Source organism: Rhineura floridana, chromosome 3, assembly GCF_030035675.1.
Source record: "Rhineura floridana isolate rRhiFlo1 chromosome 3, rRhiFlo1.hap2, whole genome shotgun sequence".
In the NCBI taxonomy this organism is placed as follows: domain Eukaryota; kingdom Metazoa; phylum Chordata; class Lepidosauria; order Squamata; family Rhineuridae; genus Rhineura; species Rhineura floridana.
The window spans coordinates 115,775,937-115,920,115 of NC_084482.1; the positions used below are offsets into that span (position 1 = coordinate 115,775,937).

The 144,179-nt window shown below is 42.2% G+C and overlaps 3 protein-coding genes across 3 annotated transcripts in view; 2 read left to right on the plus strand and 1 right to left on the minus strand.

Annotated features, from left to right (window-relative positions):
• The first annotated feature begins 3,632 nt into the window (after positions 1-3,632).
• GALNT10 (polypeptide N-acetylgalactosaminyltransferase 10) lies at positions 3,633-84,405 on the plus strand. The gene is made up of 12 exons (XM_061617450.1): positions 3,633-4,050; positions 29,857-29,959; positions 31,811-31,949; positions 32,902-33,068; positions 37,466-37,651; positions 41,536-41,719; positions 50,886-51,003; positions 69,311-69,418; positions 73,531-73,752; positions 74,525-74,641; positions 76,256-76,405; positions 77,499-84,405. Exons 1-12 carry the CDS (start codon positions 3,820-3,822, stop codon positions 77,664-77,666), a joined length of 1,893 nt encoding a protein of 630 aa, XP_061473434.1. The 5' UTR covers positions 3,633-3,819; the 3' UTR covers positions 77,667-84,405.
• A 12,047-nt stretch (positions 84,406-96,452) lies between these two features.
• Positions 96,453-109,381, plus strand: SAP30L (SAP30 like). The gene is made up of 4 exons (XM_061617451.1): positions 96,453-97,476; positions 99,316-99,438; positions 103,024-103,122; positions 104,491-109,381. The coding sequence occupies exons 1-4, from the start codon at positions 97,291-97,293 to the stop codon at positions 104,614-104,616; spliced, it is 534 nt and encodes a 177-aa protein (XP_061473435.1). The 5' UTR covers positions 96,453-97,290; the 3' UTR covers positions 104,617-109,381.
• Positions 109,382-139,760: 30,379 nt separating this feature from the next.
• Positions 139,761-144,179, minus strand: part of HAND1 (heart and neural crest derivatives expressed 1) — an 8,007-nt gene continuing 3,588 nt past the window's right edge. The window contains exon 2 of the mRNA XM_061613405.1: positions 139,761-141,163. Coding sequence (XP_061469389.1) covers positions 141,062-141,163 — 102 coding nt within the window. The 3' untranslated portion in view covers positions 139,761-141,061. The remainder of the gene's footprint in view (positions 141,164-144,179) is intronic.

The window sequence follows — 144,179 nt, forward strand, 5'->3', positions numbered from 1 at the left end:
ATGGCAACAAACAGACCTTTCAGTGGTTAACATGCTGATGCAGCCCCGTCATGTTGGTAAATATAAAGCAGAAATATAAAAATGCCCTTCGCAGCAGTTTAAGACAATCTTCTAAAGAAAGCTTTTTGTATTATACATCTTTCTTTACTGTTTACAATGTAAGTGGTTATGCATTATTCATACGGTGGGCAGAGTACTATTCACTGCACCACTGGTAATAATACAGTGATGACAAAGAGGAACACAGTGAGCCCAGAGAGATGAAAAATGTGGGGATCCCTGCCATTAATATGTCAAGGAGCAATGCATTTTAAGGAAGAAATAAAACTGTGACCAACTACAAAGCTTTACAGGGCATACAGATGTAGCTGCTGAAATTTGCACTTAAAATGAATTGTTGTTTTGAATAATTTGACTGGCATTTGATGAATTCAAAATTTGCTGGAAGGTTGCCATCTAGTGGATTATGTGCTGAGTTTAAATTGATATTTCTTCACAGGAGAGTTTAGTGGGAGAGAAAAGATGTGTGGGGTGGCAAAGAAAAAAATGCAACTTTGAATGTAAAAATAGAACATTTTAAATACAATAAAAATTAAAATGTAACAGTAGATATTCCAGTTGCAAGACACTTGTTTATTTAAGGTGCAAACTGAGCAGGATGTGCTTTTGCCACAAGTTCAGCTATTTACCTTAGCATGGCACAGTTGCTCTTGCTTTTCCTGATTATGTAGGTGGTTTGTTCTTAACTTAGGCTACATTCTTAAACACTAGGCAGTAAGCCCTACTGAACATGGTGGGACTTACGTCTGAGTAAGCATGCATGGGATTACACTGTTAAGAAATTAAGAAATGTGATATGGGGAGGGGGAGAGAGAACAGTTATTTGAAATGCCATGTCATGGCCAAGACTTGATTTGTTTATGACACAGTACAATAGTAGGCTGATGAACAAATGCTAGTATTGTGCCAGCTGCTGAGGTTGCAGATGCCAAACAAAGAATTAATGGCATGTGTAAGTGGGGGGAAGTCTAAACAACTTTGTCTTGTGGCACCTGAAAGACTAACAGATGCACTATAGTGTGGTATTTCCGGTTTGTCCAGTTTTTGGTATTTGCTTTCCCCTTCACATAACATGCATTTACTCACTTTAATCATGTCATGGAACAATATTCATTAGTGCCTAACAATTCAGACTGAATATTTCTAGTAATATTAGTAAAATCAGAGATTTCATAAATGCTTTCTGCATCCTTCTAATCCTATGGGGAAATTGTTATTTGCTTTCAGACCACTATGTCACAGCTGCTTCAGTTTATCACACTATTCATTCTTGCAGAGTTGTAAGTGAAACAATAGTTGTTTACATTATTTGGGACTGAAATGTGAAAGCAACTATTTCAAGTGCAGTCTCTAGATTTGTTTCAATACCTTTCAAAATGGAAATCTGAAATACTGAAGTGGCTGTTTATTACTACTGCTGCAAACATATGTTCACTGGAGAACAGTGAGCAATATCCAATGTCAGCCATGCTCAAAGTAGACCCATTGAAATCAATGGACATCCATTAATTTACATTAGTTAATTTACATTGCCCTATTCAGAGTATGACTTAATTGGATCTCACCCAGTATATTTCACTATGAATGCTGGAGACCATAGCCACTCAAGATTTAAAAGTGAAACCAAGGAAAGAACACAGATCTCTATGGGTCAGGAAGAAACCACATGCAAACGTTCCCATCTGTTGCAGAATAACATTCTTCACTGTAAAGTGAAGCTACACATGTTCACAGACTAACAAGCAGTTCTAGATTGTGTATCAGTTCTATGTAAAATTCACTGTAGATGCTAGCCGTAATCTGGAAGTATATAGGACTAAAGTTTCAGCTTTTAAGATGTGCATTTAATATTGTAATACACAAGCAAGGATGCTAGTGCTTAAACTGAAAATTGATTAAGAGAAAAATCAACTCATTTGAAATGTGGTGTTGGAGGAGAGCTTTGAGGATACCATGGACTGTGAAAAAGACAAATAATTGGTTGTTAGAACAAATTAAACCGGAACTGTCACTAGAAGCTAAAATGATGAAACTGAGGTTATCATACTTTGGACACATCATGAGAAGACATGATTCACTAGAAAAGGCAATAATGCTGGGAAAAACAGAAGGGAGTAGAAAAAGAGGAAGGCCAAACAAGAGATGGATTGATTCTATAAAGGAAGCCACAGACCTGAACTTACAAGATCTGAACAGGGAGGTTCATGACAGATGTTCTTGGAGGTCACTGATTCATGGGGTTGTCATAAATCTTAATCTACTTGAAAGCACATGACAACAACAAACCAACATCAAGTTTGTGCTATGAAGCTATTTTGTCTTTGGTTTGGAAGGGGGAAAATAAATTTAAAGACACCAGCTTGTTTTCCATTCCCATTTTATGATATTTAAATTTATTTAGTTTTGGTGGTGAAAAAAAGGCCTTTTTAATTCCCCTGTTATGACTATAATTACTGACGAGCCTATAAAGTCAAAATAAAACGTTCAGCTATTGAATTCTAGCAAGGACAAAATGAATTGGAAAACAAAAACAAAAAACCACTGCAGTTAGCAAACAAAATGTGTATTTACAAGATTAGAAAATAGTTAAATGTACCATTTAACCAAGGAGCTAAAGTGGAAAGGATGAAGATAAATACTCTCAAATCACAAGGAGTTAGCAGCACCTCGGATAATTTTTGCATTGCTTCGCCTGCCACCTACCTACCCACGAGCTACCACTGCCTTAAAACTCTTTTCAATTCCTTTATATCGTCTCCGTCTTCACTTCACTTTTCATATTACAATTCTATGCACACTTAACTGGAAGTAAATCCCATTAAGTTGGGCTTACTTTCGCGTAAACGTGTCTAGGCTCCAGTTTCATAGCCCCCCCCCTTTGTTACATACAAATTGTTAACCTTCTGGATCACTTCCTTTGTCTGTTTACCTAAAACCAAAATGCACAGCGGGGCGCTGATGTTAAAACCGAATAAAGCCGTATCACGTATTAGAGCGCTGAAAGTCTCCCCGCTTTGCTCCTTCTTCCCTAGTAGCGCCGCTGAGCTCACATCATTGCGGGGCTTTAGTTTAGTCATTAATTAAAAACACACACACCACACACACACACACACCACCCTATAATCCGCCTCTTCGAAGGCATTGCTCAAGGCAGTAAAGGGACAAAAATGCTTTGAACCCTTTCAGTTCCCTCATCTTTCGTACCGCCCTCTTTTAACAACATTTGAGCAGTTCCGTCACCTTTTTTTCTCTGCCATTGCAAACATTCCCCTTCCTAACTTGCCTTGTGTACACACACACAGAGCGTTCCCTCGCTGCAAACTTCTTCCCCTTTACATTTAATAATGCGCCATTCTCTAGTCGCTACCCTCAGGCACAGGGGGAAAGAAAAGCAAGCTCAGGCCAATTCACCCTCTTCCTTCCACCCACTCCTTCCACTCACTCCCATTCGCTTCTGGCTCTGTAGCTCCACCAACGGCGATAGGGATAAGAGCCGGGGCTGCCACGCTTTTGTTTTCTCTCCACGGCTGGCACTAGCGGTGGGCGTGGTCTGGCTCGGGGTGTGGGGCGTGGCTTTACGTGAGCCCCCCCGCACTCGCTGTGGGAGTGGTAGTGCCCACTCCTCCGGAGCGGAAGTGCCTGACGGACGGAGTTGTCGTTCTGTTGCCTCGCGCGTCGCTCGAGTGTTGCCGCTGTGCCGTAACTGCCGCGGTCGTCGCCTCAGCCCGTGAGGAAAGTTGGGCTTTGGCGCCTTCTCGGATGCGGCGGAAGCAGAAGCGGCTGCTGCAGGCGGTGGGGCTGGCGCTGGCCGCCCTCGTCTTTCTCCCTAACGTGGGGCTCTGGTCCCTTTACCGGGAGCGACAGCTGGACAGCGGCGGTAGCGATGGAAGAGGAGCGGTTGGCGGCGGCGCGGGAGGAGCCCTCGGGGTGGCGGCAGCAGCTGTGGCGGCACCGCTGTCGGGAGCAGCAGCAGCCCGAGGAGAGGCGCAGGTGAGAGGTGGAGGACACGCGTCTTCTCATACTCCTTCCCAGCTGGGTGTTCTGAGGGAGAGCTGTTGCTGCTTTGAATGTAGCGGGAGACGACCCGTCTGCTGGGATGACGACGACGTTGACAACCACTTGGACTTCTTTCATCTTCGTCCTCAGTTTTTCCTATTTCGTCCCCATTTCTTTAGTCTGGTGACAGAAGAGGAAGCGGTCGCTCTGTGCGGGGTGAAGGGCCGCTGCACTGCATATAGAAGGAAAGGGAACGATTAATAGGGATCCTCCCCCACACACGCATACACACAGCGAGGTCCAGGGCGGTGAACGCTGAATCTTTTAGCAAGAGGAGTGAAGAGTCGTTGACAGTTGGGGAGGGAAGGAGGGAGGGGGGGAGCGCGGAGGAAGGAAGGTTAATTAAGGGCACGAGATCTTACATAGTCTGCAAAAAGGGGGTGGGGATAAGGCAAGTGCCTGGTGTTGGTAAGGTAAACAAAGATGAATATTTGGGTAGAGGATGAAATGAGTTCCACATAGCAAATGTACATGGAAAGAGAGGTGGTTGCGTCTGACCCCTTGAGTGTGGTAAGGGGCTGGTGAGTTCGTCGTCTCTATGCAGTAGTCATTTCCTCCTTTCCTGGTTTAGGTTTGAGGGATCAATGTCCTTTGTAAGACTTGTAGTCATACTGGTGATCTGATTTTGTGGAAAGTAAGACAGAGATTTATACAGGCTTGTTTTTTGGGATGGGGGGAGGAGAATGGGTAGCTTTCCTTTTAAACCAGATTGAATCATAGGGTGGTTTTGCAAGTGGCCAGGAGTCATAGATTACTTGGAATGTGAAATCCTTCTTATTGGCCATCCTTATATTAAAAGCTTCTGGATTTCCCATTTCAATTAACATGTTGTCAGCCTTGTTTTGGCACCCTGTTATTAAGGAGTATGAGAAACTAAGTGGCATGAACTGTCACTGGCAAACTAAGCTTCTTTGTTGTAAGGTTTTCACTGTTTAGGTCACTATAGAGTTAAGAGTGTAAGGTTGCAATCCTATGCATATCTAATGGGAGTAGCAACTAATACTGTAATCCAATACATGTCTGCTCAGAAGTAAGCTCCATTGGGTTCAATGGGACTTACTCCCAGGTGAATGTGTATTGGATTGCTGCCTTAGTCATGCTGATGGAAGTGGACTCTTATGTCACAATAAATATGTTAGTCTTTAATGTGCCACAAGGCTTTGTTTTAACGGGAATAAGTCTTGTTGAAGTCTGTGATTTACTTTTGAGTAAATGCACACTATTCACATTGAGGTGGTTAGTTTTATATTTTATTTCTGTTTTTTCTCACAGATCTCTGCGGGAGGGCTGTAATTTAAGCAGTATATAAATTGTCAAAATGAAGTAAAATAGAGACAGGGCCACAATTAGCCCCTTAAGCTAATAATTGATTTTTCTCTTAAAAATCAATAAATACCTTGATGCTGTATTGTAGAATTATGGTAATTGTATTGTCCTTTGTTTCTTTAGTGATAATAAAAGACACCAGGCCTTTTTGTTCAAGACAAAATGCCATGACACACAAATGTGCAATGACTCCTGAACATAATGAACATTGATTCTTAGCAATATGTACAATGACTGTTGAAAGTTCCTACTGGTATGCCAGTTGTTCCATCTTTATTTAAGAACTCGAGTCCCTGCAGTTGTCATCTCATGCCTGGACTTTGTTTGTTGCGCTTTCACGTTTAATTTTCCTCACTACTCTTCAAGTCTTAAGAAATAATAGTCGTAAGAATGCCTAATTGGTTTTAATATTGGATGTAGTTTAATTTCATTTTAATGTAGATTCTGTATGTTTTAACTATATGTGCTTTTATCTGGAAGCCGCCACGAGTTCCAGTATTGGAAGGATGGCGGGATATTAATAAAGAATAACTAACTAACTAACTAACTAACTAACTAGGATTATATATATACATTAACCGCACAGGCCTTATCCACAGTCCTAACAAACTTTGTTTGTGCACACACTAGGAGAGGGTCTGTGTTTGGGAAATTTTATTTAATAAATTAATATTTATTTATTTAGATTTGTGTTTGGCAGAGTGGACAGGTCAGTCTTTTAAAAAAGTATTTAAACACAGTTAGTAGTGGTTAGACTCAGTGTTGGACTATGACCCAGGAGACCAGGGTTTGAATCCCCACATAGCCGTGAAGCTTACTGGGTGACCTTGGGCCAGTCACTGCTTCTCAGCCTCAGAGGAAGGCCATGGTAACCCCCCTCTGAATACCACTTACCATTAAAACCCTGTTCATAGTGTCGCCATAAATCAGAATCTACTTGAAAGCAGGTCATTTCCATTTTCCATGGGAAGAACTATAATTATTATAATTATTATTATTATTATTATTTCAATTTATATACCGCCCTTAGCAGAATAGCTCTCAGGGCGGTGAACAAACAAGATAAAATACAATATATCATAGTAAAAAATCACAAAAACATGTACAAACAAACAACAGAAAGCACAACAAAAACGAAATACAACACAAATTAAGAAGGATACATGTTAAAAGTAGAAAGATTAAGAAAATTAAAAGATTAAAATGCCTGGGAGCATAAAAAGGTCTTTACCTGGCGCCGGAAAGATAGAAGTGTAGGCGCCAGGCGTACCTCTTCGGGGAGGCTGTTCCACAACTCAGGGGCCACCACAGAAAAGGCCCTAGATCTAGTAACCACCCTCCGGGCTTCCTGATGAGCTGGTACCCGGAGGAGGGCCTTAGATTCTGAACGAAGTGAACGGGTAGGTTCATAGCGAGATAATAATAAACTAGATATGTTTAGGAGAGAAAAATAATAGAGAGGATATATTTTTGGGTTTATAGAAAAAGGGAAATGTACTAGAGGTTCAGGGAGAAAAAACATCCCCTCATTTATTCATTTATGTTGAACTTCATTTCAGGTGTCCACTACTATACCCTAGATTGGAATTGAGGGGACAGATGGGTGCTTTGACAAAGTGTAGCCTTCTTCTGTGCTTGCAATTGGGACCAATTTCTTAGTTACTCTGAGAGGGAACAACTTATTGTTTGGAAAAACACTTAAGTAAAATTGTAATGAAAACTATAAAACATCAGAGTTTAAAGAAGTCATATCAGTAACTTAAACTGCAAATTAATCAAACATTTTATTTGGGATACAGTTTAGACTTTGTGTGAGAACAAATTAGTAGAGGATAAATGATCCATCAATTTATTATCTTCATGGGTGACAAATGTAACCTATCAGAGAGAGAGAGAGATGTTAAGAGAGATCAATGTAAATAAACTAAACACTTAACATATTTGTCTATTTGGGTAAATGAGAAACAAGTAGTGAAGAATGGCTGTGTTCACATGTATTCCTAAACCATTATTTAGTGGCATAAGGACAAGCCTTGGGTTCCTGCACTCTTCCTTTCTCTAGCATGGTTGTGAGGAGTACAGTAGCTTTTGCTTCTGTTTTAGACTAAGCACAGCTTGTCATAATAGCTTGTTCTTGTAATGCATGAATGTATCCAATGTATTGATTTAACTTAAATTGTAGAGATATCAGTGCTGTGAGATATAAGTGGCTTTGCAAATGCTATTTAACATGGTTCGTAACTATCTGTCCTAAAACTTTTCCATAATTGATACCCGTTTTGGATCCTTATTTATAAGCTGAATCTGTTGTAGTGTACCTGTCATAGCTCTTTGATTCAGCAGTGGAATACAAACCAAGAGAGTGAAACTTCCATTTATTTGCTTACCAAAAGTACTATAAAATTTAGCGCTCCTCCATTGCAGTATTAGTTTATTACAGAATGATGTAACAAAACTGAGCACAGTTAGATCATGAAACTTATAATTAATAATGTGTTTTCATCTTTCTCCTCATTAGGCAAACATTTGTTAATTACTCCTGCAAAGCTGTGATTAATTTTCTAAGCCTTTCCTTACACTGTTAGCTAGCATGCCATTAAAAAGAATCTAACCATGCAGATCTACAAATACCAAAAATATAGATTTGCAGCTCACTGCAATGCAAGCCTCTTAGAGCTAAACAGTGCACAGGAATTACATTAATGTTGTTGTCATTATTATTATAACACTTGGTGATGGAGAATGCAAACTGAGTCCTCGCTAATATCCCTAAACCAGTTTTTGCCTTCTACTCTTCTGGATGTGTTAACACTTCTTAAAGCATTGTCTGTTATAAAGTTAAGCAGTATCCTCCTGTTTGTATGTTTGGCAAGTATGCAAAGAAATCATCTGCCACTCACTAATCTCATATATGGTGTTTGTGCTGTAGGCACTCAGGACAAATTAGGATGTTCAAGTACTGTAAGCAATACCAGTGTGTCATCTGCTGACTGTCATTCATCTGAATCTTTGAACTGTTTAAATCCAGCCGGAAGATGTTTGTATTTTCTATTATATGGTCCATATCATAAACTCTTGAAAATTGTCACTAGAAGTCTTATTTTTGTCATTGGGTGAAGAAAGGCAACTGGTTGTGTGGTGTTGAGTAAAATGTGATGACTGGACCTAGAACTATACCCTAGAAACAAATATTTGAGAACTTGATGTTTTTTCTAAAATATTGCTAATTTCAGACAAAGCCCACGACTTTCTTTTACTAGGGTGAACTAGAAAATACTTATTTAAATCATCAGCTTCCTTATTTTGTAACTGCACATTTGATAAACACAAGTGCATCCTGTTACCAATAAAATTCTAGTTTACAACTAGCTTGTCTCTGTACTACAGATGAGAGTAAAATCCAAGCCTTAGGTCATGCTTTCAGATCCTTACGTATGATAGTATTTATGTATAGAGACAAGAAGGTCAATTGTAGCTTTGTTTCTCTGTGTACACATGAGAACGCTGACCAAGATCACCTCCTTGAAGACTTAAGTGGCAGAACTTTCCATAATCAAGGGGGTGTTGCAATAAGTGTTTTCTGTAAAATGAAAAGTAATTTTATTTACTATTTTTAAGTAGTCCGTGCTTTTGACCATATCTTGATTTCAAAGCAGCTTACAAAAATATAAACATACAATACACAAAATTTAAAACATAAATTAGAACATAAGAGAATAAACATCAGAACAGCATTCATGGTGCAAAGGCCTCGTGAAATAAAACCATTTTAACCTAATATATATATTTGGTAGATAGGATTGATCCCCATGTCAGCACTGGGCCAACGCATGGCAAGATCCCCACAGTTTTTAATAGAGTTCTGTATCCCCTGGCAGTATACACAAAGGCAGCACACTAGGACAGTCCAGGGAAAGGAAAATCTGGGTATGTTTCACAGTTATTTATTTAAATGAATTTATTAGCTGCTATTCAAAATACAATATTTTCCCATGACAGCTTACAGCATTTAAAACAATTTAAATCTTATATCTCAGCAGAGGAAGTTTCATAGCTGTGGAGCCACTGCAGAAAAGGTCCTGTCCCTTGTACCTGCTAGCCTGACCTCACTGCATGGTGGGCATACAAGCAAGGTTTCTTAACTGATCCAAACTTCTGGCAGGTTCACATATTTCTATCCAGCCCTCTCTGTTCAGACAAGTTAACTTAAGCGTTCTGCAAAACCTGTTTAGCACTATGTGTCTATGACAGAGGCAAAAACAAATGTAGTTGTGTTGAGTCTTAATAAAATCTCTCTGCTTGTGGTCACAGTAGTCATCTTAAGTCACTGATTTTTATCCACTCTGCTTTTTCATAGTTTACTCAAGATTTTGTTCTTTGAGGAAGGTGAGTATTGCTAGATAAAATTTATGCAGGACCGCAATGAAATTGACAATGTAACTGCACTATGCCCTAGAGTATAAAACATTTCTGAAAGTAATACCATATTTTGACACCAAATTGTTAGCATATGCCTTTTCATTTAGGCTGCAAAACAATTTAGAACTTCTATGAGTGGAGCTTCATCAAGAAATGTATATGATAAAGAAGGCTTTTGTCACAATAAATCAATTAGGCTGTAATCTAAATTCTTGTTGAGGAGTGGTGGGACTTAGGGAGTGGTGGAGCCGACACTGCATATGTAGTCCTCCCACTCATAATGGTTGAGATGGGAGATGGGGGCAGGCAAATTGTTGAGCCTGATGCTGTCAGATGATGGCAGTGGGGCTGGCTCATGATACAGTAGATCCCAGACTGACTAGGCCCCTCCTCTCCCCCAGAACACATTTCAAGGCTTTTCACAGACTACCGCTAGCAGGGATCCCACCAGCAGCACTTTATTTTTAATTAATTTATTTAATAATATTTTTATACTGCTTACCATTAGAAGAACTCTCAAAGGACATTTGGTAGGTAGAAAGGGAAGTTTGTGCTGAGTGGAGCCAGTAGAGCTAAATGGAGCCATACCTGTACCCAATCCAAATTCCTCTAGTTGGCTCAAAGGGGGTTTGGATTGCAGCCTGAGTCTCTGAGGAGTCTGTTTGTTTTTACTACGGACTTCCTGAAACATAATTGCATTAATATAAAATATTCTTGCTGATCCTTCTTTAAAATCTTCAGCCTGCCACATGGAGCTGTGTGTCACTGGGTGGGTTAAACAATGAGTGGCATCCAGAGCTGCTATTCTGCTAGCGCAGCAGACTTCAACTTGTGCAATGGAACTTATTCCTCTTCTCCTCTCCCATGCACTCTCAAAATGTGGTCCAGAGAGTTGGAGGACCCTTCAGAGCAGATTTTGAGGATGTGAGGAAGAGGAAGTGTCACTGTGTGAGTGGAACTCCACATGCACGGTGTTGGTTACAACCCAGTGGTCCTAGCTGTCTATTTGCTTAGCTACATGCTGTCAACAAGTTGATAACTCAAGTCCTGTGTACTAGAGGGTTAAATTTGAATGTGTTCATTTGAGCTTGTGTATGTGTTTGAATTGCTTTTCACAGTGTTCGTTAGATGTAATATACAGACCTGAGATTCTTGCCTCTAGTGAATCACCTAGAGCTACTGCTTAGTTTGCAGCTAGCTTTTTAGAGAAAATATGTGAGTTAATCCTTGATTGCAGAAAATGTGAAGAAGTTCTTTGTACTCTTATGTTACAGTCTTGTTCCTTCTAAACTTTTCCTTCAATTTTTTAACTGTCAAGTCACACATAAGAAACCGGTAGTTCTTTCCCTACCAGTAGACTTTTAGTGTTTCACATAAAGGTAACTGAAGCTAACTGGCATTTTATGTTTGATAAGAAATGTTGACTGTCTACTTCAACAGTAATGTATATGAATTCAGTGGGAAGTCTGAAATTATTGTATTGCATTTGTCACATGTGTATTGACAGCAGGATGCACATGCAGTATCCTGTATGTGTCCTGCCCAAACCCACTGAAGTCAGACATGAACACAGAAGTGTGCTTTTCTTTAGCAGCTTTAATAGAAAGTTTCAGTTCAGAATCCTTCATGAATCAGCTTACAGGTTACACAGGATTCAGCATCGCTACTAGGAATAACAAGGCACACCTACACTGCACTAAGATGTTGTTGCAGCAGCTAGACACACCTCTTTACTGACCTTAAGTAAGGATGGGCAGACACCCTACTTGTGTGGACTGAGTGTCACTGTGGAGACTGTGCGTGCAGATGAGTGCTCCTCCTCAGAGGGACAGTGAGGGCTCGTTGAAATTGCTAGTGCCACAGCCTATGAGTCTGAGGCGACAGCAGCTGGACTGCCTCAGCAAGGTCCCCCCCAATAGGAGGAGGGGGCTGCATGGTGGCAATGGTAGAGCAGGTGAAAGGTAGGCAGTGAGGCATCTTCCTGACAGGGTCGGGCTTCCTTGCTGGTAACTGGATCTATAGGGGCAGAGCTGTTATTGGCTACAGTGTGGGAACTCTCAGACTACATTGCGCCTGTAGACACATCACTGGTGCCTTCTTCCCAGTCAAAGTCAGATGATGACTCCTGATCCTCACCACCCCATGCTCTTTCCATGGGGCTCATGACAGTATGCAAGTGATATTGTAGGAAATGTTATGGGTATAGAGGCCCTAACTGATTTATATTTATAATCTTTATTTATGAACAGTGCAGCAAAGCTGTATAAACCTTTTTTATCCCTCTATTAAGGATTGATCATTGAAGTTTATTTTCAGTATTTCATGACAGACAAAAGAAAGTACTACTTCCTACAACTAATCATTAACTTCTACTACTGCAAGATGTCAAGAAGATGCTGAACGGCTGCTATTAATTAAATGAGCATCCATATACAAAATAATTTTATTTTTAAATATCACATGCTAACAAAGAATGGCCATCAACCTTGTGCCTTGCTCATGATCTTCCAGAAGCATCTTGCTGCTCTTAGTTGGAAATAGAATACTTGGTAGTTCTTATTTTCTTTATCTTTGTGTTCAGTCTCTTTTTTGCTTTATAGCAATATGTATAATACACTGTGATCAATTGTTTCCTGTGGATATAGTGATTGTAATGTAGTATGCTTTACACTGTAAACCAAAATTATTTATTTATTTATTTTGAAGATGTTTGTCCTGCCTTATCATAAACATACTTATAAACATTCTCAAGGAACTCACATAGTCAAATAACTGCAGTTAAAATACACTCCCTGCAAAGTAGACCCATAAAATAGCCAAGAATAGGTTAAAATAAACCCTAAAACTACAATCAGCAGCAATAAAGTAACTCAAACATTAAGAACTAAATGGGGCAAGGAATAAAAGGAAAATGGTGGTTGGAGTCTACTACCGACCACCCAATCAAAGAGAAGATGAAGATGAAACTTTTGCAAAGCAAATTGCCAGTGTTTTGAGAAGGCATGATGTAGTAGTAATGGGGGACTTCAATTATCCTGATATCTGTTGGAAGACAAATTCTGCCAAAAACAGCCCATCTAAGAAATTCCTGACTTATGCTGGAGATAACTTTCTCCTACAGAAAGTGGAGGAGGCAACTAGAGGATTGGCTATCCTTGACTTGATTCTAACCAACAGAGATGACTTGATGAATGAAGTGGCAGTTACGGTAACTCTGGGAGAAAGTGACCATGCTACACTAGAGTTCTTGTTTTTGAAGGAAGCAAAAGCTGAGTGTAGCCAACTTCAAGAAAGCCAATTTTAACAATAGTAACTAAGGTTCCATGGCAAGCAACCCTCATGAGAAAAGGAGTCCAAGATGGCTGGAAGTTTCTAAAAGAGGAAATTCTAAAGGCACAATGGCAAACAATTCCATCAAGGAAAAAAGAGGGAAGACAGCAGAAGGAGCCAGTGTGGCTTCACAGAAAGTTTAGAGATGACCTGAAAACAAAAAAGGACACATACAGGAAGTGGAAAGAAGGCCAGGCCACAAAGGAGGAATACAGTCAGGTACCATGGAATTGCGGGGATGGTGTCAGGAAGGCTAAAGCTGAGAATGAGCTGAAGTTAGCAAGGCATGCCAAAAGCAATGAAAAAGCTTTCTTCAGGTACATCCATAGTAAAAGCCAGAGAAAAGAAATGGTCGTACAGCTACTCAATGAGGATGGCAAAATGTTAACAAATGACAAAGAAAAGGCAGAAGTGCTCAATTCCTACTTTGGCTCAGTCTTCTCCCAAAAGAGGATCTTTGAGCCTCCTGGGAAACATGAAGTTGAAGGGGCAGGATTGGAGCTTGAGATTGATAGACAAATGGTCGAGGAACACCTAATCACTTTGAATGAGTTCAGATCTGCCCAATGGACTGCATCCTAGAGTATTGAAGGAACTGGCTGAAGAACTCTCGGAACCACTGTCTATTATCTTTGTGAAATCATGGCAGATGGGTGAAGTGCTGGATGATAGGAGGAGAGCTAATGTTGTCTCTATCTTCAAATAGGGCAAAGTGGAAGAACCTGGGAACTATAGACCAGTCATTCTGATATCGATCCCTGGGAAAATTATGGAGCAGATTATAAAGCACTGTAAGCACCTTGAAAACAATGCAGTGATTACTAGAAGCCAACATGGATTTATCAAGAACAAATCCTACCAAACTAATCTTGTCTCGTTTTTTGATCGGGTAACCTCCCTGGTAGACTGTGGGACTGCTTGGACATACTATATCTCGACTTCAGCAAAGTTATTGACAAAGTGCCCCATGACATTCTGATTAGCAAGCTAGCTAAGGTAGAAGGAACAGCTATCAGGTGGATCCACAACTGTCTACATAATCATACTCAAAGAGTGCTTATCAACAGTTCCTTCTCAAAGTGGGTGGAAGTAATGAGCGGGATACCACAGGGCTCAGTCCTGGGCCCAGTGCTCTTCAACATTTTTATTAATGACTTGGATGAGGAGGTGCAGGGAATGCTTATCAAATTTGCAGGTGATACAAAATTGGAAGGGACAGTTAATACCTTGGAAGACGAACAAAATTCAAAGTGATCTTGATAGACTGGAGCATTGGGCTGAAAACAATAAAATGAAATTTAACAGGGATAAGTGCAAAGTTCTACACCTAGGAAAAAGAAACCAAATGCACAGTTAGAAGATGGGGGATACTTGGCTCAGCAGTACTACATGCAAGAAGGATCTTGGGATTGTTGTTGATCACAAGCTGAACATGAGCCAACAGTGATGTGAAAAGGCAAATGCTATTTTAGGCTACATTAACAGAAATATAGTTTCCAAATCACGTGAAGTATTGGTTCCCCTCTATTCAGCAGTGGTTAGGCCTCATCTTGAGTACTGTATCCAGTTCTGGACACCACACTTTAAGAAGGATGGAGACAAACTGGAACAGGTTCAGAGGGGGCAACAAGGGTGATCAGGGGTTTGGAAACAAAGCCCTATGAGGAAAGAGGGGACAAAGGAAGGGGGAGGTGAGGGCAGGTTTGATCATTTGCATGCTTATAGAGTTCAGTGGTATTTACTTCTATGCAATCCTGCTTAAGATAGGAAAAAACTGACCATGGGGAGGAAGGGGAAGGAAGGTATTGGATGGGAATGGTGAGGGAGGGGCAAAGGAAGGGGGAGGGAAGGGGCAAGAGGGAGGGTATAGAAGGGAGGATGGGCAGAGCTTGGAAAAGTTCCTTTTTTGAACTACAACTCCCATCAGCCCCAGCCAGCATGGCCACTGGATTGGGCTGATGGGAGTTGTAGTTCAAAAAAGTAACTTTTCCAAGCTCTGAGGATGGGTTTGATCGTTTGCATACTTTTTGAGTTGAATGGGATTTATTTCTGTGCAATCATGTTTGAAAATGGAAATGGACTGCCTTCAAGTCGATCCCAACTTATGGCGACCCTATGAATAGGGTTTTCATGGTAAACTATTCAGAGGTGGTTTTACCATTGCCTTCCTCTGAGGCTGAGAGGCGGTGACTGGCCCAAGGTCACCCAGGGAGCTTCATGGCTGTGTGGGGATTTGAACCCTGGTCTCCCAGGTCATAGTCCAACACTGACTTGAGGGAGGGGAGGGGGAGGAGATTGGGTGGGTGGGCACTGGGCAGAAGGGAAGCCCCTTTCCAAAAGGAAAACATTGTGAACTATCATTCTTTTTCAGGCTTTCCCACACCTTTTTATTCTACAGCAGGCACATGTAGCCTCCCACCCAAATTTAAACCAAAGCTTTCCCTGGCCACATCCACACCAGGCCTTTATTTCACTTTGGACAGTCATGCTTCTCTCAAAGAATCCTGGGAAGTGTAGTTAGTGAAGGGTGCTGAGAGTTGCTAGGAGACACCCTGTTCCCCTCACAGACCTTCAATCAGAGTGGCTGACAGTTAAACCAGTCTAGCCACTGGAGCTCTCTCAGTGGAACAGGAGTCTCCTCTCAACACCCTTCACAAACTTCACTTCCCAGGATTCTCTGAGGGAAGCCATGACTGTCTCAAGTGAAATCAAAGTCTGGTGTGGCCCCCTGATTAGGCAAGGCCAGGAGCTGTGAGTTTGGCTTTTAGAATTCTGATAGTTGGTTCTTACTTACTGAGCATGCCCCACATTATCATAGGGTTCCAGCCAAAATCTCTTAAGTTAATTAAAAATCAGCCAGGCATTTTTTTAACTTTTAAACTGCAGAAGATGAAGGTCAGAGTATGGGGCAAGGTCAGTATTAGGATTACAGGTACTCTGTGAATATGCCTGATTTTTAATGAATTTCAACAGATTATGAAAACTCTTAGAGAAAAAAGTCCAAAAAGGCTCTGGGTTTTTTTCTCTCTTTTTAGACTTTGAACTCTCTATTCTCTCTGACTGTTTTGTGTATTGCCATGAAAATTGAGAGTGTTGTTAAGCATTTCTGAGTTCAGAACTATAAGTTTTGTAAGGTTTTGTTTTGAAATGAGCTTATGGGAAGCATCAGAATGGCATGGGGGGTATTTTCCATATAACATTGCGGAATGTGAAAAACCCACGCTGGCTATAGTATACAGCTACTCTCGTGGCTGTATAATATGCGTGAGTCCTGTGTTTGGTTGTGACACTGGTGTAACGCTTAAATGTTCTGTAGTTAAATGTTGCATCTGAATAAACTAGGACTGAGAACCTGTGGGCTTCCAGATGTTATTGGACTCTCAGCTCGCATCACCTACAACCACTATGGCCAATGATCAGTGATGATGGGAGTTGTAGTCCAAAATCATCTGGAGTTTCATATATTCGCCACCCCTGAACTGAACCATAGGTAAGAATTTATAGCAAACAAAAGCTCTTTTCAGGTGTTCGGACACACATGAATAAAATTGTGAGAGATTAAGTGAGAAAGTGTATAAATACAGGGATACCTTTTTTTAAAAAATGAGAAAAATAACAAAACAGGATATAGTTATGTGCCCATTTTTGGCGTTATTAAACATTTGGTAGGAAGAAAAGGAGGCAGGGGTTACAAAGGCCTTTGATTAGCTTCATGATGGCAGATGCCAGGATGGGGATTGCAAAGAATTGGAAGCAGGCTGATAATTTAACAATGGAAAACTGGACCATCCACTGCTCACATATTACAGTTACCAAGAAACTGACTTTCAAATTATGATTAGCTATGGGACAATTGTCAGCATTGGACATCTCTGTGGTTTGGGAAATGTTTGTAATTCATATTAGAGAGCACAGACCTACAACAGTAATGGAAAGGGCATTCCTCGGGCTCTGGGAAAGGGACTACAATGGGAGACGGAATTGTGAAACTGGAAAATCCTTCCTCCCACATTTGATTTGCAGGAATTGTTGATGCTGTATATATTTTTTTGTATTGACTATATTGATATACAGTATGTAATGCCATCCTATTGTTTTATATATATATATATATATATATATATATATATACACACACACACACACAATACATACATATATACACACACACGTAATTGTGATTAACAAAACAGAGATTTTTATTGTATTATCAAAACTTTTCAGCTTCTGCCTTCATCAGCTGCTAACATACAAATGCTGTTTACCAGGGTGGCAATTATAGAGCTTTGAGGATGGAATGCTCAGAGGGGCTTCATTTGCAGAAGCTAAGTAGTGCTGGTACTGTCCTCCAGGTTAAGGCCATGTGATGCCAATTTGTCCAGAGAGTATATCCAAAAGTTCTCTCTTTTAGTCAACGCTGCTGGAACTGTTGGCATCTCTGTAGCTGTTATAGAAAAGTCCAACAGGCCGTGACCCTCAATGTTAAAATGTTTTGCAACTGGTTGCTCCACTTTTTTTTGTCAAGATTGCTGATTTGTGGTTTTTGAAGCATGTGCGTAGTTCATTTGTAGTTTTTCCAACATATTGGATGAGACATCCTGTTTTTTTGCATTCAGTGACATAAATTATATTGCAGGGCCTGCAGGTGATGTTCTATTTGATGTAATATATTCTGCCCATTCTAGTGCTTTTGGAAGTAGCTGTCTCCATGAGGGTACACAATCGAAAATATGTGGAAGATATCCTCTCAGAAGAATGTGTTCTTTAAGTTTGCCAATCCTTCTTGGTATTTATCTTCATTGTTGCAAATATGTTTCATTCTCAGAGCTAAGCTATAGACAGTGTTTTTTGTTATATGGATAGGATGGCAGGATTTCCAGTTTAGATAGTTGTGGGCATCAGTGGGTTTGCTGTAGGGATCAGTGGCAATTTTGTTGTTTTCAGTGGTGAAGACATCAAGAAAAGGGATGTGTGGATTATCATTTCTACTGTTAAATGTACATTTAACAGGTGGATGGATAGAGTTGATGTAATGCTTAAATTATTCTAAGCTCCCTTTACCATTTGTATATATTCTTTAAAAAGATGGCCCAGCCCCTTTTTTGCATACCTGTTGGTCAACTTTGCCATCCTCTATACATTGGAGAGGCAATGTTTACAGCAGGGAGCCTGTGCTACTCATTTAGGCTGCCCATATGATTTAGAACCTTGTGTGACCAGGGTTCTTAATCACACAGGGGGCCTAAAAGAATAGAACAGACTCCTTGCAATGGATGTTGTTCATCCAATGTGTGGAACACAAAGCCTAGTGATGGAAACACAAAGTAGGGGGTTGGGCCAGTGAATGCATCCCCACTCTCTCTCTAATTATATGTATTCAGTGAATGCCTGAACAGGGCTAAAAGTGTGAAACTGAAGTGGGTTTGCAAGCCATAGTTTTCCTAAGCCATGGTTAATGGTTAGAGTTAGACCAGGCAAACCACTTGCAAGGTGATAAGCACTCACTGGTATTCATGAAGGAATAGACAGTGCTAAGTATTTGGATTCTTTCCTCTCAGCTTAAAACTTCCAAAATACAGCTATTTTTCATGAGTAACTAATCTTTACAGATATATAGGGCTTACTTTGATGCTTCTAAAGAAGCTACTTATTTTTGTGAAAATTCTATGTTTCTCCAAGAGTTAAAATTGCAACAAAAAATAAGATGTAAATAAACAGTGGTCACTGATTCAATACAAATTAACGAAATATTACTGCACCAATATATGCAGTATTATTTATTTATTTATTTGCTTTCCTCGCAAAAATGCCCAAAAACTATCAGGCTGGTGTCATTGGGGGGTATCTTTCAACTAATGAGATGCAGTGTACAAATTTTTAACAGAAGTTGTCAGCCTTAATCTGTCCCTTTGTTCAACATTTGTGTATTATAAAAAATCCCATCTTCTTAAAAGTGTCCATTCTGATATTTTATCAGACCAGAAATAAAATACTGCTTTTTACTATTTCTTTGTGACATATATTGCTGTTACTTTATTGTTGATTCTGTTAGACACTCAAACATATTTGCTGAAAAGTTTGAGATTCCACATTTGTAGCATTATTCAGCCAGGTTTTTATATAGAACACAGTTGTATTATATCAGCATTCATTGCTGGAACCAGGCATTCCAAATAGCAACTAAGCAAAAGAGTCCATTTTTGTGTATTTTTAGTTGTTGAATGTTACTAGATTCCTTTAATAATATATTAAGTAAAGCTTGGTAGGCAGCAAAAAAGGTTGATTACAGCAATCAGTCTAAATCCATTTTTAGCATTTTTAATATTTCTTTTCACTCAAACTGCATTTTCATTAAAACAAGGGGTGAAAACAATTAGGGAAAGATCCAACGTTTTAGATGAAATGCACTTTACTCAGATGCATGGGCTTGTTACAGGAGACAACTATGAAGCCCTATGCTAACACATATGCTAAAACCCTGTGCTAATGGATTGTTAAGCAGAAAGCAAAGCCAAAATCACATTGATATGTAATGCTCTTAGACATCACTGTTAAAGCTCTTTATGAAATGATTGTCTGAATCAGTTTCTCTTGGCAATCCAGAATAGCTTGTGTTTTAGGCCTATATAAACTGTGTGCCTCAATTGAAAAATTGATTCCTGTCCTAATTAATTTCAGTTGTTTTCTCATTTAGCAATGTAATATGGTAATACATTACCATGTTTGCATAGTTGATACTGTACTTTTACTGTGCATATACATGCACTTGCACAAAAAGTGTGGGGGTTATATGCACCCATATAGATCATTTGGATGGATAAAGCAACAGCCATATTGAAAAGATACAAAGTACAGTAGATTAGGGCGCAAACACATGTATAAGGGAGTAAGTCCCACCAAACATAGTATGACTGATTTCTGAGTAAACATACATAGGATTGCACTTTTAATGGCAACGCCATCAGCACACAAAGATGGAAATTACATAGTTCAGAACTGTTCAATATTCTACTTGATTGGACACCAAAAAGAAAATATGGTGGGTCATTTATTTCAGTCCTATTATGAAGCCACTGGGGAAGATGGCGGTGTAGGAGGATGTTGCATTTAGAGCTCAGCCGCCTTTATAATTTTAACATCTTTTGTAATACTTTTAACATCTTTTAAACATCTTTATGGTGGTTTGGAGGGAATGTTTTGGCTGACCACCCTTTTTGCCCTCTTGTAACTGGTGAGGAGGATAAGGAGGTACCAGGAATAAGAACGCCAACTGTAAGAACACAGACAGAGACGAGTGTGACTTACCATCTGGAGCCGGGCCGAGTCGATGCTGTGGGGTCCGGTGGAAAGATATTTGGGACGGATGCCCCTCTCTGCTGTTGTTGCTCCTGGCCGCTTCCTGTTGTGGCCTGCGCTCTCCGCTGCGGCCTGGACCTTTCCTGCAGCTGCAGCCGCTGTGGCCTGTGGTTCCCGCCGCGGTTTGTGTTCCCTTGGCCGCTGCTGCTCTGGCTGTGGCCTGCGTTCTCACCGCAGCCTGTGTGGTTGTCGTCGTTGTATGCTGCCGCTGCGGCCGTGTTTTCGGCCGTGGCCTGTGCCTCCCTGCCGCTCCTGTTGCAGTCTGCGCTGCCTGGGCTCCCGCTGCTGCTGTGGCTCGTGCTCCCTCGCGGCTTGTTTCTTCCTGTTGCCGCTGTTCCGGTTGGTGTTCCTGCTGCTGCCTGTGTTTTTTGCTGCTGCCATGACCCGTGTTCCCTCGTGGCTTGTGCCTTCTGTCGCCGCCGTTGTGGCTCGTGCCCCCCGCCGTTGGGCTGCCCCTTGGGCCTTGGGGTGTTTCCTGCTGGTGAGGGAGTGGCCGGCATTGGGAGTGGCCGGTGTCGGGTGTGGCGCGGGGGGCCGGGTCGTGGTTTGGGGGTGTCCGCACTGCCTGGTTGTCTCTGGCGTTCTCGTCGGTGGCGGTGCGGGGCACCCCCTACTGACCCAATGGTGGAACAAGAGCCAAGAGGGAGGAACAGGACCTGTGAAGGGGGCAGAGGACGAGGAGCTTTGGCTGTTTTGGCTTCGATTAAGAGACAGAGCTATTGGTGGTGCTGATGAGGTGGTGGAGAGTAAAGACAGCGACTGTGCAGGACGGAGAGAGTCACCGTGGAGAGCCGGGAACGCTGAGGAGTAAGAGGACAGAGGCCATTTCCATCTTGGGAGTGGGGAAGACACGGACATTTAATTATTTTTACTGGGGGGGAGGCCTGCCTGATCGGTAGACAGGGGGAGAGGCATGTGTAGACTGGAGGGGAATGCTGAGGGAGGAGTGGGGAGCCACTACATTAAAAGGCTAGGCGGCAGATCCTGGAAGGCGGGTGGCAGGCCACGCCAGTTTAGGGGAACAAGAGATAGATGCGTTATACCCATCCCTTGTTCCGGGCCTGTCCACAACCAGAAGATAACTGGGGGATGCAGGACTCTATCCAATCTTCGACTGCTGTTGTGTAACGCCAGGTCTGTGGTGCAGAAGACATCTCTCATCCAGGATATCCTGGATGAGAACGCAGACCTGGTATGTATTACGGAGACCTGGCTGGACGAGGCCTCAGCTCCCATACTTGAGGCCATGTGCCCAGCCGGTTTCCGGTACGCACAGCAGCCGAGGATTGGTAGGTGGGGAGGGGGTGTAGCAGTTGTTTATCGGGAGTCTTTGGTTTTCACCAGACCCCCCCTCCATGAGACCAAGTTTGTTGATTGCATGTACTGGAGGTTGGGCCCAAAGGGCAGTTTAGGGATTCTGCTTGTGTACCGCCCACCCCGCTGCACAGCAGACTCCCTGACCGAGGTGCTCGAGGTGGTCTCGGCTGTGCAGTTGCTCTCCCCCAACCTAGTGGTTTTGGGGGATTTCAATGTGCACGCCGAGGCCGCTCTCATGGGAGCCCCTCGGGATTTCATTGAAACCATGACTTCTTGGGAACTGCACCTTAGTAATACAGGGCCCACCAATGTAGCCGGTCATGCTATTGACCTTGTGTTTGTCTCGGGAGGGGATGGGAGTGCTCTGAAAATGGGGGTGATTTCTACTAACCCCATGTCATGGTCAGATCACTACCTGGTGAAGATAGACCTCTCAATGCTGCACACCCTCCGCAGGGGACAAGGACCTGTTAGGATGGTCCGCCCCAGACGCCTGATGGAATCTAAGGGATTCCTCAATGCACTGGGGAATTTGGAGCTGACTGAAAGTCGCCCGGTCGCAACCCTGGTGATGGAGTGGTATAAGGAGATCACTAGGGCAGTTGACCGGGTGGCTCCGAAACATCCTCTCCCCCTGAATAGAACTCAGACAGCACCCTGGTATTCTCCACGGTTGCGGGGTCTGAGACAGGAGGTGAGACAACTAGAGCGCCGGTGGCGGAAATCTCGCACTGAGGACGATCGGACACTGGTTAGAGCAGCAATAGCGGCCTACCCGGGGGCAACAAAGGCAGCGAAGAGGGACTTTTTTGCTGCCTCTATTGCATCAGCAGAGTGTTGTCCCAGGAGGTTGTTCCAGGTGGTCCGAAGCCTGGTCGGTCCAGTTGCTCAGGAACCCTTGGAGCATTCTAAAGCCTCCTGTGACACATTTGCTAAACACTTTGCCGACAAAATCGAGCGTCTGAAGAGCATGATTCCGTACGCCGTGGATACAGAAAGTGGGCCAGAATCGGCCAGTTGCATTCCAGTCCGGTGGGATCGGTTTCAGCCTCTCCTCGCTGAGGACGTGGACAAGGTGCTCTCGACTGTGAAGCCAACCACCTGTCTGCTTGATCCTTGCCCTTCTTGGCTCCTTATGAGCTGTAAAGAGAGACTGGGCGTAGGGATCAAGGCGGTGGTAAATGCATCCTTGGAAGAGGGTGCAATGCCACTAGCCCTCAAGGAGGTAGTGATAAAGCCCATCTTGAAAAAGCCCTCCTTGGATCCCCAAGAGTTGGCTAACTTTTGCCCTGTCTCAAATTTACCATTTTTGGGCAAGGTGATAGAGCGTGTGGTGGCTAAACAGTTACAGACACACTTGGAGGAAGCAGATTATTTAGATCCATTCCAGTCGGGCTTCAGGACTGGGCATGGAATGGAAACAGCCTTGGTCACTCTGGTGGATGATATGAGGAGGGCGTTGGATAGGGGAGAATGTACCTTCCTCGTCGTCCTGGATCTCTCTGCGGCTTTTGATACTGTTGACCACAGTATGTTGTTGACTCGCCTAGAGAGATTAGGAATGGGGGGCACTGTTTTACGGTGGTTCCATTCCTATCTTTCAGGCAGGTACCAACGGGTGGCATTGGGGGATGAGGTTTCAGACCCTTGGCCTCTTAATTGTGGAGTGCCACAGGGTTCTGTCCTCTCCCCCATGCTATTTAACATCTATATGAAGCCGCTGGGAGCTATCATCAGGAGTTTTGGGCTGCAGTGTCACAAATATGCGGATGACACTCAGCTCTATTTAAGTCCTCACCAGAGGTGGCTATTCAGACCATGTCCAAGTGCCTGGAGTCTGTAAGTGGATGGATGGGCAAGAATCATGGATGGATGCGGCCCAGACATGTTGTGGCTGTGCCTTGTTCCGGTCCTTCTCATACCCGCAGGGTTGTTGGTTGTCCTCTCAGCCAACTCTCAGATCTCCAGCTGCTGCTTTTTAATGCCAGATCGGTACAGAATAAAATCCCCCTCGTCCATGATTTGATTCTGGACGAGGCAGCCGATCTGGCATGCATAACCGAGACCTGGGTGGGCGAACAGGGAGGAGTTAGTCTCTCCCAGATCTGCCCACCGGGGTATTCGGTTCAGCATCATGGTAGATCTGAGGGTCGGGGAGGTGGGGTTGCTGTGGTCTATAAGAGTTCCATCTCACTCACCAAGCACCATGTCCATACAACTACTGGTCTGGAGTGTTTGCACCTCGTGTTGGGCCAGAGGGACAGACTGGGAATCCTTTTGGTGTACCGCCCACCTTGCTGCCCAATGGCTTCCCTAACTGAGTTGATGGAAGTGGTCTCGGAGGTATTGTTGAGATCCCCCAGACTATTAGTACTGGGAGATGTCAACATTCATGCCGAGGCTACTTTGTCTGGGGCGGCTCAGGACTTCATGGACTCCATGACAACCATGGGGCTGTCCCAATATGTTAGTGGCCCAACACATATATCGGGGCATACTCTCGACCTTATTTTTGTTACTGGACATGGGGATAGTGATCTGGACGTGGGGAGTTTTACATCTCTCCCTTTGTCATGGACAGATCACTGCTTGCTGAAGTTTAGACTTTCAGTGACCTTTTCTCTCTGCAAGGGTGGGGGACCTATTAAATTGGTCCGCCCCCGGAGACTAATGAATCCTGAAGGTTTTCAAAGGGCTCTGGGGGATTTTCCGGCTGATAGGACTGGCGCTCCTGTCGAAGCCCTGGCTAATCTGTGGAATGTGGAGATGGCCCGGGCTGTCGACACGATCGCTCCTGCGCGCCCTCTCCTTTGCAGAGCTCATTCAGCTCCTTGGTATACTCCGGAGTTGAGAGCTATGAAGCAAGATAGGAGGCGGCTTGAGCGGAGATGGAGACGAACTCCCGACAAATGCAATTATACGGTGGTCTGTGCTTCCACCAAGCGGTATGTAGGAGCGGTGAGGGCGGCGAAAAAACAACACTTCGCCGCCACTATTAAGGCATCTCTCTCCCGCCCAGCGGAGCTTTTTAGAGTCGTCCGAGGGCTACTCCATCTAGGCCTGCAGGAGACTGTAGATACATCGGTGGCCCGCTGCAATGAGTTTGCTGAGCATTTCCAGCATAAGATCTTACGCATCCGTCGGGACCTAGACTCTCATTTTATAGCAGTTAACCCTAGTGAGGTGTCTGGAGCCCAGTCTTATCATGTTTTGTTGGATGAGTTTCAGTCGGTTCAGTTCGAGGACGTGGACAAGGTGCTTGGACAGGTACGTGCAACCACTTCGGTACTAGATCCTTGCCCCTCTTGGCTAATAAAAACTAGCAAGGAGGGAACAGTTGGCTGGGCCAAGGAAGTGATAAATGCCTCCTTGCGAGAGGGAGTGGTCCCCAGTTGTCTGAAAGAGGCAGCAGTGAGACCACTCCTGAAAAAGCCTTCCCTGGACCCAGAGGATTTCAGCAGCTACAGACCAGTGGGGAACGTTCCATTCCTGGGCAAGATCTTGGAACAAGTGGTTGCTGACCAGCTCCAGGCGCTATTGGATGAAACCGATTATCTAGATCCATTTCAATCAGGTTTCAGGCCTGGTTTTGGCACTGAGACGGCCTTGGTCGCCCTGTTTGATGACCTATGCCGGGAAAGAGACAGAGGGAGTGTAACTCTGTTGATTCTCCTTGATCTCTCAGCGGCTTTTGATACCATCGACCATGGTATCCTTCTGGAGAGGCTTGCGGAGTTGGGAGTTGGAGGCACTGCGTGGCAGTGGTTCCGCTCCTACTTGGCGGGCCGTCTCCAGAAGATAGTGCTTGGGGAACATTGCTCAACACCATGGGCACTCCAATGTGGGGTCCCACAGGGTTCGGTTTTGTCTCCCATGCTTTTTAACATCTATATGAAGCCGTTGGGTGCGGTCATCAGGAGTTTTGGAGTGCGTTGTCACCAGTACGCTCATGACACGCAGCTCTACTTCTCCTTTTCATCCTCTTCAGGTGAGGCGGTCAATGTGCTGATCCGTTGCCTGGACGCGACAATGGACTGGATGAGAACTAACAAACTGAGACTCAATCCTGATAAGACTGAGATGCTGTTGGTGGATGGTTTCTCCAATCAGATGGTGGATACATATCCTGTCCTGGACGGGGTTACACTCCCCCTAAAGGAACAGGTTCGTAGTCTGGGAGTCGTTCTAGACTCTTCCCTGTCACTTGAGGCTCATGTAGCCTCGGTGGCACGGAATGCGTTCTACCAACTTCGGTTGGTAGCCCAGCTACGTCCCTACCTGACTAAGGAGGATCTTACATCAGTAGTACATGCTCTGGTAACCTCACGTTTGGATTACTGTAATGCGCTCTACGTAGGGCTACCTCTGAAGACGGTTCGGGAGCTACAGCTGGTGCAAAATGCGGAGGCCAGACTGCTAACAAGAACGAAGCGATCGGACCATATAACACCTGTTCTGGCCCGCTTGCACTGGCTTCCAATACGCTTCCGGGCCAGATTCAAAGTGTTGGTATTAACCTACAAAGCCTTATACGGCACGGGACCACGATATCTGTTGGAACGCCTCTCCCGTTATGAACCGGCTCGTACACTACGGTCTGCTACGAGGGCCCTCCTCCGGGTCCCGACCCATAGGGAGGCCCGGAGGGTGGTGACAAGATCAAGGGCCTTCTCAGTGGTGGCCCCCGAACTATGGAATAGTCTCCCTGAGGAGGTGCGGTTGGCGCCGACCCTATCATCCTATCGGCGCCAAGTTAAAACCTTTCTCTTGTCCGAGGCATTTTAATTTTTTGTTTAATGATGGTAATGTTTGTAATTTGATCTAGTTATGCAGTTTTTAGATTGTGAAATTTGATTTTAGATTGTGATGCTTTTGTATTTTCCTGTATTTTATTGTATTTATGTTCACCGCCCAGAGAGCTATTGCTAGTCGGGCGATATATAAGTTTTAAAAATAAATAAATAAATAAATAAGAATAGGCTGAAACTAAATCCCGACAAGACTGAGGTATTGCTCGTGGGTGACAAAGGAAGGTTGGGATACATCGACTTGGTGCTTAATGGGGTGAGATTACCCCTGAAAGACCAGGTCCGCAGTCTAGGAGTCATTCTTGACTCCCAGCTGTCCATGGAAGCTCAAATTTCAGCAGTGAGCCGGGCAGCTTGGTATCAATTACATCTGATACAGAGAGTGCGGCCCTACCTTCCTACACATCTGCTCCCACGAGTGATACATGCCCTGGTCTCTTCTCGCTTAGACTACTGTAATGCGCTCTACATGGGGTTACCCTTGAAAACGATCTGGAAATTGCAGCTGGTACAGAATGCGGCAGCACGCTTAATTAAGCATAGCCGCCGCCGGGATCACATCACCCCGGTGTTAATAGAACTACACTGGTTACCAGCTGTTTACCGGGCCCAATTCAAGGTGTTGGTGTTGACCTTTAAAACCCTATATGGTTTCGGCCCAGTATATCTGAAGGACCGCCTCCAGTATCACCAATCAGGCCGCCTTACAAGATCAGCCACACAGGACCTCCTCTCGGTCCCACCGGTCAAAACAGCTAGACTGGTGTGGACCAGGGAGAGGGCGTTCTCAGTTGTGGCCCCCACCCTCTGGAACTCTCTCCCTTACGATCTCCGACATGCGTCCTCCCTGGTGGGTTTTCGCCGAGCTCTTAAGACCTGGCTATTCAGGCAGGCCTATAGGAATTGTGGGGTGGATTAGCTTTTTGATATATTATTGGATGTTTTCTGATGTTAGATTAATTGATAATTGTATTTTGATTGTTATTGTATTTTCATATGTTGTTGTAAGTCGCCTAGAGTGTCCGATAACTCGGACAGATAGGCGACTAACAAATAAAATTTTATTATTATTATTATTATTATTTCTGTGCATTTCAATTTACCCTTAAACTTTTTTCTTTTAATACATAAAAGTTTCTGAGCAGGCAGCTTGTTTGTAAGAAGATTAAACTCTAAAACTCTACTGACTTAATCTGATTCTTAAAATGCTACTCCATATGTAACCCACCGCTTTTGATACATTCTTTGATGAATCTCTAGGGCGGAGTCATCCTGTAGGTCAGTGTTCCCTAATCTGATGCTTTCCAGATGGTTCAGACTACAGCTGCTGTCATGTGTGACAATTGGTCATGCTGGCTAGCGGTGATTAGAGTGGGAATCCAAATCATCTGGAGGGCACCTGGCTGGGGGAGGCTGTCGTAGAGGAGCTCTAATGTAAACGTACTGCCTTCAAGTCGATTCCGATTTATGGCGACCCTATGAATAGGATTTTCATAAGGCTGAGAGGCAGTGACTGGCCTAAGGTCACCCAGTGAGCTTCATGGCTTTGAGGGGATTCGAACCCTGGTCACCCAGGTCATAGTCCAACACCTTAACCACTACACTACACTGGCTCTCAGAGGAGCTCTAGTTCAGTTCAATATGTGTAGTGTGTAATAAAGCAGTTCTGATCTGAGAACAGGTAATGTGGGTTCTCTCCTTTTTGGGATAGTAAAGTTTGGGAATTATGTAGGTGTTATATGGAGGCCAAACAGCATGGATGTGTATTGCCAATGTCTAAAGATATGAGACTGTGGCTTTTAAGGGATCATATGTGAGGTTGTGGCTTTTATATCTCTTTCTCCCAGTTCTTTTGTGTGGATGTGTAAGGAGGGAGGTAGCAGACGACACCTAATTTAACTGTGCTGTCTCTTCTCCCACCACAATGTGCATGAAAGGCTAACTGTCCTGAGAGAGTCAGGAAAGGGAGGCAGAATCTACTGCACATCTACTACAGTACCTGTTGCTGATTCTCCACATATATGAAGCTTTAAAACATTTCTTTGAGGTTTTTTGCTTTTGTTAAATACTGTTTCTTAAATTTGTTCTCGTCTTTCTCTTCCCTACTCCCCCTTATCACATGTTTTTTAAAACTAAGCACTGTATCCAATTACATCATTGTGCACATGGAACAACTGCTGTGAGTGGAATGGAACTTCTCTTTCTCTTGCACACATCTCATATCTGCTCTGGGTTCCCCCCCAACACTCCAGAGCAGATTTGGAGGCAGTGTGAGGGGGGGGAAGAGGGCATCATCCATTGTGCTCACGTAAGTAGTTTTGCGTATGCAGTGGTTTAGTTAGATACAACTGTATGGTTTTGATTAAATCTTCATTTTATAAATGTTGCGAGCTGCTTTGGGAACAGGGGCCAAAAAGTGGAAAGCAAATATGAAAAAACCCTGCTTCTTCGGGTGTCCAGTACTTAAGAGACAAACTGGGCTTGCTTGTGTCAGGTGGCCCCTGGAATCTCAAGGAAGTTGAGGAAGGATTTTTTTCTGTGGACTAACACTGCTATCTATACTTTCAGTAAAAAAAGAAGCAAAAGTACAATTTTCCTTTGGGTTCTTTAGGAATCAGATTTCATATTAATGTGATAAAATGCATGAAAGAAGTGGTACTCAGGCTGTTCCCTACTGAAGTATCATTATTTGATCCAGATTGATTCTGTAATAGTAATTTATATAGCACTTGGTGTGTTCAAAGCACTTCATATTATTAATTATTAATTTATTTGCTTTATTACCCACCCTTCACCATAAGGTCTCAGGGAAGATCGCAGCAATTTAAAAATGAAACATTAAAAACAATTTTAAACAAATTACAGGACAATATACATTTCCTCAGCTAATATTAGAATAGCCTTGTAAAGTTAGTATCCCTATATCATAAGTAGAGGGGTCCAAAGCTGAGAAATAATACTGAAGGCTACCTAGTGAATTTATAGCAGATGCAAGATTTGAATCGGGACTTCCTACTCATAGAACAGTCACTTATGTGAGAGCTGATATGAAATAGCTCCAACAAATGAAATGTTGCTGAAATTAAAATTCCATGAAAACAGATAAAATATTTTGGAAGTGTGGCTTATTCAGCTTGGTTTTGAGTCCTTTCACAAATATATAACATTGATGGTTTCTTAAAAGGGTTTCCATACAAGACAGAAGAAAGAAGCTTATCTTGAGAACAGACAGAGGAAGAAGGACTGGCATGACAGAGATGCTATAAGAAGAGACTTGCAACGAACAGGTATGTATAACTATTCAATCTTATGTCATGTATTACTAAATTCCATATTCAGAAATAAAATGGTGCTGAGCGCCGAGTATCAGGGCACAATGTAGTTTATGTAAGATGGTATTGACTTCTGTTGGTACTGTTTACAAGAAAGTCAGCAGACCTTTGCCAGCAAGACTGGCAGGAGCTTGGAGCATATGTTGAGTCCACTTCTGCTACTACTTTTCTTTTTATTTCTGAAAATTGGCTATATTATCAGATGGGTGCTTGCTTGTTCCAAGGAAGAGAACTAGAAAAATGTCATACTTAGAGGCAGCAAGAACCTCAATTCAAACTAGCAAGGAACAGCGTTGGGTGGTTACCTAGATAGTCACATTCGTATGCTGCTTTCCCTATTCCCAACCTTTGTATAAGCAAAATGGCTTTCAGGGGTTTTGAGTCTAGCCAGTTGAATGAGAGTGCAGTTTGATGTATCACAATGGGCAAGAGAAGAGGAAAAGAAAGGAGAAATGCATGCAGCACACACACCCTATTTAAATCTTGCTTGGAAGTTTTAAATGCCCAGGGTTCATTGCCAAAGCATGAACTAAACATAAATTAAATAGGAACATTGGAAGCTGCCCTGTACTGAGTCAGACCCCATCTTGCTCAGCATTGTCTTCACTGACTGGCAACAGCTCTCCAGGATTTCAGGCAGAGAGTCTCTCCCAGACCTACCTTGAGGTGGAAGAGATGAAAGTGGTTGCTGATGTTAAACAAACCAGAGACTGCCATAACTAGCTATTTTGAAGCAAGATGAAATAAATTGGTATGAGTATGGAAGCCAGGCAGTATCTCCAAGCTCCATTTGACTTGGCAGGAAAAGTAAGCCTGAAAGTTGCATGGCTTTGCTCTAGGCAGACGGCATCAGCTCCTGTGCTTGTCCCTAGTCCTAGAAAGGAGGCTGGGGTTGTGGGAAGAATGGAAAATGAGAAAATCTGCAACTGCTATAGAAGGGAGCTCTCATCCCTGATTTGGGCAGCCTTCTGCTTGGTACAGTAGCACCAGTTGTTGGGGATATGGAAGCCTGTGCTGTCAGCAGCATCTCCAGCAGGCACTGATCTGATAGACTTGGTCTTAATGCAAGAGGAGGGAGTAACAAGAGCTGGCAGTTAATCAGAGATGCATGTGGATAGTGATTAAGGAATTTATTGCTTGGCAAGTGTCCTCCATAACCAGATATTTGAGCCCATAGATGACAAGGGCAGGAAAGACCCACACAGGCTTTCAGTATGTAATTTGGCCTGTTGTACCAACTTCCCTCAAGAAGAAAAGAACTTAAAAGCTGTCCAAGTGGATGACATTGTGCTGCATCTGTAGTTTGGTGCACAACTAAAAATGTGTTAAAATTAGTTCTCAAAATGGAATTCACAGAGGAAATCACATACACGTGGTCTATGTATAGCATGTGTATCTTACATTCTATAAATTGGGATAAATCTGTTGTCTTATATTTGATCTTTTTTTCGAAATGACAAAATAACTGAGACATCTATTGTAAGCAACATTAAGTGTTCTTAAAATTATGACCTCTCAACTATTTGAAAATTTTAACAGTTGTAGACTGGTGTTGAGAAATCATACTGTGTCATTGATAGAATGTGGCATAACAAGTATTGTCTAGACCAGTGTTTGTCAACGTTCAGATGCTTTGAACTGTGCTAGTTGGGGCTGATGGGGGTTGCAGTCTATAACATGAGGGACCAGATTGACAAAGGCTAGTCTGGGGAAGCTGGAAAAAATAGTTCCTTGACATTTGAACTTAGGTCCAATTAGAATTTTATATGCATTAATGACTCAGCTTGTTTTACTTTGTTCCTGTAGGTAATGGAGAACAGGGAAAACCATACCCTATGACTGATGCTGAACGAGTGGACCAGGCATACAGGGAAAATGGCTTTAATATTTTTGTGAGTGACAAAATTTCTCTCAATCGCTCCCTTCCAGATATACGGCACCCAAAGTAAGTACAGTACAAGCTTTTCTTGTTTATGAAAGTTCTTATTTCTAGAATTTACTTTCCTGTATTGTAACTTGAGTGTCATTCCAACTAGTATTGACCTTTTTTGTTACACAGGTCTGCAGTATCTTGATAGGCTGAGCAATCTAATGCTTTAAGAAACCTGATCATTCAGCAATTCTTAACTCTGCCGTTGTAAGAGCCAAGGCATAAAGCATAAGTTGTAACGTACACAGGTTCCAATAGTTACAAATTAACTCTCCTCTTTGTGTTTTATCTTTGTTGATGTATTGTAGTAAGTTTAATATGAAATGAATGTGCTTCGTTGTTGTGTTTCTTGCCCACCCTTTACCACAAGATCTCAGGGCAGGTTACAGCATATAAAACACAAGTAATGTTAAAAATAACCTACTAAACAAGATGAAATAAAATGGCCCTGTGGCTCACAGAGTATCTCTTTACATTGGAATGGGAGGGGGCATCTAGAATTTGTCGTCCTCCCCTCTGAGATATGGATGTATTCAGGGTTGTGAAAGGGCCGTAAATTTGGTTTTAGCAATCGCTCACAGCAGCTTGTATCATGTGTGTTCTTAAACAAATTATAGTAAGAAAGTGCTGCCTGGCAGTCATTCACCCTTTGGCATTTGATAGAATCTCCCATCCCCCTAACATGGCATCAGAAAAGTTTTAAAATCTCTCCTAGGCTCATCTATTCCATTGGGAGGCATCATAGTTTGTTTTGGATCCTGTATAGCAGAAGTAGGGAGCCTCTGGCCATGTGCCCAATTAGGATCCTATTCTTCCTGAATTTATCTAAAATATGCTGTTTGTCAACTGGATGTTTAATATTTAATTGCTCCAAGAGACAAAAGGAGTGATTACTTTAACTGCTATAGTAATAGTAACCCTTCTTGTATACTGATCAAGCTAATAACTGTGTTCATCCATCTTTTAGCTGCAATAGCAAGCTATACCTGGAGAAACTCCCAAACACCAGTGTAATAATCCCATTTCACAATGAAGGATGGTCATCACTTCTCAGAACAGTGCACAGCGTTCTCAGTCGCTCTCCTCCTGAACTCATAGCTGAAATTGTGCTGGTGGATGATTTCAGTGATAGAGGTACTTTCATTATAATATTTATTTACACCGACATGTATGATTGAACAAAACACAGATTACTTAGCACACATGTCCATCACATTCTAAATGTTGGATTCTTAAATACTTCCTTTTTTCTTAAATATTTTCAGTTTAGCAAGATCATGTTTTATAACTGTCTACCTGTCTACTAAGCAAATTCAGGTTTTGAATGCCAAAGAAAACATTCATTCTTAAATGCAAAAACTAGTATGTGTTACTTTTTATTCTACACAGTTTTTCAAACAAAGCTTTTTTTCTTTGCTATCCTTCCTTACAGGCTGTGTTATGTTTAAAAAATAAAAACCAACTTAATGTAAAAGAGTATGTGGGAAAATCCACAGTGTAGTAACGTGTTTGTAAAGCATAATGAACACAAAATGGGGAAATTATCCTAGTAAGAAATGTTAACATTTTGACGATGTATCTGTGAAAAAACATCACACTTCCATTCTGACTTTTAGATATGGGAAACCCATCTGGTCCAAGTGATCTTCTCTGGGGTGTTTCCCCATTTCATATGAATGTGACTTAATGACAGACCATTGGATCTAGCCCAGTATTGTCTACCTTGCCTGGCAGCAGCTCCCCAGGAGCTTCAGGCAGTGAATGGTCTTTCCCATCATCTGCTGGCTGATCCTTCCAGCTGGAGATGCCAGAGGCTGAACAGGAGATCTTTTCTGTGCAAAGCTTATGCTTTCTACTACGGAACTATGTCTCTTCCCTAATTCCCCCCAGATGTTTGAATTATGAACTGTGCAGTTACACTTACAATAGCATAAGCTCTGATGGCTAAGAACATCAAGGTCTAGAGAATCTGTCCTGCCCAGTAAAAACTTACTTCAGTTTGGCTGAGTTACAGGTACTTTCTGGAAGTAGAGTTCATCTGGAAGGCTACCACTGGCCTCAGAGCAACAGCAACCACAGCAGTAGGAACATGTGCTTCTGGGTGGAAGTATTGCCATCTCACTTTCCCCAGGGTGGAAACATTGCTGTGGGGGAGAGAATATAAGCTTCAGAGACTGAAAACATCAAGGTCTGGCTGATCATCCCCATCCACTCTGGAAGTGCTGCTGCTCTGGGAAAAGCATCACCGTCAGCTAGACCCACCTTGCCCCCGTGGCAGACAGCAGCTGACCAAGGCCTGGGTATCTGGGGAGGGTATAACTCGGGGCCAACAGACCCAATGCCAGATGGAGATGTATGGCAGCAGGGACAGCATCAGAGCAGGTGAGAGAACTGCCACCATTGGATGGACCAACACTGACAGGAAGTCTGCCCCACCCCTTCACTGACAGCAGCAGGCACCCTGACTTTAATGGCTTTATTTTAGTGGTCCCTTAGGAGCCTAGTTACGTGACGGGAAGGGAGGATGTGTGACTGAGTGCAAGCAGCTGGGGGAGCAATTACCATGTGCATGGATAAGGTGAAGTATGGCATTGGGAAGATGGTAGGCCAGGTGAGGTGAGTTTGGCTTAGACAGTTGTGGCTCAGACAGCTCAAGTCTGTGCAGTGTTCAGACTCTCCTTCCATCAGGAGGTTTGGCGGTTGCCCTATCAATCAGCCCTAAGTTCATAATAAAATCTCCCTTGTCCATGATTTAATTGAGGTTGAAGCAGCTGACCTGGCATGTATAACTGAGATCTGAGTAGGCAAGAAGGAGGGTGTTTGTCTGCCAGATGTGCCCACCCACTCAGTTCAGCATCAGTGTAGACTTGAGGGCTGGGGGGTGGGTGGTCACTGTAGCTTATAGAAATAACATTTTCCTCTCTAAAGTCCCTCTCTGTTTGAGTGCTAATCTAGAGTGTGTGGATCTTGTGTTGGGCCAGCAGGACAGATTGGAGATTCTGCTGGTATACCACCCACCCCACTGCCTAGCAGTCACCCTATCAAAGCTTACAGAGATGGTGTTGAGACCAAGGGCCCGCCCAGTCTAGCATCCTGTCTTGCAAAGATGCGTACAGCAAGCCTAAAAGCAGGACATGAGGGAAATAGCATTCTCCTGCTGACTCTGATCCTGGAATTATTATATAGCTGTCATTGCTTGTAGCGATTGATAGTCTTAATCTCAGTGAATTTATATAATTCCTTTTTAAATCCGTGTTGGTGGCTGTCACCACATCTTGTGATAGCACTTTTCCTAATTTAACTGTACACTGTGTGAAGAACTTTAATATTTTTCCTGAATCTTCCAACATTCAGCTTTATTGAACTGCTCTGAGTTTATGACAGAGGGAAAAAATTTCTCTATCCACTTTCTTGATGCCATGCATACCAGTCTCCCCACAAAGGAAAGATTTTGTTACCACTGGTAAAGACAGATCATTCAGAATCTGGAGAAAGGGGGAATGCACATCCCCCTTCCGCCTTACTTGCGTTGGTTCTAAACTAAAATAGCCCCAAAGTTACACTTTGTTCTTCAAGGGGAGTTCTCCAAACCCTTGTTCATTTTATTGCCTTTTTGGTACCTTTTCCAGTGCTGTAATACCCTTTCTGAGATGAAGTGATCACAGTTATACACAATATTCCAAGTGTAGTTACACATAATGAGATATGTTTACACACAAAGCACTACCCACACTCCTCTGCAAGATGTGGAAGGGTGATCTTGATTTACATTGGATGAGCAGTGATAGGGTGCACTAGGAGTTGGCAATTCTGGAAATATCCATAGTTAACGAAAACATACACAAGGAGTATCAGAATACGAACTGCAATCAAAATGTCTTCATTGCAAATAGATTTCAAAATGTCTGATGCTAAGTTGTAGGAGCTTTCTATCGATTTATGGCTTTGTGTTTTAATTTCAACCACTATTCATTAATCAGATCTAAATTCAGTTAGTTCACATTCTGAGTCTCAGGATCATAGACTCATAGAGTTGGAAGGAGCCTATAAGGCCATACAGTCCAACCCCTTGCTCAATGCAGAAATCCAAATTAAAGCATACTCAGGTGGCTGTCCAGCTGTTTCTTGAATGCCTCCAGTGTTGGAGAGCCCACCACCTTCCTAGGTAATTGGTTCCATTGTCGTACCCCTCTAGCAGTTAGGAAGTTTTTCCTGATGTTCAGCCTAAATTTGGCTTCCTGCAACTTGAGCCCATTTTTCTATGTCCTGCACTCTCGGATGATTGAGAAGAGATCCTGGTCCCCCTCTGTGTGGCAACCTTTCAAGTACTTGAAGAGTGCTGTCGTATCTCCCCTCAGTCTTCTCTTCTCGAGGCTATAGATGATAACTATATCCTTGGGTTTGTTAAGATGGCTCAAACAGCTAATGCTTTATCAAGCATGTAAATCATATTTGCAGCTGTTGAAATTTAGAGAATTTGTATTATCATTAGGTTTTAGAAATGTTAGAGAGTGAGTTTTTATGTTAAATAGTGAGTGAGTTTGTCAGGCCCTTTGCTTTTGGCTGAGATTGTGCATTGCCTAAAACACAATTATATAAGGCTGCCCCTGGTGGTTCACTACTTTTCCTGACATATCTTTTTTAACTTATGAAAATAACTATGTGAAAATGAAATAAACAACTATTCAGTTGTGAAGTAACTTGCAGATATATTCTCCTATTGGCTTAATATATCTTACTTTTATTGAAGCTTTTAATAATAAATTGTATAGTTAAGGTTTGATTCTTTTGAAAGAAAGAGCTGGCTTTCATCTTCTGTTATCTGCATTTGGCAAAGTGGTATGGGCTGCTACAGTTGTAGATTTAAGCCACAGTGTAGTTGTTAGTGGTATAGAAAAGACTTTGCACATTGTCCCATGCTTGGAATTTAGAGCCTAACTCTAGCAGCAAGCAAATCCACTGGTAAAAAATGCAGGGGTCTTAAGTTGTAATCAACAGATTAACTGAATAGTGATGAAGAAAGTTGCTTGCATTATTAATATAGTACATTTATGGATTAATTGCCTGTCAACATTAAATAATTACATTTCATATATTTTGATGGACAGATGCATGTTCCTGGATTATATATAGTATTTTAATTACCTAGTGAAGGATTTGTCAAACTACACATACTTTCTTTGCCATTCATTTATTGTAGCTACAAACTTTAGGCTATGATCTGTTATGAAACAGAAGTTATCCGAATCAACACAATATCAGAAGGTCCAAAAGAGGGTTGTCTTCTTAATGTTTCTGATCATTTTGGTAACCTCCCTGCTTAATTTCCATTTGCTTCACATTTAATTATGTTTCCTACATAATAGTCTAGAAATAAATATATATCAAATTTCTAAAATATCAACGTTCTAAATATATAATATAAAATGATTGGACCTTAAAGTTGTTCCAGTTCTGGAAATTTGCTTCAGACATTGGGGAGAAATGAAAAGTTTTGGACTGGATGATAAATCCTTTAATTTTTCATGCAGAACACTTAAAAAAGCTATTGGAGGACTATATGGCCCAGTTTCCCAAGGTGAGGATTTTCCGAACCAAGAAGAGAGAAGGGTTGATAAGAACCCGTATGCTGGGAGCTTCTGCTGCAATAGGAGATGTTATTACATTTTTGGACTCTCACTGTGAAGCCAATGTAAACTGGTTGCCACCCCTTTTAGGTAAGTATTCATTTTTTATTTATATCATTTTAAGCCCATCTTTCTAATACATACACATCACTCAAAGCTACCACAAGCAGTATCACAACTTCACAATAAAATTTAATAGTGGTATAATAGCAAAGTCTGATAAGCACAGGTGCTGCTACGGCTTTTCTAGCTGTATACAGTGTTTTCAGAAACACAGAATTCTGACTCAGAAACTAAAACTTTCATCCTTAATTTTATAGTAAGGAAGTTCTGGGCCTTCCCAGACCTTTTTCAACAAAAAGTCAATATTGGCTCATACAGAGACTGTCTCTGAGATAATTCCCTCCATGTGATTGTTTGGGGAAAAGGTCAAGAGGTCGAAGGATATATTTTTCAAGGAGTGGAAACCTCTCTTTGGCTTTTTGCGGAAAGAATAAAGTGATGTTAATGAGATTTGATGATTAATTAAGATAACTACTGGAGGAAAGTGATTTTATAATATAATTTAAGAGACAGGATTGTTATATATCATAGACCTATAACTGATCTGCCACAAATCGGAAGTCAACATTTTATTTTATTGTTTAATTTGTTTCTTTTTTGTTTTGTTTTGTGTGAAAATTTGAATAAAATTAATGATAAAAAAAGAGGTACTCTGGTGAAATGATGAAAGGTGTAGTAATCTATTACTACCTATAGTTGCTCACAGAATGCTGAGGTTCCTAAAGTTTTGTTATCCAACTCAGTACTCACCCAAAGTGTTATACATGTTTAACTTGTTTGAACTTTTTCTGCCTAAAAGTATAATCAATTTACATTTGCCTACAATAAAAGCAAATTACACAGTATCCATCTCTAGAGCAGGTAAAAACATTTTAACCTCTCTATTGAATTAAGGCCCTATTCATGGTGGTGTTTGTTATGGGTGAAGGAATTGTTAGTTTGAAATTCTTAGTCCAGAATTGTTAGTTTGGTCAGGCACACTTCTCTCTCTGCCCCCCCCCCACCTTATCATGTAAAGAAGTAATAAATGGACTTGTACTGGGCTACAAAATACAAAGGTGTCTGTGCAGGATGAACTTCCAGTTGTGCAACAGAACTTCATGTTCTTCTCTTCCTTGCAGCTCCCTGCATGCTCCAAAAATCTGCTCCAAGGGTTAGGGGATCCTCTGGAGCAGATTTGGGGGAAGGGGCTGCAGGAGGAAGAGAGGAAGGTGAAGTCCTGTTGCTTGAATAGATAAAACTGACCAGGTCATGGAGGTTGGAGGCTTATTGATGAGAGCAGAGACAGCCAGCACTCCAGATGTTAGACGACAACTTTCATATGCCTGACCATTGGCTATGCTGTTGATAGGAATTGTACTTCAGTATCATCTGCAGTTCCTGCCCCTGGGCTAGAGCAACTGAGGTGATTGTCATGTTACTTTTGACGAAATCTGTGAAAGGGCCCACCAAAGATTTGTCAACTTTGTTCTTATTGACAGAGGCCCATTATCTTGATTCTGAATTAACTTTGAAATTAGATTTATGCCAGAAAGTGCCTTTGTACATTGCACAAATAATTTTGGGATTATGTTCCTTGATATTTTTAATATGACCAATGCTGGGATTTATATCTGGAATGCTTTATACAAATGTTCCATTGAGCCACCCACAGTTCTAAGCCTTGAAGGAGTTTGTCCTAAATGTTACTTACTTCAATGAAGTTTGTATTGGTTATTCATTTAAACATTTGCTTGTTTCAGTGAGGGCTTGATTCAGTCTTCCCCGTCCCCTTGTACAGATTATTGTCACCATGGACAATAATTCAACTGGGGCTGGCCACTGAATTGGGCTTTCAACTAGAGAAGAATTGCGCACAGCACCTAGCTGTGCATAAATTTGCTTCTGTTGAATCCTGGATCTACAATGGCTCAAATATTCATGCATTTGCTGGAAAACTGTGGTGGAAGGAGAAGGGCCTATGGACTAATTCAGTGATACAGTGAAAAATACCATAGATCACGCAAATAGACAGTAATAACTAGTATTCTTTTATTCCAGGATATAAGGAATTGTCCAGTTAAGAACACACACATACACACACACACAAAAACATTGCTGATATATCTAAAGATGATCCTGTGGTTTGTTCAGCCTTGAAATTCTGTAATACTCCACATATTAGATTTCTGAGGAATGTGCAGTATTTTCAGAGAAAGTAATTTTATTAAACTTTATTTTACAGAGTGGTAAAATTAGAGTTTAGAAAGTCTGAGATTTAGGAATCCGAGTATTTAGGAATGTATGAACCTTTTGTCTATACAATCCAGCTGTATTGATAAATTGAAGGGAGAAAGTAGATAGGTTACTTTATCTTGTCAAGATATTTTGCTGTTTTGTTTGAATTATTTCCTGCCTGAATCTCGCACAGAACTTAAACGCGTAAGGGCTACTGAGTGGCACATTGGCTTATTGAACTAGTTTTGAACTTGTGGGCAAAACAGGCTAACAGATCATTGTTTCCAACAAGGCTTGGCTGTGTCTGGTTTGCATGCTCCAAGCAGAGCAGTTTCTCAGTTTAAATTATTATTTTTGTTCATTTATTGGTAGGTAGGTAAACTGATTAGAAAATAAATTTTGGATGACCACATAGTGTGGCAATTCAATATCTGTTAATGTTTGTGTAGTACCAAGGTAGACAGGCTTTTCAGGTGTGTGTGTATATAGAATCATAGAATCATAGAGTTGGAAGGGGCCTTGTAGGCCATTGAGTCCAACCCCCTGCTCACAGCAGGAAATCCACAGCTAGAGCATCTCCCGCAGATAGCTGTCCAGCCTCTGCTTGAAGACATCCAGCGAAGGGGATCCCACCACCTCCCTAGGCAGTCGGTTCCATTGCCGAACTGCCCTTACTGTCAAGAAGTTCCTTCTAATGTGTACTCAACACTAGAAACCTTCTATTAGACTGGTTGGTTCAGATGAAATATGTGGCCTTTCCTTGCTGCTTGTCCCTAATTGTACTCTTAAGGTTACCAGGTCACAGTGCTGCAACTCTGACAGGCAGCATTCCCTATCTATGTAACTGTTAAAGATATAGGTACCCTTTCAATGCTTTACATATTTTAAGAACTTCTACCCCACAAACTTTCAAAGCCTTTCTTGGCTGTTACTTCATTTATGCCAATAAAGTGCAGTCATAGCTGTCCCTAAAACCTTTATGAAGTTTTTCTCAGCTCTAATTTCATCTTGTTCCTCACTTCTACTCTGTGTCTCCAAAACCCTTTTCTCAGATTATTGCTTATTTTGCACTCACATTTGCTCCATAGTGTCCTGACGTCATGACACCTGTTCCCAGCAGTCTGCCTGTCCCACAAAGTACTGCTGTCCTTAGGACCTGCATAAAGTTTTAATCTGGCAAACTGGTGAACTTCCCTCTCAGAAGGTGGATTTAGAGATGTTGAGAGCGCTGATCTTTGAAGCAATTGCAGTGTTCATGAACATCACTCCAACTTGTTGGAGACATCAGTTTCACAAGCACAGTACAATGTGTATAGCACTGAACTAACTTATCAACTCTTCCCCAACCTCCACACCAAATTATGAACAAGGTTACATTTGAATAGGTCAGAACTAAATTTAACTCAAAGTGTTTATTTGCCTACAGGCAATTGTAACCATACCAGCATGATTATTTTATGCAGTTATTTGGGAGAGCATGGAAAATCACAGACTAAATTCACAGCTCTAAAGTTTTATAATTAATAGATGGGTTTTGTAATTCAGACCTGAACAATATGCATTTTGTGGCAAGATGAAAAAATCAGATAGTCACGTAGTTCTGCATAGTTTCTTTATGCTGGATTGTACTTGCATTGTTTTGTTACAGATGAAAGAAGCAGCAAATACAAATATAACATGTTTCTATTTCCCAGACCGCATTGCTCGGAACCGCAAGACTATAGTTTGTCCAATGATTGACGTTATAGACCATGACCACTTTGGCTATGAAACGCAAGCTGGAGATGCAATGCGAGGAGCATTTGACTGGGAGATGTATTACAAGCGGATACCAATTCCTCCTGAATTACAGAAACCTGACCCCAGTGACCCTTTTGAGTAAGTTTATGAAACAAAGTATGATAGGTATTTAACAAGCTAGGCTGTGACAGAGATGGAATGATCCTGGTACTGGTACTTTCAAACAGATAAACTATCGTTGAACATCACAGGTCATAATTCATTTCAAGAAATTAACCTGTTTCATGTACTCTGTCTACAAAGATTGAAAAGAACATGAAGGCCTATTTCAAATGTACAAAAGTAATTTCAATTGTATAATTGAATAAGTCACAAATTAATAGCACATATAATGTACTGGTGCAAATTAATACAAAACAAACATAAACATTACTTTCTTAGTAACTCTGAATTCACAAGCAAGGCCAGCCTTAAAGGTGGGCGATCCTGGCAGTTCCCCAGGGCACTGAGCTGAGGGGGGTGCCTAGCAGAGGTCAGTGGCTATGTTTTTTGAATGTACTGTCTGGAGTGAGCTAAGGTGGCAAAACGCAAGAATCTCTGTAACCTTTTTTTTCAAGTTTGGGTACTAACTACAAAAATGATTTTCTTTCAATTAGCTTTAAAGTATGTTTCTTTCTCTGTTTCCATTTTGATGTAATTTGTGCTAGGCAAAAATCAGTGGACCGCAACTTTAGTCTGAGGCAACATAGAATCATAGAATAGTAGAGCTGGAAGGGACCTATTAAGGCCATCAAATCCAACCCCTTGCTCAATGCAGGAATCCAACTTAAAGCATATCCAACACGTGGCTGTTCAGCTGACTCTTGAATGCCTCCAATGTTGGAGAATCCACAAATTCCTAGGTAATTGGTTCAATTGTCATACCGCTCTAACAGTCAGGAAGTTTTTCCTGATGTTCAGTCAAAATCTGGCTTCCTGTAACTCGAGCCTATTATTCCATGTCCTGCACTCTGGGATAATCAGGAAGAGATCCTGGCCCTCCTCTGCGTGACAATCTTTCAAGTACTTGAAGAGTGCTATCATATCTCCCCTCAGTCTTCTCTTCTCCAGGCTAAACATGCCCAGTTCTTTCAGTCTGTCCTCATTGGGCTTTGTTTCCAATCCCCTAATCATCCTTGTTGCCTTCCTTTGAACCTGATCCAGTTTGTCTGCATCCTTCTTAAAGTGTGGTGTCCAGAACTGGATACAGTACTCAAGATGAGGCCTAATCAATGCTGAATAAATGGGACTAGTACTTCATGTGATTTGGAAACTATACTTCTGTTAATGCAGCCTAATATAGCATTTGCCTTTTTTGCAGCCGCATCATTGTTGGCTCATATTCAGCTTGTGATCAACACGAAGCCCAAGATCCTTCTTGCATGTAATATTGCTGAGCCAAGTATCCCCCATCTTATAACTGCATTTTTCCTAGGTGTAGAACTTTGCACTTATCCCTGTTAAATTTAATCCTGTTATTTTCACCCCAACGCTTCAGACTATCAAGATCACTTTGAATTTTGTTTCTGTCTTCCAAGGTATTAGCTATCCCTCCCAATTTCGTATCACCTGCAAATTTGATAAGCATTCCCTGCACCTCCTCATCCAAGTCATTAATAAAAATGTTGAACAGCACTGAACTGAGCTCTGCGGTACCCCACTTGTTACCTCCCCCCAGCTTGACAAGGAACCATTGATAAGCACCCTTTGAGTATGATTCTGTAGCCAGCTATGTATCCACCTGATAGTTGTTCCATCCAGCCCACAGAATGCTAATCAGAATATCATGGGGCACTTTGTCAAAAGTTTTGCTGAAGTCAAGATATATCATGACCACAGTATTCCCACAGTCTACCAGAGAGGTTACCCAATAATTTTTTTTTAAATTAAATTTGTATCCCACCTTCCTCCCAAAAGGAGCCCAGGGCAGCAAACAAAAACACTAAAAGCACTTTAAAACATCTTTAAAACAAAAAACTTTAAAACATATTAAAACAGAACATCTTAAAAATATATTTTAAAAAACTTTAAAAACATCTTAAAAAGCAATTCCAGCATAGATAAAGACTGGGATAAGGTCCCTACTTAAGGCTTGTTGAGAGAGGAAGGTCTTCAATACGGCTGAAAAGATAATAGAGATGGTGTCTTGTTCAAAGTGACCATTTGTATATCAATCTCAAGCTGCAATCCTGCCCTCTCAACTTCATGTTTGCCATGAAGGTCCTAGGCCCTCTTTTGGGAGAAGACTAAGCCAAAGAAAGAATTGAGCAGTTCTGCCTTTTCTTTGTCATCTGTTATCATTTTGCCATCCTCACTGAGTAGCTGTACCACCATTTCTTTTATCTGTCTTTTACCATGGATTTACTGTACCTGAAGAAAGCTTTTTTGTTGCTTTTAGCATCCCTAGCTACCCACAGCTCGTTCGCAGCTTTAGCCTTCCTTTTTTTTTTTTTTTCAATAATTTTTATTCAGATTTTCATAAAACATACAAGACAAAATCATAAAACATTCAAAGACAAAAAACAAAATCAAAAATAGTTAAACAAAAAGAAAAAAAGAAAAAAAAAAAAACAAAAATAAAAAATAAAGAGTAAAATATTGACTTCCCATTTGTCAAAGATCAAATCAGTTATAAGTCTATAATATATAACAATCCTGTCTCTTAAGTCATATTATAAAATCACTTTCCTCCAGTAGTTATCTTACTTAATCATCAAATCTCATAAACATTACTTTATTCTTTCCACAAAAAGTCAAAGAGAGGTTTCAATTCTTTAAGAAATATATCTATCAATTTTTTTTTCCAGATAAGCATATCGATTAATCCATCTCATTACTAATTATGATAATCTTATTGTCATAACCATAGTCAAAATAAACATTTCAATTAATCCATCACATCAGAATCTGTTAGGTTCAATAATTTCAGTAGCCATTGTTCTATTATCTCTATTAGTTCCATTTTCCATCTTCCATCTTCAGTAGTCTTGTTAAGTCCAGTAATTTCAATATCCAATCTTCCATTATCAGTATTCCATAATAATCTTGCTGTCAAAGCCATAGTCATATAGTAAGAGTCTGATGGGGATTACCTCTATCCCAAATATTTTCTTGCCATCCATTCTGAATAGGTTGCTGAAATACTGCTGTAAAATCATATCTCTGTTCTTTTTTTCAAAATACACTGGGTCATCTCTTAAAAGTTTTTCCATTGTCACATGGCTGCAGTTAATTCCATAGATTTTCTCTATATTGGGCTCCATCACATCATTCCAGTCCAGAAGATTATCCATGCCATTGATAACTTTATCTCTAGAATCTTCATTCATTTCTTCAGAGATAACATTGAGTTCCAAACAATAGATTTTATTTCTAAAGTCCATAGACTCCAAATCTTGTTCCTGTTCCACGTTGGTTCCAATCTCCGGGATCTCCTCTCTCACAGGGACCCCTATTCCAGTCTCCAGGGTCACCTCTCTCACAGGGACCCCTGTTCCAATCTCCGGGGTCTCCTCTCTCACAGGGACCCCTTCCAGGGTCACCTCTCTCACAGGGACCCTTATATCTTTAATCTCCTGCTTCATTTTACTCAATTCAATTTTCATTATCTCAATCTCATCCATTATTTTCTGAAACATAGTTATTTCCAGATTTTCAGCCACTTTCTTAATTGCCATTTTAAAAGAAAAATATAGGAAAACCACTTCTTATTTCAGCAACAATTGGGTTAATACTCCAAACTTGGTGACATCACAGTATAAACAGAGCAGACAGCCTTATCTCTCCAATAGTTAAGTAAACAAAATGCAGTTCCCAGGATCGAAACAATTAATGGCAATCGTCAAGAAACAGATTCGTCAAAATAAAATAGACCAAAAAGAGAGTAGTCTCAAAACAGTATAATATTTTTCAAAATAAAAATCTGGAATAGAAATCCCTCTTCTGTGTATATCTTTAGAATGCAAATCCAGGACAGCTTTTTGCAACAAAAACAGAGATAAGCTATTAATTAGTGCGTAGCAGAGAGAAGTTATGGCTCCCCAGTGAGATGTCAAAAACTGATCAATCTGGCAAATCTCTTTTAAACAGCAACAATTTAAGTCAAGTAAAAGAAAAATATAGAAAGAAGGGTGCTTGCCTGTTAGTGCGTTCTCTCTTAGAAGATAAGGTGAACGTTCGCTTTATCAGATAGAGCTTGCTGTTAAAAATCCGTCCCACCTTCGTCGGCTGGACCTCGTCCCATAAATTAATGAGATCTGGTCGTCCCAACAAAAATAGGCTTTGAGGTTAATCTCTTCGTTTCTCCCTACCCGGGAGAAGTTTAATCAGTCAAAAAAAAAGAAAAAACTGACTGATATATCTGAATAAGCTTCTTTTGAGGCAGGAGCCCGTCTCAAAAGCAGGCACAGGCTAAGTCACCCTTCCCGGAAGTCGCTTTCGCAGCTTTAGCCTTCCTGACGCCATTCCTTCAATTCTGTGCTACCTAACCATACTCTTCTTTTGTGGCCTCACCTTCTTTCCACTTCCTGTATGTGTCTTTTTTATTTTCAGCTCATCTCTAAGCTTTTTGTGAAGCCACATTGGCTTCTTCTGCTGTCTTCCACCTTTTTTCCTTGTTGGAATCGTTTGCAATTGTACCTTTAGAATTTCCTTTTTTAGAAACATTACCATGCACCTAGCACTTCAATACTATAAACGTTATAATAATAAAATAAACTTATAAGCTATAAGAGGTCAGCTGGATACCTTTTTTATTTACTGGGAAGAAAGGATGCTGGCTGCATCAGCAGGGTGTGGATGAACAAAATGCATTTTTCCTTCTGCCACCCCTTTTCTCAGCATATTGGCTACCAGGACATAGGGACAGGACTGAGCCAAATGAGCTCAGGATGCAGCATAAGTCCCCCTCTCCTTAGTTCCAGCCCCGACATACCCCTGGAAGGCCTTTTTTTTCAGGCCTTCCACCAACTCAACTTGGTCTCAGCTGAGCACCAGCTGAGCAATGGCTGCAACCAGGGCTGGAGTTCTGGCAGCAGAGCCTGGCCGTACCGACACCCTTCCTCCTCCTCCGCAACTACACCACATCCTGAAGCCCCTCAGCCTGGCATATCTACCAGCAGGATAGTGCCCTTAGAATGTAAGATGACACTGAATTGCAATATGTAACTGTGACATAATGGGACCTCTACCTAGCCATGATGAAGTGAATAGTTGTGTATAAAATGGAATAGATGCTAATTTTAAGCTGGCTGTAAAATGTATCGCTGGAAGGGGAGCCTCAACCAATCATGATAAAGTAATATATTTCTGTCTGGGTGGCACTAGAGATAAAATTGGTCATGTCGGCTTATGATTGGCCCAGGGCAATTAGCCCCAGTTACCCAGTTGTTTTAAGGAGAGAAAAACACAGGGAAGGCTTTAAGGAGGGCTTTTGTGGCAGAGTAGGCAGCCTGTTCTTGTTACGGAAATAACTCCAAGCCCACTGGAAAAAGAGTTCAAGTAGTGGGTGAGTGAGTGAGTGATTGCCGCTTAAGATCTCCACCCAGGCAAGGTGCCACTTGGTGTCACTTGAGAGTAATTTTCTGTGGCAGTTACCACCAGTAGTGTAGTAGCAAATTTAGAAGCCTAGGGTCTCACAGGCCAAATTTGATAGGTGACTGGGGGCACCCACCTGTCAATCTCATGACATCATTATCCAAACAACTTATCAAAACTTATCAAAACTTATCAAAACCCTGCTGGCAATCAGGTGCTTGGGGCGTTCCTAGCCCTGTGCTCGGCACTTCCCAAAACACCAAACACAGAGCTAGCAAAATGGTTGTTTCTCCTCTGCCCTTGGGTGGTGGGGCCAAAGAAACTGGTATTTTACAGGCGTTGCCTCCAAGAAACATTCCTCTCATAGCTGATCTGCAAAAAGCAGGTTTCTTCTCCCTGCATTTTGCAGATCAGCGGAGAGAAGGACTTCTCTTGCACGTGATGCCTGTAAAATACAAGGGGGATTGCTTGAGAAGTGTTTCTCCTTGCACAGACTCACTGCAGCCAAAATGAAGGGTTTGGAGGGGAGAGAGAAAGAGGGCTAAAAAGAGGGCTAAAAAGAATGGGTGGAGAGTGAGGTGAGGTGAGGTGACATTTCCTCACAAAGAAGGAGGCAAAGGAAGACTGAAGAAAGGAAGAAGGAAGGCTGCCTGTAAAATACAAGGGGAATTGCTTGTAAAGCACTTTTCCCCTCGATTGCCATCAGAAAGGGGGAGAGCCTCACGAAGGGGGGGAGGGAAGACAGAAGGAGCCAAGGGCTAAAAAGAATGAGGCTGCCTGTATTTTACAAGGGGAAGAAACTTGCTTTTTGTAGATTAGCTGTGAGAAGGAGTTCTGTCTCGCGCAGTGATGTCTGTAAAATACCCCCACTCTTAGCCCTTTCCCTCCCCCTCACACCCCACTTTTTCCCAGACAATCTGCAAAAAGCACCACTGAGGGAGAAAAAAATGCTTGACAAGCAATGCACCTTGTATTTTACAAGCAGTCTTACTTCTTTCAGCCTTCCTTCCTTCACCCCCCTTTTCTGTGAGAAAACGCTGCTTTGCCTCACTCTTAGCCCCATCCTCCCTCCCCTTCCCCCCAGTGTGGCTGTCTTCACCTACTGTTGGTGTTGGCTGCTATGGGTTTGCGTGGGACTGTTTGAAAGCCCTTCGTTTTAGTAAAATTCTGATGCAAACCCCCTTTTCAGTCAGGCTTGGCTATCCCTCCTCAGGAAACTTTCCTCTCTTTACTCCATGTTGACTCTGTCCTCCTGGTGTTTTCTCCCCACAACAATAAACGTTAGCATGCAAGGAAATTCATACTGACTGCTGATTAGCTGTAGTGACTCCTGACCTTGCTGTATTCTCTCTTCTAAGACAAGAGGAAAGGGTGTAGCTTTTAAATGCAAACATATACTCTGCGTTTGGAAATTGCAGTGGCTTGACTGGCTATAGAGACAGACAGAGGGATTCTGGTAGGGGGCTGGCTGCAAAAAAAGTAACGGGTCTGCATCCCAGAGCATCCCCCCAGGAAAACATACCTGGTTACCACAAAGAGGGGTGTCAGAATGCTGTTAGGCAGGCCTTGAGGGAGGAATCCTGAGTGAACAAGTAGGGAGAAGGCCAGCAGCAGACCATAAGACTTGTGAAAGTGAGCCCCAGAAAGCAGAAAGAAGATCTGCCACAAGGGGTTTGGAATTTGGAGGAGGTACTCAGGAGAAGCACAACCTGATCCCTATTCCCTTATTATCCCAATGTACGAAAAAATGAAGCACATCAATCATTCTGCTTGATCCTAGGGTAGGGAGGAGCTGCAGGTGACAATTCTCACATGTAGCCCATGCCTGCAGTAATTCTCACATGTAGCCCATGCCTGCAGTAATTCTCACATGTGGCTTATGCCTGCAGTAATTCTCACATGTGGCCCCCAGCTTTGTATACACACTCATGGATCCTTGTAGGGAGCAGCAGAGCCCAACATCACACCTACACTGGGCCCCATAAACCCTCTAGAAGGCCCTGCAAAGCTGACCGGGGGGGGGGGGGCTGGGTGCCAAAAGCACTCCTCACCCAGGAAGTTATTTACTGTAGGCTTTACCTTGTTCACCAGTTATATAGTGGTAGGATAGCCTGGCCACAGTGGTCCATGCATTACTGCAGACTTCATTACTGTTGACATGGTTTATGTGGAGCTGCCCTTGTATCTGTTCCAGAATCTGCAACTAGTGCAGAATGCAGTGGCCATACTGCTCACAGAAGCGAGTTGCTGGCAACATATTACACTTTTGCTAAGAGAGCTGCACTGGTTGCCAATTTTCTACTGGGCCAGATTTAAGGTTCTTGTGTTAATTCACAAAGCTCTAAGTACCTTAAGGACCACCTGATTTTTTTTATGCTCCACCTCAATCACTCAGATCTTCTGATGGGGTACTTTTAGGTTTTTTGAAGATTCAGTCAACCTTTAGCAGGGACCAAGAATTTAGTGTAATAGGCCAAGTGGAATGCCTTGCTGATAGAAGTTTGGCAGGAATTATTCCTCCTGTCTTTCAGATAAAACTATTGATCAGACAGGCGTTTGGAGCATGAACTTTTTTACCAACCAGTTTTTATTGATATGTTGATGTTTTTATAGTTATTACTATAGTATTGTGTTTTTGTTGCACACCACCTTGTTATATTTTCCATAAATGTGTGGTTTATAAATATTGAAATAAATAAATTAAAAAATATTGTAAAATCACAATAGAATTGTTTGGGTAGTGGACAAAAATTCATTTTAGTCAGGATTTGTTCATAAACTATCCACGTATTCTGAAAACAATTAAAATTTAGCTCTCATATGAGAAGAAATGTCATTGAGTCATTGTGCCCATTCTGTGAAATCATCTAAGAACATAAGAAGAGCCTGCTGGATCAGGCCAATGGCCCATCTAGTCCAGTTGCACATGGGAAACCCACAAGCAGGACCTGAGTGCAAAGAATACTCTCCCCTCCTGCAGTTTCCAGCAACTGGTATTTGGAAGCATACTTCTGCTGCCTATGGAGGCAGAGCATAGCGATCATGGCTAGTTGCCATGAATTTGTCTAATCCTCTTTTAAATCCATCCAAGTTGGTGACCTTCACTGCCTCTTGTGGGATCACTGTCTCCTGTGGGAAAACAAACAATTTCATATAGAAAACTCAAGCTTTAGGTGGTTTGTTTAGGAGATTTGCATAGTGTTAAACAAGCTTGTTGAACAAGTTTAATGAATTTCAGTTCCTTCAGTGCATGAATAACTTTCTGGTGTCTGATAACTTACGTTGTTATGTGTGGGTAAAAATGCAACGTTGTTAAATTGAAGGCCAGCCATTCAACTAATTCAGTAACCACTCATGGAGAAAAACTAGGTTTGAAACAGTCTTGCCAGCTAACCCAACTAAGGAGAGGAAGAATGTTAAATGATGTAACATTTAGTCTTTTTTTAGACAAGGTGTTCTGTGTTTCCACACTGATCTATGTTGACTATTGATGGTCTCGAATGGATTCTAAAGGAAGCTTTGCCAAGTTTCTTGGGTTCCATAATATAAAGAAATAATGTGCAACAACTTTAAAGAGGTTACAAGTAGCACTATGGTGGGGTAGTAGAACAAATATTTAAAAATTGTGTTGGAAATGTAATTCATCAATATCTGTAGATGTAATGGTGGCATAACTAAAGTGATAGGTTTTGTAATGTGAAGTCGTGGTTTTTTTCTTCTTCTTCTTAAGATCTCCTGTAATGGCTGGAGGACTGTTTGCAGTTGATAGAAAGTGGTTCTGGGAGCTGGGAGGATATGATGCAGGCCTGGAGATATGGGGTGGAGAACAGTATGAAATATCATTTAAGGTGAGCTATGTTCCCTGAAAACTTCTCATTGAAAAAAATGTTGGAAACTAAAGTAATCTATATACATGAAGTACTAGTTTACAGTCTTGATTTTTCTTCTGTGTGTTTATAAAATAAAGCTGTTGAAAATTGGAAGGATATCTGCTATATTTCTTTAAAAACATTTTACTAAAACAAATTGAAAATTTGACTAAAAATCAAAAGCTTCTGTCAGACTACATGATGACAAGTGAATGATATTAACTGATCTGTATTCATTAATATATCTGTAAATAATATGAGATAATATTTTAATGACTAACGTTTTAGACAAACTCTAAAGTTAATCAATTTCTGCAAAGTTGATTAAGAAGCCAAGGTAGTGTAATGAATGCACATGATATTATGGCTAGTTACTATAGCCTTCTGTATATAGAACACTTTTTACTCCCATGTAGAAGTTATGTACTTTGAGTAATAAATCAATATTCAATAGACAAAAATCATCTCTCTACAGAAAACAATACCCTCTTCAAAATTTTCAGGTTAAAATATTTCAGCTTATCTTTGAGAACATGGTGAGAAACAGTTGAGTTTGTAGTGGAGACTATCTGAACCCTCTTAAAGTGTACTGAAAGATGTGTTAAAACAATGTTTGGAATCATCATGGAAAATCATATAAATTATACTTCCAGTCCAGTTTATTTTCCTTGTTATGGGTCACATGAGAAAGTGCAGTGATAATAGCAATGGCAAAAGGGCACAGTATAAGACGTTTGTAGGGAAGGGATGATTTTGTTGTCATGAGGTTGAACAAATGGGTAAATTCATGTGACCACCTCATATCAAAATAAAATATCTACTAGTGAATTGGCTTATTCATTGAACTCCATTGATCTGTCTGATCTATGAATTTACTTACTGGAATTTGTTAACCAGAATAAATGCAACTGAGACTGCCAACAATACTTCTAGTGATTAAAAGGCAAGTGTTAAAATAATAAAAAAAAACTTCGCTACTGTAGTCAGCAAATATTTTAAATATATTTTTTTTGCAGTGCTTTAGTGATTGCTTTAGCCTTGACTTGTGTTTGCAGTTATCTTTGAGAAATTTTTAGTATATCCATTCTAGTAAGTCCTATATCCAGCTGAATCAGACACACAGCTTCAACATGAATCCAGCAGACTAGCAAAGACCACAGTGGATGATTTGTCCTTGCCAGTATCATCATTTGCAGCCTATTGCTGAAATAAAACACAAACACCATTCATTGGGTTAAATCATGGGCCACTTTATTAAATGGAATCAATTAGAATAATGAACCTGCAGAGGGGAAATCAAGTGCGGGAGCATTCTGATGATCCAGGCAAAGCCTGCTTGCAGCCATAGGGCGACCAAACCTTGCCTGAGCCCGGGGCTGCCCTGTGCCAGACCCCAGCTCAAGCCACACCCTGAAGATGTGTACGGGGTCCAACCCGCATCACCGCCCCCCGGAGCCGTGAAACTCCGAGCGGATGAGGCACGTTGGCCCCAAAGGCGGCCCGTGTTCTGCCCCCCAGGCCATATAGCCCTGAGCTGCAGGCCCCCGGACCGCCAATCGCCCCCAAAGGTGCCTAAAGGTGTCACCTAGCTGCCCTTTCCCTTTAAACCTTTTCCCTCACTTCTTTGCCACAAAAGGGGGACAAGCCTCTGCTTAGTCTCCCTTTACCCCACACCCGATAAGAATCTTATGCAGACCCCTCTGCAGGTCCATCAGGAGGATGGCATTGTTGCCTCCCGAACTGCATGTCAAGCATGTCTGCCACTGAGGGCCTTGCCCTCCATGTCTGACAACAGCAGACAACCCAAGGCTACCGAGGCCTCAACTGCATGTCCTCACATGCCTGCCACTGAGGGCCTTGCCCTCCCTGTCTGACCACAGCAGACGACCCAAGGCCACCGAGGCCTCAACTGCATGTCCTCACCTGTCTTGCCCTTCAGTAACCCAGGTAATTCCCACCCAGGGGAATGACCCCTCCATGTCTGACCACAGCAGACGACCAGAGGCTATCGTGGCCTCAACTGCATGTCCTCACATGCCTGCCCCTGAGGGCGTTGCCCTTGAGTAACCAAGGTCATTCCCACCCCGGGGAATGACCACCACTTGCGGGACCTTCCGCACTGAACCCTGCTGGAACAACATGGATAGGAGACCATCCCCAGCGCATACTCTGTCGACCCAGCCACCAAACTGTGGCCCACCATCAGAGGCCTGGCTGTGAACCAATGTGCGTTTGCAGCCCCACGGCCAGCCTAGAAGATCGTGCCATGGCTGCAGAGTAGGCTGTGAAACTGCTCCATCCCTGTCCAGCAACCTGCCAAAACAGAAACAATCGTGAATAATTGGGTCCTGGACCTTCAGACTCACCCCAGGGGTGAATGTACTCCAGGTAGGCAATTCACCTGCCGGGTATGCAGCCCTAATTCCATAGGAGCATGTCCCCCCAAAACCCCCATGCGTCTGCTCCTAGGCTCTGTGACGCTAGGCCGAAACTTTATGAGGGAAGATCCCTCCCCCTGATTATCAGGCAATCGGGCCTGTAGCTACAGGCCAAAAACCAAAACAAAAACACCATGACGCCCTCACGGGACAAGTGTCCAGTCCTGGGGCAGGATAAAATAATGGTGTGCCTCTTGCGCCCCTGGTCTGCCTGGAAACAAACCTTGGGCAGCCGGATGATGTGAGGGCCGCTGCCTGCAACAGCTGGTCACCGGGCACCTCCCTGACCAACAATCCCTGGCGGGTCAGGTGAACATGGACACTTTGTATAGCCCCTGCCGGCCTGTAACTCCCAGAAATCCTCTCCTGCCCTCTGATAGCTGGTGAGCATGCTGGGGCAAAGATAGGCATATGGCCATCTCTGACTCCCCTCCCCCATCTCCCAGTGTGTGGTATGGGACTAGCAGTTCTCACCCCCCCAGAGTCGGTCCCTCCTCTAACTGAAACACCATGGGCACACTGCAGGAAAAGGGGGGGGCACACCACAGGTTGGTACGTAAGGCAGCCAAAACAAAACAAAGACAAACCCTGAAGCTGTGGTAAGGAACCTGCACCCAAAGTCCACCCTACCCATGAACCGTAAATCATGAAAATAGTGCCCTACTACTTCAGAGCTCCCTCGTCTCCTGACTGTCCCTTCCAAGAAGGAGCTGAAGTGCTCCATACAAGAATACAGCAGCCCATAGGTAATGCTCTGCTGCATAATCGACCAAAAAGGCAAAAACTCGAGAGCCGGCAATGCAGGCACATTATCTGCCACACTTGCCCATAACGCACCTCTGCCACAGGCGCGCACCACATTGAATGCAGTGTAGTGCACTGTGCATAGACTATCTGGTATGAAACCACTACTGACTTACCCCACTTGTAGGGATGATGGGAAGGGGCCAATAACCCTGCCCAAGTGTATGTACCTAAGGCTGATTTAAAATTGCCGACCATAAGGGCAAGCCGGGGGGCCACAGCATAGGATCCAGAAAACCACCTAATAAAGAAAAACCGCATCATAAAATGAGTCTCCCCAGAAACCGGGCAGTCTGCCAGCTGGGAAGGGGCACTTTCCTTGAGCAGCCTCTGCTATACTTCTGGCGTGTTTGATTGCGGGTTCATATCCAGCAGTTGTTAGATAGAGTTGAGCAATGTCATCTTCTAATGTCTGCAGATCAACTGACTCTTAAAAGCACAGGACTAGTGGCCTGTAAAACAAGGGTGGCCACCTTATCTACAGTCAGTTTGCAAACTAGCTAAAGAGAAGATGCAAGCAAACGTGCAGCCTGTACATGATTACTGCAAAGAATTCCATTATGTTTAGATAATTTACTCAGAGAAATATGACTTGGACCAATTCTATGCACATTTACTTATGAGAAAATCCCACCGAGTGTATTGTTACTTCTTCCCATGGAAGGGCGTCCATGATTGCGCCCATACAGCAGAATCCCAATTATGTTTACTCAGAATATCACAGGGTTTTGAAGAACGTATTTGGGGAGGAGAAGCTTGACAGTGAAAAGAGGGGATGAGCTCCCTGTGCATTTGCGGAAGTGAGGTAGTTTTGGAGGTGAAGTTGCAGCACTAATTGGGATCCCTACTGGCAATCCAAATGGCCTCCAACTGATGGCCACATGTTTCTCCCTAAATGCTCTGGGATGAAACATCACCCACAGCGTTCACTGCTTGCGGCTGCCATTTTAATGGTGCATGCCATAGAGGCCACCATTATATGATATCTCAGAATATTGCTACATTATGACAGAGCATCTCCAAACTATTCTGGTTTGCAAAGACAGTGTGGAAGTGGAATGGCCTTTTCAGTACATCCCTTAATAAAAGCATCCCCACAGATGGCTGTCCAGCTGCCAGATAGCCCAGCACCTCTCTAGGTACTTGGTAAATGAATAGAAACAGTTGGTTTAAACTAAAAATACACTTCAGTATCAAGAAGAGGAGTCTACTCCTATTTCACCTTCTGTAGTGGGCAAGGGACCCCCAATAGAAGTGTCTCCTGCATTGGCTATGTTCCACTCCTCCACAGCTGGGGGTGGGCATCTACCCTCCGCCCTGGGGGCCCTGCCCTCCCCTTTTGGCCCACTTTGCCCCTTTTGGGTGGCATCCTGAGATTGAGCGTGTAGCCAGGTCTATTCCCTTCCGCTAAAGCCCCCCCCTCCGGCCTATGCCCTGTTGCAGAAGCCAGGGGAGTGCCTCATCCAGAAAGGAGAGGTGGTAAGCGTGAGGGAGCACTAGAGGGGCCCTGGCACCTCCACAGCCTGGCCAGACTGTGCCCTCTTCTCACCCTGCACCCCCCAGTCACCAACCAATTGGCTCCCCCGTACAGCCCCAGACAATCCAGGCCTCCTGGGCCACCAAGTGACCTAATGGGGGGTGTGACGGGGCTTATCTGGGTGCACCTAATGGGGGGGGGTGACGGGGCTTATCTGGGTGCAGGATAATAAAGGTGGGAATGCTTCTTTATCGAAAACAATGTGTTTAAACATAGAGGAGAGTGTCATATACAGCTGTGTTGCAATTGCGCATTTGCTCTGTTGTGGTCTAGCTCCTACTTTTAAAAGCATATTCCAAAATCTGTGCTCAGCCTCTGTTTGAGAGCAAAGGTTATGACAGCCAGGAAAATGTCTTGCACAGAGGAGGCAGATAACGTTACTGTTCTCCTTTATCATGAATGGGGGTGGGCGTCTACCCTCCGCCCTGGGGGCGCTTCCCTTCCCTTTCGGCCCTCCTTGCCCTTTTTGGGTGGCATCCTGAGCTGGAGCTTAGCCAGGTCAATCCCTTTCAACTAAAGACCCCCCCACGGCCTATGCTCCATTGCCAAAGCAAGAGGGAGGGAGTGCCTCCCCAGAAATAAGGAGTGGTCAGCTTGGGGGTCCCTAAAGGGGGACCAGCACCCTCACAGCCCAGCCAGACAGTGCCCTCTCCTAACCCCGCACACCCCGGCCACCTACAGATAGGCCCCCTTATCCAGCCCCAGCGATCCAGGCCGCCTGGGCCAACAAGTGCCTACAAAGGCCTACAAGTGCCTACAAAGAAAGCAGCCACAGGGCCACGTTGCCTGAGTAGCGCCGCTTCCGCTAGGCCTTGCCGCCGCTGTGGTCAGTCGCTGCTGCTGTCGTCTGCGCCGCGCCACAGGCTCTGCTGATGCCTCCTGCCGCTGCTGGAGGGACTCCCATGGCCGAGGGCTCCCTGCTGTCAAACTGCTGAGCCAGGGGCCTCGCCGCTGCACCGCACTGCCCCGAGAACGAGCCCTAGGAAGCCACGTGCACTGGCGAGCGAGCCGCCGCCGCCAGGGCCTGGCCGCGTAGGCTTCGATGCCGCCGCCAAGCTCCACTATGCCCAGCCTCGCTGCCGCTGCCTCCCTGTCTCCCGAGGGGGGGTGGGGGGGCGATCGCCGCCGAGCACCTGGCCTGGCCTCAGAAAAGCCTCCGGAGGCCCACGTGCGAAGGCAAAGGAGCCGCGCCACGCCGCTGAAGCCGAAGCTCTGTCGCCGCCAAAATTCAAAGGAGGGCGGGAGGCTGGTGGAGTGGCCTTAAATGGCCTTCAGCCGCCCCGCCTCCTTTCTGCGTGTTACACCAGCGCGCCGCATAAACACACACACACACACCCCCCGATGGCGGCCTGTGCTTCGGCAGCAGCCGCAAGCTCGCCCCTTTGCCTGGCATTACCAGGCACGGAACGGGAATCCCTTCACAGATAATTACAACCATTTCTTTTTTCTGCTCACCCTGTGTAGTTTTTCAAATGTGAACTACTTTATGATGTTGTAAGGAGCCATCAAACTACATTCATTTGGCAATTAACATGCAGCAAATGACATTTTTTCCGTTTGTTTAACTACAGAAAGCTTAGTAATAAAACGTATTGGAGGTTTCTTGTTTCCCCTTTAAATTCCTTTACTGTTTGTTCCATTTATCCTTTTTACTATTGTGTGTAAAGAAATAATGTAAAAATGTAATTCTCTGCAGTAGTAGGAGCATTATTCATCTATTCCAACTTGGACCTTTTCTAAAACAGTAGTTTCCAAGAGTGATGACAGTGACTCTGCAAGCTCTTTGTCTTTGAAATGATAGAGCAGACACTCATTGCTTGATCTGCAAGAAATAAGAGTACTTCATTCATCTTCCTCCTTGTACACTTTATTTCAGGGCAGAGATAACTTATGATGGGTTAAATTCACTCTAATTAAATCCCAGCAAACATCCTCTTTTCCTTGCATTGTATGACAGAAAAAGACGTTTAACTGAAAGTCAGTGTATTTTCAGGAGTTAAGATAGATTAATGCATTCATCTGGGGCTGAAAGATTCCATTACCCTGATGAAATTGTAGGAATAAAAGATTTGATCATAGCAACAACAAAAAAACCATTATTTTTGAGACTTTACAAAGCAATGAAACTTCATAGTTGGTTTCAAAACTGCATTTGTTTAAAAATAAAAAGAAGTTGAGATCCTGCCTCTGAAAGAGCACAAAAAATTCACCTAGGGATTCTTACAAATAAAATAAATGGAAAATGTTTTCCATGTTTCAAAGACCAAACTTGCAATCCATTGTTAACCAACTTTTTTTCTTCATTAATCCATTCCAGATTCTTGCTAGGGAATTCTGACTTAAGGAACTATGTAAGAAAGGGGAAGTCATCAGTTCCGGCAATTCTAAGAGAGAACAACAAAAACAGAGTTTAAATGGGTGGCATTCATTACAGCATTTAGTTTGAAGAAATCCTTCAAATGTGGAATAAATGTATGCATCTGAATTCTACTTACTTTTAATATAGGAAAAATTGTTTTAATCATTGGGTCATGTGTGCGTAACATTAGGGAACCTAATTGTCTCTTGTTTTATGTAGCTTATAGGAAGGACGTGCTACTCCAAACAGATTCCTGTATCTTGAAAGTTTTTTGGTAGTCTGCTCTGGATGAGGATGAAGTAGTCCTATGCAGTCAGCGATTAAGGAGCTATTACCTTTTGCTGGTTGCAAATCAGTTTTCTTCAGGTAGATTTAAGAAATGTGCAAATGTACAATTTGTATTGCATTGGATGGAAAGTGAATTGTTATAACTACTATAAAATATTTCCAAAGGTTAATTCCCCTTTTTTTTCCTTGAGAGATTTTTAAATGCTAGTGGATAGTGTAAATATAGCCTGTCCTCTGGATCAAATGTTTGGGAGCATTTGCACAGTTATGACTTCAAAGTCATTTAAATATAAATAGGTAGACTCATAGTTCAGTGAGGCTACCCATCAAGGATGGAATGAGAACTGTATTTTGAGATTTGATTCACTGTCTTCCTGCCTCTTCTTCTCCTTGATCAGATTGCTGATTGCAACATGGCATCATGATTGCAAGATGAGAGTGACACATCTCTCTCCAATTTATCTGAGGATTTCCCCATATTGACTTTGGATATGAAGCTCTGCTTCCTTCTTTGTTGCCTAGTGTCTTTGAGGGACATGACATCAAAATGCATTTAATTCTTTTCTTTTTCTTAATAACAGCCACCGGGGTGGGGTGGCAGATCTGATCAGGACCACAGTGGTATGGGAAAGGGGTTTAGCCCTTTTTACCTACACTGTGATTTCAGTGACAATAGCTCTTTCAAGCCTTTTCAGAATATCACCCCTGACACCTCTGTCCCTTTTTGTTTTCCATAAAACTAATTTTGCAGTAGACACCCCTCTTGTTTTCTGATATAGATATATAATGTGCCTCAATTCCTACACATAGTGTCATTTTTGAAAGCAATCCTGGGGGCAGCCCTAACAGCTGACTTGGTCTTGAAATTGGACATTGTATAGTTAAGTTACAGTACAATGCTATACATGTATTCCCAGAAGTAAGGTTCTTTGTGTTTAATGGGGCTTACCCCCAGGTAAGTGGGTACAGGATGGCAGCCTAATAATAAATAATAATAAATTTAATTTCTGTGTCGCCTATCTGGCCAAAGGCCACTCTAGGCGACGTACAAAACAGTTAAAACACAATGAGATAAAATACAATAATACAATAAAAAACAGTATGAGAATAATACAGCAGCAACAATATTAAAACAGGGTAGGAGGCATTTCAGTCACAGTAATTAACCCTCCCCGGAGATCCCAAAGGCCTGTTGAAAGAGCCAGGTCTTTAAGGCTTTACGGAATACATTTAGGGAAGAGGCGTGCCGGAGATCCTGTGGGAGGGAGTTCCAGAGAGTGGGGGCCGCCACTGAGAATGCCCTCTCTCTTGTACCCGCCAATCTAGCTGTTTTTGTCTGCGGGATTGAGAGAAGGCCTTGAGTGGCTGATCTTGTCGGGCGGTATAATTGGTGGCGTTGAAGGCGCTCCGTAAGATAAACTGGGCCGAGACCGTATAGGGATTTAAAGGTTAATACCAACACCTTGAATTGGGCCCGGAAAACAACTGGTAGCCAGTGTAGATCGAACAACACTGCTGTGATGTGATCCCGGCGGCGACTATTCGTAAGTAGTCGAGCCGCCGCATTTTGTATAAGTTGTAATTTCCAGACCGTTTTCAAGGGTAACCCCACGTAGAGCGCATTACAGTAGTCCAAACGAGAGGTGACCAGGGCGTGTAGTACCAGGGGGAGCTGATGAGCAGGAAGGTAGGGTTGCAGCCTTCGTATGAGGTGCAGTTGATACCAGGCTGCCTGGCTCACCGCCGAAATCTGAGCCTCCATGGACAGCCTGGAGTCAAGTACAACCCCAAGACTGCGGACCTGGTCCTTCAGGGGTAAACTCACCCCATTGAACTTCTCCCAACCTTCTTTTGTCCCCCACAAGTAGCACCTCGGTCTTATCGGGGTTCAGCTTCAGCTTGTTCCTTCCCATCCATCCACTCACGGATTCCAGGCACTTGGACAAGGTCTCCACAGCCAACTCTAGTGAAGATTTAAACAAAAGATAGAGCTGAGTGTCATCTGCATATTGGTGACACTGCAGCCCAAATATCCTGATGATTGTCCCCAGCGGCTTCATATAAATATTAAATAGCATGGGAGAGAGGATAGAGCCCTGTGGCACACCACAATTGAGAGGCCAAAGGTCTGAAACCTCCTCCCCCAATGCTACTTGTTGGTACCTATCGGAGAGAAAGGAACGGAACCACTGTAATACAGTGCCTCCAATTCCCAATCCCTCCAGGCGATGTAAAAGGATACCGTGGTCGACAGTATCAAAAGCCGCTGAGAGATCGAGGAGGACAAGAAAGGTGAATTCTCCCCTATCTAATGCCCTCCTCAAATCATCTACCAGAGCGACCAAGGCTGTTTCAGTTCCGTGACCAGTCCTGAAACCCGATTGGTATGGATCCAAGTAATCTGTTTCATCCAAGTGTGTTGACAACTGGTTGGCCACCACTCGCTCAATGACCTTGCCCAAAAATGGTAGGTTCGAAATTGGGCGGAAGTTATTGAAAACTTGGGGATCCAAGGAGGGCTTCTTCAGGATGGGCTTTACAATTGCCTCCTTGAAGGCTGATGGCATCACACCCTCTTTCAAGGAAGCGTTTACCACCGCCTTGATCCCCTCGCCCAATTTCTCTCTGCAGCTCATAAGGAGCCACGATGGGCAAGGATCAGTTAGACAAGTGGTAGTCTTCACAGATGAAAGCACCTTGTCCACATCCTCAGAAGGGAGAAGCTGAAACCGATCCCAACTTACCGGCATGCAACTGGCCAACTCTGGTTCATCCACTGTATCCACGGCGCACGGGATCGAGCTCCGTAAGTGTTCGATTTTGTCAGCGAAGTGCTTTGCTAATATATCACAGGAGGCCTTTGACTGTTCCAAGGGTTCCTGAGCAACTGGACCGACCAGGCTTCGGACCACCTGGAACAGCCTCCTGGGACAGCACTCCGCAGACGCAATAGAGGCAGCAAAGAAAGCCTCCTTTCCTGCCTTTATTGCTACTTGGTAGGCAGCTACTGCTGCTCTAACCTGTGTCCGGACATCTTCGGAGCGAGATTTCCGCCACCGGCGCTCTAGTCGTCTTACCTCCTGTCTCAAACTACGCAACCGCGGTGTATACCATGGTGCTAGTTGAGTTCTATTCAGGGGGAGAGGACGTTTCGGAGCCACCCGGTCTAATGCCCTGGTGATCCCATCATTCCACTCCTTCACCAGGGTTTCGACCAGGCGACCTTCAGCAGGTTCCAATTCCCCTAGCGCAGTCAGGAATCCATCCGGATCCATCAGGTGCCTGGGACGGACCATTCTAATAGGTCCTTCACCCCTGCGGAGGGGGCATGGCATTGAGAAGTCCATGTTTACCAGGTAGTGATCTGACCATGACACAGGGGTGGAATGAACCACTCCCAACTTCAGACCACTTCTCTCATCTCCCAGGACAAATACAAGGTGGAGATCATGACCAGCTACATGGGTGGGCCCAGTATTACTAAGATGCAGTTCCCAGGAAGCCATGGTTTCCAGGAAATCCCGAGGGGCTCCAGTGAGAGTGGCCTCGGCATGCACGTTAAAGTCACCCAGCACTAACAATTCTGGGGACAATGCCCGTACAGCCGAGACCACCTCCAGCACCTCGGCCAGTGAGTCTGCTGTGCAGCAGGGTGGGCGGTACACCAGCAGGATCCCTAAACTGCCCTTCGGGCCCAACCTCCAGTACATACAATCAACAAATTGAGTCCTATGGAGAAGAGGTCTGGCAAAAACCAAGGACTCTCAGTAGATGACTGCCACGCCCCCTCCCCGCCTTCCTACCCTCGGCTGCTGTGCATAACGGAAACCTGGTGGACACATGGCCTCAAGAATGGGAGCAGAGGCTTCATCCAAACAAGTTTTCGTAATGCATGCCAGGTCTGCCCGCCCATCCAAGATCATATCATGAATGAGTGAGGTTTTCTGAGCCACAGACGTGGCATTACATAACAGCAGTCGAAGGTCGATAGGAACCTTGCGTCCCCCAGTTTTCATCTGGTTCTGAGCAGACCCGGAACATGGGATGGATATAATGCATCTATCCCGTGTTCCCCTATTCCGGCATGGTCTGCCAATAGCACCCTTCCAGCGCCTGCCGCCCAAACTTCCTATAACTTGGCCCCCCACTTCCCTCCCTGGCTTGCACATGCCTTTATCCCTATCTGCCAGTCAACAGGTCATCCACCCTAACAATTTTGTCCGGAGACCCGCCTCCGTACCCAATAACAGCTGTAATTAGTTAAAATAAATTAATTTAAATTAAACTAAATCAATATAATTCCCCCACTTTCACATTCACATTCACACATTCATACACACTCACACACAACACACTCCCTTCTATTTGCCAACAGGCAGGCCTACTCCCTAAAAGCAATAAAAAATAAAAATAAAAATAATAAAATACAAATACAATACAATAAAAATAAAATAAAATAAATAAAAAGAAAGCAGCAGCAAGAGCAGCAGGCTCCCCTTCCCTGGGTGGCGATGTTCTCCTTCTCCCTGCAGGCACTGGGTCTCCCAGGCCACCTCAGCCAGCCGGCTTATGTATCCCTCCAAAGAGGGACAGGTGATGGCAATTAGTCACAGCTGGCTGGGTACCTGGGACCTGGTCCTGCAGGAGGCACGTCTGCCAGGCAGCAGTCCCACTGGGAAGGGTGGTGGAGGTGATGTTCCAACAGCAGCAGCAACAGCAGGCTCTCCTTCCCTGGGTGGCGATGTTCTCCTTCTCCCTGCAGGCACTGGGTCTCCCCTAGGCTTTGGTTTAGGGTTCTTGAGACTTTAATAGCAGTATGGCAGGCAGAAATTCAACAGGTCAAGTCTTTTCTACTATGGAAATATAATTATGGGGAAAGCTTCACCATGACTACTCTCTAATTTTGTGGTATGTCATGCCCCCCTGGCAGCCATTTTCAGACCAATGCCCCCAGCACTTTCAAAATTTCAAATGTCCCCTCCCCTCCAAAAAGGTTGGCAACTCCTTTGCTGGATCATAGTGCCTCATGTTCATCCCTGGTCCAATAAGAAGCCCACAATAAAAAGTGCATAAGTTCTTTCTTTTACAATACAGTACCTAACCCCAGGCATCAAGGACTTGGATTCTGTTCACTAATAGGCAAAAAAACCCTTGCAGTTTAAGAACGTATGTATAGCCAACAGGTATTTTTGTAAGTATATCAAACTTTAAAAAGCAGGGAAATTGGGTAGCTATAGTGAATGCACCAGACCTGACCTCCTCTCTGAGATATTGTACCGCCCTACAAATTTGTCAAAATGCAAACACAATATGGGTTGGCCTTTTACAGTCCAATCCACTTCCTGTGTAGCTTGGGAGAATTTGGTAACATGTGCCTCTGAGCAGATGGTGAGTGGTGGCAACACCTGCCATCTCCAAAGATGGAGAATTACATTTTTGTATGTTTGTTGGTGTTCTTGCTTTGATTCTTTCCTATGTTGCTACTATTTCTACAGAGAATCTAACTGGGAAAATTGTTTCTTTCATTATTCATCCTAGAAATCTGTGTCAAATTTATTTTTTATTAATTTCAAAGACTTCTTATTGGTCAATGTCATATGATGGTGAAGACAGCCTTTTGTGTTTCAAACTGAAGGTTATGTTCTATTTCTATTTTGGGTGCATTAACAGTTGAATCTGAAACTGCAGTTTGATGTAAAATCAAACTGATTACAATATGTTGCTACTTCAGCAATGACTCCAGCCGTTAGAAAAAACAAACTTGGACTTAGGATAGGTGGAACTGACCATGGGGGAATGGGGAGGGGGGGAGGAAGGGCAGATTTGAACATTTGCATGCTTATTGTGTTGAGTGGGATTTACTCCCATGCAGACATGCTTAGGATAGGCAAAACTGACCATGGGGGGGAGGGAGGAGGGAGGCTGGAGTGGGCAGGGGATGGGGAAGACGGAAGTGGGGAGGAGAGGAAGCAGGGCTGTGGAGTCGGAGTCAGGAGCAATTTTGGGTGGAGTCGGAGTCGGTAGAAATTGGGATTGGGCTCATGGGAGTTGTAGTTCAAAAAAGTAACTTTTCTAAACTCTGGATTCACGTGGTGGTGATGAAATGCCTTGTGCTACCATTTTACTACAGTAAATTTGTTATTACTAGTTAATATACATTTGCCATTTTTGAAGGAGTCGGAGTCAGACAGTAGAAAAATAGAGGAGTCAGAGTCGAAGGGGTGGCGTACCAACTCCACAGCCCTGGGAGGAAGGGAGAGGAAAGGGGACAGGAGAGAGGGGAAGGGGAAAGGCAGGTTCGATTATTTGCATGCTTTTTGAGTTCAATGGGATTTACTCACGTGCAATCATGCTTAGAATATGTAAAAATGACAGAGGGGAAGGGGGAGGGCATAGGAGAGGGAAGGAGGAAGGGAAGGGGGAGAGAGGTGAAGGAAGGGGGAGGGAAGGAGCAAAAGGGAGGGGATAAGAGGGAGGAGGAGGGGAGGGCAGGTTAGGTTTGATCATTTGCATGCTTTTTGAATTCAATGGGATTTATTCCTGTATAATCATGCTTAGGATAGGTGAAACTGACTTGGGGGAGGAGCAGGGAAGGGGAGAGGAGGAGATTGGGTGGGTGGGCACTGGGCAGAGGGAAAGCCCCTTTCCTTTCCAAAAGGATAACATTGTGAACAGTATCATTGTTTTTCAGGGTTTCCTTCACCTTTTCATTCTACAGCAGGCACATGTAGTCTCACCCAAATTTAAACCAAAGATGACCACATCCACACCAAACCTTTTTTTCACTTTAGACAGTCCTAGCATCCTGCAAACAACCCTGGGAAGTGTAGTTTGTGAAAGGTGCTGAGAGTTCCTAGGAGAGGCCCCATTCCCCCGCAGAGATACAATTCCCAGAAGAGGGGCTGACTGCTAAACCATTCTGGCCACTGGAGCTTTGTCAAGGGAATAGGAGTCTCCTAGCAACTCTCAGCACCCTTCACAAACTACACTTCCCATGATTCTTTGGGGGAAGCCTTGACTGTCTAAAGTGAAATAAAGGTCTGGTGTGGGTATGCCCACCTGACTAGCCAAGCCAAACAGCTGTGAGTCTGGCTTTGAGAACACTAACAGTTGGGTCTTACTGAGCATGCCCAACATTATAATAATCAATGTTAAAAAAAAATTAAATGGCTGATATTTAATTAATTTAACTTTTAAACTGCAGAAGATGGTCAGAGTACGGGGCAAGGTCAGTAATAGGATTACAGGCACTCTGTGAACATGGCTGATTTTAATGAATTTCAGCAAATTATGAGACCACTGACAGAAAAACGTCCAACAGGGGTCTAGATTTTTTCCTCTTGTTTTACACTTCGAATTAGTTCTTTCTGACTGTTTTGTGTAGCACCATGAAAACATAGAGGGTTTTTAAGCAAGCATTTCTGAGTTCAGGACTATAAGTTTTGTAAGGTTTTGTTTTGAAATGAGCTTATTGGAAGCAGCAGAATGGCAAGGGGGATATTTTCAGTTTAACATTGCAGAAAGTGAAAAATCCATACTGCCTATAGTATACAGCCATTCTTGTGGCTGTATAAGAAGTTCCAGTGAATGGAGCACTCATGGGAAGCAATTTCAGCTAGTTCCCCATTTCTCCTAAAGTCCCCTATATCGTTTGAAAATCTGCTGTGTGGGGTTGGGAGACCCTTGGGAGTAGCATGGGAGGTAGCACTGGCAGCTGCAGGGAATAAGGGAAATCAACATACATAATTTCCACTAGTGAAAACCTCCATTAGATTGAAGTCTCTAGGCAACTCAGAATCCAAAGGCTGGTTCACATGGAGGTTTAGTGTGAGTCTGGTGCTACTTGCATCCCCGCTAAATTCACATAGTTCACATGACGTTGCAGGCAAAGAAAAGGTAGGATGCAGTTTTTCCCTTTAAATCCACATTAAACCAATCTGGGGATAATGTGAAAAGTGATGGTAAAACCATCTCTGCTACGCAGCATTAATCCATGTAGGCTTTTTGCTTCAATGTTTTTTGCTGGGCGGGTGGATCCTTGCTTTCAGATACTCCCCTTTGTCCATCCACTAAACTCTGATGGCTTAACCAGCCACTTCTGGCTTTGTTCTATCCTCCCACATTTGCTATAGCTTTCCTTTCCCCCTGTTAAGTTCCTTCCCTCAAAAATTAGAAAGACCTTTCCTTATCAGTCTGCCAGCAGCTATTTTTTGTTATATCAAGAGCAGCTGCTTGACAGACACTTGCTGTTTTTATTTCACTACTGTCTTTTTAACTCCTTCCTTCTGCTTTTCCTTATAGTGTATGAGGCACTCCCTTTCCACCAATATCTTTTTACAGATGAGAATGACAGTTTTAGTTATGCAGCTTGTAATGAACAATGTCATCACACAAAAGTATTGTTAATATAAATGAATCAAGCAGCAATGGAAATGAATAACATGTCTTTTTAAATTAAATTTGTATTCAAATAGCACATTATCATTTGAAAACATGAGAATTTGTTAGAAAGCAGAATTGAGCTGGATAAGTGTAAGGGGAAAATATATACATGTATATTGACAGGAACTCACATTATTTAGTTTGTTTATAAATTAGTGAGCAGGTAGATTAAGTGTAGTCAAAAGTTGTAATGTTTTATATTAATGGACTATGTTAATCCATAATCTTCAGATTGAATATAGTTGGCTGATTTGTATGGCAACAGTGGTTCAATCTTTTTAGATGTTCGGAGCTCTGGCATATTGGTTGATAGGAAGTTTTAGTCGTGATTTCAATAGGTCTGCTCTGAGTATGACTTAGATGTATATTGGCTATTGTGTTTTAGCTTCTCAGTGGTTGATATAAATAAGATTAATTTTAGTTTCTCTACAAGGAACGTTCCTTGTAGCTGTGAAACCACTATGCCCACCCTGTGAAATTCATAGGGAACCCCCCCATGCTTTTGAAGAGAAGTCTCCCTTTGCCACCTAAGCATTTGTTGGAAGGAAGAAGTTTACACACAGATGTCATTTTTGCAAGCGATTTCCCTTAATATAATATATTTTAAAACTTTATTTTCATTAATGTGCATGCCTTCTCCTAATATACGTATTTTGTACACATTTTTGGGTTGGAGAACTGCATCACAAAATTCAGATAATTATGTATTTTGAAGGATAGCTGCATTTCAATTTGCATATTGCTTCAGGAAGTATGATTTAAGTAGATTCACATTACAATGCAATCCAAAGAAATTTCTTTCCCACCCCTGCTTATCCATTAATGAAATTATCTTTGCAGAAGCTGCTCTCTTTGCATTCAAGAACTAACATGTGGAACAAAAAAATTATCAAAACCAATTGTCAGCAGTACGTTTTTAGCACTGATGACTGTAACTGTAATACTTAAATTCTTGCTGCTTAATACTGTCAGCTCTTCACTGAGACAGCAGTGTCGGTGGGGGTGCAGGCAGGGCTGGAGATTCCTTGGTAATTGCCAGGCCGTAAGGCCTCAGCCGGCAGCTTGGCTATAAATCTGCCAGGCTAGCAAGGAGGAAGCAAGATAAGGGCAGAGGCCATTCGAAGCTTATGTGCCAAGCCAGAAATCCAGAAGAGACGTCAGTGAAGGTCTGGGTCTAGTTTGCCGAGAGATCGGTTCAGGGGATAGGAAGACACACAGTGGTCACGCCTGACGTTGTAGTCAGCAACAAGCTGAAACCAAGGTTTGACTTTTAAGGAGCAGGTTTGTCAGCAGGTGTGAGCCCTCAGCGTTTTGGCCTTAAGTGGACAGACCTGCCCCTCTTCTGCCTGACCTTCTGTTGTCTACGTTCTGCAGGTGAGGGGGGAGTATCCTGTTCACTGTCTGTGTCTGGCTGAAGGGCTTCAGCTGTGTCTGGGGTGCTCTGCAGCTGAGGGGGAGAAGGAGCTGGGTTCTCAGGAGTTTCCTCCGTTTCTCCTTCTGGGTCTGCTGCTTCTGGGTCTGCTGCTGTTACTCCCGAGTCATCCTCATTTGATGAGTCCTCTGACGGGGCCATGATAAATACTGAGTTTTTTCTACAGAATAAACACTGGAAAATTTTAATGGAAACGGATCATTGAAAATGTTTTCCATAGCAAACATAGCCAGACAATCTTTTAAAAAGTCATTTCAGAGCCAGTCTGTTCATAAATGGGCATTGTACTTTAATATAGATTATGTGCGTTGTTGTTGGTCAAGCACTTAAATTCATTAAGCCTACTGGAATGCACGTGCTCAACACTAGGTCTACTTCATTTACTTAGACTAGCAAAACTTATATCCATATTTAATCTAGGTATGAAGGAAAGTTCTTATAGAAAGTTGGCACAAATTCAGTGTCTCATGCAGGGAGAATAAATTTGTTGGCCTCACTTGGACAGAGTCATAGTTCTGCAAGTCACATTTTGTTAACTGATGCTCCATTTTTTTTAATGCAAAAGAAAGCTTTTAATCTGTTGTAGGCATAAAATTAGCAAAAGTCTATATCAGCATAGTATATATTTCTGCACATGCAGCACTGGAAAGTAGTAGGTTTACAAAATATCCAGTAGGGTGTTGATGTGTGATCTAAAATGTTTGATTTTTCCCAGATAACCATTTGGAATATTTTCATAACTCTACATAAGAATCTACAAAACTATTCATATTTAGTAATAGATTTCTTGATGCTGGGTCTGACAGTGGTTTTATGACACAATGTTGACTTAGTTTCAGATTTGCACAACTTTGAAAGCTTGAAGTACAGATGAGGTCTGAATGCATTTATGAGTTTTAAACAATTACTTGAAATTACTTTGAAAAAGCTTTGATCTTAAGATAAGAAAATACTGATCTGTGCTTGCTCTGTCTGGCACCCAACAGGTATGGATGTGTGGGGGTCGCATGGAAGATATTCCTTGTTCCCGTGTTGGCCATATCTATAGGAAATATGTTCCTTATAAGGTTCCAACAGGAGTCAGCTTGGCAAGGGTAAGACCCCATTTTGCTATGTTTCCTTTGTTTCTTATATTCAGTGAAGATGCAGTTTTCTAGAAAGATAATGGATAGGATCCATTGTAACCTTAGTAACTCTCAAAGCAGTTTGGGAGTTGACATTGTTGTGCAGGTAGTAGCACACAATTTTAACAATCATCAAGTCTAATAATAAAAGCAGTTGCTCTCAATGTTATGCAACAGCTTTTGCAAGTGAAAGACACCCATTAAATTAGGCTGTTGGGCTACATCAAGATCATGCCTTCTGGTGTTGGAATGGCTATTGCGTGTGTGAGCTGCCACAATTGGAGATCACCCTCTATCCTTAGCTTGCATTGCGTTAAAAGCACTTTAGAATGGCAAACCTCATTCCCTCAGTAAAGGGCAAATACGTCAATTAAAGAATTCTTCCATTTAGCTGGCAAGGCATCTGAAATCAAACTGATCCACATTAGCATATTCAGGATGGTTGAAAATACATACACATGGGGTCTACTACTCAGAAATTCAAGGTTTGCCCACTCACCTTCTCATATAAAAATGAGTGCTTTTACCCAAAGGTACATATTTCAAAGATGGGTAGATGCTCCCTCTGGTGGGAAAAGACAGTAACAGAAGAAAAGAAGTGATGACTGAAAACTCTTCCCACATCCACCTTTAAATTTTATTTTTGATAATTAGATGCTGATAAACTAGTTTCACATTTACAAGATTTGTTGGTTGTCTGATTCTTTGGAAAAGCAATCATTTTGGAAAAGCCCAGGCATTTTAACATTTTACCATTTTTTAACATTTTTAATTTTAGTATTTTGTACTTAATGTTCTAACAGACAGTTAAATTGTAATCTGATGACCAGGTCGTTTTTTTAAAAATTGTATTTGTTGTATTTTTATTTGATGTGCACCGCCCAGAGAGCTTGCTATGGGCGGTATAGAAATTGAATTAAATAAATTGAATTAAATAAATAAATAAATCCCAGTGTAGCATCTGATTTGCACATCTCAGCATAGTATTTCACAAAGTCCATTAATTAGCCCTTTATGATTGCCTCCATGTAAGACAGCTAGTTAACCTCCCATATATGCAACAGCACAGACACATATTAAGCAGAAGAGAGCTGCTTATCTGTAAATGTTCAGTGTATCTGGTACTTTCCCCATTAGAGATGAGCTAGATTTTCTAGTCTGTTTCAGATTCACTGCTGTAGAATGGCATGCACTCATTCTGGCTTCGGGAACATGCATTTGGGTGCTGACTGGCCTACCACAAGAGAAGTTTGGCTGCTGAGTATTTATTGTACATGTACTGAAGTATGTATCTACTTTATAGGTTCCCAATGTCCGCAGGTGTTTCTGTAGGTGACATGTGTACAAAAGAGGAGTGTGGAAGCTGTCAGTCACACAGCAGGCACATGGGCAGAATTGAGAGTTCATTGATTTTTAAATAACAGGCTACTCTACTATTGCTTCCACCCACCTACTGCTCCATTCTTTTTGCAGAGAGAGAAAGATGAGATGCACCAATCCAGTAGGCAAAAAAGAGTTGATAATGGCTTCTTGCCATAAAGCTGTTCATGTCTTCTGCAAACTTTCTGTGACACCCAACAATTTGGGGAAGCACCATAGCTCAGGGTAGAGCATCTGCCTTGCATGCAGAAGGTACCAGGTTCAATCCTCAGCATCTCCAGAAAGAGCTGTCATAAACCCTGGAGAGCTGCTGCTAGTCAGTGTAGACAATACTGAGGCCTAGATGGACCAATGGTCTGACTTGGCATTAGGCATCTTCCTATGTTCCAAATGTGTAACTGGCCATGCCTCCATATCTGCCATTTTGTGGCATCTTTCTCAAAATTCCGGTTGTGCCCACATACCCAAAAAAGGATGGAGTCCCCATGATCCTATATTATGACAAATAACCATCCTATGCTGTTGCAACAAAAATGATTCATGTGGGTACCATAAAGATCAACAAATTTATTGTGGCATAAATTTTTGTGGGTGAAGCCACACTTTGTCAGAATAAAGAATTATGGCACATGAAAACTTACGCTGCAATACATTTGCTAGTGTTTAATGTGTAAAAGACAAAACAAAGTGAAGGGCATTCAAAAGCTCGCAAAAAAGGGGGGGGGAACCCAAAATGCCACACAAGATCAGGGAGATAAAAAAATTTTTTCAAAATGGTTTTTATTGTATAAATCTGTATTGGAACTTGCCCAACGCATTTCAGCCCAACCAGGGCTCTCATCAGGGGCTATAAACATAACAGAAAATTACAATGAAATGGACAGACCTTTATCACTTACATATTTAAAATTAAGGAATACTATGAGTATAACAACATATATTTTGTGACTAACAGTTCTAATGATATTTTCTTTAAAAGTAAACTTTTTGGATTTCATTTACACAAATGTAAATACAGAATCTTTACTTTAAGTTGCAAAAATAAACTTGGATAAAAAAGCATTTTTTTTAATCCTACACCTAAAGGTCAAATTAATTACCATGTGTTAAAAAAAATTTTTAAATAAAAAAACCTAAAAAAGTCATATAGTTTCCTTCTGTAAACCATTATAAAATTATTTAGCCTATGGTGCTTTTGAGAAAAGCTGTAGTTACTTTGTTTTTACACAAAGAAATTTCTTTAGATTTACAAACATGTGAGTACAAGTAATGTCTGTTCAGTTATATTGTTTCTCATAAGTTGAAACAACCTTATACATGTTTTGTTTTCTGCTCTTGGAAACTATTACAAAACAATTCAATCCTTGGTATATATTTTTATATATGAAGCAATCATCATGCTTTGTTGCTATAAGAAAATTTTTTAATTATTAGGTATAACAATGCCTTTTTTATTTTTTACAACATAAAGTATAACAATGCTTTTTTATCCAAGTTTTTTTGCAACTTAAAGTAAAGATTCTGTATTTACATTTGTGTAAATGAAATCCAAAAAGTTTACTTTTAAAGAAAATATCATTAGAACTGTTAGTCACAAAATATATGTTGTTATACTCATAGTATTCCTTAATTTTAAATATGTAAGTGATAAAGGTCTGTCCATTTCATTGTAATTTTCTGTTATGTTTATAGCCCCTGATGAAAGCCCTGGTTGGGCTGAAACGCGTTGGGCAAGTTTGAATACAGATTTATACAATAAAAACCATTTTGAAAAAAAAAATTATCTCCCTGATCTTGTGTGGCATTTTGGGGTTTCCCCCCCCCTTTTTTTGCTAGTGTTTAATGTGCCACAGAAATGGGGTGGGGAACTAGATCTTGCCAGCAAGCCAAATTGTTATCTCCTCCATACTCCATGGGTCAAGTCTCACAGATTGGTGGGACCACCCACCTCTCAGTCATCTGACCATTGACAGGTGTCCCTTTTTGAAATCAAACAGTGTGGGCAAATGCCTATCCCACAATGCACTTTTTCAGATTGTGCAGAACCCATTGCAGTCAGCTGATCATTGGATCTTACGGAGTGCTTTGCATAAGCCACTTCCAGCTGAGACAGGTCTTTCTCTGCTCAACACTTGACAGCATATATGATGTAGGGCAAGTGGGCGTGGCTTGGTCAAAATGGCCTTGCAGGCCAACTAAGGAGGCCTGGTGGACCTAATGAGGCCCATGGGCTGGAGGTTTCCCATCTCTGATCTAAAGGGTGCTTTCTCAACCACAGAAACCAGACTTTTGTGAATAGAACCCAAACTGGTGCATCTGTCACTTTCATTATATAGCTTTCATCGTATGCTGAAGACACACCTCTTTACCCTGGTGTTTGACCCTTAAGATACATAGTTTTAGGACCCATTCTGGTTATGATTGTAACTTGTTCTGGACTGATTTTAATGTTGTATTTTATATTGTTGTGACCCACCCTGGGACCTTCTGGTAAACATCAGGTAATACATCTAATCATTATCGTTATCTCCATGAAATTACTTCTCTCATTCTCATGCATCGCAAGTAGAATAATAGAGATTTCACTTGCTATAACTAAGGTAATCTTTATGAGACCTTTTCTTGTATGCATAATTCAAATTTGGGTTATGGGTATGTTCTCTTTTCATTTCTTCCTTTCAAACACATTGTCACCCATGTAGAACTTGAAGCGTGTAGCTGAAGTGTGGATGGATGAATATGCAGAGTACATTTATCAGAGGAGACCTGAATATCGACATCTATCTGCAGGAGATGTGACTGCTCAGAAGGAACTTCGCAGTAATCTCAACTGCAAAAACTTCAAGTGGTTCATGAATGAAGTGGCTTGGGACTTACAAAAGTTCTATCCACCAGTGGAGCCTCCAGCAGCTGCCTGGGGAGAGGTTGGTTTATTCAGGAAACTCAGCCATATTTGATTATATCATGGCCATGCCATGGTGTATGACTGTATATCTAACCACAGGATTTTCAGTACCTGCTGAGCCCATCTTTAAGTGCAGAGAACACATTGTTATGCATATGTACCCCTGTACATACTTAATTGTACATACATACTTTACAGCATGGATGGGAAATCTGTGGTCCTCCAGATGCTGTTGGATTCCCAACTCCCATAATTCCTAGCCAATCGCCAGTGGTCAGGGATGATGGACGTTGTGGTCCAGTAATAAAGAAGTGGTTTTCACTACTTTTCTGAAACCTGTAGTAAAGTTCATTTTTCTGCTACACTTTTGGAAGCAATATACACTGAACCTCTGGTGCATGCTTACTACTTAAGATTTACTTACTTTGACAGTCCATTATCAGGTTTACCCTGAAGTATGAATGGACTTTGATGATCTATTTTTTAACGTCATTGGGACTAGATACTGCCTTTATACTTTCCCAGTGAAGCTGTTTGTTAAATGGCTCTCAAGCCCAGACATGTACTCAACTTGATTCTTTTTCTTAAAGACATGAAATGGATTGTTCTGGATCCCTTTTCTTGGCTTCTCAATTCTTGAGCCTTCTTGACTTTTTTTTCAAAAAGGCACTTCACCTGGTGTCTTTGCATTAATACAGGATTTTGCTATGGTAGAGCATCTTAAGTACTTCTGTTTACTGCTGCTATGTCTAGAAATTAGTTGGAGACTAATCAGTAATTTAATATTGCAGATCCGTAATATAGGGACTGGCCTCTGTGCAGATACCAAACATGGAGCCCTGGGTTCCCTTCTAAGAGTTGAAGCCTGTGTGAAAGGCAGAGGAGAAGCTGCCTGGAACAATGTGCAGGTATTTGCATTCTTTCTTTTTTTTAGAATAAACTCATTTTCATTTCCAGAAGCAGGGTTAGAAAGAAATATTTTATGCAAAGTATATGTTGCAAAAATACTACAATGGTTTCACTGATGGGTTTTGCTAGGGGAGTAGAATGTAGACTGCTGGCCTGGATACCAGACAGATGCTCATAAACTGGGGGCTTTGATACACAAACACACCTTGGGTGTAGGGGAGGAGCGCTTTAAATTGTGTGCTTGAGTGCTTTGGCAGAAAATAAGTATTATCTGGAGCCAAATCTTGGAATGAAAAGATAAGAGACAAACAGGAAACTATTAATAAGCCAGTAGTAGTGCAACTATATTCTGTGCTGACATTTTCATTTCTAAGTATTTTTCTGAAACAAGTGATGAAAGATCATATGAATCTGCACCACATCCAGTGACCACTTTTTATCACATGGTGCATGATTAATATTCTAGTAGATGCTGGAGAGGAATTAAACTGGCTAGGCATTATTTTTACCCTGTTAATACATGAGATGCTACAAGTGACAGCTTTGTTCTAACATCGTAAATTAAAATGTTACTTTAGTATAGCACTGAAAGGAATAGCAGGTAAACACAACATTTGTTGGGAAGTGCTACGTAACTCTTCATGGGCAAGGAATCAAGGTAAAATATGGGGCTGCTGGATATGATTTTCAATGCCTAGAAATAGAAAATTAAACCAATTTGACTTCCAATCCAGAAAAGTCTGCAACTTGTCCTTGAGTTTCATATGCAATATTGTTGTGAAATTTAATGTGGATGTTGAAATAGATTTTTAGTCTAATTCTTCCATAAATATATCAACTTCATTTGCTTTTTATTAGTACTAACAGTGGCAACATGAAGCAATTACTTCCATGTCTTCTCATTATCAAACTGGTGTGGTAATTTTAATTGAAGAGATCTCTCCTGCTGTATTCCAAGTGAATGCATGCTTATAGCACTCCAATAGCCACACACAGTAGAACAACTCTTCTTGCAGGGAATCTCTTGCTGTTTGGCATTTTCATTCCTGTATGTTAAATATTTAATCTCACAAAGTGACTTTTCCCTGTTGTTCCTGATTCCCATTTTTAGTGCCAGTAGGAAATTATCATGACAAACTGTATTTGTTCAATTTCTTTCCTTCCCTTTTATTTATTTATTAATTTAGTAGGTGTATATCCTGCTGTTCAACTACAATCTTCAAAGTAGCTCAAAATATTTATAATAATACATTAGATACTTTAAAAACCATATACATAAAAAACTAAAAAACAAAATCAGCATGCTCCATTTCAGCAAGAACTAGCATTTGATGTTCTTTTCCACGGGGCAGTTGGTGATAGATGGCTCTGTAGTGGTGGAGTGGAGGCTGTCATTTGGAAACTTCCAGTTCAGCATTGCTGCTGTTGTATTTCCGCTCTTCACTGTATTTGCATTTCTTACCAATGTTGCCATTCTGTTTCTGGGTTTCTTACCCGGCTGTAAGGAGACAGTAGTAGTTCTTCACACTGAGTAGCTGAGGATGCTCATAACAAAGACGTTTGAGGTTTTGTCCTCACCACTTGTTCTGAGGATTTGATGTTTGTCCATGCAGGTGTTCACATTTAGCTGGCGAGAGGATATCCGTCCAGGAGACCCCCAGCACACAAAGAAATTCTGTTTTGATGCTATTTCCCACAACAGCCCAGTGACCCTCTATGACTGTCATGGAATGAAGGGGAATCAGCTGTGGAAATACAGGAAAGTGAGTTTGTGCAGTTATTATTCAGAATGTGTCAGACTATTATTTCTGTGTTATGACCACCTGTAATATCTTGAAAAACATAATTCATATTGTAATACTTTGGCCATATGACTACAGCTAAATGCAACCCCCTTTTTATAAGAAAAATAGAGCATGGTGACATCCCTACCAGAGATAGCAAAAGAAACCTTTTTCCTATAAGTATGCCATAAGAATCTGTCTTCAACTGTTCCATGGTAGGAGCTTTGTGTGTCATGTTAATCTTATACCACCGTTACCTTGGGGGATAGATGGCCCTTAGATGTTGTTGGACTCCCAACTCCCATCATTCCAGACCATTAGCTATGCTGGCTGGAGCTAATGGAAATTGGAGTCCAACAACAACTGGAGATCCATACACTGTCCATCTCTGGTTTTAAAAAAGAGCAAAGGCATAGGATGATATTTATATGGATGGCAACAATACTTAAAAGCAAGGATATTTGCTGCAGAGTATAAAGTTCCATGATAAAAATATAGAATCCTAAGGTAGGCTTGAGCAAAATGTGCTGCCAGTTAGGGCAAGATATCTCCACAAGGAATCTCTGGATTCAGGTTTCATCATCAACCCCTACTCCATAATGTCAGTGAATGTAAGATTTTATTACTTCTAGCATTCTTAATCCACCTGAAGGTATGTCTAGGTTGGGTGAGGGATAGCTCAGTGCGTGCTTCAGAAAGATTAAAAGACAAGCAAATGTTTAAAACAAGAACAAGAAGTTAACAAAATGCACAAAACACTATTCCAAGTAAGGTCTAGTGGATAACATGTTGGTTTTGATTATAAGAGAAGTGCCTTTTCTTCATCAGTGCTCATTTATATTTCAGTTGTGAAGATTTATCTTTTATTTAAAATTTGTTCGAGGCTGCTTTCCAAAAGCAATGAACAATTAATGTGGTCAGAATTGATAAAGTACCATGCATATGAGAACAACTAGTTCTAAATGAGTTGCTGTTGGATAAGTAATGAAATGACAAATACTTTTGTCCTTGAAGCTACTTTCCGTGGTGTATTCTTCCGTCTGGCAAACTGATTTCTAATTCTCATCCTCAGGACAAGACTCTTTACCACCCAGTAAGTGGCAGCTGCATGGACTGTAGTGAGAGTGACCAAAAAATCTTCATGAACACATGCAACCCTTCCTCTCCAACACAGCAATGGATATTTGAACACACAAACTCAACAGTCCTGGAAAACTTTAACAAGAATCTTGATCTTTAAAAACTGTCTATGTGTATATATTACAGCTATAGTTTTTACAGGGGAGATGACAATTTTTTTAAGAATACTTTTTTAAAAAATTAAAAGGGAGAATCTCAGGAGAGGGTGTGAGGCCAGTCTTTAATTTGATGATGCTGCATCTTTATCTTTTGGGTAACTGAATCCCACTAACTTCTAGAAATCTGCAGTGCTGTAATCACACCACAGATTCAAACCTGGTTCTCTAAGGCAGGATAGTGTACTTTCATAATCTTATGGTTTTTCAGCTACTGTAACATTCAAGGTCAATATATTTTCATAGGGGTAATGCACAACTTCCATGAATTGTGCACCACATGGTCTCAAAGCTAAGCCCATGGATCCATACAGGAGTCAAGGGTAAGTGTTATAACTGCACATCTTCAGTCCAGATGGTTTAAAGGCAATGTTGGCATTGGCTCTTCACACTGCCCCTTAATTTTGGTGGTATGAAATCTGCCTTTGTGTGGCAGGCAGCAGGAGGAAATGATGTGTGGGTGCTGCTGGATTTTCTATTACTGATTGTTGCAGGATGGATCCTTTTTCAAAACAGCTTGAGTTTAAGCTGTGAAGCCACTCTGTGGCTGTGAAGGAGAGAGGGGGGTGGAGAACAAGAAGCACCTGTCAAAGCGGTCTGCAGGAGTGATAGAACTGAGTGTTAAATCAACTGGGTCATGTATAATTTACATGTGTGCATAATTAAATTTAGTCCACTGGCATGCAAGGGTTTGACTGAAAAGATCAATTTATACAAAAACAAGGGCTAAAATCCTAAAATGAAATTTAATTCCCCAGTAACATGGGTGAGACCTACTTGCAAATAAGCATGTTTAAGATTGCAGTGAAACTGTTTAGTGGTCTGCCTGTTTTTTTCATCAATGTAGTTCTGTTTCACTTAGAACCAATTTAGGAGATGACATCCAGCCACATCTAGGGCTACAGGCACAACAATATTTTGCAACAAAACTATCCCTGCAGCATTCTGCAAATATTTAAAAGTACCTAAGAGTCTATACAATGCAGCATCCTTCAGAGTTTAGGCTTCCTCATATCCTATTCCAAATTACTTTAAAAATTGTATTTAAAATCTTGATTGAAAATAATTGGAGTGTGATGTCTTTCAGTTTTTCAGATTTACAGGTTTGAATTCAATTTACAACTTCCCCCATTCTGTGTTGGCTGCATTTTTATCAGCATTACCATTGTCCGGTATTTTTTGTTAGTGAGCTGGGAAACAGATCATCAGCAGAAACCAAGTTGATACCTTTTCCCCAGTTCAATATTCTTTGTTTGGGGGATGCCGTCTTAAACTATTAATTTTATTGAGATGCTTGTTTTTGCATTTTTAGGCTCAGAACAGCTTTTAAATCTCACTAGTGGTAAACAGCCTCCTGTGGGGGTTTTAGGTGGATTATTTTTTAATAATTTCCCATGCATTAAGATGAGCTGATTAATCATTCAGTACTTTTCCCCCTCCTATAACAGGTACGAGTTTACCTCTTCCAGTTCTACCTCACTAGTCTTCCACTGATTATCAATATAATTTCTCATTGTGCACTGAAAAGCTCAGTACAAGCTCAGATTTATTTGTTCTGTTTAGTAAAGAAAAACCCTCCATGCACATGCTAGGATTTTCCATTTTACACCAGCATGAAAGAAAAGAGCTGTTTCTGGGTGTGAAAGCTTCCTTGTGCGTATATATACTGCTGATCATAGCCTCTCTCCTTTATTTCCTCCAACACTCTAAATATATTTTTAGCAAGTCCAATCCTATCTTAGGTTAATTTTTTCTGCTCCTTGTTTTGGAGACATATTTATAACCCAGTATGTTCCAGTCATAGTTGTTTAACAAAAGTAAAATATGCTTTGAAAAAATTAGCAAGCTAGAATGTCTTCATTTCATAATGAGTCTAGGAACTAGTGCTGTTTGCAGCGGGCTACTGACCAGATGGCAAAGTAACGGGAACTTAAATATCAAATAGTTAGTTTCATATTTCATATTCCCCATTTTAGCTATGGAATCATAGACCTTCTAGTTACTTACCATAATCTCTTATTGTTTCTAAGAGCTGATTCCAGCAGTGTTTTATTCCATAGAAGAGTACCTGCAAACACAATCACAAAGAAAAATGCAAGCAACGTGAATCTTGCAGGAAATTTCCATGAGCAGGAATCTTGTCTTCTGCAAAACCCAGGATCACAGTAGATTGCAAATTGTCTATTGTAAGATCCTGGATTTCTTGCAAAATCTAGGATCACAGTAGGTCAGGTGTAGGAAACGTTTGGCCCTCCAGATGTTGCTGAATTATAGATCCCATCATCCCTGGCCATTGGCAATGCTTGCTGGGGCTGATGGGAGTTGTAGTTCATCAGCTACTGGAGTGCCAAAGGTTCTCCACACCTCCAATAGGTGGATTGTTAAATGTGGCGCTTACATTTTTTTCTGGTGGCAAGTCATGTTTGCCTTCATAGTTTCTTTCCTAATTTTTTTAGAATAGCTCTGTAAGACCATACTTCAAAATATGTGTGGATCAGTGGAACAGGGTCAGAACACATTGCATTGTACTACCCCACCTTTGTCAAACTAGACTTGCAAATTGTAACTGTCTACCGCATTTCTGCATGCACTCTACTGTAATGCCTCTTTCCTTTTGCTACTGAGTAACAAACCAAGCTATTTTCATCATATTTAATATTTCTGTTGGAAGGTTTTATAGTTATTTAAAGAAAGAAACAAGTTCCATTGGAAGAGTTGGGAAACTTTTATATGTTATCTCCTAAGTACCATAAGAATAATGTCTATATTTGTGGTGTGGTCTAGGTTTGTTCATTTGAGGCTTATTAAGTTATTAAAGAGATTTTGCCAAACCACTTTCTAGATTTAATTGCCAGTTTCTCCAGCAAGTTTTCCTACTACAAATTGTGACTTCTGTGAATAATCTACACTAAAATTAAGTCATCACATTATGATAATATGTTGATTGCAGCAAGCATGTCAAACATTTGGAGCCAAGAATCTCTTTAGTGGTGCAACTCTTGCATGACACCAGATGTAACAGAAATAGTAAATACCTGACCAAGTGCCATTTTAGCTTACCATTTCTTTTCCTAGTTACAGGTGATTAACATTACCAAGCATTCACATAATGCTTGAGTATTCACACAATAGTAATCTTTACAACTGTCCTGCAAGGTAGGCCAGTATTAGTGCCATGCTAAGATTTAGATGAAAGATGATGGCTTGCCAAAGTCTATGTAACAAGTTGATGACTAAGGTTATACTTTAAGGAGTTTCTATCTTGCAGACTTACTACAGTATACTGGTTCTAGCCTATAATGTGGCAATATTGTCACTAATCCCCTGGAACCAAATGCAGAAGCCAGATGTTAAAATATTCTTAAGGGCTTCCTCTCTGAAGCCATATAAATATTGGTCAGTTCACAAATATTTCAAACATATTTAACTCTGGCTGAGTGGCAATCTCTGCACATTAGTGAAGCATTCAATGCCCTTGAAGCCCCAGGCAGTGAGTTGAAATAATTATTAGCAGGCCACCTGCTGGTTGAGAAACAAAAGTGCATTTCTCTACTTTTATCTGTAATTAACCTTTGTTCTGCTTTATTTATAGTCATAATATCTAAAGCATGAGTTTGTAAACAAGCCAGATATGCATGTATGTTTGTGTTACCTCTGAAAAGGCTGTCAACCAAGCTGAAAATATTTTGCCTTCAATTTTTTTTAGGACACGTAGCTGAGATTCTTAGCCACACCTTAGTTACTTGACCTCAATTATGGTTTTCTTGTGCTAAAAAGCTGTTCAGTTGTAGTGATACAGGGACTTTGGAGGACAGTAGTGTGCATAATGTTACCATGCACATTTGCTGTCAGTGTTCTGTTCCAATATGGCCTAATTTATACTTTTGATCTTCAGCATGATTACTGCTTGAAAAGAAGTTCCACAGGACAAGCAGTTTCTGTGAAGTGGCTCCCTACATAGTTGCAGTGATTTGAGCATAGCATCACAACTCATAATTTTGAATTGATTGCAGCGTATGGATTGAAATATGTCTATTGCTAGCAGTGATATTATCTGAATCCTTGGAAGCCATCTAAATATCTTGGGTGCAGGAATATTCCCATCTGCTTTAGAAATTTTTGCACACAAACACATCCTGTTGTGGTTATAATGGTGGATAATTAGTAAAATAAAATTTAACAGCATCATTAAAATAAAGCAGTGCCTTTGAAAGAGCAAATGTACAGCAAATGCCTAAACTTGAACAATTTCCTAGTGCCTTGCTGGACAATGGAGTGCAATGTGGTTTGTACAAGAGTTCAGTACAGTGTGCACTTAGTAATAAATTAGGGGAATCTCTGTTTAAATATCCAGTTTAAATATTCAACTATCCAATTGTAGGATGGAAATATGGTGGTCTTGATTTAGGAAACGGGGAAATTTCTGGGTTCCTATGATTAATTTTATTACTTAAAACAAAAATTGGTGAAAGGAAATAAGCAAGTATCCCTATACAACCATAATTGTTAATTCTGACAGAGCTTCCTTAGTAGCTAGTTATCTCAAATGTTTACACGCAAACATACAGTGTTCATCATACAGTGTCCTTTCCTGATAGTCTCAAAGACATATCAAAATAGCTAACAGGGTAGCTTCCATAAAATATATGAGTCATTCATTAGAAATATTTGTCAGTATCTAGTCAGTTTCATAACAGAGAAGCAGTAAGAAAGTTGTTTCTACCCTTACCTGTGCTTGAAAACCTTTTTCACAGTGGTATCTGTTTAATTCAACTGAGCAAACAGCTAGAAGCTTTGAACTTGAAAGCCTCTATACAGCATATACCCAGAAATGTTAAAAGGTAACTGTTAGTATCAGCACAATGTGTGAATAGTGTTCCTGTAGACCATAGTTGTGATGTGACAAATGTGGTTTTAGCATTACAAGCATCAGTAGGCCATATAAAAATACATCTTTTTAACATCAAAACAGTACCCTAATATGACTGAAGCTTTTCCTTTTACTTTTACTTCAGTTCTTGTAATGAAGCTGTGATGTAAAAAATATTCACAGTTGAAAAGAGCAGATAGGTTACAGAAGCTTGCTATATGACTTAGACTGTTCTTCAACTTTGGGTCCCCAGATGTTCTTGGATTACAACTCCCATCATCCCACCAATTTGGCCACTGGTCAAGAGATCATGGGAGTTGTAGTCCAACAACATCTGCGGACTCGAAGAAAACTGTTATAGAACTAGTCACTGAATACTAAGATTGATATAAGCACTACTGGTTTAAGGCAGTGTAAACTAGTGTAAGCAGTCTGATTAGCCCCTTAAAATAGTGTATTATCAAAGCTGGCTGAATTCCCATTAGTTTAAACAGGACTTGCTCCTTGGCATGTACAGAATTGCAGCATTAGTTGCTCAAAACACCCTATCTGATATGAAGAAGAGTTCTAGGAGGTTTCCTAACATGCTATAAATATTGAGGCATTTCCCACCAATTTTATTTCCTTGGGATGTGTTAAAAAGACACCACCATCACAAAGGTGTCTTCTCAACTTTCAGAATTTGCATCTGTTTTGTGGGTAATCAGGGTCCAAAATTAGATGTGATGGTAACAGATCAATGCAGGTCTACTCCAGTCACATATTTGTGTTGTTTTTTTGGGGGGGGGGGCTTATGAGCAAAAGATGTGTATGTGTAGTGCTGAGCCTGCACTTGCCTCCTCACAGATTCTTTTCTCCCAGCTAGGCTTTCATGGTGTATCAGAGCGTAGCTGAGACGAAAGGCAAGTGAGGATTTAGACTCCTTCCTAGAATACCCTTTTGTTCTGAAAGCAACCCCCCTCTGTGGGTGTGGGTGTGTTAAAATTTATCTGTGATTGGTGGAGAAATGTAGCTGCTAATACTCACATACAGTTTGGCTGTGGATTTTTCTAAAGTCTTGGTGTTATGAACCATATATGATCTCTTAAGATGTCACATGTAATCTTAGATCATATCCATTTAGATTTTAAAAAGTGGCCCATTAACAATAGCCTGTTTAAACTGCATTCTGTTCAAAGTCAACCTAATGCATCTGTAATCACCCAGAGGTTTCTAGAGAAGTTGAGAGAGATTTAATTTGAATAGGCTAGAACTATGCAAGCACATTGCATTGGTGCTAATAAGTAGGAGTAGGATCTTTTTATTCTAATTAAACAAAATTATATGTACATTCATAACATTGCATTGTGTGCAACCAGACTAGCTGATTAAGGCTGCAATCCTAACACCATTTACCTGGGAGTAAGCCCCACTGAATTCAATAAGACTGACCTCTGAGAAGACATGGTAAGGATTTTGCTGTAAAACATCTCTTCCAATAATAGTATCAGGTGGCCAAATATGTTTTGAGGAGAGAGAAAAGGAAACAAGATGAAGTTATAGGCATCCTTCAGGGACTCTTTGTTTCAACCTTGTAATGCATGATTAACAAATTCTTTGAAATTGGATGTTGCTGCATAAACCAGTATATTTATTTTGTGCATCTTGGGACACTGTCCTAATGTGTTGCGGGAGGTAAAGGATGTCTAGCACTTTAATGTAGTATTTTTGATAAATTGGAAATCATTCGGGTGTGGGTGTAGTGTTTATAACAAATGAATGACCTTTCTTTTATAATATATTTAAAATAAAATTTTATTGTGTCTTTTTCTGAAGACATGTGGAAGTGTTCTCTTTTGTATTAGCCAAAGTGTTTTGTGTGGATGAGAGAAGAGGAATGTATTGCTGTGAAAGAGAAAATCAAATACTCTGGATTGAGCAGAAGTGTGCTGAGCTCATGTTGCCTTCCAAATTACATTCTCCAGTAGCTTCATACCTCAGTCTTTTCTCAGCATTGCCCTCTTACTTTTTATCACTTTTTAAAAAATCAATTATTTTGTGAAAACTGTGTTACACTTGCAAATTTTGAACATAAAAAAATTTGGTCATCACATATCATTTGATGTGATTTAGCAGTTAATAAATGGAAGTGTGTTTAGAAGGTATTAAGCCTATCAAAGTAGGGGTTTCTTATTAGGTTTGATTAATCTAAATCTGTTTTTACTTTTACAAAAGAATGTTGGATCCAAATATATTAGTAATAGATGTAAATTTTACAATAAATGTTTGACTGTTTCCCCCACCTACCTTCCCAAGGTCACTACTATCTTGCTATGTACGGAACACCAAATATCTCAGCCTAACCCTACCTCACAGGGTTGTTGTGAAGATAAAATGGGTGGGGGAGAGACTTTATGCATTCATTTGAGAGAGCAAGTGTAATAGATAGTGTTGAACTGAAACCTGGATGCCAAGGTTCAAATTCCCACTCAGCCGTGAAGCTCACTGGATGATCTTGGGCCAGCCAGTGTCTCCCAGCTTAGCCTACCTTCACAAAGTTGTTAGGGCAAAATAAGAAGGGGAGATCTGTGCATGCCACTTTGAGATACTTGGAAGAAAGGTGGGATATAAATGTAACAATAAAAATTAGACCTGAGGAAAACTCTCCAACAAGGCCCAGGGAGCTGAGGGGCAGCAAGTTGTAAGAACTGCCTCTCCCCACATGAACCAGTCCAGGCCCTGTGGTCTTCATCAGAGGATGTGCCTCATCCGAGGAAAGGATGGAGGGTGGCTTCACAAGAATAGGCTTTCAGTGGTATCTCTCCCCAAGAAAACACACTGGCACCATCATGTCAGTTTTCAGGTCCCCAGGCTAAGGCTGCAATCCAATATGCGCTTACCTGGGAGTAAGTCCCACTGAACCCAACGGAGCTTACTTCTGAATAGGCATGTACTGGATTGCAACCTAAGACATTTTTATTTACCCAGGCATTAGCGGTTCATTTACCCTCTCCTGTGGTACTTACTCATCTTTTAGTGGGGTGGAGGTAGGACCTGTCCTTACTGTATTGTTGGATGAGCATTTTAGGAATTCTGTATGTCATTTTAAATTTGGCTTTGAATTGATCTATCTGTATTTTATTTTGTTAAGTTGCTTCGATAGTTTTTTTGTATAAAGCGACTAACAAATGCAATCAATCATTTTATTTCAACAATAGTGTTATATACTGCTTAACACTATATTTCTAAGTGATGTTTAATGAAGTTACAAAAAAAATATAAGGATAAAATTGTTAAAATTGACCATAAAATCAGAAAAGCTTACTTAAAATTGCAGTAGGCAATTCGGGGGGGGGGGGAGACTTCATCAGGCACCTTAAGTTCAATAAGGAGGTGGTCGGTCTGAATTCAGCAGGAAGGGAATTCCATAGAATTTGTCCCACAATACTGAATGCATGGCTCCAGGTGGGTGTGAGCCCTGAATCTGAGTCATAGGTGCCCACTGATAGCAACTCCCCCCAAAACCTCTGTCGTCGGGCACAGATAGAAGGCATCAAACCATCTTTAAGGTACTCTGGGCCCAAGTTGCTAAGGGCCTTGTACAGTACCTTGAACCTGGCCTGGTAGCATATGGGCAGCCACTGCAAGCTTCTAAGCACCAGTGTTATGTGCTGATGGTAGTCTGTCCCCACCACCAGTCTAGCCCTGGCATTTTGCACAAACTGGAGCTTGCAGATCAGGCCTACAGGTAGCCCCACATAGAGCACATTACAATAATTGAGTCTTGCAGTTACCAGTGCATGAATCATCATTGCCGGCCTATCTCTATTAAGAACTAGCATACTTGGAGTACCAGCAATAGCTGATAAAAGGTGCTGCTAGCCCAGCCTTTGCCAACTAGTGGGCCACTAGATGTTGTTGGACCACAATTCCCATCTTTCCTGACCATTGGCAATGCTGGCTGAGGCTGATGGGAGTCGTGGTCCAACAACATCTGGTGGCCCACTAGTTGGCAAAGGTTGTCCTAGCCACTGAGGCTACCTGAGCCTCCAGCAACCAAGATGGAGTCAGGAGTACCCCAAACTACAAGCCTGTTCTTTCAGAGGGAGTGAAACCCCATCCAGAACAGACAACGGAGTAATTGCCCTGGCAAGCAAAAGAACCAACCAAAGTGACTCGGTCTTCCAAGGGTTCTGTAACAAAACGCTCATTTCGGTCAACCTGACATGTTAAGATCTCATTCTCCATTCCCACCCACCCACCCAAACAGAGTCATGTCTCTTCTTGAATATACAAACTATAGAATAGGTTCTGTCTGGCAGGAAGATGAAGAAAACCAGTAGTTAATACCCATCTCCCAACTTCCAAAAAGTGTCACACCGGATGTGGTTGGCTGGCCAAAACTGCCTGTCAATCAAGGCCCACCTGGGTCAGATACTTTTTGACTATTGCCTAACACTCTTTTGTCCCCCAGCTTGATCATCTACACTGCTACGTTACATGTAAGGAGACCAGAAGCCTGTTTGTAAATAGCTGCAATAGGATAGATGAACTGCATTTTTTTTCTTTTTAAAGTATCATTATGTTTTTACCTTTCTCCTTGTGTCTTTTTTTATTCTTAATACACTTCATAAAATTTGGCTGTTGGGGTTTGGATGAGCATTTGTGCCAAACCTCAATGTGTTATTCCACTTCTCATAGGCCTAGGCACTTGGTTCATGCTGCATGTGTGAGCAGGGTTTGACAAACAAAAGCAAGCTACTTTGGTCTCTGGGGAGAGGCAGGTAAGCTGGATGCTATCTCTGCTTCCCCTGATAAGTATTTGCCTTTAGATCACTGGAAAGCACTTCCATCCAGGGTTAAAGGGAACCTAAAGTGGTGTGGCAGCTATCTGACAGCCTCGGGCATGACTGGTAGTCATGAGGGAAAGGGAGGGAAAGATCTCTCTCTCTGTGCTCCCTCCACCCTGTTACATATTAAAACTCAGTTTATTAGCCTTCATTCAATCCACCACTGTATCCAGCAACAGTCCAGATTCTGCTGAGCATCTCCTAAGTCAGATGTTATAGAGAAAGAGAGCTACATGTTGTCAGCGTACTGATGACATTTTACCCCAAAACACATAATGACCACTCCCAGTGGCTTCATATAGATGTTGAACTTCATTAGCAACAAGTTAATTATCTGCCACACACCATAGTGCAAAGACCACAGGGTTAAAACAATCTCCCAGTGCTACTTCTCTGGACATGGCCCTGCAATTAGGAGTGGAAGCATGGAATGGAAGAGTGGAAACAATGCCACAAATACCCATCCCACAGAGCCAGTTGAGAAGGATACCATGGTGGTATTAAAAGTTGCTGAGAGATCGAGAAGTAGTGCCACACTCCCTGTGTCCCACTCTCAATACAGGTCATCCATCTGGGTGACCAAGGCTGATTCAGATCCAAAAAGCATGCCTGAATCCAGATAATTGGTATCTTTCAAGAACTGCTCTACCACCTTATTCAAGAAGGGGGTATTTGCAGCCAGGTGGTGGTAGTTCTAAAATATAAGGTCCTGCGGCAAGGCAACTCACATTTGCATTTCATTGGGTTTAAAAGTCAATGAAAATATATTTTCAAATGCTGCCTTTGTGCCAGATTGCATTAAAAGAAGCTTAACAAAAGTTCATGAAAATTAGTTTATAACAATAAAGATGTAAAAGAACAGCAGAATAAAAGCACACCTTTGTACAAAAAAAATTTAACTTAAAAACCAGTAATTCAATAATTAAAGCTATCAGAAAACTAGCTCGACAAGCCAAAACAGGTCACCAGCCTATCTATTTTGTGTGGGTGTGTGGGTGGTTTAATAGCCATATAGCATAATCCTGGGTAAACAGGATACCAAAGGCACATGACTGTCTCCCTTGGGAAGGAATTCCACAATCAAGACAACTACAGAGATAGTCCTGTTGCCAGTAGTCATCTGCCTAACCTCTGCATGCAAAAATACTTGAGCACAAGTTTGTACAGGCACAGGTACTCTCTGCCCTGACTGATTTAAAGGGCATGTAGCTCTTTGAATTAAATGTAGTCCTTTGAATTATGCTAGAAATAAACTGGAAACCAATGAAATTCTTTAAAGATAGTGTAATCTCTCATAAGTAAGAGCAGCAGCCTGGACACTATGTTCTGAACCAGATGTGTCCACAGACTTTCTACAAAAACAGCCTCACAAATTTATAATACAGGAGTCAAACCTGGATGTTAACTAGTTAGCAATGGTGAGACCACTTTAGGGTTCTGTCTTTAGCTCTGAAGTTTTACTTTGAAAGACAAAATATTACAGGGATGAGGAACCTGTGGCCCTCCAAATATTACAGAACTATAACTCTCATCATCTCTGACCTTGACCACTGGCCATGCTGGCTGGGGCTGATGAGTCGGAGTTCAACATCATCTATATGGCCACAGGTTCCCCATCCCTGTTATAATTAACTAAATGTTTCCCTGCTATCTTTAATTGTAATGTGAACTGGTCACACATCCTATCCAAAATGCCTATGTTCAAACAAAATTGAATGATAAACTTTTTCTCATTTTTTTCTTCTTCAGACTTTTTTTCTTTTTTCTTTAGAACAGGAACGAGGGCACTGTGGCTCTCCAGACGTTGCTGTGAACTTCCAACTCCCATGAGCCTCAGCCTGGCCAATGGTCAAGGATGATGAGGGTTGTTGTCCAACAGCATCTAGAGGGCCACAGGCTCCCATCCCAATCCTAGAAGTTCACATTAGCATTTCCTTTTTCTTGGTATATACTAGATTGCTAATACTTCTTTTATTTGATGCCATCACTGTATTTTCTGAAAAGAATATGCTATAGAATCATTCTGAAAACAAATGCATTTTCTTTTCACAAGACCAATCTTCTCAAAAGATTAAATGTAGCACTTGAAAAACAAAGCAAGCATATTATGGAAACTTCTCTTCCATAGCTAATACCTGCATAGTTTTATTTTAAGGCTCATTTTTCTCAAAGTATATTTGTAACGTCTGCATCTGTTTTCTTTGATACATAAAGTCCATTCATTTTCAACACTTTGGCCCTTGTACACTACCCTTAATGAAAAAAATTGAAACAATGATGGAAAGAACAAAGTGTTCCATTTTCTATGTTGTCTACTTCTATAGCAAGTAAGACCCAAACAGAACTTTGTGGCTGATTCCTTACCTTTAAATAATCTGGATAATTATCCAATCTAAAACCTATTTTTCACAAGGCAGGACAGGCTTGATTTTATCCAAAATGCTTTGCTTCAGAGGTCACATAAACTTGTAGCAGTATGGTTTTTGTTAAATCAGTCCTCACAAATGCACTAAAGATGTTGTTGATTTATGTGCTTTTATTTTTGACATATGCTAGAGGCAAAGTTGAGAAGGAAGGAAGCATATGGTCCATTCTCATGTGAGGCTACCAAGCACAACTCCCTCCTTCAACACATGACAGGTCTTTGAATTCTCCTATGTTGTATGCAATTGCATATAACTTTTCCTTAAGCTTTCGGAATGAAAAATAGTTGTAGTTGTGGAGGCCTCCAATTTCTGAATAGGGGAATGGTGGAAAGATCTACTGAAACCTTTCCTTTTCAGTTGTTTTTCAGCTCAAAATGGCTCCACCTAAGCTGCTTTTTACTTCATGGGAGACATAAGATCAGTTGGGGATGAGCAGAAAAATGGGCTGTAGAATAAGGGCTAAATATGTTTTTTACTGGCAGTTGCTGCTTTCCATGGCTGCTTTTTTGTTTTGTTTTAAAATCACATGTAAGATGTCGTTTGATCTTCACTCACCTTGTGGTACTAACAGGTAACTTCATTTACCCTAAAATTGTTCCAGACTAGACAAAGAAGTATAATTTCTAGATACTTAAGTAACTGTGCTCTAGAACAGCTTATAGAATTGGCTAGAGGGGAGTCAACCCTGAATTTAATCCTAAATGGTGTCCAGGACCTGACACAAGATGTAAGTATTGCTGAACTAATTGCAAACAGTAACCACAGTGTTTATCAAATTCAACATACTTATAATTTACAATTGCCATGAGAATCCTACATAATTTCCAAAAAGGAAGTTGAAAGGGAAGGTGAAGACAGCCAAACCTCTCCAGAATGCCAGGGGGTAATTCATAATCACAGTAACAGAAATTCAGAATGTACAACACAGATTAGGAACAAGTACTTTCAAGTCCAAGAAGGATGCTAACATGATTAGCAAGCAAAGACAAGGAAGCTATAAAAAGTAAGAGAGTGTCTATGTTTTTGAGGAAGCCTTTCTCAAATGAGGAAAGACTACAACATAAATTGGGGGGGTATAAGAAGTGGAGGGGGGAAAAGAAGTGGAGGAGTAGAAGGCCAAAAATAAATTGAAAAAAACTTAATTCATCCAAGATAGTAAACTAGTAACAGATACCGTTATATGACAAGGGAGTGAAAGATGTGGTAAAGCGAAGGCAGGCAGATTCCAGAGAAGCTGAATTCATTCTTTGTATCTGTTGCAGATGGTGTCAAGCAGATACCTGTGTCAGCAGTGTCTTTTTCAGGTACAGAGTTTGAAGAATGGAGACAAACAGAGATGACAAAATGAAGTTCTAGGGATGTACAATGTGAATATTAACATATCACCAAATCCAGATGGCATCCACTAGAAAAATTTTAAAGAACTCAAATATGAAATTGCTGTTCTAACAAAAATATGTACCTTGTCCCTAAACTCTGCCTTCAGTACCAGAGGTTTGGAAACAAGGTAACACTATTTTTTAAAATGGGTTCTCAGAAATTATAGGCCAATTAACATCTATTCAACGCAATTAGATACAATTATCAAGTGAACAGTAGTTTTATTGAAGGATAATCAACATGGCTTCTACAAAGGAAAGTTGTCTTTCACAAACCTTTTAAAATCCTTTGGAAGGGGTCCCTAAGCATGTGAACAGGGGACATTATCTCTTGGACTTTCAAAAAGCTTTTCACAAGCTCTCTCACCAAAGGCTTCTGAGTAAACTTAGCCGTCGTGGGATAAAAGGATGGATGATTTTATGGATTGATAACTGACTAAAAGACAAAAAACAAAGTGGGGGAGGAATGGTCAGTTCCCACAATAATGGGAGGTAAGAAATAGGGCTCCCAAAGAATCTTTACTGGGACCTGTTCTTTTTAAGCTGTTCATAAATGATCTGGTGTTCAGGGTGAGTAGGAGGTGACCAAGATGATACCAAACAATTCAGGATGGTGAAAACCAAGATAGACTGCCAAGAGTGTCAAAGATTATCTCCAAATTGGGTGAATAGACAACAAATGGCAAATGAAGTTCAGTAGAAACCCATGTAAAGTGTGGTACATTGGGGCAAAAATTTCTAATCACATATTAATTGATGTGGTTTGAACAGACAGTGATTAGTTAGGGAAAGAGATCTTGGAGTCAAGGTTGTAGCACAATAAAAATGTTGACCCAGTGTCCAGCAGCAGTGAAAAAGGCAAAATCTATTCTAATTATTATTATAATAGGCGTTGAAAATCCGTTAATATCATAAAGCTTCATAAAAATCCAACCACAACTGGAATACCGTGTACAGTTCAGAAAGGATGCTGTAGAGCTGGGAAAGGTGAAAAAATGGGGGCAATCAAAATTGTTAGGGGCCTGGAGTACATTCCCTAGGAGGAAAAGCTGCAGCGTTTGGAACTTTGTCATTTAGGGGGAGAATGGTGTTTAAAACTATACATGAGAACATGGATAGAGAGATGTCTTTCTCCCTCATCAACACTGTAACTCAGGGTTATCTAATGAAGCTCACTTGTGGAAGGTTCAGGACAGACAGAAGTACTTCTGCACACAGTGCATAGTTAATCTATGGGATTCAGTGCCACAAGACAGCTTGAAAAGAGGATTAGACAAATTTGTGGAGGAGGATGCTATCAGTTAGTACTAGTCATGGTGGCTATATACAACCTCCAGGACTATCAGGGCCAGTCTAAAACAATTTGCTGCCTGAGGCAAAGGACAAGACTTCCCCACTCCCATTCTACATACAAAAGCTGGCTTCAAACTGAAATGGGACACCTGAGGAAACAGAATGCAGAACACACACAGCTCTCCTCCAACACCTTAAATACTGCTCACTGCCCCCCAAACATTTTTCTGCCTGAGGCAGTTGCCTCATTCCGCCTAATAATAAGTCTGGCCCAGAGAAGCATCATACCTCTGAATATCAGCTAGGGAAAACAGAAGAGGGCTCCTGCCCTCATATCCTGCTTGTAGGCTTTCCAGAGGGATCTGTTTGTCTCACGGTAGGGAAACAGTACGCTGGACTAGATAGACTAGATATGGACTGATACTCTAATGTTCTTATTCACGCTTTATGTATTTTTTGTATCAATTGTCCAGCTGACCCTTAGGTGTGGGAGAGAAAAGAGATGTAAGGACTAAAAGGCTAAAACAATCACTGTGACAAGAAATGGTCCCTCATTCACAAGAATGCCGCCCTGGGCTCCTGCTGGGAGGAAGGGTAGGATAAAAATCAAATAATAAATTAATAAGAACTCATATACACAAGGATTAAATTGCTTCTGGCTCAGAATTTCCTCCTGGATTCTTGGACAAAAGCATGCAGCCAACAGCACATTGGGTCAGTCCTGACTAGGGATGGGCAAATCTATGTTTCAGTTTCTCTCCATTTCTTGTTTTTCTAATCTTCAATTTCCAAATTTTTGGAATTTTAGTATAATTTCCCCCTAATATAGACATTTCTGTATGCAGTTTCCCCTAATATGATTTCTGTAAAAGTTTTCCTCAATGTAATGCATTTTGTATGTTATGTTTACAAATATATACATTTTATGCACATTTTACCCTACTATAATGCACTGTTGTACACATTACTTGGCTGAACAATTGCTTTGCAAAATATGGAGAAGTATAAATTTCAAAGTATGGCTGTATTTCGTTTTGCATATTGTTTTGGAAAGTGTGGTTTAGGTAGGCTTGCCTGTAAATGCAAACAGTCAAATTCTCCCCCATGCCTAAGCCTGACTAATCAGCTAGCAATGCACATTTGGAGTGTGGGGGGCAGGGAAACACAATGAACTTCCCATTGTTTTGCATGCCCTGGTAACCTCTCACGTATACTGTACTATGTGATACAGATGACTATGCTTCATGACAGCTCAGAAACTTCAGTTGGTTCAATATGTGGCTGGCAGCATATATCACCAGTAATGGAAGAGATCTGCTGTTTTCCATTTTTGTTTCTGGACTAAATTCAAATTATTGCTTCTTAGCTTCAAAGATCTATACAACCTGGTCCATGATACCTAAGGGTGGGCATTTTCATATATACCTTCTCATTCACAAGGTTTAGCAGCATGACCCTGTTGTGGGATTATCCAAGACAGGTGCTGGAACTTTCTCAGTGGTAGCTCCCATGCCTATGTCATTCTTTATTCTTTTTAGACAGTCTTCTGATCTTTCAGCATACCTAGAACTGAGAAGGATGGGAGAATTTGTCTCAATTGCCTGTTCCTGGTCCCAGTTCCAAGCGTGCCCCTATCCTCTATCTCCTGCTCTTTCAGGCCCTAACTTGCTTCTCCCTGTCCTGGGATCTCTATGAGATTCGGGGCCCTCGGTCTCCCTACCAACCTAGTATTATTTCCTCCAAGTTACCCACAAAGTATCTAGCCCCGCTAACATCCCCCCTCTTTCCCACCAAACACCCTCTTTTCTCCGTTTTCTTTCTTCTCTTGCCAGGGTCTCTTAGAACCATCCCATTCTCGCCTCTTCACCCCCATCCCTTTTCCCAATGTTTTTCTCGACAGCAGGTCTCTGAGCGTCCAAAAGAGTGGTTATGATAGTTCGTAGCTTGTTTTATTTTTACAAAGCGTCCTTTGGTGCCTGTGAAAGATGGAACAAATTTATTGCGGCAGAACCTTTCCTGAGCTAGCGCTCACTTCACCGCTGTGCAGTAAGGCTATATAACAAAACACGCTAGTCCAAGTATTCGATAACTTCCGCCCAATTTCGAATCTACCATTTTTGGGCAAGGTCATTGAGCGAGTGGTGGCCAACCAGTTGTCAACACACTTGGATGAAACGGATTATTTGGATCCATACCAATCGGGTTTCAGGACTGGTCACGGAACTGAAACAGCCTTGGTCGCTCTGGTAGATGATTTGAGGAGGGCATTAGATAGGGGAGAATCCACCTTTCTTGTCCTCCTCGATCTCTCAGCGGCTTTTGATACTGTCGACCACAGTATCCTTCTGCTTCGCCTGGAGGGATTGGGAATTGGAGGCACTGTATTACAGTGGTTCCATTCCTTTCTCTCCGACAGGTACCAACAGGTAGCGTTGGGGGAGGAGGTATCAGACCCTTGGCCTCTCAATTGTGGTGTGCCACAGGGCTCTATCCTCTCTCCCATGCTATTTAACATCTATATGAAGCCGCTGGGAGCAATCATCAGGAGATTTGGGCTGCAGTGTCATCAATATGCGGATGACACTCAGCTCTATCTCTCGTTTAAATCTTCACCAGAGTTGGCTGTGGAGACCTTGTCCAAGTGCCTGGAATCCGTGAGTGGATGGATGGGAAGGAACAAGCTGAAGTTGAACCCTGATAAGACCGAGGTACTACTTGTGGGGGACAAGAGAAGGTTGGGCGACATTGACCTGAAGTTCAACGGGGTGAGTCTACCCCTAAAGGACCAGGTCCGCAGCCTTGGGGTTGTGCTTGATTCCAGGCTGTCCATGGACGCTCAGATTTCGGCAGTGAGCCGGGCAGCCTGGTACCAACTACACCTCATACGAAGGCTGCAACCCTACCTTCCTGTTCACCAGCTCCCACTAGTGGTACACGCCCTGGTCACCTCTCGTTTGGACTACTGTAATGCGCTCTACGTGGGGTTACCCTTGAAAACGGTCCGGAAATTACAACTTATACAAAACGCGGCGGCTCGACTACTTACGAATAGTCGCCGCCGAGATCACATCACACCAGTGTTGTTCGACCTACACTGGCTACCAGTTGTTTTCCGAGCCCAATTCAAGGTGTTGGTATTGACCTTTAAATCCCTACACGGTTTCGGCCCAGTTTATCTCACGGAGCGCCTTCAACGCCACCAATTATGCCGCCCGACAAGATCGGCCACACAGGGCCTTCTCTCAATCCCGCCAACAAAAACAGCCAGATTGGCGGGTACTAGAGAGAGAGCATTCTCAGTGGCGGCCCCCACTCTTTGGAACTCCCTCCCACAAGATCTCCGGCACGCCTCTTCCCTAAATGTGTTTTGGAAAGCCTTAAAGACCTGGCTCTTTCAGCAGGCCTTCGGGGTATCCAGGGAGGGTTAATTGTTATAACTGTAATGCCTCCTGCCCACTTTTAATATTGTTGCTGCAGATGTATTGTTTTTATATTGCATTATTATATTTTATCAATTGTATTCTAACAAATTTGTAAGTCGCCTAGAGTGTTCATCGGCCAGATAGGCGACGAAGAAATTAAATTTATTATTATTATTATTATTATTATTAAACGCGCCACAAGGCGTTCCTTTTTCTTTCGGGTCTTAAGCAGCGGATGTGTACTCGGAAGTAAGTCCCTCTGCGTTTAATGGGATTTACTTCCTAGTACTTATGTTTTAGAACTGTAGCCTAAACTTCCTTCAGCTGCCCTGCTTGTTCTTCCTTCTCAGCCACCGCTCACTCTTGAGTCTCTGTTCTCTTCCATGTACGGACTTCAAACACTCTCTAGCGACCTCCCTCTTTGCAGTAAGTATCCTATCGCTGCAGACGGGCAGATGCTCCAACCAATAAATTGTATGAGCGGCGGCATGATCCCGACTTTCCGTACTCCAGCAACCAATGGCTACTCGGAGACGGGACTTCCGCCTAGAGTGGAGGGGTGGATAGGTGGGGGGAGTTGTGTGTGCGAGTGAAGAGAAGGCGAAGAGCGGTGTAATCAGTCAGTCGCGCCCACGGGGGTCCCGGCTCCCTGGCAGCGGGAGGGCAGGTAGCTGTTGTTTGCTAAGACCGGTGAAGGACAGGCAGCTGGGCAAGGCGATACGCGCCGGGCTGCAGGCTCCGAGTTAGGCAGCCTAAGCAGCACCCTCCTTGACCGGCTGTTGCTGTTGTCAGAGGGTCGGCCGGCAGGAGTTTTTGTTTCGAGGCCGTGAGGAGGGTGTCGGTGCGAAGGCGGCCGAGGAGCCATTCCGTCCCCGGCCGGCCACCTGCTTGTCTCTCTCGGGGCGAGAGACAGAGAGCGAGGGTCGGGAGGGTTCTACTGGGGTCGGAAAGGGCGGGGTGGGTGGGTAGAGAGTGTTTGCGGTCTAAGGAAGGAACGAAAGTGAGTTTCTAAAAGGAGGGGGTCTGCCCCCTAAAGAGGATTTCTGGGGGTCCCTAGCGGTGTGATGGTGGTGGGGAACAGCAAGCAGTTCCTAGGGGCCCCTGGAAAGGTTATAAAAGTGGAAGCGGTGAGGTGCGCCGAGGGAGGAAGTGTCCCGTCCCCAGGCTGCTTTGCAAGGTCTCTAGATGGCCCCTTAAGACTGGTGGCTACGCACAGGGTCGGATAGGCCGGGAGGAGGGAGGCTTAAAGGTGCGTTTGGAAGTCCTTACAAACCCGGGCGAAGTAGTAAGAGGCGGGGAGGGGCGCTGCCCCTGTCGTCGCTTCTCTCCCGGGGTTGGTGGGAGGCTGCGATGAATGGTTTCAGCACTGAGGAAGACAGCCGGGATGGGCCTCCCACCACCCCTTTCTACGGACAGACCTGCTGCCTCATCGACGACGGGGACCGCTGTGTCCGCCCGGCTGGTAATGCCTCGTTTAGCAAGAGGATCCAAAAGAGCATCTCCCAGAAAAAGCTGAAACTGGATATTGACAAAAGTGTAAGTTGCGTCGGCCTTGCACTTCTCTGTGTCTGTCTTTGTGTAGTCTTTCCTGAAAATAATTTGTGAATCTCTCTGTTAATCTGTTCACTGTTGCACCAAAGGGTTCAAAAGGGGGGAGGGTGTTGCCATTTTAAGGACGCCTCTGTCACTGGCACTCTTATTGCGTTCAGCATAATTTATAACCATAATTGAAATAAAAACAAGTTGCCTCTATGGTATTTGTGGTTTATGTTTCTAACATGGAGACCCATGTAGATAGAGAGATCTCTCTCTCGCTCTTTCTTTTGTTGTAGGAAATGGCTGTAAAACAACTTAATGTGGTCTGTAATATAATGTAATGTTACAAACTCTTTATGAAAGCTATATTGAGTAAACAGAGATATCAATTCTACATGCAAAACTAATAATAGGTAGAGTTTGATATATGGACAAGGGGAAGAAAAATTAACATAAAAATTGACATACATTGGTGGTTATGTCCTGTCTTAAACCACCCTGTGGTCTTTTGATGACAGGCTGTATATAAATTTTTTAAAATAAATAAAAACTAATTTAATCCAGAGTGGAAGCATCTTTTAGCATCATGACAGAGGGATATAATAGCACACCGTTCAAAATACATGGTAAGGAAGATGGGATTGTCATGTCTGGTTGAAGCAGAGGCAATAACCTGTTCTGAGCTCTTAAGGGTAAGGGTAGAGCTGCTTATAATGCTGTGTAAATATACAGCACTGACATATTAGAGGAGGACTGCTTATCATTGGCAATTTGAGAGACAGAGAATACATCCATTTCATAGTCAAAGGCTATACAGTAGTCTTGTTGCCTTTTGACACTGAATGCTGGCATTACTACGGGGAATGGATGTATGACTGATGGGTATGCATTTGTGGAGTTCAGACTGTTGCTTGAAGTTGTTATTTTAAAATTGTTATTTTAAATCTCCAGCAAATCCTTTTGAACTACAAAACTGCAAGCATGTTTGTTTCTTGGCTAGCATCAAGTGGACTTTTTTTGTTGCCAGACAATTAGTGTTAACATTAAGTGGCATCTGTCACATCAGGTGACTCAACTGGAGCATTATTGGATGTAGCAGTAGAACTTGCTTGTGTTCAGCAGGATGCTAAATTAATATTACCTTGTAAAGCGCTCCTCAGTTTAAGCATGGCTTCACTCAATTGTTAAATCTTAAACCTGTGGTAGGGGAGGAAGAAAGAAATTGTTTGTGTCACTTTGACAGCACTTATCTTGTACTGTTTTAGATCTAGATCAACCTTGTACTAATCATAGACTGCCATATGCATCATGCACAGAGCCCCATAAAACTCAGGTGTAATAGGTGGGTGGTCTGGTAGGTTGTATTTTCCTGGCTAATATACGTGTGTCACAGCAATAAAGGGCACCTTTAAATTACAAAATGTATCATCAAGCATGATGTTTTTATGTCAAGCTCCAATAATTTTGCTTTCCTTTAGAGTCCAGCCTTTCCCAACCTTTGGGTCCCCAGATATTGCTGGACTACAATTCCCATCATTCCTGACAATTGCCCGTGCTTACTGGAGCTGATGGGAGCTGTAGTCCAGCAACATCTGGGGACCGCAAGGTTCAGAAAGGCTGCTTTAGACTCCTTTCTCTAGAGATTCAATCCAGTTCAAAAAGGAGAATGTTTGAATGATTGTAAAAGAGAGCAATGTGAAACTGAAGACAGAAAGCTGTGTGCCTGTATTAGTAAATTTTGCAGGTTAATTAAATGTAGTCTTATTTATTCAATGTAATCTTCCACTCTGCTATATTGTGACCACTGTGCCATTTCACTCCATGTTTTTTATTTGTTAGGTAGGACACCTGTATATTTGTGATTTCCACAAGAACTTCATTCAGAGTGTTCGAAACAAAAGAAAGAGGAAGACCAGCGATGATGGGGGAGACTCACCAGAGCACGAGATTGATGTCCCAGAGGTATATAACATAATGAAATTGGGGGTTGTTGCAACTTCTATTCAGCCCTGTTTGCATTTTCATTCATCTTCATCAACCTGGTGGAGAACCTTTTTCAGCCCAAGGCTTACATTCCCTTCAATGGGCCACATGCCAATGGTGGGGTGGGGGTGGCAGAAGCAGTAGTGGGTGGAGCAACAAATACACTAACAATTGGAAGTTTCTACATACAGTCACACCTTACACACGTCTCTATCCTCCATCAGGCAAGCAAAAGGTATTATCAGAGTTCAAGGACACATTCCAGCTAAGCAAAAGTACTTGAAGCCTTTCCTCTTCTCCCAGACATTTTAGCATGTGTTTTTAAATTGTTTTAAATTTTTAAATTGTGTTTTAAATTGTTTTTAAGAGATGTGTTTTAAATTTGTATATTTGTTATAATGTTTTTAGTTACTGTAAACTGCCCAGAGAGCTTCGGCTATAGGGCGGTGAATGAATGAATTAATGAAGATGGAGCAGAGCAGGGCCATTGAGCAGTGTAGCCTAGAAATCAAGTGTATGGCTTGAGAAGAATCCCATAGGCCAGATTGAGAGGCCAAGGTGGCTGCCTTTAGCCCCTGGACTTGAGGTTCCCCACTCCTGATATACAGTCTAAAGGTAGCATAGTGAATACACTATCTAAGGCTCTAATCATGTCTTCACCTTCAATGGCCTCTGTTATTTACAGAGTCTAATTTATGAATGCTAACCATCATAAGAACAGGGTGCTTTGGGATAAAATAGAACTCTTATAGACCACACTCAACTGTTTTTTCTTGCAACATTCAGTGTAGTTTTGTACTACATTACAGAATCTGTCCATCTCGTTTTATGGAATTTCTGTTGTTCTTTCCAATCTTCCTTTCTATCTAATATTTTCTCATTGTACAGAACAAAGGCAGGCAGCATTAATTTGTGTGCTGTGGATAGTTGCTAGAATCCAAACAACTGCTTTTATTTCAGTGAAAGCTTTTACTTTCTTGGTTCTGAAGCTTGGAAATCTTAAAGATGGATGCTGAAAACACAGCACATTTCTAGTCCCCTGTATGCTTCCTAGTACAACTGAGTATTCAGGGGAATGGGAGGCACAATTTACTGGACCATGGCTTTTTCTGTGCAGCAAATGTATCTCTTGACTTCCTCAAGCCACAAGCTTCCTTTTTGCTCCAAATTGCTCACACTATCCCTCATAACCATCACTGATGTTGGCAAAGAGGAGAGTAACTCAATCAAACACTGTCCTGGGAGGATTCTGTCATCTAGTCAGCTGTCCTCAGGAAGAACTGCATGGCAGGAGCTGCTCTGTCCTCCTGGCCTGGATATTGTCACCATTATTTGATCCAGGGCTTCCAGGGAGGGCAAGAGAGCCTGTACTGCCATTGACATTAGCAAAGTTGCTGCTCCTCTACACAGCCATAATCTGCATAAACAGAACAATATAACTGCATTATAAGAACTGAACATTTAAGAAATTGTGGTTGAGCTTGCTTTTCCCTTCTCCCTCACACTCCTTTTTATGTGTGTGTCATGTCTTTTTAAACTGTGAGCCTGAAGACAGGGATTGTCTTAGTACTGATTTTTGTAAGCAGCTCTGAAAGCCTTTTTAGCATGGTATAAGATGGGGTATTGTGATGATAAATGTAAATGTACTACCTTCAAGTCAATTCCAACTTATGGCAACCCTATGAATAGGGTTTTCACGAGGCTGAGAGGCAGTGACTGGCCTAAGGTCACCCAGTGAGCTTCATGGCTATGTGGGGATTCAAACCCTGGTCTCCCAGGTCGTAGTCCAACACCTTAACCACAACACCACACTGGCCCTATTGTGATGATACCTGTGTATATATATGTTTGTTGTTGATGTTTATGTAATTAGTGAGTGATGGGAGGGGGAGTGAGAGAGAGGGAATGTTGGTGAGTGCTGTGTGTGATTGGCTGAGAATATGTGGGATGGCTGTTCATATTTGGCAGTTTGACAGTTAGATAGGGAACAGACTTACGAGAAAATAGGGTTCTGATTTGAGAGAGATAGGGTGTGTTTACGAGTGGTAGGATTTGAGGGAGATATCTAGAATAAGGGCTCAGCATTCAAGATAGTGAGGGACAGGGCTTATTGAGAGGTGGCGCTGCAAATTGTAGTGTGAACACTTCCTCCCACCTGCACATTGCCCCCTGCCTTGGCAAGCAAGCAGATGTCTACGTGCAGCAGCGTTGCCCAGCGGTGGCAGCAGTGGCAGGCAGAAGGCTGGTGTGTGATTTACACAGTGACTAAGTTTAACGGGGCAGCAGTGGGTGGGAGGCAAACATGCAGCTCACGCGGCAATGGAGTTTCTCCAGGGGAGGTAGCCGGGTTGGCAGTGGTGGTAGCTGTGGGTGGGAGGCCAATGTGTGCCTTAAGTGTGCTGCATGGCAGCAGTGCTTGTCCAGGGGCAGTGGCAGTGCAGAGCAGTGGAAGCAGAAGAACAGGCAAGGCAAGCAGTTGACAAGAGTAGTGGGGTTGACTGGGAGGTGGCGAGCAGGGTGGTGGCGAGTTAGCGAGGGGGGTTAGTGAACGGAATGAGCAGGCAAGTTGGTGTGCAGAGAGAGCAGGGTGGGGGTTGGCGAGCAGAGTTAACGGGGGCAGAACCCCCCTAGTACTTCAAAAATTGTGATTGAAGCTTGAGAAATTGAAAATGCAACTTTTTCAAAGGACTTTTCATTGAAAAAACATATCCATGGAAGAAACATTACATTAACTTGTCTGAAAGCAAAATAGATATATAGAGCTACATTGAGAGTTTTTATTTGGTGAATTGAAGAGCTTCTTCCATTTGTGGAATAGACCAAGATCCAGTAGAGGCTCCTGGTAGAAGGGGGGGGGAGTGATTTTCACTGATTTTTCCCTACCACCACCCATATAGATCTGGATGGTCCCCAGTCATCCAGAGCATCTTTTCATGGGGTAAAGGGGCCTGCAAAGGAGAGAACAAATTGGTGAAAATAGCCTCCCCTCCCCATTCTTCCAGAATCCCATGAACCAAGATAGAAACCTAAGTAGCTGCCTGATGCTGAGGCAGACCATTTGTCCACCCTGCTTGGTACTGTCTTCACTGACTGGCAGTGGCTCTCCCAGGTTTGACAGAAGTCTTTCTCAGCCCTATCTAGACATGCAAGGAACTGAACCTAAGCATGTGCTCTACCATTGAACTATGGCCTGTCTTGTCATAGGAACTCTGGATCCAAGCCTTAATGCTTTAGGAGAGCAATTAAGAGCAGTCTAATGTGCTGCATCACAAAAGAAATGGCTGGGACAGTATATTCCCATCACTGTATCTACATTGTGGCTACAATCCAGAGAGCACATACAAAACTGAGGAACCATCCTGTTGAAAGTACATGGGAATAAATTACTTGTACTGTACAGTTATGTTAGTGTCCCACTGTTTAAATGCTAGTTGTTATGTTAAATGCTGGCATTCCTTGCTTTAAATTAAGTGATGTTTCTTGTAGGTTGCTTCTTACAGTAAATATGTATTCTAGAAATGACTGTATGCCTTTTCTTTGTTAATCATGCCATCTCTTTTACAGGTTGACTTGTTTCAACTTCAAGTAAACACGCTACGTCGTTATAAAAGGCATTACAAGTTGCAAACCAGACCGGGCCTCAATAAAGCCCAGCTGGCAGAAGTAAGTTGGCTAGCAAGCTTCTGTGCTTTCATCATATGGAATGTGATTTTTCCTTCCCCAACCAAACCTATTTATTTTTATACTAATGCTCACTTGTAACTGTAGCTAATTAACATCCACATATTTTCAGTATATTACTATTGCGTTCAGCTGTATGCTTATGCTTCTTGAAGGATGAGATGTGAAAGGACTTGGAATGCTTCAAGTTATAAATTAAGCTGAGTTTCTCTTTAATTCCTCTGATCATATACATCATGAGCTGGATCCTAACTTCCCCTGAGTGGGACTCCCCCACCTACCTGCCCCCTGTGTCCTCGGAAAAATTCCTCCATAGGGCTTGGGGAGCCTCCAGAGCAGCATGGAAGATGGGGCTGGGGGTTGAAGGGAGAGTCAGAAGAAAATCGCCTCTCCCCTCACCAGTGAGTCTCCCTTAGATTGCAGTTCCTTCTGTGAATGGATGGGGAGAGATTCAGCCCAATATTTTTGAAACAGAAGCATCTCTCAAACATCAGGTATAGTGTCCATAGTAGACATGAATGAAGAACTATTGAATTTTGAGCTCAGTCCAAATTTGCATCCTACTGACTAGTTGATCATAATAAACCATAAGGTATCCTCTTCCACAGCAAAGTAGTAATGGGAAGATTGGCACATAATCTTTGACAATTAGCAAATTGAGGGTTTGATTAATTTCTTGAAAGTGTTGGCAAGTACCTAAACTACAGATCTATTCTAAAAACATGTAGGAAACTGTCTGAGCAAAAGCACCTGTTCCTTCAACGAAATTGTGCTTTCTCTTTCCAGACCAGGCTTTTTTACCACCACTGAATATCAGCCAGTCTAAAAGTTTAGTGTGATGGGTCCCTCTGTTGCAACATATAGTAAACAAGCGAAATAACATCTCTCTATAATGGCAAAAATGTTCACCACACAATAGTTGTTCATGGTGGTCCACCTTAAAAGTTTATCAACTAACATCTATAATTGTTCAAGTGGACAATCTTACTTTAAAAAAAACCTGTAGATCATTATGTTCCTGAAAAGTTTCAGCAAGATATTGTTATATGATCCATAGGTGCATTTTTCACTTGTAAATCATAGGAAATTTCAGCAGTGGTCTCTCTTTAGCATTCCATGAAATATTGCAGTATACCTTGGAGACCTAGCTCTGAGAAAACCATAGATGGAGAGAACTTGTGGCCCTCTAGATGTTGTTGGACTACAACCCCCATGGTCCTTCATGATTAGCCATGTTGGCTGGGGCTGATAGAGAGTCCGACATCTGGATGGCCATAGAATCCTCATCCCTACCATAGACCATGTACTAGCTCCATGTTTCAAAACTTTCTAATTTCCTTGTCCTTTCAGACTGTCAGCCGCCACTTCAGGAACATCCCTGTGAATGAGAAAGAGACACTTGCATACTTCATCTACATGGTAAAGAGTAACAAGAGCAGATTGGATCAGAAGTCAGAAAGTAGCAAACTCGAATGAAGACTGGGCAGCTTTTGGACACATGCATATGTGAATTTGAAGAAGCATCAGGTGCATTATAAAAACAAAAAACTTTTAACACTTATGTAAATTAAAGTGTAAATTAGAAAACAATATAGAAAACTTTGATCCAGAAATTAGAATATATGATTCCAGAACGTGTGTGAAGATTCCTGCATTTTCAAAATCTTAATATTTGACTGAAGGGCTAGAGATCACAGGAAAAATCAAGAAGTCAATGATGATAACTGTTCAGAGGATTAAAATAAATATCTGATTATGATATAAGTTACAGATAAGATGAGTCTTAGCATTCTTGAACTGGAACATATCGCATCCGTATAGTACTTGGTACAAGTTAAGCATGGCACCGGAATTCTGATTCAAAAATCTTAGTCTGTGGTTCCTGTTTTAAGTGTGCTCACCACTTGTATGCCGCACAAGATTACTAGTTTTCAGTTGGTACATTCTATATTTTTATGGGTGCTAGAAGTTTCCAAGCCTCACCTTTTTGTATGTATATGGGTCTTGACAGAACACTGAAACTGGCCAGCTTTGCTTATTTACTATTAGAACCTCTGTTTTGTGAATTCATAAAGGCTGAATTTTTAACTATTTCACTTTAAAAAAAAAATCATTTAACTGAGAGCTATTAGCATATTATCCACTGTTCTTGTAGAGTTCATTGTATAAATTTAATTCTGTGTCTTCATCATACCAAAAATGGCTTAATTTAAGTTACTGTGGGCCTTTGATCAGAATGCAAAGCACCAGTTCAGCAGCTTTATTTTATACATGTCCGCTCAGAAGTAAGTACCATTTTGTTCAGTGGATCTTATTCCCTGGGAAATGAGTGTAGAAATGCAGCCTGAGTATATAACTGAATACTGAATTGTAGTCTCAATCTGATCTTGATTAGGCAGACATCCATGCTATCTGATGCTCTGAGATTTGAATGCATACAATGTAGAATAGCAGTTACGGTGTCAGTAGACATGAATATTAGTTGATGTTAGTAGTGGCCTCTGTTTGTGCTGGTTTTTGGCAATGGGAACTTGTTCCAAACCACTTGTCTATTCTACATGCAGTTGCCTGAAATGCACAGTGGCAAATTTAATTACCTTTGTTTAAATTTCATGCTGCTACTCATCTTTTCTCCAAACCAGAACTGTTTCTGTAATGCACAGGCAAACAGTTTCTCCATTTTCTTCAGTGGAGGAGGCACCACCATGGTCTAAAACAGGCCAACAGCTTGTGGCCTGCCAGTTGTGGCTTGCAGGTACTTAATCTCTTCTGTCCCAGCCTAAGCATAAACAAGTTATTGAGTTCCTGGTGGACTGCTTTACATGGATGGTGGGCTGTGTTCTGCTTGGTAAGTTGCAAGTTATTCTTGTCTCATCTAAAGTAAAGCTTTATCCAAAGGTCAGAGTTGTAACACTCTCTGTTTTTAGTCATTTGATATTTTATTCACAGTCATCTTTGAGACTGTTAGCATCATCTCAGTCCTGTGCTGCTCTAGGCCTTGACTTTGTTTTTTAAAAGTACAGATCTGAGCACCACTGAAATCCATTGGTCTTGCATCCAAGTAAGAGGTAAGTGTATGTTGTAAGATGCCAAAAATCTATTCCAAAGAAAATTTCTCGGATGTTAGGGTGATAGGCAAATATTCAAAGGTTTTTATTTTTATTTGTTTTTCAAAATTCAATTATGCCATGGTAAATGACTGTGTGGAAAGATACTGCTTAATTCAGCATTACATATATTTGTTGTGCAAGGATATAGAAATGCAGCAGTATCTTCTTAAATACTTCTCATTCTGACAAAGTACATGATAAAATTAAAATTTGTCTCAAAGAATACAGAGTTCATTTGCAACAGTTTATAAGTGTTCTGTTGCAAACAGATATTCAAGAAACATGGGCATGTATACTAGTGCGTGTTATCCCAATTAATTGAATGCCTCCATTGAATTAGGTGGATGTTTTCAGGCAGCTTCATCATAGAATATGTGTTGGAAGTATGTACTAAATTGGCAAGTATGAGTGTGAGGAGAAACAGTGCTGAAATATTTCAGATTACTGTATTGTGTTTTAAAACTCACCATGGTACCACTTCCTTCTTCATTGGAAAAATGAATCAGACTAGCCACCGGGTCAGTTGAATATAAATAAAAGCTTGCAATAGCTGTTGATCATTTGACTTCAGAATATTCATGTTCACTGTTTGATGACCACAGCAAAATTAAGCACTGTACACCTCACTTCTAGACCAAAAATTTCAATCTTTTAGTGTTGGGTCTTAGTTTTGTAAAACAAATGACAGCAGAGTTTCAGCAGCCAGCATCAAAATGACTCTACAGAATAATGCAGTGGCAGGTGCTATCCCTTCAGGAGTGGCTTTGGAAATCAAATAAAGGAAATTGTTTTTCCCAAGTAAATTAATCTGCATTAAATTTTATTGTTCATTATAAAAGAAAATTAATAAATAGTTGATGAAGAGATTGAGAAATCTCACCATTAGATCCAAGGAACTGCTGATATCATAATCCTTCAGTCCTGTTGTCTTTTAGATACATCTCTATATGCCTTATTCTCAGCTAGACCCACAAGGGTTGAACAATTGTCTTGCCAGACAGGATGAGCCATTTTCATGGCTTATCATGCTAGAAACTAATCCAGTCAACAGCAATATCTATATTCAGGGAGAAACCTGTGGTTCTTGAACATCTATTGTGGAATCACCAAAAACACCATAATGCAGTTGTTTAATATAATGGCAGATTATGCTGCTTGCCATTTAAGGAAACTTTCCAATTCCTTGTGGTTTTAATAAAACCTTCAGCATTTTTGAGCTTCAAAGGATATGAAGGATATTCTAAAATTAATAGAATATGTCCGAACAAAGTCACATTGACATGTTCATTCATACAAACTGGTGGGTTGTATTTTATCTTGATTCTTGTCAAATATACACTTTACATGGAGTTTAAGCTATTCAGCTGTTAACCTTGTCATAGGAGTGAGTTTCCACACTTAAGATTATCTATGGAAGATCATAATGCTGACCACATCCATACTGAATGAAACTTAACTCCAAGCTTCTGTTTGAAGGCTTCATGCCCATTCAAGAACCCACTTAAAGCTAGAAGAAGGGCCATCATTGTTTTAATGGGCTTTGCATCAGAGCCGAAGAACTTAATGTGGCACATCTTCTATAATGAGGTTAACCATCAAAGATGGTGGTCCTCAGTACATTAGTTGTTTGTGGTTGTGGTTGTTGTTTTTGTAGTAGCAGTGCAAGGATTTTTGTTCATCCCTTGAATGAAGGAAAGAGCAAAGGGAAAGGGAATGTGCAATGCATTACAGCACTGGAATGACACTTTTATGAATACATTGTGCCGTCGATAAAATAGCTAGAAACTGAGTCAAGCAAGTCCAAGTGCATTTCTGCAATGGAAATACTGCATGTCAAACTCCTGCATTAAATTTCAGATTTTGTCATGCATGGCAAATCATGAATTATGATTCAAAAGAAACAGTCTTGCTGCTGTTCTTGCAGAACTCCTGAGTCTTACATTCACAAGAGTAAACTTTTAAAAAACTTTTTAGCCACCTGAGAAAATGTATCAGTAAAAAACTGTAGATTAGCAAAAAAACTGAAAGCCAAAGTAGCTCATGGCAAGAATATTTTTCAGATTTGGAAAGCAGACTTGAAAAGCCATGAGCAAGATATATCCCAGAAATGCATCTGTTGGGGACTTGTCCTCAGCAAGAACTTACTAAACAGTATTTAAATTTTTATAATCAGTATATATTATCCAAATACATTTTTGTGGGGGGGAGGAGGAGGGAATTGAGACCCTTGCACTTTACTTGTCTTGATAAATCCTAATGTAAATAAGATGGAAACTCTTGACATATTAGAAGAAAACATCTTGATAAACATGTTTTACTTAAAAGGCAAACTGTTGTATTCAGTGCACTTCTGTTACTTCACCCTGCATGTTGAGATGAGGAACTGGCAAATCTTCAGGACAGCTGTTCTAAAAGAAGAATTTCAGTGCTTGTACAATTGATTAAAGGGCCCTGCTATGTTGAAGCAGAATATCAGTGCTTCCTCACTTATGATATCCCACATATTCAGTTGTGAGTTTATGTGTGTTTTTGTTTTTTTCTTTTAAATGTGATGATGGTGCAGGATAATTCTTGCTTTTCTGTAGCATTTACTCATTCTCATTTATTAATACCTTAATTAGGAGTTAAATTTTAAATGTTTCTGGAGGGGAAGGGATTCATGCCTTAAACTCAGAATTTCAATGAAATATTTAGCAATAGTTTTTTCTGCAATTTTTTTTTACAATGTTCAAACATAAGCTTATGGAGGTTGCCTTTCATTATATTGCCTTCATCCGTTCTTTCTTGTCCTGCTGCATGCTAGAAAAACATGAAAACATATCTGTTAACATGTTTTTACACCCCTTTGCCATGTAACAGGCTTGCTGGAGGAAACAACTTCCCTTCCCCTTCATTCATTCTGGTGGGCCTTCTGTTCTGATCTTTATGCCAAATGTTTTAAGTAAGCTTGTATTTTTAATTGTGAAATAATAACTGTGTACCCTTAAATCAACCTAGTGACTTACAGTGAAAGTGTAGAGTTCTTTTCTCTGAGATGTATAGTGTATCCTTCTACTCTAAGTCTGTACTGTTGGATAAAGATATAAATACCTGAGGTGCATTTTTAATAAATGATCAGTTGTGCAACCGGCCACGTTGGCTCTCTGTTGCAGTGCTTTTTGTAGATACACAAGGCATTCCTGCTGAAAATTGATCATGGAGCAAGATATATTAAATTCACTTATACTTGTTCATACTGTGCTTGCTGAGATCATTGAATGCTGGACATATGAAGACACTTGCATCGCCCATGTGGAAAAAAAGTAAAACCAACCTTTCTTGATTTCACTTTTTGTAACTGACAAATTGTTTTTACATCAAAATGAAAATGTACTGCCTTCAAGTCGATTCCAACTTACGGCGACCCCATGGATAGGGTTTTCATGGTAAGCTGTATTCAGAGAGGTCTACCATTGCCTTCCTCTGAGGCTCAGAGGCAGTGACTGGCCCAAGGTCACCCAGTGAGCCTCATGGCTGTGTGGGAATTCAAACCCTGGTCTCCCAGGTCGTATTCCAACACCTTAAACACTACACCACACTGGCTCTCGATGTTTTTACATCACTAATTCTTAAATTACTGGACCATCATTTGACTATTTGACCAAACACCCACTCATACCCAGTTGCTTGCCAGTATTCCGTATTTTGAAAGTGGGAATCTTGGAAGCAAAATCTATTATGTACCTTATTGCCAACTGATTTTCAGGTACATGGGTCCAAGTACAAGAAACTACTTGGACATGCTGAAGAGCAGTAGCCTGGTGGTACAATGGGAAGAGCAGGTGGCTCCCTCAGTGACTAATAGCCCATATTAGGGCAGGGGTAGCTAACCTGTGGCTCTCCAGATGTTGGATTCCAACTCTTCATCCCCAACCAGCATGACCAATAATCAGGGATGTTGGGAGTTGTCGTCCAACAAAGACTAGGTTAGAGGAAAGCAGCACATCTGGGTGTTTTTCATTGTAGGGGCACTGAGCTGGTCCTGTATCATCTGACTTCCCTGGCCAGGCAGATTTTGGACTGTTTTGCCAATTGGCACAACCTGCAGTTTCCTTAGTAGTGTGTGGTTCAAATCATTGTAGTGCTTAACAACAGAGTGCCAGCGTGGTATAGTGACTGGTGTGTTGAGACTATGACTCAGGAGATCCAGGTTCAAGTCCCAGCCAGCCAAGAGAAGTTCACTGGGTGAATATGGACAGTGAAAGTTGCTCTTTCAGCCTATATAGTTCTTAAGGTAAAAGTATGGGGAGGAAGAAATGTCCTATACGCTGACCTGAGCAGCATGTCGGGAATGCAGGCTGCAAACATAAATAAAAATTAAACTATTTATTTATTTATTAAACTTGTATACTGCCCCATAGCCAGAGCTCTCTGGATGGTTTAGAATAACTAAAAACAAATACAATTTAAAATACATCTTTTAAAAAACAATTTAAAACAATTTAAAAATTTAAAACAATATAGAACACATGCTAAAATGCCTGGGAGAAGAGGAAAGTCTTGACCTGGTGCCGAAAAGATAACAGTGTTGGTGCCAGGCGCACCTCGTCAAAGAGATCATTCCATAATTTGGGGGCCACCACTGAGAAGGCCCTCTCCCTTGTTGCCATTCTCCGAGCTTCCCTCGGAGTAGGCACCCAGAGGAGGGCCTTTGATCTTGAACGTATTTTGAATTTGGATTTTGGCATAGAATATTAATAAACTATTGGAATATTCCAAATTAAGTCATTTTTAGTATATTCTAGTAATGCTTTTTTATTGCAACATCTGAAACCAATGTTGAAATGTGAGTTTAGCGTTGTGAAGGGAGAATAGCAATTATTTTATATTGTAGCTATATATTCAGAATAGTTCACATTTCTGTTCCAAGGAAGCATTGTACATTACAGAGAACCCAAATCTCACTCTCTTTTTTTAAAAAAATGTATAGACTTTTTAACCTTGTATTCGATGTTCCAAACCATTTTTATTCTCTTTGGGCTATTTTTGTTACGTAAACAAGCCATTTTAACTGCATCTTAAGAAGTTGCCAAGAAGTGACTGAATGCATTGTAGGGCACAATGTTATTAAAAGGTAAAATTGTTCTGTAGAATATGCTAAACATGGAGGCTGCCTGCTTGCAACATCCATCAGATTGTTTATTTGATCTTTTCAGAATGCCCTTTTCATTGGTATTGAGCAAACGCTACAGCCTCTTATACTAGTCAAACTGACTCCCATCAATATCTTTATATTTTATGTAATATAGGTATATGCATAAGTATTATCTGAGCTGCTGTCCTTCTGTTAGCTACCCTGCCTGTATCATGTGATAGTTGTTTGCTTGATTGCATCTCCTGCAATTGTTCCTGAAGGACAGGAATAACAAATACTGTGAAATACATTAATCAAACATAACAAACTCACATTAAAGTAGCAGAAAAATACATTTTAAAAACAGAACCATGTCATCCAAAAGCTTCCTTGAAAATTCACATTTTTGTTGTTTGCTAAAGCTAGGCTGGGAAGCTGTAACAGGAGTAAATTCTATAAATATGGTGCCATATTTATTAAAAAGGCCTTGTCTCTCTTGCCTACCCATCTTACTTCGGAAAGTGCAGGCAACACAGAGCAGGGCCTCAAGTGTTGACTAGAGCACACAAGTAGGCACATATCAGATCAGACAACCCTTTACCTATCCTGGTGTCAAACTGGTTAGGCATTTGGGAAATAACAATGCCAGCACCTTGAACTGGGCCCCAGACCAAACTGATGGCCAATGAATGTAGTGCTATATTGGCATTATATGTTCTGTCCTACTTAAAATCTGCATGTGTCTGCATTCTCCAAATTTAATTGAACTCTCTGGAAATATGTAGGCTGGCCAGAATTTTAAGTTTTAGGTTTAGTTTATATGCAACCTTTCAACAGTAAATCGTCAAAACTAAAATGCCTACAGTTAAAGAGTGGTCTTGGGCCTTTGGATTTGCAGCTGAAAATCCACAGTGTTCATACAGCTTATGATTCTAACTGCTGCTTAGTCAGAGGCAAATCCTGTTTCTACACACGGTTGATTTGATCTTTCAGGAGTTTCTAGATCCTACAGGCATGTTTTTCTTTGTGCACGCTGCTCTTTAGTTTGTGTGGTTGTTCTGCCCATCCCGTCCATCAGCTGCCCTAAAATCCCCCATCCACCCAATTTGCTTAAATGAGACCCGGTGTGGCATAATGCTATGAATGTTGGACTAGGAATGAGGAGACCTACATTGAAATCCCCACTCATCCCTGAAGTTCAGTAAGTGACCTTCGGCCAGTCATTTTCTCTCAGTGTAACCAATGGGATTGTTAGGATAAAATCACTAGGAGAATACTGTGCATAGTCCTGAGCTCCTTGGGGGAGAAGTGAGGTACAAACATAATAAATAAATGTTCAGTTGTATATTTTGCTCAATCTCTGCTGTACGGTTGCTTGATTCCTAACTCCCTAATTAAAAAAGTACCTCCAAAAAAAAAATCACAAGTCTGCTGGACAGGCTTTGAACCAGAAGACATGAAGGCACTTGAAAGGGGAGAAGCCAGTCTGATACATATACAGGTGATGATGACAGAATATGGAATTGATGTAAGATGTATTTTTCCAAATATGTAAGCTGTATTAAAGAAGTTACGTTTTTCTTTAAATGTGATATAGGCCTGGTATGTTCACAGGCACATGCCAGAACTTCTAGATGAATGGTGGCAAGTGGGTTGCCAAGTTTAAGATGGATAGAACTCTTGTGGCTTCATAGTAGTAAAAAATATTCCCATAGGTTCAAGATCTGCATTTATCATACCACACTGTGTCTTCTGAACTGGGTTGAAGCTTCTAAACATCTTTCTCTACATACTGTCCGTACCAGAGGTTTGGTTGTTGTTGGACTGCCATCAGGTCGATTCCAACTTATGGTGAACCTATGAATATGGTTTGGACACTATATCAAATCTGACATCTGTGTGGGTACTAAGGATATTTCAAATATGTGCTGTCACACTGTCGCTATATAAATGGATCATTTCTGAAAGCATTTAAGAGCTTTTGAGTTAAATACTCATAGCTTGATTCTTGGAATGATCTAAGTGACCTGCATAACTCACTGTTCTAAGGCGTTATCATCTGAGTGGTGGATTATGCTCATTCTCTGGATTTCCCTCCTATATGCTTTTTCACCATATGAGGGCAGTATCATCTAAGCAACACCGCTGTTTATGCAGCCATATAACATGGCAGTGTTTGCCCCCCCTTTCCTCTTAGCAGCTGTTTTGCTGATTGGGTAAGGACCATTTCTCCCAGCTGTTACAGGGACTACAGCCATTTTCCTGTCACAAACAGGGCTCTTTCCATACAAGCGGTTGTACTTGTCAGATACTGGAAGTAGGATTATGCTGGGATATCATAAAAATGATTGGCTATATTTTTTAATGGCCTGGTTGAGAATGAAATTGAACATGTACAGTGGATTGGATCCCTGAAGGAGTATTTTCTCCACCCTTTCCATAATGGTTGATAAAAACCAGGCTTTGGTTTTTCTCAGCATCCCTGTCATAAAGGGCAGATTGGAGGATAGTGAAGAAAGTAAATTGGGATTTAATGGGTGGGTGTTTTTAATAGGCAATCTGTTATCCAGCAGGCTTTAGTCTATAGTAATAACTGAGGCTTATATTTTATTTTTGGCCAGTGTACATAAAAAGGGATGAATAATGAGCTTTTCTAACCCATCAATTCAAGAGCTGGAGTTGAGTTCACATCTCCATTGTCTTTGGAGACGGGATCAGTTCTTCCCAGGTTTTTAGAAAGTCTCCTGGCCTTATTTTGGGTCTTCTGGCTGCTCTAATTGACAAATATGTGACTTTATTTTCTGATTACCATGGAATATTATTGATAATGGGTCAAGCATCTGTATATGTGAACTGCTGTATTTCACTGGGTGTTAATATTGTAGGGGAGGTGTTTTTGTAATAATTTTTTGTCTTTAATAAATATGAAATAAACAAATTAAGGCCTCCACCCACCCAGTGCCTTTCTTTAAAATTGTTTCTAGGGTGTCTTCTTTCAATCCATGTTGTTACAGCTCCAGTTCCTCTAGCAACACAAATAAGGAGGTGCTAAAAGGAACAGGAGGAATGATCATGGAAAATAGATTAACTCTAAGAAATATTGTTAACCAAGGGGTACACCACATAGAGCTGTCACTTCACTTTTTATCTCAGTTGAGAAGACTCCAAATGAACCTGTGAAGATGAGCTTTGTTTCATCAGCAGAGTTGTGCAGATAATGTGGAACAACTTTATTGTACTACTGCTCTACAGAGTTATAGATTGAGATTTCTCATAGTACAGTGCCGAAAAGTTCTACCATTTTTTTCCTTGACTGGTTTCCATTTTTCAGTCAGTCTTTCATGATTTTTGAATGTAATTTATTTTATCATTGTCAAAGAAGAGGGGGAAATTAGGGGAAATTCTGATGGGTGGAGTCCAGATTATTATTATTATTATTATTTTGCATTTACCATTGAGATGGACCATGTTTTTGTGAGTGAGCTTTCTTTCATTCTGTAAGTCATCTCTTTGGTGGTCTGCATTCTGTAGCTCTCTTGGGCATCTGCACTTTCTAGAAACTCCATTATGTCCTTGGCTGGGCTTTCCTGTAAGCACAGAAAGTGGGAAGACTGTCTACCATGCTCCCACCAGCTGTTTATTGTTTATTTTTAAAGTGAGGTCTTTTTTACTTTTAGAGAAAGTAGGGCAAAAAGTGTGTGTGTATGTTTTAAGGTAAAGGGAAGGGGTTTCCTTAACAAGAAAATCAGCAAGTGCATCAATCTTTGGTGTTCTGCAGACAGGCTCCCCAGCTGCCCACATTTCCTCCGGGAAGCAGCCAGGGTGGGGGGTTGCAGAGCACTGGGAAAATCTTTTTAATGGAAAGAAAGCACACCTTTAGCCAACATACAATGATATGGTAAGTTCAGTCCTGTACCCTGTGAATGAGGCAGAAAAACAGAGGCTTCATTCAGAGGGAAAGAAAACAATCTGAAGCACAGGTTTCAGCACAGCACTAATTTTTGCACTTGGACAGACTTAACATCTTTACTCCTAATTTTTTACTCTTCAGAAAAAAATTACAGTTCTAGAACTCTGGATCTGGACTTTTCTCAGCCCTTGTTCTACCGCCACCAGAGCTCAGAAGTTTCACTTGTTACTTAACCCTGCCATATTTACTTTGGCCTTGCAGCTACAAGTATCACAGGCAACAGGAGCTACAGTGCCGTGAAAAAGTATTTGCCCCCTCTCTGATTTTCTGCATTGCTGCATATTTTTGGCACTGAATGTTGTCAGATCTTGAACCAAACCTAATAATAGGGAAAAGGATACCACGGTATCCTTCTGGATCGCCTGGAGGGGTTAGGCATAGGGGGCACTGTATTGCAGTAGTTCCATTCCTTCCTCTGACAGACAACAAAGAGTAGCATTGGGGGATGAGGTTTCAGACCCTTGGCCCCTCACTTGTGGGGTGCCACAGGGCTCCATCCTCTCCCCGATGTTATTTAAATATATATAAGGAGATATGCGGATGACACGCAGCTCTATCTCTCATTTAAATCACCGAGGTTGGCTGTAGAAACCCTATCCAAGTGCCTGGAATCGGTGAGTGGCTGGGTGAGAAGGAATAAGCTGAAGCTGAACCCTCAAAAAACTGAGGTACTGTTCGTGGGAGACAAGGGACGGTTAGGGGATTTGGACCTGGTGCTCAATGGGGTACAATTGCCCCTGAAAGACCAGGTCCGTAGCCTCGGGGTCATTCTTGACTCACAACTGTCCATGGAAGCTCAGGTTTCAGCTGTGAGCCGGGCAGCGCTGTATCAACTCCATCTGATACAGAGGCTACGCCCCTACCTTCCCAATCATCTTCTCCCATCGGTGGTACATGCCCTGGTCTCCTCTCGCCTAGACTACTGTAATGCACTCTACGTGGGGCTACCCTTGAAAACGGTCCAGAAGTTGCAACTGATACAGAATGCGGCGGCGTGCCTGATTAAAGGCAGCCGCCGGCGAGATCATATCACTCCAGTGCTAAAAGAGTTGCGCTGGTTACCAGTTGCTTACCGGGCCCAATTCAAGGTGTTGGTTTTGACCTTTAAATCCCTATACGGTTTCGGCCCAGTCTATCTAAAGGAGCGCCTCCAGCATCAGCTATGCCGCCCAACAAGATCAGCCTCAAAAGAGCTTCTCTCCATCCCATCAGTCAAAACAGCCAAACTGGTGAGGACTAGAGAAAGGGCTTTTTCAGTTGTGGCCCCCACCCTGTGGAACTCCCTCCCAAATGATCTCTGCCATGCCCTTTCCATTATGAGTTTCCGCCAGGCATTGAAGACCTGGCTCTTCAGGCAGGCTTTTGGGGTTGGCTAGATTTTATCTTCATTGTTTTTAGATTTTTAATGTCTAGGTATTGTATACATGATCCTCCGTGGCGCAGAGTGGTAAGCTGCGGTAACGCAGCCAAAGCCCTGCTCACAGCCGGAGTTCGATTCCAATGGAAGGAGGAAGTCGAATCTCCGGTAAAAGGGGTCGAGGTCCACTCAGCCTTCCATCCATCTGTGGTCGGTAAAATGAGTACCTGGCATATGCTGGGGGGTAAAGAAAGGCTGGGGAAGGAACTGGCAATCCCACGCCATATATACGGTCTGCCAAGTAAACGCAAGACCTCACCCTAAGAGTCGGAAACGACTCTCACTACTAGTGCGGGGACACCTTTACCTTTAGGTATTGTATGCCTATTATATACGTCGCCCAGAGTGGCTGGACAGCCAGCCAGATGGGAGACTAATAAATTCAATATATATAAAAAAGGGGAAGCTGAGTGAACAAACAACACAAAAGTTGATATTTATTTCACTTATTTATTAAAGAAAATTAAGCAACACCCAATGCCCTGTGTGAAAAAGTAATTGCACCCTTAGACTCAAAACCTGGTTATGCCACCTTTAGCAGCAATGACTGCAACCAAACGCTTCTTGTAGTTCCTGATCAGTCTCTCACAGCACTGTGGTGGAATTTTGGCCCACTCCTCCATGCAGAACTGCTTTAACTCAGTGATGTTTGTGGGGTTTTGAACATGAACTGCTCCTTTCAGGTCCTGCCACAACATCTCAATGGGGGGTTTAGGTCTGGACTTTGACTAGGCCAGCCTTTCCCAACCAGTGTGCCTCCAGATGTTGTTGGACCACAACTCTCATCTTCCTGACCATTGGCAATGCTGGCTGAGGCTGATGGGAGTTGTGGTGCAACAACATGTGGAGGCACACTGGTTGAGAAAGGCTGGACTAGGCCATTCCAAAACTTTAAATTTCTTGTTCCTCAACCATTCTGATGTACACTTGCTTGTGTGTTTTGGATCATTGTCCTGCAGCATGACCCAGCTGTGCTTCAGCTGACGGACAGATGGCCTGACATTCGCCTGTACAATTCTCTGAGACAAAGCAGAATTCATGGTTCCTTCAATGATGGCAAGTCATCCAGGTCCTGATGCAGCAAAGCATCCCCAAACCATGTCTCTGCCACCACCATGCTTGACCGTTGGTATGAGGTTCTTCATGTGGAATGCAGTGTTTGGTTTTTTCCAGACATAAGTGGGCCCATGTTGCCCAAAAAGCTCCATCTTTGACTCATTTGTCCATAGAACATTGTTCCAGAACTCTTGAGGATCATCCAGGTGCTTTTTGGCAAACTCCAGACGAGCATTCATGTTCTTAGTGAGCAGTGGTTTCCTCCTTGCTGCTCTGCCATGAATCCCATGTTTGCATAGTGTCTTTCTGATGGTGGAGTCATGAACATTGACCTTGGCTGAGGTGAGAGAAGCCTGCAGATCCCTGGGTGTTGTTCTAGGGTCCTTTGTGACTTCCTGGATGGTTTTCCACCTTGCTCTTGGAGGCATTTTGGCAGGACAGCCACTCCTGGGAAGATTCACTACTGTCCCAAACCTTCTCCATTTGGACACTATGGCTCCGACTGTGGTTGGTGGAGCCCCAGAGCCTTAGAAATGGCTTGGTAACCCTTTCCAAACTGATACACATCATTTTCTGGAGGTGTTCAGGAATTCCTTTTGATCATGGCATGACGTGGCTTTGGAACCTGTGTGCTGGCAACTCAATCTGATGGCAAGGGCCAAAGTTAGTCAGCTTTATATTGGGCAGGGCTGACCCAAATCAGGCCTGATTGTTTACCAAGGTATTCAAACACCTGGCCCTAATAATCCCTTTCATTGGGTTGAGTTCATAGGGGGGCAATGACTTTTTCACACAGGGGCATTGGGTGTTGCCTAACTTTCTTTAATAAATAAATGAAATAAGTATCAAAAATTTGTGTTGCTTGCTCACCCAGGATCCCTTTTTGCTAATAATAGGTTTGGTTCAAGATCTGACAACATTCAGTGCCAAAAACATGCAACAATGCAGAAAATCAGAGAGGGGGCAAATACTTTTTCATGGCACTGTATTTTGTGGCATGCTTAGGATAGGTGGAACTAACCACAGGGGGATGGGGAAGGGAGGAGGAGGAAGGGCAGAGGGGTGGAGGAGATGGGAGCAGCTGGGAGGGGGAGGGGAGGAGGAGGGCAGGTTTGATCATTTGCATGCTTATTGAGTTCAGTGGGATTTACTCCCATGCAATCATGCTTAGAATAGGTAAAACTGATCATGGAGAGGGAGGGGATTGGGTGGGGAAGCACTGGGCAGAAGGAAAGCCCCTTTCCTGTCAAAAAGGAAATCATTGTGAACAGTATCATTGTTTTTCAGGGTTTTCCCCATCTTTTTATTCTACAGCAGGGACATGTAGTCTCCCACCCAAATTTAAACCAAAGCTTTCCCTGGTGACTGTGATGTTCTTATATGTTAAAAACTGTAAATATGGTAAGTGCGGGTTTATATAGGGATATATGGTAAGTGAATTGAGTAAGAGGGGGGAGTACATGGGCTAGAATGCGGGAGAATGTTGGATGATGATTGGCTGAGTGTTTTGAATGGCTGAAGGTATAAATGAGAGGATGACAGTTGAGTGGGGGGATTTGAGAGGAGAGTGATTGGAAAGGAGTTGAAGTGGGAGGCAGATGGAATTGAGTTGACAGAGTTCTGAGGCAGGTTTGGATTCTATTAGGCTGATATTTGGACAGAATATATATAACTGGAAACATAAGAGAGACACTATATGAAACCATACGCTTGTTAAACATTCCTAAAGTAATCTTGTTATTTCCTGGTGTTATCAAATAAATACTTTTATTGGTTTACCAAAAGCCTGATCCTTGGCTGGGAATACACAGACCAGAAGGGAGGGCAGGGTAATTACCAAGGCTGAAGGGAAACTGTATCTAATGGTGGCAGCGGTGAAGGAAGAAAGTGTAACATCATCAAGTATCCAGAGCAACCCAGGATTGTATGCTTTATAGACAAAGATACAGGGGGGTTGTGGACAGCAAGGGCACCCAGACACAAAGTAACAAGCCACAGGGAGACTAAGGCGAAGTCTCTAGCAGTATTGTTTACAGGGAGTGGTTGGTGGTGCTGCCTGGCAGTGGGATCTTGAGAGATCTGTGCTAGAACGGAGTGAGAAAAAATAAAAACGACGATCCTGACTGGTGGTGTCCTGAGGTGGTGCCTAATGAAAGGCGGTAGCCACAAGCAGGTGGGAACCTGACAGGTGGAGCCAAAGGTGGGATCGTCACAGTGACATACATACCAGACCTTTATTTCACTTTAGTCATGGCTTTCCCCCAAAGAATCCTGGGAAGTGTAGTTTGTGAATGATGCTGAGAGTTGCTAGGAGAGGCCCTATTCTCCTCACAGAGCTACAATCCCCAGAATAGGGACTGACTGTTAAACCACTCTGGCCACTGGAGCTACGTCGGGGGAATAGGAGTCTCCTGACACCTCGCAGCACCTTTCACAATCTATACTTCTGTGGATTCTTTGGGGGAAGCCATGACTGTCTAAAGTGAAATAAAAGCCTGGCCTGGGTGTGGCCACCTGATTAGCCAAGCCAAACAGCTGTGAGTCTGGCTTTTAGAACACTGACAGTTGGTTCTTACTGAGCATGCCCGACGTTATAATAGATTTCAATATAAAATTTCTTAAATTAATTAAAAATCAGCCAGGCATTTTTTTTAACTTTTACACTGCAGACGATGAAGGTCAGAGTATGGGGCAAGGTCAGTAACAGGATTATAGGTACTCTGTGAACATGGTTGGTTTTTAATTAATTTCAACAATAATCATAATAATAATAATAATATTTAATTTGTTTGTCGCCTATCTGGCAATTAGCCACTCTAGGCGATGTACATTAAAAAGATAAAATACAATAATTTCAGATGCAATCACATTAAAACAATAGATAGAAATACTGGACAGTCATCAATACATATAAAAGCAATTAAATTAACAACATACGATAGATGACAGACTCATGACGATTTACCCATCCCAAGGACCGCAAAGGCTTGTTGGAATAGCCACGTCTTCAGGGCCTTGCGGAATACATCTAGGGAAGGGGCATGTTGAAGATCACATGGGAGGGAGTTCCAGAGAGTGCGGGCCACCGCAGAAAAGGCCTTCTCCCTAGTACCCACCAACCTAGCTGTTTTGGTTGGCAGGATTGAGAGAAGGCCTTGTGCGGCTGATCTAGTTGGGCGGCATAATTGGTGGCGGTGGAGGCGCTCTTTCAGGTAAGCTGGGCCGAAACCGTACAGGGTTTTAAAGGTTATTATGAGACCACTGACAGAAAACAGTCCAACAGGGCTCTGGATTTTTTTTCATGTTTTACAGTTTGAACTCTCAATTCTCTCTGACTCTTTTGTGTATTTCCATGAAAACTTATAGGGTTGTTAAGGAAGCGTTTCTGAGTTCAGAACTATAAGTTTTGTAAGATTTTGTTTTGAAATGAGCTTTGGGAAGCATCAGAATGGCAGGGGGGGTATTTTTGATTTAACATTGCGGAATGCGAAAAATCCATGCTTGCTATAGTAAACAGCCACTCTTATGGCTATATAATACCTCAGTGGAAAGCAAATAAAGTAAAATGTTATGATTACAGATCACGTGGTATGGAAAACTGAAAGAGTGAGAGTTGAGGATTAAAAGGCAAAGGATTATTGAATTGCATAATGTATTATTGAATGTTAGCTGGTACCTTGAACTTTATAGGCATGATGAAGACATCTAAAATGGTTCTGTTGCCTTATGATCAGACTAAAGCCATGGCTTTGTCTCAGTGCCCTTTATTGGACAAATTCATGCATTCTCTATACTCCAAAGATGCCCCCAAAGGTATTGCAGACACCTCTATGTGGGGAAGGTCAGTTAATCCAGAATGTGTTCTCTAATAAACAAATATGCCACTCTAGTTTCAGGTTGTAGAAGCAAAACATTAATCCTGTTCAAGATTATACCTGCTTATGGCAGCAGTAATAGTTTTGATTCTTTTTTGGAAGCATCTTAAGGGCGCTATGATTGAAGCTTAGTACAATAAAGTTTGGTTCCTAGCTATGTCAGAGAAGCTGATACAAAAGGATTGCTTGCTTGGAGTCCAAACAAAACAAGACATGTTCCGTTCAGTACAGTTGAGTTCTATTCAGTGTACCTTGAGACAAGAGGAGTTTTTAAAAGTAGCAATGCAATATGCACTATCATGGAATGGATAGCAGAGTCATTTCCTTGTTCTCCTTAAAACAAGGAGGAGGCATATTTGTCACATGAGGTAAATATGACTTTGTGGTCAGAATCAAACATATATTTATAAATAAGTGTTTTTGCTTTGTGTATGAATATTTTGCTACCTCATTTATGTGGATATTTTTTGGTATTTCTGTATTTCTGAAAAATTAATACTAATAAAATATTATTGTAACTAACTTGCCTGTAAACTCCTGTTTGAGTCTTTGAATGTTGTCAACATTTTTAACACAGAAGAAAAAAATCTCTTTATCTTTACTGAATCTTTCAAAAATCATAGAACCATAGGTTTGAGATCGGTGCCTCATACATATTGTATAGCGGCAAGATTGATTACACCCAAATCATTCCTTCTACTCCTGTTTCAGTGGTAACATTCAGTGGTTTACATCATTTCTGATTTCTCTATTCTGTCAAATGTTGATTCCTTTGTGAAGAGTAACCAGATAGCACAGTGATATGACACTTTGCCCAGACTATTAGTGATTTGGCGTTCAATAATTATTGTTGCCATTTATGAACTCAGCCAAGCCCAAAGACAATTTGTTGCAGTTGTGGGACATGTTTGTGTTAGCATTAAGTCAAATTGGTTAGTCCTTAGTGAAACTAAGAATGTCTTGGTGTACTGGTCAGTAAAGTCAGTCAGGATCGCTTGGCTTTTATGAAGAGCCTTGGGAGTGTGTGTAAGGAATCCATAACTTGACTCCTTCCATTCCATCAATAGCACCAAAACCCAGCAAACACTATTAGTAGGCCCTCTGCTAAACCATTTTCTAGACCATTTGCAATTGACCAATCTACCCTGGCTTTCAGAGTAGTTAAATGTGACTTAATCAAACATGAAGAAATATGTGGTTGTCTAACTTGTGTTTTCTCTAGGAAAGATATGCTCTATTGGGTGTTCTTCCACCAGTTCATAAATTCACAGCATTTTTAGCTACTGAGGGAGGGGTTCTAAAACCTGCTATCATGGAAGACTCAGTCTAACCAGGGTGTCTAGGTTGGAGATTCCAGTAGACTCATGTCTGGGAAGGGCTAGGAGCAGCCAATGCAATGAAGACACTGCAGTGATTTTATTTGAAAGCTCGCCAAGGGCCTGAGAGGCTGAAGACTAGCCTAGGATCAAAGGCTTCCCTGGCTGTAAATCTTTCACCTGCAACTGTTACTTACTGGGACTTATGGCCATTATTTTGAGGTCGGACCCAGGTCAGGATTTCTTCTGTCTCTTTAGTCCCAAACTCAGAAATATCCACCTTATCTTTGACGCCATCTTGACATAAAAAACAAATTATGGCCCAATTACCCTCCCTGAAGGAGCCATCCAAAGGGCTGGGGGGGTCCTTAAATGACAAGAACTGTCAGGCACTTCCTTAAGAAAATGTAAGCAAAGTAACAGAGAGGAAAGAGGGAGAAGCACCACCACTTCAAACCATCTTGGCACAAAATTGCCCATCAACATGCACACAATTCTCTCCCCCTTTGGCACGTTGACTGCTTCACTGACTTAAAAATCTCTAATCCTGCAGACAAGTCCCTCTCTGTCCCCAAGAACAAGTTCATTCCATTGGTCTTCCTAGAAGTTCAGAAATGCTGATTCACTGAAATCTTTTCCCTCTCTGAACCTAAGCACCCTTCCCAAAGTGGTCACTCTAAACTTTAAGGCTACTTTCCCTCTCACTTTGTTGATTTCAGAGAGGGGCTGTAGCTCAGTGGTAAAACACATGCTTTGCATACAGCAAGTCCCAAATTCAATCCCTGGCATTAAAAGGCTCAGGTCACAGGAAATGTGAAAGGCTTCTGCTTGAAACTAAGGAGAGAGACTGTCTGTTGCATGATTTGGCAATGCTGAGCTAGATGGACAAACTGCTGAGCTCAGGCAGCTTCCTGTGTGTGAAAGGACATTGCTAAGAATAAATAAATAAAATTGTGTGAGGGGAAAAGTCCCTTTGTGGTATTGAACTTGTGATGGCTAGTGTGCACATGTAAAAATTATCTCTTGATGTTTTACTAAACAAGTGGTGAACATCTATGTGTAAACCAGCCCAAAACCTCATTCACCTCTTGCGATACTGGGTATGTCACCCATAGGGTCTGTGAATGTGTGAATAGAGACTTTGGGAGTAGTTACTATTGCACCTTCCTGTCTTATATTCCATCTACTGAAGCATCTTAACAGTGTTCACAAATTACATTCCCAAGGGTAAAAGGGAATGTTATTACCCTTAACTGTCCTCTGTGACATTATCAAGTAAGTGTCAGTAGTTTATTTGATAGCATTTACAAAGACAGTATTGTGTTGTAATCAACACGTCTGATTTTTTATATATGAAGAGTGAATGTGCAAAGAAACATGTATGCAGGGGTGCCATTGAGGAAGAGAGGGCAGAGATATTGGGAGGGGTATTTATTGCAAAGTTCAAAGTTCTTGAATATATTAAACATTAAATTGATGGGAATTGTGATCCAAAACAGCTGAAGGGAACCAGGTTGGGTTTTTAATAATCTGCATCCTGTTCAAGAGTTCAGACTTTCCAAAGTTCATGACCGACAACCTCATTCCATAGTTTGGGCTCTTCAAAGAATATGGTATCCATATAAGGCATATGATTTTCAGTTCTATCATGGCCACTTAGGAAAACACCCAAACTGGCTTGTCAGTCAAACCTAATTATGTTTACTAAGGTGGTGATCCGATGCACACTTCCAAGGAGTAAATCCCAATGAAAATGTCAGTGTAAACATGCTTAAGATTGTGCTGCATAATTCTTTCACAGCAGTCTCTTACATTGGCCCTTGCAGTTGTTTTAAGCCATTGAAATTAGAAATGTATTAAGTTATTAATATTTAATTATTTCCCTTACATCTTTACTTTAAAACTATCATGTATTTCAAACTGTAATGTTTTAAAATTGTTACTCTTATTTTATGTATATCTTTTGTTTTTACTTTGCTGTATCATTTGCCTTTTTAACACCTACTAAATAGTAATGAGCAATTGTGATGATGATGATGATGATGATGATGGAACAAATTAAAATTTGTATTGAGCTGGAGCTATTTAGTTCAATTTTCATTTGTTCCAAAACCATTGCCATGAGTAATCAATGGATACAAATAGGTTCATTTTTCATTATATTTGTACCCATTTGAAGCTGACAGATTTCTTTTCTCAAGCATCAGTGGAGCTGATTTTGGTAGGTGTACCTGGAAGCTGCCATTTTATTTTCTCAGAATGCCCCAGATGTTGCATTGTTCCAGAAGAAAATTTGTGGCTACAAGTGGGGTCTGCCATTTTGTGTGTGTGTGTGGCAGCTTCCATTCCACCACTCCCCATGACACAGCATCTGGGGCATTGTGGGAAATAAACTGGCAGCCTCCAGGAAGCAATTGCCACAGAAGGCAGTGACAACAAAACAAAAAAAGGTAAAAGAGAACAAAAATGGGGAAATAACAATGAATGTGAATAAATGAATATGAATGGAGCAAGTAACAAAATAAATGCAAATTTTACATGTTAATAGCAAAATGAAATAAGGGTTCAGTAAGGAATGGGGTAGTATTTTTTTTAATTGTAGACCCCTATCAAGATGTAAAGAAATTAAAGAATAGGAAAAAGAATGCAGTTGTGTTAGCAGTGGGCTAAGGGAATGGTAGGTAGATGGAACTGCAAAGAAGGGAAATTCTGTGAGTTTGATGTCTGCTATCACTACAGACCCTCCGTGGCGCAGAGTGGTAAGCGGCCATAATGCAGCCGAAGCTCTGCTCACAGCCGGAGTTCGATTCCAACGGAAGGAGGAAGTCGAATCTCCGGTAAAAGGGGTCAAGGTCCACTCAGCCTTCCATCCATCTGTGGTCGGTAAAATGAGTACCCGGCATATGCTGGGGGGTAAAGAAAGGCTGGGGAAGGAACTGCCAATCCCACCCCATATATATGGTCTGCCTAGTAAACGTCGCAAGACGTCACCCTAAGAGTTGGAAACGACTCTGTGGGGACACCTTTACCTTTAGCACTACAGAGTTGTTACCTAGCAAATCTAAGGAAGCAGGAAGAACCAAGAAGACAGGACCGGGTGTAGGAGGAATGGTGCTTTGTGTTTTGTGCTGATTGCAAGTAACTAGCTAATTATTTGGAAGCAGTATTCTACTTTGGTAGGAAAATCAGCTCCCTTTCACCCTAGGAACTGCTATTAACTGTGCAGGACTATTTTACAAAATTCTAAACTGCCCTTCATCCAAGTGGATCCCAGGGTTGTGTACAAAACCATCACAATGCTAACTAAAAGACAACTGCTTAAAAAAACCTAGCCTCTTTAAAATGCTTAGGCAAACAAGAATGTTTTACCCTAGTGCTAGAAAGATTATGTGCTTGTCAACATGGAAGCTTGATTTCACTGAGAATCTATAGTTCTGCATGCACACTTTCCACATATGTGGGGCCCTCAGGGAGAAAGACCATCTGTCACCCTGTGCTTCTGATCTGTAGTGCAATGAGATTCCCATGGGGCAGCTGAACACTGACATTAAGCCAACACCCAACAGCCTTGCACAAGAGTATTGGCACCAAAATGCCCTCCTAAATTCAACCCTGGACTTGAGTCCAAATTTCTCTAAAGAAGCACTCTGAGGGAGGGAAGGGTGCCATTGTTTTCTTATGACACTACAGCTATAGGGGGATAGGAGTGAACATTCTAACCATTTCTCTGCTGCACAGCTAAGACAGACCCAGTGGCCATAACCTTTCTGTCCCTCTCACTACCACCACCAATTTTGTACAGTTATGCATACAAACTTACCCAGAGGAGATACAAAGCAATAATACTTTCATGGCTTTGAAGCATTTCCCCTGGCTTTTCACCAGACTCCGGTTTCATGATGTGTGGAAATGTTTGTATGTACCGCTCATTAACTTTAACGGAGCCTGCGGTCTCCTGGACTCAAGCAAGTGGCCTTAGTGTTAATGGTTCCCTTGCACATCTCCTGAAGGGCTGTGTGTTGTTGACTCTTCCAGGGAGAAGGCCCTTGGAATAGGCCTGGCGCTGAAGCTTCCACGGGCATGTGTTTCCTCCCACACAGGCATGTATTTCCTCCCACACGGGTGACAGACAATGGCAGTTCTATCCTTTCAAGGCAAGTCAGGCAGAAAAAGCAGCATGGATTCCTTGTGAACCATCTTCAGGCCAGGCCAGGCCAGGCCAGGCCAGGCCAGCCAACAGAGGGGCATAAGCCTTCTCAGACACCCAAAAGACATTTCCCCTTTAATTTCAGTTTTGCTTCCATGTGCCTTTTCCACTCCTGTTTTTCTTTCTATTTTTTTCCCCTCTTTGTCAGATTGGTATTTTATTTGGCTCCATGCTGTCTACAGGGCTGTCCCGTTTAACCCTTTCCTTGCCACTTCGGAGATAAGAATTGGCTCCTTTGAAATCAGATAAACAGTCTCATAAATACCAAGAAAAACAAGTGGCTTTCTGAAGGAAACTGTGTGTGCTGGGTGGGGGGGAGAGAAGATAATTTGCCAAAAGGCCAAACGCATAAGTGCAGAGATGAGTCACTGAGCGGGTGATACCCTGCAGGGCTAGCTGCATAGCTTTTTACTGTACAAGCTTACACACTGTCAATGCAACAACAATGAGTGATTAGCTATGCATTGGGCACACTAGATGGAAGATTCCCAGCTTCTGATAATAATAATAATAATTAAGTTTCTACCCCTCAGGGTTGGAAAGAAAAGTTTGACAATAGGTGGTTGTAGTGTACTGTCTTAGAGGATAAGAATATGTTCCTTCATCACATGGACAATGAACTGAAAGTTGCTAAATCAAATTTTAGCTCAGCTGCCAAGCCTTAAGCAAAATGCTGTCTTTCAGCAAACCAACCTGCAATATGGAGATAATTGCTCGGGCCTACCTTATGAGGTTGTAAGATTTGCTGGTAATGTGCATTAGGTACTTCATGGAAATGTTTGTTAAATATTTCAGGCACTTAGGAGCTAGCTATATAAACACAAAGTAGCAGTATTGTGTGTTCTAAAACCTCAGAAAATCAGAAAACACATTAAAAAGAAGCACAAACCTATTGGGTTGTTGGTCATGGTCACAGGGTATAAATGTAGCATATGTAGCAGAGGATAAATGGCAACATTTCATTCTTCCAAATGGTCCTAAATGTGGTCATCTGCAAAGAACAAGCAAACCAAGTGAGTGGCCTTCAACCACGTTTAAGAACACCTGAGTTATAGAATAGGACCCTGCCCAAAATAAAACATAGACCATATTCAGACAGTACTTTTATTTCACAATTTCTCCACTTTAAACCATCATGGCTTTCCCCCCAAAATCCTGGGAAGTGTAGTTTGTGAAGGGTGCTGGGAGATTTTAGGAGACCCCTGTTCCCCTCACAATTCCCAGAGTTGTCTAGGAAGCAGTGGTGTCACTAGCGGGAGTGCGGGGGGGTGCGGACCTCCGGTGCACACCCTCCCACGAGCATGGATGAGGTGGCTGGGCTTGCGTGCATGCGTGCGTGCACTTGAGGCCAGCCACCCTGTCCATGCCCCTGGGAGGGCACGCGCCGGAGGGGCACCCAGCCCGAGAAGGCCTGGGAACACCAGTGCGCCTCCCTCGCCCCGCCGACGCTGCTCCCGGTCTTGCCCGCCCACCCGCCCGCCTCCGAGGAGTTGGAGCAGCCTTGCCGGGCAACGGCACGGGGCAGGGCAGCTCTGGGTGTCACCCCCCTCATGGTGACACCCGGGTGCAGGCCGCACCCTCCGCACCCCGGTAGTGACGCCCCTGCTAGGAAGAGGGGCTGACTATTAAACCACTCGGGGAACTGTAGCTCTGTGACGGGTATAGGTGTCTCCTAACAACTCTCAGCATCCTTCACAAACTACACTTCCCAGGATTCTTTGGGGGAAGACATGACTGCTTAAAGTGGAATAATAGTGGAATAAATGTATGGTATGAATGTAGCCATAGTCATCTGAAAATATCTACAGCAACTACTCCTCTGTAACATGACACATCACACTGGCCCTTTCATGCTGGCACTGGCTTCTGATTCATTCCCAGGACCCATGATGCCAACCCAGCTTTGGAACTAAAAACATAACAGAATGCCCATATAGCCCTACCTGTAGCTTAAGGTCATCTTCAGAGACCCTTCTCCATGTGCCCCCTCAGTCTGAAGCTCAAAGGATGGCCACTAGAGAGACAGCCTTTTTGTAATGCTCCTCCCACCCCCAGTTATGGGATGCTCCCCCTGGGAAGCTTGCCTTGCACCCACATTGTTGCATTTTTGGCATCAGGCTAAGACCCTTTTGTTCTCTCAAACCTTTTAAGATTTATTTGAAGTTCCTGTGTTATGGTTGGTGGTTTTAGTTCATAGATGTCTTGGCTGTTCTAGTTCTGTACTCTGTATGGCATTTCATTGTGTGGTTTTGTAGTTGGTTTTTGTGCCACTTTATCTCTTAAGCATACTGTGGGATTTTTTTATTTATTGTAATATGTTTGTGTTGTGCTTTTACTCTTTTCTTCTTCTTCTTCTTCTTCTTTGATTTCTATCCCGCTCTTCCTCCCATCAGAAGCCCAGGGTGGGTCTTATATTCTTATGTTCCAATACCTTTTATGAGGCATCGCATAAATATAAATAATAAGCATGACAGGAGAGCAGCAGCTATGTTGTGGATGGATGGGACACCTGCTCATCAGGATGAGTAGCGTTTGTTTATTTTGTACCATTATTAGTCACTACAGTCAAAACAGTTCTAAAAATACAACTAAAATACTCATATATTTAGCACTCTTAATGAACAGAAGTTAGTATTCATAAGCAGCCTTGGGAACAATAAACCCATCTGGTATGGAGCTGATGGAATAAACAAGGCATACTGACTCGGTGGGTGGGTGGGTGGGTGGCATGTATGCATATGTGCATCCATGCACATATACACCCCTCCAAGGGATAACTGTTTTGCTTCTTTAGTTATTGCACTATTCAAACTATCTTTGGCGGTGTATACACAATAGATTTAAATCACATTTTCTGTCCCTCCCCAAAGGATCCTAGGAATTATAGTTTGTTCCAGGTGCTGGGAACTGTAGCTCTATGAGGGCAAACTACAATTCCCAGAATTCTCAGGAATTATTTATATGTATGGTGTGCTGGTAATGCAGTCTTTGTGCCTCCATGAGTGCAGAGTGAATGTGACGTCCATGTGGTTCATGAAGATACAACAATTCAGAACACAATGTGGTATGACAGTGTTTCCCCTCCCTCTTGCTGTCCTTTAAGCCAGTCCCTGAGAACTTCTCAGATTTCTCAAGGGATAATTAAGCAACAGGGGGTGGAGAGGGTTGCTAAGATTTTGAAAAATGCCTTGACAAGAGCTAAAGCTGTACAGGGATAAGTGTTGACATGATATAAGGCAAGGGTTAGCCTCTAGGATCAAAGAGGAACACCTCATACTCCTGTGCCTCTTTCCTGGGCTGGGTTATGGAGAGAGGGAGGTCGTTTTTCTTTCCTGTCCAGCACAGACCTTAACTGGGACTTTAAACAGCCCATCTGAAACGTTCAATGCAGCATTCACTGTTGTATTAAATTAAAGCAGAAAGTTCAGGGGCATTCCCATTCCAGCTGTTCTGGTGTATTACTGTTTATATTCCATTAATTTATATGGAGCTCAGCTTATGCATTACATTGAGGTACATTTTGGATGAACAGGACGGGGACAGAACTTATTCCCAAGTTCTTGCTTATATGACTCCTCTGTACCTTATGCCACAGATACATGTTTGGAAAGAAGTCTTCTCCTGTTTGGGTACCTTTACCAAACCCATTTCCTCCCCACCATGATTGGAGAAAGATTTGCCAGCAGTGCTTTACCATCATCACTATCATCATGAGGAACATTTGTATAACACTTTCAAGTGTTCCCAGCCCTTCATGCACATTATTATCTAGTTCTGTATTATTATCCTCCATATTGCTAGCAGATACAGGGAGGGGGGACTGAGGCTGATTAAGGGGAGTTCATGTTTTGTAGCTCAACCTCTTAGTCTTATGCCACACCAGAGCTCACCATCACAGAGTACAAACAGCTGGAGAATGTCAGAAGAGATTGTTTCTTCCTAGCTGGGGGGGGGGGGCTTCTGGCACAGCACCATATTTTGCACAGTACCAGCAATAACCCAGGGTGTCTTCCCCAGTGTAAATAAACTGATTTTAATCCTTGTGTTAACTTTTTATCTTTTTTTTTTAACTTCCGTTTGGTTCAAGGGTGATTATTCATTCTTTAGACGTGCATAGATCCATAAAGATATGATGTGGCTACACTGGGGAAACTCCAGTAGAACACTGATGCACACCTAGCAACTTGACTTAGGATACAGAGTGTAGAGCTGGCACACTTATTCTTCAAAATATTTTCCCTGATTATTTCTTCTTCCACCCTCCCCCCCTCCCCTCCGTCCCTCACTTTCTTAAGGTAAGAACTTAAAACCTAAGGCTAGAAATGTTCCACTCCAACAGTCCCAGTCATCATACCCAATGTATAGGAGGCTGGGCCCAATGTCCTGTAGGACCCTGCAGAGTTGCGTAGCGGAACGGAGAGTTTTAGCGAGCTTATGTGTGTGTGTTTGAATTTTTGCTAAGATTCTACCTTCCCTGCAAATTAGTCAGACAGAGGCTTTAAGCTTTAAAATAAGAATAACTACTTTATTCTGGTACATGTTTGATAGGAAAAAGTCCTATATCTAGCTAACTAGCTAAGTTGGAGCAATGATCACTGCGCCCAGTACTCACCCTCATGCTGGTGGAGAGGGAGAGACAAAGGAAAGATGTCTGCTCCCCTCTCGAGAGAAAGAAGGCTGGGAAGGAGGGAAGGAACTGGGATCAACATCCTTTGCATATCAGTCTAGCAGGAAGGGAGAGACAGTAGGAGATCAAAGGGATAGGTATAGCCTAGCAACCAAGAGGTCTCCTCTCTAGCTACCCTTTTTAACCCCATGCAGCCTCAACCCACAAGTTGGAGTTGAACCTCATACATTCCAACACAATGATCAGGGATTGTGGGAATTGCAGTACAACCAAATCTGGAGGGCCAGAGGCTCCCCACCCCTGATGTAAATGATGTAGTGATGAAGTGCCCTTGATATAGTGCTGGCCACCAGCTTGAATGGTTTTAAAAGAGGATTCGATAAATTCATGGAGAACAAGGCTATCGATGACTACTAGCCATTATGGCTAGGTTCTGTTTCCACTGTTGGAGGCAGTATGTCTCTGAATAGTGGTTGCCAGGAATCACATGCCTCTGCTTGTGGTGTTGTGCTCAGTGGTGTTGTGCTCAGGTTCTCCTTTGCACTTCTCATGGACATCTGGTTGTGAGGGCAAGATACTAAACTAGATGGACCATTGGCCTGACTCAGGAAGGCTCTTCTTATGTTCTTAAATGAACTATGTATGCTCAGGTAGTTTTCAAATCCCCACCTAATGACTAATAGGACACCTAAAGTTCTCCAGTTCTGGTAAAGTGCAGGTGACCTTCAAGCAGCATAAAGAATAGTTGTATGTAGGTTGTGCAGTTTCTCCATGGAATTGTCACCAGGTTTCTTGAAATGAATTGATTTATGTCCTTCTGCCTATGAATGCCACCTTTCCAGTCTCTTGGGCTCACACCTCAGCTAGGTCCCCAATAGTATTTATGTTAGAAAGTTCCCCTTCCCTGTTATTGCTGCCTTGAAGTTAAAGTCTCAGTAATCTGTGTGATAGGAATGAAGCCAGTGTCTACGGGAAAAAATGGTGGTAGTTTACTCCAGCCCGATCACCAGAAGTATTTTCACCAATGGAGCCACTAAATTAATAGCATCCTCTATCATCTATGTCGTCAACACACTGAGGGAAAATAGTTTAGGTTACATTCCATTATGATTAGCAGGGTATGTTATGAATATATGGCTTATTACGTAGCTTTCAAATCCCTTCTCCTCACTTAATGTTTTTATTGGTAATCCTGCTTGATAAAGGATGATAGGCGGTTGAAATAAACATCCCACACTCCAAGTACCACTCCAAGCCCTGAAGCTGAAAGAATTCAACACTTGGGAAGGGCATCTTCTTGTTGCTTAAGGGCCTCAATTTTCTGTATGCTTATCTGTCCACCATTGGGTGCCTCTTGTCTCTCTCCTTGTAATCATACAGGACTCATACGATTTGATCATCATCATCATAGGCCTTTCTCTCCATGCTACCTGCAAGAAGTCCAGAGGGCAGCAATAGAATAACAGGCTTTTTACATGGCAGCTCCCCATTTTAGGAATGCTCTTCCTGGAGGAGCTCATCTGGCACCAACACTGACATGTTTTTGGTGCTAGGTAAAAACATTTTTTCCTCATTCGAGTGCAAATTTTCTTTTGGTTCTTTTGGCTATTTTAGTTGGAATCTTGGTGATTATCTTTATGTTGTGCTGTGAGGGAGGGGTTTTTATTATTAATGATTATTGTGTATTATCACCTTTAATGTATTTTTATTTTAAATTATGTATTTGTTACATATTGCATTTGTATGAATGTTACTGTTATAAGTTGCTTTGAGAATTTTTTGAGAAAATAACAATTATCATTGTTGTTGTTGTTGTTGTTGCTTTCTGTCAAGCAGTATTCTCTAGGAAATCCACAAGGCCAGAAGGAAAGTTATTTGCCAATTTGCAGTCCACTCACTGTATTATAGAAACCAATCAATGGGAGCAAGGATGTTGGTAGGTGGTAAAAAGACTTTAGATGGTGGGTGACTGGGATCTCACCAGTACTGCACTTTGCAGCATGACCAGCAGCCCTCTAAATAGTGTTATTGTTTTTTAAGTTACATTTTCAAAAGTGGGGAAAGGGCAGGAGATCTGGGGTCAAGCAGAAAGCAGGTTTGGGCTCCCTGGGTCACCACAACAACATCCCTAAAGGAGCCTTTCTTGCTTGGCTAAATTAAAGGACTAGTCTTAGTTTTTCTCTTCTTACACTGCTGTGATGCCCCTAAAATTAGTGAAGAGCTACTGCATGCCACTGATGTGCTGTTGTGTTGTGAAGTGAATCCAGCCCTGGAAGACTTAGTTTCTATATGTGCACAAAAGCATAATGCACACCTACCAACCCAAACCAAAAGAGGTCTTCCTTCAAGGGAAAGGGATTTGCTAGCTACATCCAAAGTCACCTGTCCATAACATAACCTGCTGATCAGAATGGACTGCAACCCAAACTATTTTTTCTTGCTGTGTTGATCACATAGATCAGCCTTTTCCAAGATGGAGCCCTCCAGATGATTCGAAGTTTGGACTACAACTTCCACAAGCCCCTGCTGGCATGGCCAGTGATCAGGGATGGTGAGAGTTATAGCCCAAGAAAATCTGGAGGACACCAGGCTGGGGAAAACTGACATAGTCGGTGGAGGATGCCATTATTTACTTTGCAGCTAAGCCATGGGAGTTCATTTTAGGCTCTCAACTTAATGGTCCTATGGGGGGGATATTCTTTAGACGTTAACATGTATTACTTTGCTTACATCCCATCAAAATGTGGTACTCCACCTCTGCTTCATTTGGGAATCCTCATGCTGCTAAATGAGAGTGGCACAATCAGACTGAGTCATCTCAAGGTGATCCATATCCGTTCCCATGTTTGGATTAGATTTAGCTAATGCATTGTTGGCCTCTTCCGGAAAGATCAGCTTCATAGCTTACCAGAAAAGTTCAAGCTGCCCTCCGGGTCAAGTTCAAGGTTCTAGTTTTGGTGGACAAAGCCCTATACAGCTTGGGACCAGGATACCTGAAAGACCGTCTTATCCCTTATATATACCCTGTCGATCACTGCGCTCTGCAGGTGAGGGCCTCCTGCAGATACCATCTTATCACGAGATCCATTTTGCACAACATAGGAAACAGACCTTTAGTGTGGCAGCACCTACCCTGTGGAACTCCCTACCCTTAAATATTAGACAGGTGCCATCTCTGTTATCTTTTTGGCGCCTGTTGTAGAGTTTTCTCTTTCAACAACCTTTTAAGTTGAGACCTATCCCAGTCTGCTTCTGTGTTGGAATTGCTTTTTAATATGCTTTTTAAAACAAAAAAAACCTTTTTTTAAACAATATGTTTTAACCCTTTTTAAGATGTCCTGAAAGCTTTTAAAAATGTTTTTAAAGAATGTTTTTAAAAAAATGTTTTTAAAGTTGTTTTGTTTTAATGTATTTTAAGGTCTGTTTTTATGATGTTTCAAAGTGTTTTTAGTGCTTTGTTTGCCATCCTGGGCTCCTGCTGGGAGGAAGGGCGGGATATGAATCAAATAAATAAATAAATAATTGTCATAGAGTGGATGCTGTTTGATATGAGGAGGAAAGGGGAGGAGCTTGTCCTTCAGAAAAAGGTATGAAGGTTGATGCTCACCAACTTGCCACAGTCCAAAGAGAACTATGAAAGCCTCCCCGTAGTAAGTTACGGGCTCTATCACATTGATCGCTAGTAAAGCTTCCTTGGAGGCCTAGTGGGAAATGCATAGCACTGGAGGACTTCTTGGATTCTGCATGTTGGGGGTGTTGGAGTGTATGAGGTTCAACTCCAACTTGGTGGGTTGAGGCTGCATGGGGTTAATAAGGGTAGCTAGAGAGAGCTAGACCTCTTGCTGGTTGAGGCTATACCAACCCTTTGATCCTGCCGTCTCTTCCCTTCCTGCTAGACTGATAAGCAACAGGATGTTTGATCCCAGTTCCTTCCCGCCTCTCTCTGTGTTCTCTTTCTCTCGAGAGGGGAGCCCACATCTTCTCTTTGTCTCTCCTTTCAACCAGGATGAGGGCGAGTACTGGGACCAGTGCTCATTGCTCCAGCATAGCCAGTTAAGCTAGATATAGAACTCTTTCCTATCAAGCATGTACTTCCAGAATAAAGTAGTTGTTTCTTATTTTAAAGCTTAAAGTCTCTGTCTGACAGTTGCAGGGAAGGTAGAATCTTAGCAAAGATTCAAACACACACACACTAAGCTCGCTCAATACTCTCCGTTCCGCAGTGCTACGCAACTCTGCTACGCATCTCAATAGAGAAATTCTGATGGGGTGGGGTGGGGGAGTTGCCCCCTTGGGTGAACCATCCTCTCCTGCTTCTCAGTTTTCTTTTCTTTGTTTCTTCATTTAAAAAGCAAGTATCTTGCCCTTCTAGACTCTGAGGCAGAAGGCAAAATGTATATGCATTGTTCTGCCCATGTGCTTTATGAAACAATTTTGCCTGCCTGTTTTTAGCAAATGATTGACTTATAGGAAAGCAGAGCTAGCTTAGTCAAAGAAAGTCAAGAGAGAGACCCCTACTGGAGAAAGAACTTCCTGACTCATATATATGGTTTCTTTCCTGATGCAGAAGTGATAGCTACCTTATGAAAAACCATTCAGAAATCCAGGCTTTTAGAGCAGCAGCAGCATATCTGATGGGGTGGAGCTGCCCTCCAGACACGGAGACCCAAGCTCACCACCATCCTGCCCCACCCAGGTAAGCACAGCAACACCGCCTTGTGTGTACCGCTACTGTAGAGGAGTAGCGTGTCTGTCTGAGAACAAAAAAGGGAGCAGTGAGGACAGTTGTCCTGATCATCTAATTCAGGTCTAATTTCACACCTCCCACTAAATGTAACTTTCTCCCCTTGAGTTTGTAAACATTTAAAAAGTGCCAATGAAGATAAAGTTCATCATTATTACAGCCATATTAGATGGGTTTGTGGTTGAGTTATGCCAGCCCTGCAATGATACCCATTTTGCTGAGGGAGGGGGGAAATAACTGTATTGTATGACAACCTTGCAGGGTAGACAAGTGTTGTTACCCCATCTCCTAGCATTTATTTGCTATTTTGTATTTTAATTAATGAAGAAATGAAGTGTGGGAGCTGTGAAGTTGATTGCAGTAGCTGAACAATTAACTAAAGCCTGGAGTTGGTGAAGGAAGCCTGGGAAAGGATGGAGGGTTTGACCTACAGGTGGAAAGACATCATCTGGACTCCAGGTCTACCCACTGAGAAACAATGGACCTGTTATACACCTTTCTCAAAGGCCAAGTCTATCCAATTTAGTAGACTTGATGCCTGGGCCTTGCTTCTGTTCAGCCACCAGATCTACAAGAATTGGGAGATCTGTTCTGTGATGGTACTTATGAATGTTTATGCTTTGTATATCTGTGGATGCTCAGTGGTCCCAATGCAACAGTCACTCTGGACAATCCCTCATTAGAATCTGCCACGCTTTTTGCTCCTTCCCCTAAGCCTTGGGAAGAGGGCAAATGAATGCCAGTCCAAGAAGAGGCAAGCAACCGTAGTATGTTGGCTTTTCTTTTGAAATCAGCAAGAAAGATTTCTTTTTGACTTACCATATTAGCACTAATGAAGGTTTCACCAGGAATTGGAGAGGGGTGGGGGGAGAGATCAACTCTTTGAGCCCTTGTTCCACATATAGCCTCAGGTACCTGCATTTGAATTAAATCACAAATGCTGTTGTAGGATGTGCACACTCCATAAATGCTATGGAGATGCATTTCTAAGTGCCCACAATGTGTGTGCTGATTGTACATGCCAATCAACACACTGATCTGTTTCAATGGGTATACTGAGCAGATTATAAAGATCTAAGAGGGGGTAGCTTCTAAATCCCATTTATTGCAATGGTAGGCACATAATGTTTCCTCTTTTCTTGTTTAAAAGAGGGCTCAGTATTGCTTAAACTTGGTATCAACAACAATTTTCTAGAAATATTTACATATATCCCCTAACTTTCACCATCTTTGACACTGGAGGGGAGTGACAGCTGAGAAAGGGGGGGACAATTACATAAATGTTTGTATTACATTACTTGTAAAACTGAAAAGATTATAAGTATTTTTAAAAGCAATTAATTAAACTGGGAATGTTAAACACATACTTAAATCTCCCACTAAAGTGTCTTCTTACATCCCATTGATTTAAATTAGAGATATTGAAGTCTGTGCTTAACTCTCCCACTGAGTTTGATAAGATGCCAAAACATTTGAGTGTTGGTTGAATCATGTCCCATGTTTACTTGAATGCAAGTTCTGTTGATTTCAAATATATACTTCCAAATAAAGGTGCTTAGGATCAAGGCACAACTGTCTGTAATCCATGTACTAACATTTAATGGGGCTGTGAATCATGGTTTGTGTCTGTCTGTCTAGTGCTAAGATTTTAAAAAATAATAATAATCTTGGGTCTGCAAGCTCTCAAGCAACTACCATGTCTATAAACATTTTTCTCTGTAGTATTAAATCATATATGTTTAAGACACAGGACTAGCAGCTAGCAATATCAATAAATATGGAGCTTTCTCAAAACATGATGTACAGTATATTTAAAATTCCATGTTATTTACATTTTTGTATAAATATAATTGACACCATATTTATTTTAATGTATACCCTGTGATATATCCCAAAGGCATAGGGTGGTTTACAGTAGTGTAAAAGATATGTGTGTTGATCACCTAGGGAATATGTGGAATGGAACAACACCCTAGAAAGAAATTTTAAGATTTTTTTTTTAAAAATCAGCAGAGTTTTACAGGCTTTAACTTTGGCTGGATCATATCAATACCATTTATCTTCGGGTTACTAATCAGATTCTATTCTTATAAATTTCATACTTTGTCCCTCGGGTTGTTCATAATCACAAACAGGAAAAGGTTTCCAAACCCAGACAGAGTTTTTTGTACTCAATTCCAATTTCATTACACAATAATTCTGTCTGAATTGCAGCACTGGGGCAGTTAAGGAAAGTTGAATGTTCATAAAGCTTTTCTTTATTATTATTATTATTATTTTAAATCCGCATAAATATTTGGCATGGCAAACCTGTTCTCATAGCAAGTGGTCACACAGATTTGAGGTAGAAAACCCGGTACAGGAAATGTATAAAATGCACCCATTTAGGTAGTTCAAATACATCCAAACAAAATAAAAAATAGAACCGACGGCATTGGGAGAGAAGAGAAATGGCGGCGGCGGGGGGGGGGAAGCCGGGTAGGTTGTGTTTATTTACATTACAACAAATAATAACACTAGGCACAAGCCTGCCACAGGGAAGCATATTTATGACCCATTGGTTTCAACGAGAGTGATGGAACCATGTGTTTTGCTCTCTCCAGATGAAATCACTTGGACTTTTAAATAATGCTTAATTGTAGCGGGATCGTGCCCAGTATTTTCCCCCAAGAGGGAAGTGCAGAAGCCGATCCCCAAAAATAGTGGGGGGGGAGTGAACGGTAGGAAGAAGGTATTCAAAGCTCATTAACGCCCAGCTGCAGTCTGTAGGAGACTCTGGAGGGCATTGTCAGCCCCCAGCCGCCACGGTCAAAATCGAATTCCCGGCCGGTGACGGTGCATTTATAGCAGGATCGAATATCCGCCCCCCCCCAATTTTGAAGCGGACTTCCGATCCTGTCTGATGCCGGTTCAGGATCCTCCCTTTCGCTTCGGATCTTCCTTTCTGAACCGGATTCGCTTCTATGTGGGGTGGTGAGAGGATGAAAGCAGAGCCTACGGCGCGGAGGCATAAAGCCATAGGGTAGGCGGTACAGCCAAACGAGCCTCCCTGCATTTCTGAAGCCCCGCCGACCCTGAAGCCTCTTAATAGGAAACTTTGGCTTCCGACCCGAGTTACAGGCTGTGATCTTCATGTGGTTTGTACCGAGGAGCTCAGCTGACTCCGATGGGGGGTGGTGGTCGGTTTTGCAATAAGCCTCTTCAGCTGAATAAGCATCGATCCCACTGAAATCAAAGCAACGGATTCAGCCAAAGTCAAGAGCTTCTACATTCCGTTGACTCCAATGGAACAGAGCTAAACATGTGCTTAACTCGACCATTGAAGACGGAGGGATTCCTAACTTGGGTTGGATTGTGTCCAAAAGTGGGATTTCCCCAGCGCTTATCTGTATCCCCCATCCTGACCAGGAAGTAATCCCATTCCTCACAGCTGAATTTACTTCCGAGTAAACGTGTTTGCATGTTTAGATTCGTGCTACAATTCGGGCTAAGGCGTTGAGGACGTCAGGCCTCTCGATCTCAAAAAGGAGGTACTTGCTCAGCTCAGCACGCTTGAGATCCCGGCCATTCTGCGCGCGTGCCTTGCCAGCGGTGGGCCTCCTTGTCGGTGGGCCAGACAGCAACTAACAGCGCAACGTGCTCAGAAGTAACTCTCCTTGCCCTTGGCGGGATTTACTCTACGAGAAGAATGCTTGGGATTGCAGCCTGAATTGGACTGAAACAGTTGGATGGAATAGGATTCACGCCTCTCCCCTCACAAACACACCTCCCACCCCCGGCTGGCCTTCAGCAATTCTAAACCCACTGCTTGAAAGTAAATCCCACCGCCTCCAGCGGAAGTGGCTTTCAAGTCATCTGTTCAGGATCGGCTGGGGGAAGGGGAGTTCAATTTGACACCATCATTCTTTTGTGCAACACAAGATTCCTTTCAGGCCGTACAGACAATTCCGCTCAATATATATACATATACGTTAATGACACCCTGGTTCCATAGCACATTCAAAGAAAAACCCCAATCAACTAAAAACCCGTGGGTTTCCGATGAGGCGCCTTCCTCTCCGCCTTCCAACGGGCGAGTGAGGGTCAGGATCGCGGCGAGCGAGTAGAGTCCCTCGTCTGGCGTCCACGTCCTCCCCGGCTTAACTGGGCTACGGAGTCGCTCGGCGGTTCAGGGGGGAGGTGAGGGAAGGTCCTCCGTCCCCCACTTCTCCGCTGGAAGGGGTAGAGCATCCAATCGCTCACCCCCACCCCCGGCGTCCCGCAGCCTCCACATTGCACACGATCCTGCTCGCGCCCACTCTCCCCGGGCTGCAAACGGGAGGGAGGATCAGCAGGCGGACACAAACAGACGGAGGCGGACGAGTCATCTTCCGAGCGTCGGGGCTTTGGGGGGGGGCGCGAGAAGACAGGGAAGAACGACGCCCCCGGCCCAGTCCTCTTCCCAGCTGCAACCGGAGTTCGTTCTCTCGCCGTGACCCTCCTGGTTTCATTGATTTAATTCCAGGGCCCAGACCTGCTGAGGCCAGCCAGTCCTGCCCTTAAGCCTTTTTTCGCCGTGGCCTAAAGCGTGAGAGTAGCCCTCGGGCTGCTGCAGAAAAGGAATTGGGGGGAGGGGGGAAAAGACACAAAACCCCGAAGGAAATGAATAATTACTTATTAATAAACAAGCCCGTCATTATCAGCGCCAGAAGAATCCCCCCCCATGAAAAGACACTCAGGGCGCCATCCTAAGCATGTTTCCTCGAAAGGGTGTCCTACTGCGCGCAACGGGACTCTCTCCCTAATAAGTGGGTTTTAGGATCGCGCTGACTAAATACTGCTTTTCTAATGAAAGAGGCCAAATCCAGCTCGGACGAAACCCGCTTAAAACCCGCTGATGTGGAGGGAAGAGGGGCGAGCGGGTGTCTGACGCTCCAAGGGAGAGCAGGGGAACTTTCAAAGGGCTTCGCTGGGGTAGGCTCGTCTCTCACCCCAGTAAAGGAGCGAGAGGCCGGCGGGAAGGCGCCGGGTCCGCTGGCCCCACGTGCAGAGACCGAACCCAAGAAGAAAGGAGGAAGGCAGCGAAGCGCTTTTGACGGGTTAGCTGGTCCTGGGTACGTGACGCCACTGTTTGTAAATTTCACCCGTAAGGTTGTAAATAAGACCCGAGAGTCGTTCATCTGTTTATGTGTATTAGATGATCAGGCGGAAAGCAATAAATTTGGGGCTTTATTTGCAGCCCTTTTGTAAATATCGGAGGGCGTGTTTTGGTAAATACAACGAAGCCCTGTACTAAATTACGCTGGTTATGTGCCTCTTAATTGCCAAGGCAGTTCTATGAAAAGTTTGGGCAACGGGACGGAATCAATAACATACGGTTTATACAGGGGCTTGGAAAGTATAAACTCATAAGGAAGGCTAACTTTGCAGATGCTCATTTCTTTATCCTTGGGAATGATTTGCAAGTCGGACATGGATTTATCTATTTGTTTATTTATTTAAATCCGGCTTCTCTTCCGATCCCAAAGCGAAGAAATCGAGATGGAATGCGACTCTTTTTATTTTGAGTTATTTGCTCACTCATTAGCGCTGTCTTCTTTTGCCTTTATGAAAGGGGACGGGAGGACGGGGGAACGGAGGAAATGGACATTGATCATTATTCCAATAGAACGGTTACATCTAATAATGATGATAACGATACAGCAGCTGAGACGAATTTAAGATCAGTCTGATTTTGTCTCAGTACACGACGGTAACAGACCCTAGAAACAGACTCAGAAATGATCAGCGAAACGCCATCTTTGAGAGAGGCCAGCCGCTTGAAAATCCATTACAGTCAAGCGGAGAAGAGGGGGCCTCTCTTCGCCTCCCAGTCAATCGCCCCCCCTACGGCATTTTTACGCTTCCCAAAAGGGCGTAGAAGGTGGATTGGAATGCCCTGAATACATCTGACGGAAGAGCAGGACACAAATCGTATGAAATAAACAACGGGAAGTCTCAGCGAAGCCGAATCAGCGCCGCTCCAATTCGATTTCAAAGGGTTGAGGATGAGGTTGGTGGGGGTTCTGTTTTGTTGAAGGCTGGAACGTGTGGCCTGCTGAACTCCCCCCCCCCCAAAAAAAACAGATGGTGTCCTTGTAGCGTTATTATTGGGACGAGGCTTCCCCAAAGAAAAGACAAGAAATTGACGGCTACCGTTGCGAAATACTTCCATAGCCGATTGTGGAGCGACCCCGCTGAAGCCCGCGTCTCTCTGGGTGCCTGTCGGTTGTTTGGCTTTTGCGGGGGAAGAAGGGGCAGCCAAGAGCGAGGAAGACATCAGGGGTTGTTTCCTTCCAAAGTCGGGCCCGAGGAAAGGAGAAGCTGGCCATTCTCTCTGCTCCCCCCCTTCTCTGACCCCCCACCCCCACCCCCACCCCCAAACCCCACATCCAAACGATCTTCACACTGTTTAAAACGAGCTTCGGCAGTTGGAGGGTACTTTTAAAACCCGGCCAAAAAGGGGAACGGCACATGTGGAAATGAAGTGGGGAGTTTCCTCGGTGCCTTTCATCTGTTCGGGAGGACTCTGAAACAGTCTCTTGGCGTCCCTTCCTACAGGCTGCGTTGTGTTACGTCGCCTTCCCGGGCCCCAGAACAAAACCGATCCGAACTAGCGAAGGAGGCAGGACGCGCGCCAAGAAGAGTCTGTACAAAAAAAGCGGGGGATCGGGGTCAATGGAGATCCCAAGACAATGGGACAATTGGCTGGGTCAGAAAAGTCAGGGGTTAAACTACTTTTTTAAAGGAGTGTGCGTGTGTGGGTCCCAACAGTAGTGCGATTTTTGGCAGGCTCCACTGCATCCTCCCTATTCCTTCCAGGGGGGTGAGGCACGATCAACACACACATACACACCGGTTTTTTAAAAAAACACTGTTTCAAAAGATGCGCTTTTGAGGAAAAGAAAGAAAAGTTCGCCGTTTCATTTTGGCCGCCTTTTCAAAAGGTATCGAGGCTTCCGATCCTATAAGTATTTCCTAGGAAACAAGTGCGAGTGAGGTCAGTTGGACTTACTTGCAAACAGAGTTGCACGGAATTGTAGCGGTCATGGATGGACTCTTGGCATCTCCTAATGGCCTCTTTCTTTCAGCTTTGTGCCGCCGACTGCTGGGTAATATCTTAGAGGAGAGCAGCGCTTTTGCGTGCAGGAAAATGATCGTGTGACCTGACAACCTGCATGCAAACACTGTTGGTCCAGGGTCTGCTTTGATGTCTTTATAGTTCTACATAGTACTATGCCAGGCAAGAGATCTTAAAAGGCTATACTTAGAGGGTCACAACGTGTGGATCACAACTGAACTCGTAGGACCCTGCAACAAAATGTTGCAGTGTGGACCGCTCCTGTCCAAGGTGTCAGCTTGGCAGCCATGTCCTTTTCCAGGCTTTGCCATTTCCCACTTTCTGCTTACCCCCCAGGGGTTTCCCCCTATTTCCCCACACACACACACACACACGATTTTTATACTTCTGGAAACCTTTGTGTTCCCTCCAGGTTGCGGATGCCTCCCTGTGCGTGGATAGTGCCGTTTTAGAAACAGAATTACCCCTTGGACATTCCGTTCAACACAATAGATGAGCCATTTCA

Bases quoted from the DNA above. Each gene is read 5' to 3' on its own strand.
- SAP30L (XM_061617451.1), top strand. From the start codon at position 97,291: ATGAATGGTTTCAGCACTGAGGAAGACAGCCGGGATGGGCCTCCCACC. The intron at 99,439-103,023 runs GTATATAACATA...TCTCTTTTACAG, and splicing joins ACGAGATTGATGTCCCAGAG to GTTGACTTGTTTCAACTTCA. The intron at 103,123-104,490 runs GTAAGTTGGCTA...TTGTCCTTTCAG, and splicing joins ATAAAGCCCAGCTGGCAGAA to ACTGTCAGCCGCCACTTCAG.
- GALNT10 (XM_061617450.1), top strand. From the start codon at position 3,820: ATGCGGCGGAAGCAGAAGCGGCTGCTGCAGGCGGTGGGGCTGGCGCTG. The intron at 31,950-32,901 runs GTAAGTACAGTA...TCCATCTTTTAG, and splicing joins CCAGATATACGGCACCCAAA to CTGCAATAGCAAGCTATACC. The intron at 69,419-73,530 runs GTAAGACCCCAT...TCACCCATGTAG, and splicing joins CAGGAGTCAGCTTGGCAAGG to AACTTGAAGCGTGTAGCTGA.